The 144,179-nt window shown below is 42.6% G+C and overlaps 1 protein-coding gene and 1 long non-coding RNA gene across 3 annotated transcripts; one reads left to right on the forward strand and one right to left on the reverse strand.

Annotated features, from left to right (window-relative positions):
- Window positions 1-703: 703 nt before the first annotated feature.
- LOC110341184 lies at window positions 704-2,976 on the reverse strand. The gene is made up of 3 exons (XR_002383046.2): window positions 2,877-2,976; window positions 2,149-2,265; window positions 704-976 (listed from the first exon to the last, which is right to left on the reverse strand). It is a non-coding gene; the product is annotated as an uncharacterized LOC110341184 (long non-coding RNA).
- A 52-nt stretch (window positions 2,977-3,028) lies between these two features.
- Itih5 (inter-alpha-trypsin inhibitor heavy chain 5) lies at window positions 3,029-101,156 on the forward strand. 2 transcript variants are annotated; one of them, XM_005071719.4, is made up of 14 exons: window positions 3,029-3,224; window positions 13,776-13,820; window positions 31,110-31,273; window positions 32,376-32,477; window positions 37,359-37,609; window positions 55,478-55,647; window positions 56,507-56,623; window positions 84,760-84,928; window positions 88,454-88,763; window positions 90,464-91,023; window positions 92,060-92,113; window positions 95,090-95,206; window positions 98,044-98,421; window positions 100,062-101,156. In XM_005071719.4, exons 1-14 carry the CDS (start codon window positions 3,135-3,137, stop codon window positions 100,391-100,393), a joined length of 2,859 nt encoding a protein of 952 aa, XP_005071776.1. In that variant the 5' UTR covers window positions 3,029-3,134; the 3' UTR covers window positions 100,394-101,156. The 2 variants fall into 2 exon arrangements, with proteins under 2 accessions (XP_005071776.1, XP_040611468.1); XM_040755534.1 differs by lacking the exon at window positions 3,029-3,224 and adding an exon at window positions 4,217-4,261.
- Window positions 101,157-144,179: the final 43,023 nt, after the last annotated feature.

Consider the following 144,179-nt stretch of genomic DNA (forward strand, 5'->3'; position numbering starts at 1 on the left):
CTGTTATTCACTGAGGCATCTCTATAACTCCTACTTTAGATTTTTATTGGTGTATATTTATTGTGCATGGTGATGGGTTTGAAAAAGACAGTTTATTTCAAGTATATCATATAGTTTCACCATTTACCCTCTCATACCTTCATCTCCTTTGCCTTTTCCCCTTCTGTTGGCCTCTTTCCTTTCCCTTGTCTCCTTTTTTTATTTCACAGTTTTAGAGATCATATACCTGTGGGGACACCTTAGCCCTCATTATGTCGCATTTGAGGGTCAGTTCAACCCCCCATTCTTATGCATGGAGCCAATATCTGTCAACTGTCTTGGAAAATTTCACTGAGTCTTATTTCTATTATACCTGAAAGCCTTCCACAGAGGCTCAGGTGACATAGAGCAAGTGAATTACAAACATGGCTGATTCTTTTTAAATGAGGTTATGCCAGATACACCTATTGTAAGTTGAAAACATTGTTCACAGGAAAGTGCATTTAATATGTCTAATATTGACCTTCATGGCCTACTCTATCACAAACATGCTTAGAACACTTCTATTAGCTTATAGTCTGCAAAATCATCTAAACCAGCACCTATTTTTATAATTATGCATAGAGTATCTCTGTCATATATATAGATAAGTATTTTGTTGACACAATGCTAAACACAAAATATAATATCCCCAAATATTTCCAATATACCATACTGAGGCAGGTGTGTCTAGTCCTTTTTATTGCAACACAGTCATTTTCAAAATTTATGCTCATAAGCCATTCAATTGGGTTTTTAAAATCACAATGATAGTTCATAATGTTTTAACTAAGCTTGCACTTTTATGTTGTGCTGCATTCATAGCCATTCTCAGTACAGGTTAGATATACCTGCTATCATGTTGGTTGTATATGCTCTTGGTTGAATGGTTGGTCTTAAGCTGCAGATGGATATGGCTGTCCTACATCATGGAATATCAGCATAGCAACTAATATTGCTGGGGGAAAAATAAAACAAATCCTTAAACTCAAAGCATGATCTCTCGCAAATGTATGTTGCATTGGTCCACTATAAAGTCAATGGTTTATAAATGAACCCTTATGAGCTGAGGCCCTGCAACAGACAGTTCAGAACTTCTACCAAGGCATGTAGCTAGCGGTAGGCAAATAAGGATTGCAGCCCAGCCCTCTCCTTCCTTAGCATCCTGCCCCACCCATCTATCCCATGTGTCTCATGCTTCCTTCCACTCATAAACAGATTCTTTCAGTGCTAACAATGCTAGAAGTTGTAAAAACATGCTTTTATCCAAAGAACTTCAGATCACATTGAGAAACTGGCTAAAAAGGAAACCATGTCCGGTAACCTGGCTCAGGGTAGAGGAAGGAACCTCAATCTAAAGAAAGCAAACTATATTTCTTGGTGTTGCTGTTGTGAAACTCAGCTAGTGAACACTTGATAGAAAGTAAGATGTAAAGGTGTGTGTGAGTGAATATGAAATATGATCATGCCTTGTATGGCAGGGTAAAAGGAGTGTGAGAGAGGAAGAAGATGGAGGGTTGTTCAAGCCCTCAAATAACAGTAACCAATACCCGCTCCTTTCCAATAACCTGATGTCATCCACTGCAATGTGAGCTGTCCATTCACAGCCATTCCTCCCTTGGGGGAATGGTACAGAGGATCTGGTCTTTTCCTTAGTGAGAACTGTGGTGGCATATACAACTTGCTTGTTGCCAGGTTTCTATGCAGTTTCTGTGTAGAAACCTTGCTGGAGCAGCTGCTTTCTTCCGGCTGGTTTCGTGTTTTTTAGATGCTGGGTGATTAGGCTAATTAAATGATTAATGCTAACGACAAGGATCTTCCTTTCATTTATTTCACAGTAGCAGCAAGTTTGCTTGTTTGAACTTCTCTTAATTTCTCTGCTGAACAAGCAACATTGCTCTAAGAGTAAGTGGGGTGTTTTAAGAAGGAGTAGCAGCTTAAACCAGATTATCCACTGGTTGTTGTTTTTTTTTTTTTTGTAGTCAAGTGTATTCCTGTGTGCTCTCACCTAGCTACAATCTGTTGTGGGGGCAGGCATGTTCCGGTTCTGGGCCACAGAAGCCCATTTCACACCGTATGTATTTAGATGGAGTTTGCCAGAGACACAGAATAAGTCTTTGGAGAAATTACCTTTTGCAAGATGGCCTAAGCACATTAGCTCATCTGCATTAGACATGTACAGGGAGAAAAGACTTCTGCCAGGTTCTAAAAGGTCAAGCATGGGAGGTCCATAGGCAATGATCCTTCCTGTGGCAAGACAAGAACAGAAGCAACAATTTATAATAAAGATACGTAACATTCATTTCCGGCCTAACATCCACACAGGTCTAATTCTGCCTCTCTTTTCTTGTCCCCCAATACTAGAATGGCATTAAAAGGGACAATGTGACTTGTGTGCCTTAGACCACCAGTCATCCCTTTCTTGTGACTCTAAATGGGGACAAGTCCTAAGAGTAAGGGAGGGGACCTGTCAAATTTAGGCCTCAGGTGAGCCTGGTGTGCTGACTCCCCATCTCTTGGCAACAAGAAGTAAGCAAGTCCGAAGGAAATCAGGGAAGGAAGAGTTGGGGGTGATGGTGCTGGCAGCTGCAGGAAAAGGCTTGGCCTAAGAGGAGTAGTAGTCTATTCACTGCAGGCAGGATGGAAGGGCACGATGGTGTTCAAGCGGGGCAAAGCAGAGTCTGCCTTGGTTGTGCACACAGCTGGGGCAGATCTGCAGACCGTTCCTCCAGAGATCATGGAGACCCATTAGCTACTCAAGAGCTGGAGGTGGGACCTGGAGGTGGTGCCTGCTGGAAGCTGTCTGGCGGACAATTGTAGAGGCTAGGGAAGGCAAAACTAGGAGGCAGGGAACTCACGGTGAGTAGTGGGCGGAACCAGGTTTGCGGGAGCCTCCAAAGGGACAAGGAGGAGTGACCTAGGCTAGCGGTGCTGCAGGAGACTGGACATAGGCGGGCCCGGAGGGTATAAAGGGGGCGGGGACCTTGATGGGCGGGGCTCTGGTGGAGGCGGGGCTGGATGGAACGTGTGTGTCTTTCTGCAGCTGTGGGCTCAGTTCCTTCAGCACCCTGAAAATTCCTCCCTGTCCCAGAGCTGTCGCGCGCTACAACTTCACCATGCTCCTGCTGCTGGGGCTGTGCCTGGGGTTGCCTCTCTTTTCGGAGTCCCAGGAAGAGGCACGGAGCTGGGATGACGCCTCCGAGCAAGTAAGTAGGAGAGCTGTGGGAGCCCGCGGCTCTATCCCTCTCCTCCACTTCCCTGAGCCGTGTGGCTTCTGGACAGGCTGCAATTGATCGGTGGGATGCTAGGGCGGGAGGCGTCGGCTCCTTTTCGGACTGCACCAACCCTTTCCCCATGGGAACTTTCCTATCAGTTGGTCACCCGTGCCTCTTCTAACTGGTTCTTCGCTCCTGCCTCATACTAGTTGCTGCATAGTTGTGAATAGAACTTCAAAGTCCTGGAGAATCAAATGTTCTTGTTGGCCCTTGCTGTCTACCAGATTCCTATGCGTCCTTGCAAATTTCTGAGACGGACTCCCGCCTGGCAGTTCATTGCAAGTTTCTGTCTTAAGCATTAAGTTAGCTGTTAATGCTTATCCTGGGAGAAAAGAATTTATTAAAAGTCACAAACTCCTGGAAACCTCAACTCTCTCCACCTTTTAAACATAGGAGAACTCAATTCCCTTCAGTTCTTATCAATTGTGAGTAGTTTACAGGAGGTCCTATGATTAAACCACTTACAGCTGTGTGACCAGGGCAAACTCTAGTTTTGAATACAAAAGTTTTTCTCTCCAAGGCATGCTGTTCTATGAAGCTAGGGCTGGCTAGGTGCTTGCTATTAGCCCAGGCTGACCTTGAACTCACAGTCTTCCAGCCCGAATCTTCCAAATGCCAGAATTACAGATGTGCACCATGTCTGGTGTGCAATTTTATTTGTGCATTCTAGCAAGGGTTTAACTAGCTGTGTTAAGGACCTGGTATCCAATAGGTACTCCATAAATAGGAGATATTTTATTGGTTGATATTTGGCTGTCTAGGTTTGAATCCTAAGGTTGCCAACAGTGTTGCCGCTTGACACAGTTTCTGCTGGAAGGCTTGCACAGCCAAATTGCTAAGGGAAGGAATTCAGGGTAAAGATCTTGAAACTTTGAGAGGGTGTAAGGAGAAAGGAGTGTGGGAAGAACTGGAACAAAGAATCTTTCTGAGGACTAGCAATGGATTCAAGCCATGCTGTCTCCACGACTGTAAGTGAGCTTAACACCTCTCAAAGTTTCCTTCCTAGAAAAACATGGATTTGGCTAATTTAGGAGATTTCCTGTTGTCTTCAGTCCATGGCAACATTTTTCTTGAAAATGACTTAATCAGACACAAGTAAAATAAAAAGCTGCTATGGAAATTTGGATTTCTACATTCTATTCATACTGTATTTTGAGTTTAGTGTGTGTGTGTGTGTGTTTCTTAGTGTCTGAGCCTGGCATTGACTAAGGATGTGGTAGAATACTTGACTGGGATAAATGAGGCTTCTGGGTTCCATCCCAAGACCTGAAAGATTCTGAAGAATTGATATAGTACAATCTTAGAATAGAATCTCAGAATGTAGTCATTGTTCCACTCTTAATAATTATAACCTTTGAAGTTATGTGTAAACTTAGTTTGTAGAATGTAATGGGGGATCTGGGGAGACAACTGGGTCAGAAAAATGCTTACTTACAAGCAAGAGGACCTGAGTTCAATTTCCCAAACCGAACATAACAAACAAACAACAGACAAACAACAAAAGGAGACAGGCACTGATGGCCAACTTATAATCCTAGTGACAGGGAGGTAGAGACAGGCAGATCACTGGGATTTGTGGCCAGACAACCTAACTTGCTCAACACATTCCAGGCCGGTGACCCTATCTCAAAAATTGATGGGCAGTGCCTGGGGAATGACACCATTTCACACACATATGATGAATTACGTGTGAGCGCACGCACGTGCACACTCACTCACACACACACACATACACACACGAGTTCGAGAATGAGTATACAAATTTGATGGAGTTGTAATGCAATCGAACATGCTTATGAACTTTCATAGAGTTCTGATCTTTTACCTGAAATTAGAAAAAATACTGTTTGTACCTTAGATTCAGTTTCCTTCCTCTGTCCCCACCTTCCCCTGTATCTGTAAATTATATGACTCTTAGTCGAGTGGCCAATAAAATCAGTGGTTTTTCAGTGTTCTGTGTTCTTGGGAAGTTGAATATCAGATGTGTTTCTCCCCTCCCACCGATATTGCTTAATGGAAAGGGATGGGGCAGGTGACAGGAGGACCACAGTTTGAATAATGCTGCCTTAAAAGATGCTGGCAGGGGCCAGGGAGATGGCTGAGTGGGTACAAGTGTGTGTCACCAAGCTTGATGACCTGAGTTCCATCTCCAGGGTCCACATAGTAGAAAGAGAGAGCTAACTCTCACAATTTGTCCTCTGACCTCTACAAGTTTGGCATGTCCCCACACAGAGTAAATAAAAACAATAAAATATTAAGAGAGGAATATGCCAGGGAATCAGCATTGGAACTGAAGTGACATGAAATAAATTTGCTTCTATCTGCTGATTTATCTACTTTTTGTCTTCAATTTATATTGGTTTTGAAAACAAGGATAAAGTTATTACCAAGACAGCCATCCAGGAGTGGCTATCTGGGAAAAGCTGGGCCCTTAGGCTTATACACATGCAGATCACAGAGCTCACCAGTGCTGAGTCCCAAAGCTAGGGCTCCCAATGAAACGTCCAGACTGTTAATTTTGTCTAATGCTCCTGACACAGATTCTGCTCAGCACATACTGGTCCTAAGTGTCCATTCTGGTGATCCATTTCCAAACTTCCTAAACAGTAAACTCCTCATAAATTTGCACCCGTTGCCATGTCTTCTCATTTGAATACAAATAGCTATTTCTTTTAACTTTCTACTAAGAGAAGCCAGTACTTTCTCTACTAAATCCACAGTACAGCTGCAGGCTATGGGTCTCTCCATAATGCCTCCCTTATGTATGGGGTGTGGTTTCTGAGATGGAACTGTAAGACTGAATGGGGAAAGAGTTGTGAGAGACATTCCAGAGATGTGCTCACTCCCAAATTGGCCATATCTCATGTTTTGAGGGTGGAAAGGAAGGGTGGGGGCTGCCTGGGATTGGGTGATGAGTTTGTACTAACTAGTATTTTCTCAAGATTGTGGGTGCTCAGATGTAAAGAATGTTTGTTCATTTTGGCCAGCAATGCCAGCAAAGCTGCTGAGTCCAAGGCTGGTTTAGAAGAAAGAGGCACAGGGTGCCCTGACAGTCTAGAGAGCTGGGGAGTAAAGGTGGGCATGTCCTAAACTACTCATTCTTCTCTTCTTTTCTCTGTCTCTTTAATCTCTCCTGTGTATGCATATGTATATATGGGTGTATGTAGGTGCATATGCCTCTGTATGCACCTGTGTATGGGGGCCAAAGGACAACTTTGGGTATTGTTCCTCAGGGGCAATGTATAACTTTTTTATTTTTTAAGATTTGATCAGTTTTACTTTGTGTGTGTGTGTGTGTGTGTGTGTGTGTTTGAGTGTATAGATGTATACCTGGTACCCTTGAAAACCAGAAGAGTAAATCTGATGCCCTGGAACTGGAGTTACAGATGTTTCTTTTTCTCTCCCTGCCCCCCTCCCCGCCAACCTTTCTAAACTAAGACTCAGACTCAGACTCAGACTCACTACACTCAGGGATAAATGCATCCTCAAGCTATTTTCCAATACCCAGCTTCAATTTTGCTTCAGATTCTATGGCAGATCTCTAAGGCAGTGTTTGCTCCATTGTAGGTCTCCCTTACAGTTTTCTGAAGGCACTCAGAAGAATGGGGTTTCTTGTTCTTGCCCCACTGGGAAGGGTGACTTCAGTGTGCTCAGGATGCTTGCTGAGGTTAGCCTTAATGAAGCATCTATCACATGGGTTGTGGAGCCTAGATTCAGGGAACTTGGGGTAGATCTCAAAAGGGAGAGTAGAGGATATGAACTCACCCTTATGATCTGTACCAGCCACTCTAGGTCACTCAAACATCCAGAGCAGGAGACAGCGGAGATGGTCCAGGCATCTCCTCTCATGTCTCACGTATTTTCCTACTGATGGACTGTACTAGTCAGTTCTGCGGTGCTTTAACAGATACCAACTAATCCACTTGTGACAACAAGGGGCTTATCTTGGTTCATGGTTTTCCAGGGTTTCTGAGTCATTGATGAATGGTCCTATTGCACTGAAACATGTGTGAGACAATACAATACAGAGACACATGGTACAGCAAATCCACTAACATTGTGGTTGAAAAGTAAAAGGGAAAGAATGGGAATCCAGTTTTCAACACCCTCTTTCCAGTCTCTCCCATGTCCCAAAGGCTTCTCACTGGGCTCCACCTGATAAAGTGCCATTTCATTCCATTAGTGACAAGCTAGAGACGACCATGTCCATAACACTTAGGTCTGTGAAGGACACCAAAAATCCAAGTCAGGGCAGGGACTCATGGAGGAATATCTCAACCTCATTTCTCTAGTCCTTCCTGAAGTACAATTAAACACTGAGATAGATCCTAGGAGAAACAGAGATCAGCACCTGTGATGTTAAAGGATTTTCTTTCTAACATTTATTTTCACTAAGATCTGAAGGAGTAGAGGTAATGATTCTCTAGTCTTGGTGTGTTTTACTGTGAGCACATATGAAGGAAAGCTTTGCCTGCTTTTCTAGTTCCAGGTGGTGACTATTGCCAGGTCCACAGGAGTCAAAGGGTCGGGGACACCATGCAACCAAGGGTTTCTGAGCATTCTTCCTCTGGGGAACCCAATTCTCTTTAAAATTCTTCTTCCTTTCCATCCCACGCTATACAGCTAGTTCTAGCCATACTGTGATACCCCAAAGTCTTCCACTACTCAACAATGTGGTGAACTTGAAGTTTTGTTTTTGCTACTTATACCATGTACCTGTACTGTGATTGCTATTACATGTTCATGGATTTCTTCCTTGCTTCTTACTTTCCTCCCTTCCTTTGTTTTCTTTCATCCCTTTCTTTTTTCCTTCCCTGTCCATTCACTTGTTCACTATATAATATGGTCCTTGATGGCAGATTTGAAGACTTTTAAAAAATTATTTTGTTTGTTCATCTATCTATCTATCTATCTATCATCTATCTATCTATCTATCTATCTATCTATCTATCTATCTAGTATGAGTGTTTGGTTGTACCTGTGTCACAGCATATGTGTGGAGGTCAGAGGACAACATATGGGAAGAGTCTACCTCCCTTTTCTCTGTGTCAGTACCAGGGATAGAACTCAGGTTTTCAGACTTGCCAGCAAGTGACTACTCAATGATCTATGTCATTGACCCATGACTTACACTTCTTAATAAATATTGTAGCGTGGACATTTTGTGTTCTGATGATGAATTGAAATGCTCTCCTTACTAGAAGTGACTAATTCCACTTGAGCCATCCCTTAAGTCTCTGGTTTGGAGTTACAAAGAAGTTCGTGGGAGCCCCTAGGCTACTGGTTATGGTCATCGCCTTAGCTCTGGAAGCCCCTTATGTTTTTGTTTACAGTTCCTACCCCAAGGTTCTTTGAAGATAATGGAGTAAAAAACAAAAATCCTTAAACAACAAAAAGAATCAAAATCCCTAACTGCAAACAATGATGGTGACATCAATGTCATTTCCACTTCCTGTTCTGGCTGGCACCAGTAATAAGTCTGTACCAGTAAGATTCAGTTTGAGTTCAAACTTGGACTGAAGTATAGCCATGGCGATCCCCTGAGATGCTAGATAGTCATCTCAAAAATGGAAAAGCAGCTTTTTTGCTTCAAGTTTGCTTGTTTTGTTAGGAAAGCCTATTTTGCAAAGGAAACTTCAAAGAACATATTTTAGGTCAGGCAGGGAACTTAATACCTGAGAGAGGCTGGGCTGCCTTCTGGCTGCACTTGTCTTAAGTGCTCCCCAGCCTATTCTACCGCTCTAGGGAGGGAAAGGCCCATGGTGAACTGAGAACTGGTGCAGCCCTTACCCTGGGTCCTTACTCTGACAGTGCTTTGGTCCCTTGTGCATCTCCCTTCTCTTTAGAAAGCAGATTTCTCCTGAAGGAGACCTTGTTCCCACATGGATTGGCTGGTACTATGCCAAGTCCTAGTTTCTCTCATGTTCAGGAGGTTTGTGCAGTGGTTGCATAATTAGGGATAAAAGAGAGGATGGGAATGAAACAATTTCCATTATACTTTTGATTTAAAAATTTAAATGTTTATTTGTGTGCATATGTGTCTCTGTGTGTGTACACACGTGTGTGTTCGGGCATGCATGATGCACGCATGTAGAAGACAGTATGTGGGAGTTGGTTCTCTGTAACTATCATGTGAGTCCTAGAGAACAAACTCAGGTCATCAAACTCAACAGCAAGTGCCTTTACCCTGCTAAGCAATCTTGACACACCTACTTTTAGTTTTTAAAATGGAAATATATTTATTATTTTTCTAATATGGAAATAGTATTTGTTAATTTGTCAAAAACCAAAGAAGCAAAGAAAAATGTAAATAGAGTTCAACCATCCCAAAGAAATATTCAATCGCACCTCAGTGTATATTTTACACATTAAACCATTTAATGTAATCACATTAAATATAGTTTTGTTCCCTGAATTAGTACTTTAAAATGTTTGACAAAGCTGGGCAGTGTTGGCACATGCCTTTAATCCCATCACTTGAGGTAGGAAGAGGCAGGTGGATCTCTGAGTTTGAGGCCAGTCTGATCTATAGAGTGAGTTCCAGAACAGCCAGTGCTACAAAGAGAAACCCTGCCTCAAAAAACAAACCAAAATAAAACAAAGCAATTCCTCCAAACCCCTAAAACTGTGATGAGTGTGACAGTCAGAATATAATGGGTTATGATTGATAACAAATAATCCCATATATGAATGTCTTAAGTAACACTTATTTCATTCTTGCTTATACATTCTTATGGGCTGGCAGTAGAACAAGTATGCACATGTGGTCATTTGTGAACTTGGGAGAACTGCATCCACCTGGAACATGACTAATTACTGTACCAGAGGGAGCAGGCAGCTCTGAAAGATTAGATATCTGTAATTAATACTTGGCTCAGAAGTGGTAAATGTTGCTTACACCCATAACATATTGTCCAGAGCTTGTCCTAAGGCCCCATCTGTCCACAACAGGTGATCTTTCTGGCAGAGAGCAGCTAGAAACATAAATAATGAGCAATGTTGAAGTCCAGCAATATATTTGGGAGTCAATATTTATTTATCATCATGTGTGGGGATGCATGTGTGCATGTTTGTGTGTGTGTATGGGGGCATATGTGCATGTTTATGGAAAGGTCTGTGTGTAAGTTTGTGTGTGTGTGCAGTATGTGTGCATGTTTATTTGTGAGTGTGTGTGTTCTTGTGTGTATGTGGAAGTCAGAGGTCAACCAAGGGTAGCTTTTTTTTCAGAAGATGTCCATCTGTCTTGGAGTTTTGGACAGGGTCTCTCACTGGGACCTGGAATTCTTAAGGCTATGCTGGCTATCCAATGAGCCCTGGGATCCTCCCAAGTACCAAGATCACAAGGAAGCCACCGCATCTGGATTCTTATGTAGGTTCTGGGGTCAAGCTCAGGTCTTTGGGTTTGTGTGGCAAACAGTTTCCCAGCAGTCATCTCTCTGGTCCCCAGGTTATCATGGTGTATTCAACTGAACTACTTTTAGTGAAACCTTATGTCAGTGTTTCTCAACTTTCCTAACCTGTGATCCTTTAATACATACTGTATATTAAACACCTCGTGTTGTGGTGACCAACCACAAAATTATTTTCATTGCCACTTCATAATTTTAATTTTGCTACTGCTATGAACTGTAATATAAATATCTAATATTTCTGATGGTCTGAGGTGACCCCCATGAAAAGGTTATTCGAACTCCCAAAGGATCGTGACCCACAGGTTGGGAACCAGTGCTTTAGGGTCTCTCCAACTTTGAACAACTGTTTTCAAAGTTATACTTTCTGTTTTTCTAATTATTCCACTCTTTTTTACTTCTCTGTAGTAGAGTTTTAACTGAAGGACATACATACAGGTTAGAATATAAAAGTATATTCACTTTAGAAAAATTTTACGGTTTCTTAAAAGTAAAATTTACTGAAGGAGATATGAATTCCACTCATAGGAAAATAAAAGTGTATCTCTATATACTCAGGAAAAATTGTCTGTGTGTGAAAATTACATTTTAATTCAAGCTATAAATCACTCATACCAGGCAAAGGTAAACAATAACTGGAATGTCTGTCAGGTGATGAACAAAATGTAGTACGTTTACACAGTAGAATTACTCAGTGATAAAGAGGAATAAAGTAGTGTTTGCTATAGTGTAGATGAGCCTTGAGACCATTATTCAAAATAAAAAATACAGAAATATACATGGTGTATAATTCCACTTATATTAACTGATCAGAACGGGAAAAACCATGTAAAATAGTTTAGTGGTTGCCAAGGACTGAGAATGAGCACTCGTGAGGTGATGACCAGAGTGGGCACAGTGTGTGTCTGTGAGTATGTGTGAGTATGTGTGTGTGTGTGTGTGTGTGTGTGTGTATTTGTCTGTGTGTGTATGTGTCTCTGTGTGTGTATGTCTGTATGTCTGTGTGTGTGTCTGTGTGTATCTCTGTGTATGTGTCTCTGTGTTTATGTATATCTCTGCGTGTGTATATCTGTGTCTCTGTGTATATGTGTCTGTGAGTATGTGTGAGTATGTGTGTGTGTGTGTGTGTATATTTGTCTGTGTGTGTATGTGTCTCTGTGTGTGTATGTCTGTATGTCTGTGTGTGTGTCTGTGTGTATCTCTGTGTATGTGTCTCTGTGTTTATGTATATCTCTGCGTGTGTATATCTGTGTCTCTGTGTATATGTGTCTGTGTGTATGTGTCTCTCTCTGTGTATATGTGTGTCTGTGTCTCTCTCTGTGTGCATGTTTGTCTCTATGTTTATGTGTCTTTGTGTGTGTATGTGTGTATGTGTGTGAGTGTCTGCGTGCATGTCTGTGTATCTCTCCGTGTGTCTGTGTGTAGGTGTTTGTGTGTGAATGTGTATCTGTATGTGTGTAGGTGTCTCTGTGTGTATGTATATCTCTGTGTATATGTCTGTGTCGGTGTATTTGAGTGTGTGATGTGTCTGTGTGCATACTTACACATGTGTGTGGGCATTGTCCCCATCACTCTTTCCCTTATTTCCTGAGACAGAGTCTCTCACTGAATCCGGGACTTGCTGTTTCTTCTGACTGGCTGGCCAACAAGCTCCAGGAATCCTCTTGTGACCTCCACTTCCTGGCAGTCCTGGGGCTCTTTGTGTGTGCTGCTGCACCTGGATTTCTATGTGGGTCCTTGGGATTGAACTCAAGGTCTCATGTTTGCACACAATCACTTTGCACACCAAGTCATGTCCACAGGCTCCAGAGTTTCTTCTTAGAAAGTTAATAAAAACTTCTCTGGTTGTGGTGATGGCTCTCCACTCCTTACAGAGAAAGATACTCATGCACAAAATGAATGAATTTCGTGGTATAAAAATTACACCTCAAAAAGCTATTTAAGCATTGTAAAGTAGGGCTGGAGAGATGGCTCAGAGGTTAAGCATGCTTCCTGCTCTCACAGAGGGGTCAGAGCTCTGCTCTCCAGCTCTAGGGGAACCTAAAGCCTCTGGCCGTGTACAGCACCATATACAGAAATACAGGCACACAATTAAAGACAAAATAGATTTTAAATGTGTAAATCCTGGGCATAATTTTCAATTATCTGTTCTATATTTCTGAAAGGACATGCTACTCCTAGCAATAACCATCATGATTCTATTATTTAAATGGGTTTGCTGTGTGTGTGTGATACTCAAAGAGAAGCTAGCATCATTAAGGGACTGGCTTATTGTCACCATGATTTTAATCTTTTTTATTTGAGATTTATTTATGTTTATATTTATGGGTGTTTTGCCTCTCTGTAAGTGTATAACATTTGCATTCCTGGTGCTCATGGAGGTCAGAGAGGATTATGGGCCTCCTAGAACTGTAGTGATAGACTGTTGTGAGCCACCATGTGAGTGCTGGGAATTGAACTTGGGTCTTTTGAAGAATGTTGAGACATCTCTTCAGTTCACGTGATTTTTTATGGGAAAAAATTTATTATTTTTTTCCATACCTGTCTCTTACCTATGAGAAAAATAGAAGAAATCTTATAGAAAAGAAATCTTTAAAGCAATCGAGGGTAACTTCAGCATTGCATGTGGATTTCCTAGAGTCTTGCAGTGAATAGGAATGTACCAGAAGAAGGCCAAATGCCTGTATTACAATGATGTAATTGATGCAATAGCAAGGAATTTAATGTCAAGCCAAAGACTGAGTGAAGCAGAATGCAAGCATTTCATGAGTATCGCTGTTCTTGTCACTGTTGCAGATGTAGGCACACCCAGATGATGAGGAAGTTTGGCCTCATGGATTCTGAGTCAAGCAGAGCTAAGAATAATGGATTCTATTTCCAGCCTACAAAAACACTCTCTGAATAATAATAATAATAATAATAATAATAATAATAATAATAATAATAATAAAAGCCAGAACTACGTTTCAAGCTAGATATCCTTAGTGATGAATTTGAATGGGTTTTAACAACTGCACATGACTCATTCATGAATACCTCCCAGTCCTATTTTATATTTCTTCTCTCTTTCCAGGTCGCACTCAGGGTGCCCAGACAACTCAGGCTCTTGCAAAGGCTGGTACGTATACCCACAGATACCACATTCAATTTCTTCATCCTTCTGCTTCCTTTGAACCAGGATCTAGATGCTGGTTCCCCAAAGCTCCTGGTCCTCCATAGAGAAGAAGTCTAGCATGAAACAGTGTAGCTGATTCCTTTAGAAGTTTTCTCAAAGGGGATATTTCTTTCTTGAGGAACTAGAGAGATGACTCAATGGGTAAAGTGCTTGTTGCACAAGCATGGGGACCAGAGTTCAAATCCCCAGCACCTATGTAAACAGCCTAATGTGACTGCATGCAGGCCTGTTACACTGTTGCTATATGAAGTGGACACAGGAGGACCACTAGAGCTTGGGGGCTGTCAGTCTAGCTCCAGTTCAGTGAGAGACACTGCTTCAATGGAATGAGAGGGAATGATAGAGTGGAATTCCTGAGGGCTTCCTCCGGCTTTTGCCTGTGTGCTCATGAGTGTATAGTACTCCCTCCCACCCCAACACACACAAAGACAAGTATCTGTATTAAGAACAAAAAATCTAAATATAGTATTTAAGTATTTGTTTATTTTTATAATATCTTTATTCAGGAAATAAGGCCTTTGGAAGTGAACAGCATTTGTAGATTGAAGTATTGTGTGGTGAGGGTCGGATGGGCTCTCCATACATGACAGAGCCTGTGAACACATTCCCTGACTATGAACAAATTTTGACATCTGAAAATATTGTTGGTCATCTGGAATAGCTAATCTCTGAAATGCCTTTATTTTGACTCTGCTCTTATTCCTTCTATTAGTTTTAATCTCCCTAATTGTGAACTCATCAGGGATCCTTATGCTACTGGAGACATCTGTTTTTAGAATTGGAAGATTCCCTCAGAAACACACTATCGGTTTGCTGATTTTTGTTTGTTTCTTTTTGGTATAGTTGCTGTGTAAACATTTTGGGTTCCTATGTTTGTCCTTTCTTTTATAGCCTCTAAATTTTGTTATTGATTAAAAAGACTTTTTTTTTGGAGACAGGGTTTCTCTGTGTTGCTTTGTAGGCTGTCCTGGAACTCACTTTGTAGACCAGGCTGGCCTCGAACTCACAGAGATCTGCCTGCCTCTGCCTCCTGAGTGCTGGGATTAAAGGCATGTGCCACCAAAGACTTTTTATTTTGAGAAGGGGTCTTATGTATCCCCACCTGGCCTCAAACTCTCTCTGCAGCCCAGCTTGTCCTTTGAATCCTGATCCTCCAGCATCTACTTCCCAAATTCATGGAGGATTGCTGGCGTGTGCTACCATGTCCGGCAGTTACAAAGATTTTCAGATCCTGTCATCTTCACAGTTCATATGATCTCTTCCATTTTCTTTGAAACCTCTTAAAATTTCCAAGTCTTATTTTCTCATGCATTACACATTTTGAGCATGAGCTCTATCCATGAAGGGTCTTTCCAGGAGCAATGCATATGCCACGTCTTTAACCTCTTATCACCAAGAGAGCAAAACTCTGAATGTAGCTTCTATAGTTAGTTACATGAGATTGTATGATCTGGCTTCTGCCTGTGCCTGGAGTCTCTAGCTACCTCTCACCAACTGTGGTTCTCAGTATGTTCCAAATCATAATTAACAAATAGAAAGTAGACAGCTCAGAATGGTCCAGGTTTTAACTAATGAACAGAAACTGGCAGCCACAACTAGGATTCTCCCACCATTGTCAAGACCACAGAGATATGTCTGGTTATGTTAAAAACTAATTAGATTTCTCTTTTTATAGAAGTCCTTGGATGTACACCACACACACACACACACACACACACACACACACACACACACACAAACTCACTGTGTTTTAAACATCAGGGGATTTTTAGATCTGAGCTTCCATCATACTTAAAAGACTGACTAGTTTTCTTAAAACAATTTACTGCTGTCATTTATCCTCTGACATTAGGGGTCCTTCTTGGTAGCCCTTTGGTAGGAGGTATTCTCAAATTTGTGCCAGGAATTATTTTATTTCAGTGTGGTATGATACACAAACACTGAAATGATTGACGTGATGGAAGAACTTTACACTCCCATGTCCCTGGTAACAGGAACTGTGATCTGCATACAAAACCACACACAGAAGCACCAGGGCCGGTCAGGAAGTAGTGGGTTGGGTGGTTGGTGGAGCACAGCCCAGAGCATCTATTAAGATTTTCATGGGAAGGAATGAGTGAGAGCATGGATGTGCCCAGTAAGCGTAGGATCGGATACTTGGAGTCACTTTGGCAGGCTTTGGGCTGTAACAGCTGTCCCTCATTGCTCAGTACCTGGTTGTTGGGTGATTTGGGGCGAAGAGAGAATTAGTTTACTATGTGAGTGTTTGATAGAGGAAGTGGTCAGGGGTGTGGATAATAAAAACCCAGGAAATGTGATTTTTGTATTAAAGATGTACTAGCAGGGTGGTCACTGGTGTCTCTAGAAGGAGGGAAGGAATCTCTCCAGGAACACAGCCAGGAATGCTGGAACACCAGGTTATGTCATCTGCAGGAAAATGGATACAAGTGGAGAGAATCATACTAAGTGAGCTAAGTCTCAGAAAGACAGAGATCGCATGTTCTCTCTTGCTTGTGGGTTCTAGAGCTTATAGATACATAAAATTATTTACGTATAGTGACATAAGTAGAAGTGAAACTTGTCAGAGGAATGAAGGGGACTGATGGGAGTTGGGTAAAGAGGAGGGTCGTGGGGAATATGCCCAAAGTGCATTTTACTTGCATGAAAATGGCCTCATGTAACCCTGTATAAATTATAGTCAGGACAGCCGGTGGCTTGGTGCTGACCATCAGTCTCTCATGGATGCTGTGTACGCCTGTGTCTATCTCCCCATCCCCAACTCTAATCATCAGAGAGTCGTTTTCGGAAGATCACAGAATGGATGTTTCCCTATGGATAGGAATAATTACACTTAATGTTCCTATCTCTAAATGTCAGGAGGCATTGGCTGTGGATATTGGACGAATGTGAGTGGGTGAATCGGGGCTGGTGTCATGTTCTGTCTGCAAATGGAGGAGGGAGTGACTCCCCCCATGTGATGAATACAGCACCCGAGGAAACTTCAGCAGTGACTACTACACACTTTCTTAAAAGAGAAGAGGTCTGAAGGTTGAGTGAAGGGACCTAGCATGCAGTCACCTGCTCCATTCCAACCTTCTCTCCCATACAACAAGGGAGCATGAAGTTAGCCACGTTCTGTACCTGCTCTCAGTGTGTCTCTCCTAGTGACTGTAAATAGTGTAATGTTAGGCCAGGGAGCTGCAGAGATAGCACAGTGCTTTCCCCAGAGAACCTGGGTTCAGCTCCCAGCACACACATGGCCACTCACAACGCTCTGTAATTCCAGTTCCAGAGGATCCAAATTTGTTTCTGGCCTCTGTGGGCACTAGACATGCAAATGGCTCACATATGTACATGTAGGCAAATATACAAAATAAGAATAACGAAACCAATCTTTTTAAAAAAAGAAAAGAATGATTAGTCGGGGATCAAGCACCAAAGGGTTAATAATCTTCTAGGAAGAGGGGACTGAACTGGGCTCTGGCAACTGGGCAGTGTCCCAAACATTCCACAGTGACATTTCCAGATGGTGACTTGGGTAATTCATGACATCCTCTGGGTGGCTTGATGTTAAATGACTCCCGTGAGTCATACCCAAACCTCTGGTCCCTCTGGCAGCTAATTAAGACACACCCTGCCTCAAACTACTTTTCCATCTGGGTTGGTTTTGGAGGAAAAAAATAATGAAGAAATTACATTATGTCACAGGAAGTTGTTTTTTTCTGCTTTGTATTTTCCAGTTGACATCTCCCAAGAAAATAATTATTTATATACAAATACGGTGACCATGTTGAATTTTTAAGAAGTATATTGGGAAAATGTGAGACAACTCTTTTATAGTCTCCCATTTATGGCACATTTTCATAGACTTCTGCATGCAAAGCTCTGTGTTTGCTTTCCGCTGGCAGGGCCTGACTGATTCGCCCACTTGTCACCTACTTTCCCCACATGCTTCTCACTGTGCCCCTTTCCTAATTAATCTGGTGTAGTCACCACTCTTGGAACAGACATGGTTTATTTCATGCCTTTTGTGCCCATTTTCTGTTCTTTTCTTTTCTTTTTTCCCACCCATTGTTGGTTGAACCCAGAGCTTCATACATGCTAGGGAAACACTCTCATCACTGCACTACATTCTCAGTCTAGAACATCCTTTTCATTCTCTTTCACCATCTAAATTTTGGAATCTATTTTTTAAAACCTTTTTTCACACTTTGAAGACATCACTGAATTATCTTTCTCTTATAGTTTTATTCCTTTTTCTGTTTGTTTGTGGGGCCTGAGTACTGAACCCAGGACCCCATGCATGCATGCATGTAAGCAGCTCTACTATTAAGCTGAACCCACAGCCTTGTAGGTGGAATTTTCCTGTCTCACAACCAATATCAAATAACCACAGGAGAGTCTTATTATTAATTATAAATGCTTGGTCAGTAGTTCAGGCTTATTCCTAACTAGCGCTTACATTTTAAGCTAACCCAGCTTCCTCATTTATGCTCTGCTCCATGGTGATACATTTATTAACATGGCATGGTCATCTCCTGCTCCCTCTGCATCTGGCTTGTAAGTCTTCCTCCCAGCATTCTCCTAGTCTAGCTCCCCTGCCTAACCTTATTCTGTTCAGCTATTGGCCAGTCAGCTTTTTTTATTAAACCAATCACAACTACGCAATGTAAAGGGATATTCTACAGCACTGCCATTTATCTTTCTTCTGAGCTCTGGAAAGTCTGGCAGTCACAGTCCCTATGACGTCTTCTCATTTCTGTCAGTATGTATCTCTCTATCTGCCCTTCTCAAATTACATGTACATCTCACTCCTATATCTTTGTACATTGTTTTGTATTTCTCCCCCTTTCTTCAAATATACTTTTCAAGTGCCTTGAGATAAGTAGCCAGCTGGAATAGTTCTTCTCAAACCTTCATGAAATACAGTCTTAAACACTGTAGGAGTGCTTAAGAAACACTAGCTTATTACATTTCTGATGGATATACACTTCTTTTTAGTCAGAAAATTCTCCAGGCAGCGGTGGTGCACACCTTTAATCCCAGCACTCAGGAGACAGTGGCAGGGGCATCTCTGTGAGTTTGAGGCCAGCCTGGTCTACAGAGAGAGTTCCAAGATAGACTCCAAAGCTACACAAAGAAACCTGTCTCAAAACACCAAAAAAAAACACCCAAAACAAACAAAAAACCAAACTCAAACCAAAAACTTCAAAAGAAATCCCCAAATAAAAACCTCAACCAACCAACCAACCAAGCAACCAATCAACCAACCAACCAACCAACCAACCAACCAACCAACCAACCAACCAAGCAACCAACCAACCAAGCAACCAAGCAACCAACCAAGCAACCAACCAAGCAACCAACCAACCAACCAACCAACCAACCAACCAACCAAATAAAACCCACCTCCCAAAACCAAAAAAACAAGAGTCAGAAAATTCATTTCACTTTCACAAATACTTTTAAAGTTGTTTTCATTTTAGTATGTAAACATGTATATGTGTTTGTGGGTGCATGCGTATGTTGGGGGCAGGGTGCACATGCAAAATTGTGCTTATATCTGTGGAGGCCAGAGGTCAGTCTCAGGTGTTGCTCCTCAGGAGCTGCCCATCTTGTGTTTTGAGATAGTCTCTCACTGGCCTGGAGCTCACTGGCTTAGCAGGGTGGGCTTCCAGGCAGCCTGGGGACCCTTCTGTGTCTCCCTCCTCAACACTGAGATTGCCAGCACTCTCCACCATGTCAGATTTTCTTTACATGTGTCTGGGGATGGGAGTCACAGTCTCATGCTGACATGGCAAACACGTCAATGACTGAGCCATTTTTCCAGTCCCAAGTCGCTTCTGTGCTGAGATCCGGGGAATGGAAAGGAGAAGAAAGGAAGATATGGAGGGAAGAGGGAGAGAGGAAAGTAAGAAGAGAGAGAGGGATGGAGAAGTCACCACTGTTATGATTCCCATTCACCGTATATTTACCATACAGTAGGGGCAGGGGTAAGACATGGTTGCTAACAGTTGCACACACACATACTTGGTTCTGAGAGGTTCTAGACCAGAGCTGCTGTAGTAAGAGACAAAGATGTGGGGTAACTGCAGGGACTCCTGAGACAACATAATCAGGCAGAACTGTAAACTAACTGATTTGCCACTCTTCTAATCACCTCCCTGGGCTCAGAAGCCATGGCTCGTGTTCTTGAGGTAATGTTGTGGGAACTGAGGCATAAACTACTGAAATAACAGTTTATTGGGCATCTTCTGATTTTTCACTTTCATTACATGTCACTTATGTATTTGGTATATGAGGGGGCACACATGTGCCAAGGCACACATATGGAAGTCAGGGGACAACTTGGAGGAGTCATTTCTCTTTTTCCAACATTTGAGTTCCAGGGATTGAACTTGGGCCATCAGGCTTGGTGGCTAGCTCCTTTACTCTCTATTCCTGATTTTCAAGTTTCATTTATTTACTTTTAAAGATGTACTTGTGTGTGTGTGTGTGTGTGTGTGTGTGTGTGAAGCACATGTGTGTGGGTGCTTTTGGTGCCAGAAGAGGGTGTGTCAGATTCCTTGGAGCTGGAGTTACAGGTGATTGTTGGTTGCTCTGCCGTGGGTTCTGGGAACTAAACTTGGGTTGTTGGAAGAACTTTGACTGCTATGCCATCTCTCTAACCCCAATTTTGTTTTATTGCACTTTTTAGTAATTTAAATTTTTTTCTTTGAGAATTTCATATAATTTATTTGGGGTTACATTCATCCTTCCTCTCCGAACTCCTCCCATATCCATCCCAACTCCTCCCAGATCCACCATGACTTCCCTACCCACCCAAGCAAGTTTGTGGCATCTTCTTCCTCATCTTCCTTTTCCACCCTCCTCTTTCTCCTACTCCTTCCTCTAAACCCATTAAGTCAAATTTGTGCTGCCCATATACTGCTGCACATGTGGCCTTCCACCATGGTGGACCCAGTGGTCACACCCTTAAAGAAGACCTACTTTTCCTCTCCCAGCAGCCATTAAGTCAAATTTGTGCTGCCCATATACTGCTGCACATGTGGCCTTCCACCATGGTGGACCCAGTGGTCACGCCCTTAAAGAAGACCTACTTTTCCTCTCCCAGCAACCATTGGTTGTCAACAGCTTCTGAACATTTAAAACTCAGCAAAATTATTTTTTCAAAAGCAAGAATCAATCAACACGATATTACAATACTAAAGGAATAAACTTTTAATTATTTAAAAATAGTACTGGACCAGAACTCTGCACCAAAAGGAGATAAATTTTATTTGGAGAGCGATAAAACTGTTTAACTAAGTTGTAAACTTAATAAACCCTTGTCCAAGGGCAAATACCATACTCTCAAGCAAAAGAGTTATATGAAAAGTTGCTAAGAATTTTTGGATAATGTACAACTGCAACACTAGTAAGGGACAGATTCAGTTCAATATCCTGTCTTTAGAGTTCTCAGTTTACTGAAGAACCAGAGACTCTCACAGGTAACCTCTGAGTCAGCGGCAAAGACCAGGCTATGGTTATTATATTTTGGGTGTTCTCTGTTTCCTTGGTTATCTAACAAATGTCACATGAAGGCTGTGTCCAGGAGGGATGTCTCTGGAATCCTTTAAGGAGAGGACCAGGATTGGCAACCTGGGCTTCCGAAGGTCACGTTGGGTTAATCACCTGGTGAAGTCATAGAGTAAATGACTTTAGCCTGCAAAGGCAAAGAAAAAAAAAGACCCAACTTGAGAGCATCTTTCCCTTTATAGCTTGTCTTTATAATTTATACTTTGACCTTTTCTAAAAAAAGTTTCAAGGGGATTTAGTGTGTGGAGGAGACTATGCAGTCGAGTATGTGTGTGTGTACATGTAGTTGTGTACAAGTGTGCATGTGGAGGACAGAGGTCAATGTTGGGTGTCTTCTATGTTTCCCAATTGCTCTCTACCCTATTTTTGAGGCAGTATCTCTCGGTGAACATGGATCTCATCAATTTGGCTAGACTGGCTGGCCAGTGAGTGCCAGGGATCCTACTACATTCACTTCCACAGAGCTGGAGTTATAAACGTGTGCCATCATGTCTGACATTTTAAGTGGGTGTTAGGGACTCTGAACTTGGTCTTCAGACTTGTGTGGCCAACATTTTACTGACTGAGCCATCTATCCAGTCCCCCAAGGACAGTTTTGATTTGTAGAAGTCTAGTTTACAGAAAAAGCCCCCCAAGCCCCTCTAGATTGTGTTTCTCAACCTTCCTAATGCTATGCCCCTTTAATTCAGTTCCTCATGTTGTAGTGACCCACAACCATAAAATCATTTTCATTGCTACTTCATAACTGTAATTATGCTACTGTAATATAAATATCCATGTTTTCTTGTGGTCTCAGGCAACCCTTGTGAAAGGGCCACTTGGCCCTCAAATGGGTTATAACCAATGGGTTGAGAACTACTGCTCTAGATGTAGACTAGCACAGAGTTTGAAATAACCAAGAAAATGTGACTGTATTCCACTCCAGGTCAAGTTACACTGAACAACAAACTCACATACTATACATGTTGCATAGGTACTCCTGTCTTCCACTGTTGTGGAAAAACCTTCATGCAAAACTCAGTGGCTTAAAGCAGCAGCCATCTTGCATGATGCTGGAGGCAACAATTTAGGCAGAAGTAAGTAATCTTATGATTTAGACAGAAGTCACTTAGAAGTATTTGTCTAGCAGCTGAGCTGATGTGGAGGATTCAAAACAGTTTCTCTCCATGTTGAGCTTGACAAGGATGTTTGCAATTAGGAGAACTCTGATGTCTGTGTGTGGTCTCTGTAGCAGTACAATACCTGGTAATTTCAGACCTCAGAAAAGGAATGTTCTAGGACACTTGGACAAAAGCTTCAGACTTTGCTATGGTAGTTCCCAAATATAGCTTCCAGTGTGTTCTGTAGATGATGCAAAGCACTGAGGTCCAGACTCAATGGGGAGGTAACTTCACCGTGCAATGGGAGGAGAAACAAGGACATCCACGGTCAGCAGCAAAAGTGTGATTCCATACAACACTGTGTATTGTGTGTGCTGAGCATGTCTTCATTGTCTTTACTGATAAAGTGTTGATGGTGGGACCCCTGGGTGACTTTCCTTTCTACTGGTAGAATATGGCATGTACTGTTTTGGAGTGCTAATCACGTTGAATCTACTATTTCCTCCAGTGAATTTACCAGCAAGTAGTTTTGTCAGCAGTGGATCACCAGTTATGCAGTGAAGCCAGCAATGCCATTTAGAAGGCACCATGCTTCCATCCACATCCCAGGATGTTTCTTTGCCAATTATTTCAGTGGTCTATATACCCAGGCAGTGGAAGATAAACTAACTGCTCATTGTCCCCATAACATTTATTATCACATATATCTTCCCCATGATTGTACCAACATTTATATCATTTGCCCTGAAGAAAATCCATAAGCAGCCGAGAGGCCACCATGGCTATTGGACTGCTCTAGCCTGATTTTTAGGACCTGTATACAGCAACTCCATTTCCCCCTTTTTTTGTGTGTGTAGCAATACAAGTATAACGATGCCATCTTAGCCCCCTTTCAAACTGTAGTTCAGTGTCATTAGGTATATCAACTAGTATCTCCAGAACTATTTGCTAAATTGAAACTCTGTACCATAAATGAATCCCAGTTCCTTTCTCCAACCACATTAGGTGCCTTAGCTTCATATAGTACCTGTCTTTATGTGTCTAGTATTTTCAATTAGCCTACTGGCTTCAAGCATTACTATTATTGAAGGGTGTGACAGGATGGTCTTTCATTTTTAGGGTACATAGATTACATTGTATCATATACCCCATTTTCTTTATCAATTCATCTGTTGATGGATGCTTGCCCTGTTACACTTCGTTGGATAATGTTTCTACATTGTTAGGACAGTGCTCCTCTAAATAAGGGAGAAACTGATGGCAGCCATTCTTAATCTAGAGCTATATAGAATGTACAGGAGTGAAATACAATCGGTATAAGAAAAAACGTGCTAAAAATACAGGGAAACTTGGCTACTGGCAGCCTCAGAGTCACTGAGATATCTGAGAGTTGGTAAGGCCGCCAGTGAACCAGAGTATGGATGTGGACTGGAAACTGGATTGGAAGAGACAGCCTGTACATGACTGCTAGTAGACTACAGTGCTGCATACAAATGCCAGACAAAGATGCCCCATGTTTTGTTAGTTGTGGATTTTTGTGTGAAAATTTCTCAATTATTCTGAACTTGACCATTTAAAACTATTATTAGCCAAATAATTGGAGATCTCCTTGTAAAACACATCATTAATCAGTTAAGGTGTTTGACTAACTGATACCAGATTAAACTGTTTTAATGGTGGACACCAGAATAGCAAACCATATGAGAACAGTTTATTTAAATTCTCCATTACAACAATGGAAGTCCTCTCTACTCTGCTGTACCAGCACCTAAGCATCTCTAGATCCTATGTAAACAATTTGTGGCTGTATTCCAACAAGCACTCCTTTACAGGAATGGGTGGTCTACCTACCACAGATTGTCCATCCCTGTAAATGAATCACAGGGCAGAGATTTGAAGGGAGTTTGAAACACAATGAAATTAAACACAAGGGCTTGATGGATGGTATTGAGCTGGCTAGTTAAAATGCATTGCACTTATACAATGGAATTCTATGCAACTATCAAAAACAGGTAGATAGTTTTATTCAGTAGCATTTTCCAAAGATGGTGGCACTTTGATAACCCATTTCTCCCACTGAGGTGGTACATATATATGCTCTTTACCATGGAAACAGGATTCTTTTGTGATTGTTTTTGTCAACAGAGTAAGACTATGTTGTTTTTTTGTTTCGTTTTGTTTTCAGTATTGGCACTTAAACCTGTAGCCTCCCATGTACTAGGCAAGTGTTTTACCATTGAGCCATATCATATTCTTTATACTCTTTAATTTTAAGATAGGATTTCAGTTAGTTGTCCCAGATGGCCTTGAGCTCACTGAAGCCTGGGTAGGACTTGAAATTGCCACTCCCTTGCCTCAGCATTGCAAATAACTGGACCAGGCCCAGCTAGCTAATAGATTTTGGACGCTAGAGCACATAGTGTAACTTCCACCTCACTGCTGGGAAAACTATCACATGGTTAGCGAAGTCTCCAGCCACCACAGGCTCTGAGGAGGCTGCGAATTAACCGAGCTTTGCTCATGTGAAAGGACTGACCACCTTGGGTTGCTGTTGGGTCAACATAGAACAGGAAGACAGCAGCCAGCTCTGAATTAGTTCTTAGCTCCATTCTCCAGTTGGCTGTGAAGGAGGCCAAGGTTTTCTGAGCTCGGTATACAGAAAGTATGTGAAGAAGAACAATTGTTAAGCTACCAAGTTTTAGACTGGTTTGTTCTGTTGCACAATATAATTGGAATTGATAAATAAAGATGAGCAAATTAGTACATCACACACACACACACACACACACACTCACCAGAAACCCAAGTAAGTACATGAATACTGAACCCAGTTGTAGAAGGGTATACCTCAAACCATTAAATACCACATCTGTGGAATGGAGCTGTGAGTTCAGGGTGGGAGGGAGAGCCTTACTTGTTATTACATTTGGTGTAATCTGAAATTTTAACCATATACACCAGACTTTATACAAATTGATACTTGATACATTTTTTTTGTATTTACATACATGGATGCTTTACCTACATGCATGTCTGTGTACCATGCACATGCCTGGTGCTTGAGGTAGACAGAAGAAGGTGTTAGATCCCCTAGTACTAAAGTTACATATGGTTGTGAGGTGCCATGTGGGTGCTACGAATCAAACCTAGGGGTCCCCTGGAAGAGCAGGGCATGTTCTTAACCACTGAGCTGTTTCTCCAGCCCCAAGGCGTCATCATTTTCTTTTTAAAAACTATATGTTTTAAAATTATGTGTATAGTATATACAGTATATACAGATGACTTCTCATGGAAGCCAGAGGTGTCAGAGTCCCCTGGAGTTTGCATTACAGGTGACTAATGCTTGATATGGGTGCTGAGAACTGAAAATGAGTCCTCTGACATGTGCTATGCACTCTTGATGAATGAATCCCCTTCTTGAAATTTTTTTTGAGAAAGTTTAAATTTTAAGTAAAGCTATGTAGAAAAAGTTATCTCACAGTACTTGGTATTTTGTTTTCACAGATTTCTTTTTTCTTTCTAGTGCATTTTTAGAAATCAGAGCAGAATTGTGTGCAATAGTATCTTTTAGGCTTTTTGAAAATTCTCAAGAGCACAGCTGTGAACAGTTTTTGTGTGTGCCTTCAGATTTGGAGAGAAAAGAATATATTTAATCATGTTTAATTTAGTAAGAAAACCTGTTCCCGAGATCAAAGTCAATGTTTCATCTCAATTCATGATTCACTTTAGGATTTTTGCCCTGAAAGATGATGAGATACAGATTTAAACTTTCATAAACGTGGCAGGCTGTCATGCTGTTGAGACCACCATCCTCGCCGTCTCTCTTTGACCTAATTCTCGTTTTTCTAAAATGTAATAAAGATTTTTAATAGTATCATTTCACAGAAGCAGTTTGTTAAAGTACATCTGGAATTTCCCTTGGATAAAATCACATCTAGGGAGAGAGACCAGATTGTCATAAAACAGTGTTGGGCAATGCAATTGTTCCTGAATTGGGGTATGAGTTCTTGAACCCCAAGGCTGCATCCCTTACTTTTAGCTTACTGTTGGGCTTCATGGTTCTCAGAATGTGATGTGATCCTAGTGGCGTATTTGATCCATCTCAAATCACAGATAAAGAAAGTCACTATGGCAGGTGGTAGTGGTGCACACCTTTAGTCACAACACTCAAGAGGCAGAGGCAGGTGAATCTCTGTGAGTTCAGTGCCAGCCTGGTCTACAAAGTGAGTTCCAGGACAGGCTCCAAAGATGCAGAGAAAGCCTGTCTCGAAAAACTAAACAAAGCAAAACAAAAGACACTGTAAGTTACCAAAAAAATTCTCGAATGTGAGCATTCTTTCCTTGAACAGCTTGTTCAGACAGACTGTTCCAAGCTCCTGGGTCTGTGTGGTAGAGTGAGGTAGCAGACTGCCTCTCTGATAAGTTTTCAGTGACACCGATAGTGAGAGGACCCTACTTTGACAACCATTTTTCTCCTGCCCCCTCACTTTTTTTGAGACAGGGTTTCTCTGACTGTACTGGAACGCACTCTGTAGACCAGAGATTAATGGTGTGGACCATTTTATCCCTCCTAGTATGGGGAACATTCTAACTTTTTGTTGGCAAAGTCAACTTTGAACAAATTGAAGTGCATATCATATAAATATTAATTTCCCTAAAACAATAAATATAATGAAATTCTGATAGGATTCTGCAAAAGTCTTACTGAATTTGATGAACTGTTTTGTGCTGTAATTACAAAATTCAAATTTTGTTTTCAAGTAAGTATAATCGCATTGTTCACTTAACAAAGAGCACAGAGTAGCCAAGCCCTTGTTTGATCTCTCTAGCCACTCAGTCATCTTCCACACAGGTCATCAGTGTTTTCTCCACACTCTCAGGGGCATCAAGATCATATTTTTCATACAAGCGATAATTGAATACGCACATGCTACTGTGTACTGCTTTGTCTTAACTATGTAATGTGTTGTCATGTACAAACAAACCCCTCTGTCTCTCTGTCCCTGATCCTTCCCCCTCCCCATCCTTGCTGACTTCAGCTTTAACACGTGGTCCTCCTAACTCCATCTCCCAGAAGCTTAGGCTGTAAGAAGGCACTCACAGAACCACTATTTAAAAATAACTCTTCCTTAGACCAAACCTCAGAATTTCATTTCGTTCATAAGTAAAACTTATCTCTTTTATTCCCTTTTTAAATTTAAGTTAGAAACAAGCTTGTTTCACATGTCAATCCCAGCTCCCTCTCCCTCCCTCTTTTCCCCACCTTCCCCACCAGGTCCTTCAGTCCCCAACCCAATCTCCACTCTGATCCCCAGGTAGAGTGAGGCCCTCCATGGTGGATCTCCAGAGTCTGTCATTTCATCCAGGGCAGGGCCTAGGCCCTTCCCCATGAGTCCCGGCTGAGAGAGCCTCCCATATTGTGGCATGGGTACTCAAAGTCTATTTGTACGCCAGGGACAAATACTACTCAAGGCCCCATAGATTACCTAGGCCTTCTCACTGACACCCACATTCAGGGGGTCTGGGTCAGTCCTATGCTTTTCACAAAACCATCAATCTGGGGTCCAAGAGCTCCCCCTTGTTCAGGTCAACTGTTTCTGTGTGTTAAACCAGCCCAGTGCTAACTCCTTTGCTCATCAGTTCTCCCTTTATGTCACTGGATTCCAGGAGTTCAGCTCAGTGTTTAGCTGTGCGTGTCTGCCTCTGCTTCCATCAGTCGCTGGATGAAGGTTCTGTTTCTCAAACTGTCTGGCAGTGGTATTGTGTGCTGGCACTCCCCTGATTCATGTCTAAAATCCATATATGAATGAATACATACCATGTTTCTCTTTTTGTGACTGGGTTAACTCACTCAGGATGGTTTCTTTTAGTGCCATCCATTTGCCTGCAAATTTCAAGATTCCATTGGTTTTTTCATCTGAATAGTACTCCATTGTGTAAATGTACCATATTTTCTCTATCCACTCTTCAGTTGAGGGGCATCTAGGTTGCTTCCAGGTTCTGGCTATTACAAATAATGCTGCTATGAACATAGTGGAACAGGTGTCCTTATTGTATGAATGTGCATCTTTTGGATATATGCCTAAGAGTGGAATAGCTGGGTCTTGTGGTAGACTGATTCCCATTTTCCTGGGGAACCTGTATACTGATTTCCTAAGTGGTTGTAGGAGTTGGCACTCCCACCAGAAATGAAAGAGTATTCCCCTTTCTCCACAGCCTCTCCAGCATAAACTGTCATTGGAGTTTTGATTTTAGCCATTCTGACAGGAGTAAGATGGTATCTCAGAGTTGTAAAACTTATTTCAAATATGCCCCATTCTCCCACCCTTATGCACTTGATAATTACTTAATGGAACTTCATGCCAAACGTATGTCTTCCACCTGTCTCAGAGAGACACACAGTAGTCCTTCTATCTCCTCATTTAGTTCTCAACTTTTTCTCCCAAGAGCTAAAATCTAGAAGTCTTTTTTTCTGTCATAAACACACCAAGTTTTCTGTTTCTGCTCATATATTTGGCTCAGATTCTTGTTTGTGCCTTCATATGGATATTTTAGCATATTCCCTTTGCACTCACTATGCATAATGTATGTCCACTCCTCAAATACATTTTTTGCTTATTCTGATAGTTTTGAGTATAGCTCCTTAGAAACAAGTTCATATTCACATTCTCTATCACAGGACTAATCTGCTTGACATTAGCATGTCACAACTTTATGTGTATTTGGGAAATGACTGTAGGTTTGAAAAGAAACCAAGCAGATGAGGATTGAATGTTCAGGTAATGGTTAACAGAAGAAAGTTCCATCTCTGTGCCTGGAAGTTGATCACCAATGTGTATCATCACTGAGTGTAATTTGCTGCCTCATTCTGGCATGAGAATTAGACGCCTCCTACATCTGTTTCAAGACCAAGTGGGGTGACTGTCTTGTCTGTCTGCTTGAATATTCATAATAAAATACTACAATTTGGGTGGCCTTGACAGATAAGAACGATGAGACAAGATGGTGAAGATGGAGGATTTATGTCCCTGTAAGAAGAGGTATTGAAGAGGTCTCTTTCCTTCTTTCCTTCCTTCCTTCCTTCCTTCCTTCCTTCCTTCCTTCCTTCCTTCCTTCCTTCCTTCCTTCCTTCCTCTCTCTGCTCTCTCTCTTTCTCATTGCTCTCTTTCTCTACACACACACACACACACACACACACACACACAGACACTGAAAATGCTGTACATACATACATACGTACATCATGAACTTGGCTATTTGCAAGCTCATGAACAAAAACTGAGCCCAGACAGACCTTGGTCTTGGACTTTTTGTTGTCAAGGCCACTCAAATCCAGCTGAATACCATCACACTGGGGGTTCAGACATCAACAGCTGCATTGGAGTAGGAGGGACATGCAATCAACCCAGGATCCTGTCAGTTGCTCAGCCAGTTCCTGGAGTGAGGGAATCAAGGTTAGTAGTGCATTTCCTCATAAAGATTTCCTTCTTTGGGAGCTTATACTGTGAGCTGCCACCAGATATAGCTAGAAAAGCCAAAACCAAAACAAGGAACAGTCTTCAATTTTCACACCAGTTACTGCCCTTACAAAGAATATGGCTTAGCCAATGACAGAGCTTGCCTCCAAGCTGCTGACATGAGTTCAAGCCCAGGGGTCCTCATGGTGAAAGGAGAGAACCAACTTTTATAAAAAGCTGTCCTCTGACCTCCACTAGTGTGATAGCATGCTTGCCAACACATATATAGACATGAAATAAATAAATATACTTATTGAAAGACCCTTTTATGGTAAATGTAATTATCACAAACTTATGTTTTCTTTTTTTCTAGGTTCTAAATAACTAGTCTCTCGAGTTGGGTACTAATTTATATAATGACTAATTTATAATCATGGAGCTGTGATCCAGGTGGGGAAGGCCCTGACTACAGTTTTCTTTGAGTGAATATGGAAATAAACTTGAAAATCTGGGCATTCTAGTGGACACATTCTGAAGCTGTGATAAACTAAGTGGCCCTGTATTATGATCTAAAAGTTTATAGCAGAAATTATGGATTTCGCTTACTTCTAAAATTTCAACAATTTACTATTTAAGCAATATGACTTTTTTTGTTAAACTGGAAATTATTGTGCTCTCTTATTTAAAAATTGGTTGGTCGTTTTTTTATTTTTGTTTTTAGAGATAGGGTTTCTCTGTGTAGTCCTGAATATCCTGGAACTCACTGTAGGCTGGGCTGGCCTAGATCTCAGAGATTCATCTACCTCTGCCTCCTGAGTGCTGGGATTAAAGGTTTATGCCACCACCACATGTCTAAAAATAGTTTTGAAAAGTTTCTTCTACATCATGAATTGATTATCCAGTAAAAGTTGGTTTTACAAGTGAAGCAAATTAAAATAGAGAATTAAGGACAAGATATAGAAAGGACAGAGGACTCTTATCCAAAAGACTCTCAAGTTGGAGATTATTTATCATGCGGGAAGAGACTCACACTTATCATCAAGTGTTTGAATCATTTCCATGCATCACTGAGAAGAGTGTGCATTTTGACTTCACAGAAAGCCAAGCCCTTGATGACAGAGTTCTCGGTGAAGTCTACCATCATTTCTCGCTATGCCTTCACCACAGTTTCCTGCAGAGTGCTCAACAGAGCTTCTGAGGACCAGGATGTTGAGTTCCAGATGCAGATTCCAGCAGCAGCTTTCATCACCAACTTCACTATGTAAGCGATGTGATGGTCAGAGACAGACAGTTGTCCGTGGGTGTTCAAGGTGAACCTGAGAGAGTATGGGGTCCATAGTCCATCAAACTGGGAGAATTCATATCCTGTAGATAGTCTAAGAACCAGAGGGTTGCTGCCTGCTTTCCTTCCATTCTCTGTCTCCTCCTTCCTTCTCTCCCTTCCTCTCCCTCTCTAATTTCCTAATGTTTCCCTTCCTTCCCTAACTTCTTTTCTAACATCCTCAACTTCCTTCCTTTCCCCCTTCCCTCTCCCTTCTCCCTATTCTTCTCTTTTCATTCCATTCTTTTCTTCCTCATTTTTTATTTTTCTCCTTCCCCTCTTTCTTTCCTCCTCTCCATCCATCATGCCATCATGTCCACTCTAGGACAGGCACTCTTTGAGGGTATTGGTATAAGGAAGGAGAATATTGTTCTGCTCTAGAAATTTCAATCAAGGAGAAATAGTAACTACATACATGAATTAGTAAATGAGATCATTTTAGACAGAGGTAAACTCTATGGCATAAAGATTGAGAGGGGCTTTTGTTTGTGTTTTCTGAGACAAAGTCTTACTGTGTAGCCCAGACTAGCTTTGAACTCCTGAGGGCTGGTATTATAATTATCACCATCATTCTTGTCAAGAATGGCTCCCTTGGGAAGTGAGTTCAGGGAAGTGGCTTAGAGGGAGCTATGATTAAATTGAGACCTAAACAGTGAGGTAGTACCAAACCTTTGAGATATTAGATCAAATATATTTCCTCTTAATTGGACCCTAGAGACAGAGTTATTACTGTGATAGATATTTTGTGTTTAGCTTTTATCTGTGAAAGGTGTGAGCTGCTGGGTTCCTATGGGAGTTTGAGATGTTGGGGTTTTCTCCTATAGAATCATGGAGGTACCCTGGGTCGGGGTGCTGCCCTTTGGTCTTGATGGAAATTGCTCTTGAGCAGAATGCATGATGCAAGACTGTTGCTGAGCCTGGAATGCATTCTATCTGCATACCCATGAGGCACATACAAATATTTTCTGGGGTTGTCATGACTCTGAGAACCATGTTGGAGTTTGTCTTGGAGCTGGTAACACATCTTTGCCTTGTGTTTTAGGCTCATCGGAGACAAAGTATATCAGAGTGAAATTACAGAGAAAGAAAAGAAAAGCCATGACAGAATAAAAGAAAAAAGAAACAAAACCACAGACAATAATGAGTAAGTGCCAGTTAATTAAGCAACTAGAATCCAATTTTAAAAAGAATTCCATCCTTTACCTTCTTGTCTATCTGTTATCTTCCTTCGAATGTTTTTAATTTTAATCAAAATAATTAATATATGTGATTATAAATATAGCAGCAAATAGTTATAATAATAAGGAAGGTTTATTGTGCCTATGCCTCACTCTTGCTTTCTAGAATATATATTTCTAAAAATTGTGTACATTTGTCTTTATAGTTGCCTCTTTTACTCCATGGTTTTATTGATTTCTTGATAAAAACAAAACATTATCTACAGACTCTGCTATGAAGGGAGTTTATAATGCCATTTTTTAATTTTTTTGTGTATTTAATTAAACATAATTTCTTCTAAATAAATTGATAATATGGTTTCCTGTTAATGGATTCTATGTTGCATACTTAATCTGCAGTCTCATTAATAATGTCGTGCTTTTTAAAATTAATTAATTTTTCACATTCCAACCCCAGTTCCCCCTCCCTCCTCTCCTCCCACTTCCTCACTCCCCCCTCCCTTCTGCTCCATGGAGAGGGTAAGGCCTCCCATAGGAAGTCTACTAAGTCTGTCCCATCATCTAGTTGAGGCAGGACCAAGGCACCTCTCCACCCCAACATCCCTGTGTCTAGGCTGGGCATGGTATCTCTCCATACAGAATGGGCTCCACTATATCATTAGTGTTAGGTCTTAGACCCACTGCCAGTAGCCTCATATATTGTTCCAGTCACACCATTGTCACCTATATTAAGAGAGTCTAGTTTGGTCTTATGCAGGTTCCCCATTTGTCAGACCTGAGTCAGTGATTACTCACTAGCTTGGGTCAGCTGATTCTGTAGGTTTACTCATCATGGTCTTGACTCCTTTGTTCATATTTTTGCTCCTCTCTCACTTCAATTGTACTCTAGGAGCTTGGCCCATTGGCTAGTTGAGGATTTCTGCATTTTTCCATCTGTTTCTGTAAGAGGGTTCAAGCTTCTCTGGTGTTATGGATTGTGTTTTGGGTATTTTTTGCTTTATGTCTGACATCCACTTATGAGTGAGTACATAATATGTTTGTTTTTCTGGTTGTGGGTTACCTCACTTAGAATTTTTTTTCTAGTTCTGCCCATTTGCCTGCAAATTTTAGAAAGTCATTATTTCTTACCTCTGAGTAGTACTCCATTGTGTAAATATACCACATTTTACTTATCCATTCTTCATTTGAGGGGAATCTAGGTTGTTTCCAAGATCTGGCTATTACAAATAATGTTGCTATGAACATAGTTGAGCAAATGTCCTTGTGGTGTAAATGTGCCTCCTTCAGGTACATGCCCAACAGTGATATTGCAGGGTCTTGAGGTAGGTTAATCCCTAATTTTCTAAGAAATTGCCATACTGATTTCCACAGCAGCTGTATAAGTTTGTACTCCCACCAGCAATGGAGGAGTGTTCCCATTTCTCCACATCTCTGGTGTAAGCTGTCATTAGTGTTTTTGGTTTTAGCCATTCTGATCAATGTAAGATGGAATCTTGAGTGGTTTTGATCCGCATTTCCCTGATGACTAAGGATGCTGAGCATTTCCTTAAGTATCTTTCTGCTTAAGTGTACTGTTGAGAATTCTCTATTTAGATCTGTACCCCATTTTTATTGGATTATTTGGTAGTTTGATTTCTAGTTTCTTGAGTTCTTTGTATATTTTGGAGATCAGCCCTCTTATAATACCATTTTTAAAGCCAAAATTTTATAATGTCATTTTCTTTCTCCATCAGTAGACTATGCTAGGCTATCTCCATTAATATTCTTTTTCATCCTTCACTCTATCTCTTCTCAACTGTTGTACCCACTGTTTGTTATATAATATATATTTTATTTTTACTTTGTCAGAATTATTAGCATATACATTCTGACCTAAGATGATAATTGCATTCTTTTAAACCAATGCATTCCCAATGCTCTTAAATGTGTGCATGCATACATTTATGGGTAACTTGTGTATGCATGTGTGTGTATGCACTCACTTGTAAGTGAGTGTGTGAAGGCCAGAGAATGACTTTAGATATTGTTCTCTTGGTTTTTGAGAATGAATTTCTCAATGAAGCTTGCTGTTTTGGCTAGACCAGCTGGCAAGTGATCCCTTGCTAGGATTACAGGTGAACATGGCCTTAGCCAGCTTTTTCTGTCCATGGTAGGGATCAGAATTCAGGTCCTTGTGTTTATTCATCAAGTACTTTTACCCACTGAGCCATCTTTCCAGTCCCAGCATTTCCTTTGCAATGATGACTGATATTGACAGGTGCTGTCTAGTACACAAAGATTTTATTTCCCCCTCTATTAGACCAATTGGAAAGCTTTGTTTCCCTTTACAAAAAAGTCATTTTAGTATCTAGGCAAAAGGTTGTCCATTTTGTTCATTGATAAAGGGACATTGTTTGGGGAAAACCAGTTTTCAAAAGGCACAGGACTTGCTAGTCAGAAATGCCATCAGTGAGAATGGAAGAGCTCATTCTGCATGGAAGGCCTGAGTCTTAGGTTCACTCTTATATTGAAAAGCAAACCAAGCCCAGAGTGCCAGATAAAGGATATTCAGATATGGATAGACTGCTCCATGTTTATCCTAACATTACAGTTCCCAAGTACACAGGACAGTGAGGCATTCCAGTCAAGGTGACATTGATGGCTTTGCTTGTTTTGAGCCTGTTCAAATAATTCCTCATTGAGCCTTTACCTACACGTTTCCCTTCTCCTTCCCACAATCCTGTGTTCCATCTCTTTGTTTGATGAGATGCTGCACTGTGCCTCTGGATGCCCTCTCCCTTGGTGCAGCAAGTCATCAAAAGCTCACTTTGCTGAGCTACAGCTGTGTTCCGGGTTGTCTTTATCATAATTGTTCAGGATGATGCCAAGGTTTAATTTAGTTAGACCATAATTCCTGGAGTTTCTAATTGCTTTTCTTTTTTCTTAGGAGATAGAATTTAATTTTGTCACTGTTAACATCTATGAAGACACATAGTTTGTTTGAAATGATAACAAAATGAATGGCTGTAACTGGGTTTCTGGATGCAATGACAGCCAGTCACCCCACATCTTGGATGCCTGGCCGACATCAATTAGAAGACACATGAAAGATGAGGGCAAATCCTGGTTTCCGAAGCTGTGAAAACATGGCTACTCCCTGTCCACGCAATATACTGCTTTTGCTTTGTAGATCTGCTGTAAAACATCTATTCTGGAATCTCCCTTTGTTTTGAGATGGTTTTGTTATTTCTTTGATTCCATATCCTCCCCTCTTTTATGGTTTTCACCTTTGTTAAAAGCATATTCTGAAGTAATTTTCTCAGCACGTGTGCATGACAGACAAACCTTCTGAGGTCTGGCTCAATACTTTGGCTGTGAATGGAATAAAGATGAAAATAACTTTGTTTCTGAACTTTGAGTTATTCTTCCAGTGTCTTGTGTAATCAAATCTGGTTTTACTAGTGATGGATTGAATGTGAGCTAATAGCATTCCTTCCCCATGTTTCCTCCATCACATATTCTAAAGTTTTACTTTAATAGGTTTTGCTGTTATTCTTTTCCATTCGATCTTCCTAGTATGGGGGGAAACTTTTCTGTCTCTTATTTGTGTCTCTTACCATTTCTGGGAGGGAGTACAGTGAGCCACTCATATGTGGACTGGAATGGTCTTCTCTATCTGGTGTCTTCTCTCATTCCTTTTCTGATTTATCTTCCCAGATTCAGAGCTTGTAGTTTTGCTGAGATTTCTCCTGACAGTTTGAGACTCTTCCTTCCTGAAGCTTCTTCCAGAATGTTCTGAGCTATAGGATTCTTGTTTAAATAGATTCTTCCCCCAACACACAATTTTCTTGGAATGTTCTTGAGTGTCTTAACCACTGTTGGTGTCCTGTCACCTTAAAGCAGACAACCCTAACCCCAAGTCCTGAAAGTATTTGCAGTGGTTAGTAGTTTTATAACTTTCCCAGACATTTCTTTTATTTACTGATAAAAACAATCACCAAGGTGCAAAAATTTGATGTATTATCAGTTTTAAAGTTCTGTAAGGTGTCCACATTCTCTTGGCCACACCTGTAGTGGGGAGAACACTATTCTCATCTTGACCAAGCTCACTCATTTGGTAGCTCATCTGTGAACTGTACTCTTTATATCACCTATCTCCTTGGGTCTGTTTCAGGGAAAGTTAGGGGAGGTAGCCAGGTATTTAATTCTCTCCTATTCAGTATTCTTTGGCTGTGGATAGGAGGCAAACAAACAAATCTGACAGAATCAACTGAGGAGAGGAAGGATTTATTTTGCTCATGATTTCCAGCAGTCTTATCCATCATGGAGGGGAAGACACATGGTGGGAGTTTCTGTCTATGGAGTTAGAGTTTGTGGTGGGGCTCCCCATATGGCAACATCAGGAGCAGAGAAAGCTAACCAGGAACTGGGTTGGGCTATTATCCTTCAGGTACCTTTCATTGATGACCTGCTTCCTCTAGCTAAGCTCAAAGGTACCACAACTCCCCAAATCAGTGTCATTGATTGGTGAACAAATACCCAACACAGGAGCCTATGGGGGATAGGCATTTCAGATCGAACAATGAAAGTGGCCCTCCTCTATCTAGTATAGGTCTATACTTCTTCCAAAATTAAAATTGATTTTCATCTTTTTCTTTTTTTTGATACTTGGATTAAATTTAGGGCTTCCTGCTCACTGGGCCAGTACTCTACCCCTGAAGAACACTCGTAGCTCTCATTTCTCTTTTCTTAGAGCTGTCATCTGGCTCAACCCAAAGTCTCTTTGACAAGTACGGCAGCATCCTGAGGAAGGAACCAGGTTTTCTCTCTCCCGAGCTTATTCGTGGTCCATTTTTCCTTTCTAACAGGGAGACGGAGACTGACACGTTCAAAGCTTCTTTAGTGATTCCCAGCAAGGACAAGGCCGCATTCCTCCTCAGTTACGAAGAGCTTCTGCAGAGGAGGCTGGGGAAATACGAGCACTCCATCAGCGTGCGCCCCCAGCAGCTGGTGGGCCGACTGACTGTGGAGGTGAATGTTCTGGAGAGGTCAGGCATCTCAGCCTTGGAGGTGCTCCCTCTTCACAACAGCAGGAAGAAGGGCAGTGGGATTGCAGAAGGTGAGTCATGCCTGACAGTGCTCAGGTATTATGAGATGCTCAAAGCTGAGTCTGGGATTTCACCAACTCTGTAAAAAAAAGTCACCTCTTCCAAAAAGGCTTCACATTGGAAGAAAGTCACAAAACAAAGACAAGGCTTTGAGTAATTTTTCTTAAAGGCCCAGCTTCCATCAAGAGATGAATAAACATTTAAGTTTGTTTTGACATTGTTACCCCACTCTGAGGAACTGATTGTAGGTAAAATTTCTAAACTATTGAGAATATTGTATCCAGGAAGCTGATAGTTGATGGGGGGAAGTTCTTCTGTGTATATGTTACCCTGCTGGTAGATTAAATAAAGCACTGTTGGCCAATAGGGAAGCATGATAGGTGGGACTAGGAGTCGAGGAGGATACGGGGAAACAGAGGCACAGTCAGTCATGATGGGAGAAGAGGTCTAGAACCTTTTCTCAAGTAAGAGAAAACCACATGGAAATACTCAGATTAGCAGTTATAGGTTAATAATTAAGTCAGAGCTAGTCAATAAGAAACCAAGCAAACGGACAACAGCTTCATAATTAATATAGCCTCCTGTGTGTTCATTTGGGACTGATGTGGCTCTGGGACAAGGTTGGAGGGAAGAATGTACATTACAGATAATACTTCTCAGACAAAACATCCTGTCAGTGTACATATGATATAGGAACAATTAGTAATGAGCAATGATCAAAAGTAATTCAGTATGTGATGGGACAAAACACAAAACACATCAGCACCAGTATGCATGATAATGCTAAATACGTGAACCACAGCAGAAGACTTAAAGTTGTATAAAACAATGATTTCATATTCAGAGTGTAAGGTTATGGGTACGTGTTTATAAAAGGCCATCTTTTTTATGGTGAGTGGGCTGGAAGCTAAGGCTTTGAAATGTTAGTCAAGAGGTCTGCCATCGACCTATTCTTGTAGCCCCACTAATCTCCTTTTCAGTATTCAGCAATGCCATATTCTTTCCAAGATTACATAAAGAAAATGTGTTTGCAGATAGCCTGGTGGCACCTACCTGTAATCCCAGCTGCTTGGGAGGCGGAGGGGGAGATCTGAAAGTGTAGCCTGAATTATGGAGTAAGACCAAGGCTAGAAGGCTGGAAAGATGGCTCAGCCATTAACGACTGGGCTCACAACTAAAAAATGTAAGACCAAGGTTAGACTGGACCACACAGTAATACTTCCAAGGTGAAAAGTCAGAGGGCACCTGGGATATAACTCAGAGAAAGATTTTCCTAGTGCAAGCAAGGTCCAAGGCTCAATGCTCAGTACTGAAAAAAATGTGTTCTGATGTATAGACAGTATTAAACAGTCATTTTTAACTCAGTAGCAGCTCTAGATTCAGACTTTTCTCAAATTCAGATTTTTTAAAACAGCATTTAACTTACTGAAGTAATTATGAAAGATTTAAGGTGGTATAGATACATACTTTAAAAACTGAAACCTATTACTGTAGAAACTTCCAAATACATTGCATATTTTTACATATTATATATTTTTCTTTTATTGAAAATAGATTTTCCCCCAGGATTTTCCTTTCCTCTTCTCCTCTCAGCTCCTCCCCAACTTTCTTACCATCCAGATCCACTCCCTTTCTGTTTCTCATTAGAAAAACAAACAGGATTCTAGGGAATAATAATAAAATATAAAACAAAAACTAACACATTAGAATTGGATGAAACAAACAAGCAGAAAGAAAAGAGCTCACGAAAAGGCATAAGAAACAGAGACCCATTCATTCTTACTTTCAGGAACCAAAGTGGTCTATTTTTAATCATCATTAATTCCAAATAGTTTGTGACTATCATTTACTTGTGTCTGTCTCAATGCTTGATACTCAACTACATCTGAATGTCACATCCAATCAAATAATAAGATTACTATATTCAAACATCACACCAGGGTTGCAGTGACAAAATCTCAGGTATCTGTGACCTTGAGAACAGGGTAATAGTAAATGAGACCTGAACAGATAAAAGTTCAGACTCAGAATTAAGAGTTCGTGGATGCTAAGAGAGTCCAGAGCAGGCACATTTTTTTCATTTATAAATATTTTATTAATTTTTGATAAATTGATACAATATATTTCTTTTTTAAATTAGAAACAAGCTTGCTTCACATGTCAAGCCCAGCTCAGCTCCCTCTCCCTCCCCTCCTCCCCTGCCCCCACCAACCCTCCCAAACCCCCCACCTAATCCCCATTCCTCTCCCCAGGGAGGGTGAGGACCTTCATGGGGGATCTCCAGAGTCTGTCATATCATCTTGGGCAGGGCCTAGGCCCTCCTCCATGTGTCTAGGCTGAGAGAGCAACCCTCGATGTGGGATGTGCTCCCAAAGTCCATTTGTGTGCCAGAGATAAATACTGATCTACTACCCAAGGCCCCATATATTGCTGAGGCCTCCTCACTGACACCCACATTCAGGGGGTCTGGATAATTCCCATGCTGGCCTCTCAGCCATCAGTCTGGGGTCCAAGAGCTCCCTCTTGTTCAGGTCAGCTGTCTCTGTGGGTTTCACTAATCTGGTCTTGACCCCTTTGCTCATCATTCCTCCCTCTCTGTCACTGTGTTCCAGGAGTTGAGTTCAGTGTTTAGCTGTGGGTGTCTGCTTCTGCTTCCATCAACCACTGGAAAAAGGCTCTAGGATGGCACATAAGGTAGTTGTCAAACTCTCTATCAGGGAGGGGCATTTAAGGTAGCCTCTCCACTACTGTTTAGTTTGCCAGCTGGTGTCATCCTTGTAGATCTATGGAAATCTCACTAGTAGTGTCAGATCTCTCACCAAACCTATAATGAGTCCCTCTATTACGATATCTCTCATCCTGCTCTCCTCTATTCTTCCCCTGACTCAACCTTCCTGCTCCCCCAGGTCCTCCTCTCCCTGCCTCTTCACCCCCTCTCTTTTCCCCAGCGCCCTGTCCTCTCCCTCCATTCTCCCAATTGTCTCAGGATATCCATCCCATTCCCCTTCTCTGGAGTACCATGCATATCTCTCTAAGGGTCCTCCCTGTTTCTCAGACTCTCTGGCAGTGGGATTGTAGGCTGGCACTCCCCTGATCCATGTCTAAAATCCATATATGAGTAAGTACATACCATGTTTGTCTTTTTGTGACGGGGTCACCTCACTCAGGATGGCTTCTTCTAGTGCCATCCATTTGCCAAGCAGGCACATCTTAACAGCAAAACTGAACTTGGCCCTTGGAAGCCACATCTGACTATGGAAGCTAAACTGTTGTCAAGGTGTCTGACATTCAGAAATGGCAGGAAATTGATCCTTCATCCTCATGCCATGTGGTGGGTAGTTATGTGGCTCGTAGGGCTTTGTGCAGCTATTGGTGTAAGTGGAAGGAAATCATTGCAATGGTGTTGAACAGAGCTCCCACTTGTGTGCAGCAGGGGCAGAGCCTGTCTCTGGGGGACTTTGAAACACTGCCGTACAGAAGCCTCTTGATCCAGAGTGAGAGTTAGTGGTTATTGTTTTATTATTATCATTATTATATTCCTTATATTTACTCTTTATCTTTAGACATCTTAAATGTATTAAGTGCCTTCAGAGGTATATCTGTTTCCAATCAACCTTTGCCTCTTTGCAGGATCTAATATAATGTCTTTTACATAGTACATGCCATTAATACAGCATCTTCAGAAGCAAATACACACAAAGAATGGATAATGTTTTCGAATTTAATATTTCGGTAATAGTAACTTTAGAGGGAACTTTTCTAGCTTTAACTGTTTACAGAAGTATTATTCAGTGGAAAAGGTTCCCAGAGGTGGCGGAGTACTGTAGCAGTAAAGTGTCTGTAAAGTGTTCCTTCCATGAATACACAGAGTCAGTAAATGTATCCTTAGGATGAGCTGAAAGCAACAGAAATGCAAGCTTGCCTAATTTCCAGGAGCTCCATAGCCCTTCAGAGCCGGATACGTGTTACGTGCCTCTGCTTATGTATATGTTTGGGCAGGTATGAGTTATGACTGTCAGTTAAACAGTTTCTTATTGTTTATAGATGGAGCTTATTAATATTTTCAAGGAATGTTTCCAGGCCATTGATCTCATCTGTTTATTATTAAGAAGATTGATTTCCCAGGTTTTTGTGGGAAAACAGATCCTCTGTCTTCCAGAACATGGGGATTTCACTGGAGTGTCCTCTAGCCCCATGCAGGGGCCCGACTTGCTCCCGGATGTTCCCCGTTGGCCTTTCCAGCTCTGTTTTTGTTCTTCCTGAGAATGGTGACCCCAGCAGCAAGGAGCACAGGATGTTGTGGTTTTGTCTGGACACCCTTGAGTGTTTCCAAAATAAATCGAGGGCAGAGATCACACTAGAGTCAGGCTTGTACCAGAACATGAGCTGGAACTGAGAGACTGTGACCCAAGGCTGGGCGTTCATTTCTCAGATAGATCCATCTGTGACTAAGAAATCAGATGTGTGCAATTTGTGTAGATGAGTCTCTGACCCATGGCTCCATTTCATCTTTTTAAAAAGTGATTTATTTATTTTTAGATTATAACACAAAGCCATGTGTTTCATCATGGCATCTTCATACACATGTGTCATTAGACTTCATTCTCGTTTGTTCCTTTCTCCCCTCCCCTCACTCACACCCCTCCTTCCTTCTTGCTGGCTCCATTCCATCTGTCAAGCTAGTCTTCCTTTTTCCCCACAAATATTCCATTACTCTCCGTATTTTCTGGCTCTGTTAGGATCTCATTCCTCCTTCTCATGATTCCCTTTCCAGTTTCATGTCTTATACAAATATACATACAAACATATATAGATACATATATGATTTTAAATCTAGATTTTGCATGTACAAAGTGACATGTAGATTGATCTTGCTGATTCGGCTTATTTCATTTAATAGTATGATTTCTACTTTTGTTGTCTTGAAGGATGCATCTTACCTAAGTGTCATTTGGTTAGGTACTAGGCAGAATATGTTGCCTATAGCATTTTCTCATTCAGTTTTGTTTTGTTTTGTTTTTCGAGACAGGGTTTCTCTGTATTTCTTTGGAGGCTGTCCTGGAACTTGCTCTATAGACCAAGTTGGCCTAGAACTCAGAGATACTCCTACCTCTGCCCCCTGCATGATGGGATTAAAGGTGTGAGCCACCAACGCCCAGTTCCTCATTCAGTTTTTTGTAGCAACTATATTAGTCCATATCTTTTCATGCTTGTTTTCTTTATGAAGAAGCAAACCTTACAGTTGTTGTCTGACAAACATTTCCTGGGGTGTTGCAACACACACATCTACTCATACTAGATAAGGAACCCATGAAAGACCAAAGTATGGATACCACCAAGGACCAACTTGGTGAACCAATGAGTTTTTATTGGGGTTACTGTCTTAGTTAGGGCTTCTATTGCAGTGAATAGACACTTTGATCACAGCAACTCCTATAAAGGGAAACATATAATTGAGGTGGCAGCTTATAGTTTCAGAGGTTTAGTTCATTATCATCATTGCAGGGAGCATGACAGCATGCAGGCAGATATGGTGCTGGAGAAGGAGATGCTACATGTTGATATGGATGCAAGGGGAAGTAGACTGTCTCATTGGGCATGACTTGAGCATATATGAGACCTCAAAGCCTTCTCCACAGTGACACACTTCCTCCACAAGACCACACCTATTCCAGTAAGGCCACTCCTAAAAGTGTCATTCTCTTTGGGGGCCATTTTCTTTCAAACCACCACAGTTATCTATAGGAATATGGTTGAGGGATTACTTGCAGGAACAGAAATGACTCAAAGACAAATGCATCACTGAAGTCTGGTACTTGTACTTTCTTTGGACTGCTAGTTCCCAAATAATGACATGGAGACTTTTTATTAATTATGAAAGCTTGGCCTTAGCTTAAGCTTGTTCCTAACTATCCCTTATAACTTAATTTAATTGTTTATTTTAATTTATATTCTGTCATGTGGCTTGTTACCTCTCCTTCATACTGTATGTCTGATTTGCTCCACATCTTGCTGGTGAATTCTCTGCCTCTCAGATTCTTCCCAGAGTTCCTATCTCTTCCCAGAACTCCTGCTTATCCTCTCCTGCCCATCTACTGGTCATTTATCTCTTTATTAAGCCAATAAGAAGGTGCCTTGGCAGAGACACATCTTCACAATGTACTAAAAGATTATCCCATAACAGAAGCCCACCCCAGCATAGCTGACAGCTCACAAAAGCTGGGAAACCTGCATCACACTGCACAGCCTGCAGGCAGTTTAACAGGTTGGAGAGCATCCTTTCCAGATGCCTCTGTTGGTCTAAACCTCTTCTAGGCAGCTGGATTGTTCCTGATTCTTCCAGGCTTCTCGTTTAATGAGGGAGTCTTCTTTTGCAACTTGGCCTGTCTGAGTCCTCTTTGCAGCTTACTACGTACTCTTGTAGGAAGGGGCCTAATGAATCTGGTCAGTTTCAGGGACTTCCTGAAGCTATTTGGAGTTGTTTATCTTCTTGCTTAAGGACCTTCTTGCAGGATGGAATGTTTTAATCTTGGGGGAAACTTTTACACAATACAAAAATGTAGAAATATATACAAGGTTGCATATTTGTTTTTTTTTTTTTTTGGTTTTTTTACGAGACAGGGTTTCTCTGTATTGTTTCGGAGTCTATCGGTCCAGCCCGGCCTCGAACTCACAGAGATCCGCCTGCCTCTGCCTCCCGAGTGCTGGGATTAAAGGCGTGCGCCACCACTGCCCGGCGCATATTTGATTATTAATGGAAACAAACTCTAAGTACAGATCTGATCCTAAGTTCATGCCCTTAATCATTGAATACACCACTTTTTCTTTAAATAGAAGATTATATGCTTCGGGGATTAGGGATTCAAATTTAAAGTGTCTTTCTAGTTAACTATATAAATAAAAGGAAGAGGTTCCAGAGAGATGGTTCAACAGTTAAGTGCATTCACTGGCTGCTCTTACAAAGGATCTGGGTTCAGTTCCCAACACCCAAACTAGTTGGCACCTAAGTACCTGAAACTCCAGTTCTGGAGATCCAATGTTCTCTTGCTGAAGAAAACATAAAGCATTATCTTTACCCTTGCCTCAGTTAATATGCCTGATGGACCAGAACTGAATCAACATCTATTGACCAGTTTGATTCTGTCTCATTACAGTGTTTTACAATGAACATTTTCTTTTGCAGCTAGGAGTACAGAATTTATAAAAAGAATAATGTAGTAAGTGAACCAGTAACAGTTGTCTGTTGTGTATCATATATAATTGTGTGTGCTCTACTTTTGCGTACCTGGCAGTGGTGTGTGTGTGTGTGTGTGTGTGTGTGTGTGCATCAGCATAAGTCACAGACTACTCTACTACTATTAGAATGATCACAGACCACAACATCTTTAAGTGATAGGATTTGTTCAGCGTTGTCATAATATTTACAGAACCACTGCCACATATGTACATGATCTGCCACATGTCTTGTGATTATTATGCAGCACATGTCAGTGTTTGAAACTTTCTCTGGGACATAGCTAGCTGGAAAGAATGCTCTTCCAGATGTGCACTGAGGCACATGTTTCAAATGTGTATTGTTTCAGGGGTTTCTATTTAATTCTGTCTGTGTGATGACTAATCATTGTTCTCAAATTGACTGGATTTAGAATCCCTTTGGAAATAACCTCTGTGTTTATCTATAAGGATGTTTTCAGAAAAAGTTGAACTGAGCAGAGAAGATCCACTCTGGATGTGGGTAGTGCTACCCCATAGCCTGGTGTCCTAGACTGAATGAAAAAGAGAAAGGCGGAGCACTAGCATTCAACTCCCTCTGCTTCCTGAATCTGGACATTACTTTTCTATTGCTGTGAAGAGACTTCATGACCAAGGCATCGTATAAAAGAAAATATTTATTGGGGGCTCCCAGTTCCAGAGAGCTAGAGTCCATGATCAGCGTTTCAGGAACATGGTGGCAGACAGGCTGGTGTAATGCTGGAGCAATAGTTTAGAGCTTGCATACCAAACCACAAATTAGAGGCAGGCAAGAGAAACTGCTTGGGAATGGCTTCTGAAACCTCAAAGATACCTCTAATGACACCCTTCTTCCAACAAAGCTAACCTCCTAATCCTTTCCAAATAGTCCACGCATCCAAACATAATTCTGTGTTCGTCACGGTGACCAACCAGTTGATTCTCCTGATTCCCTGGCTCTCCCGTTGTGATGAAGTGTGCTCTCAAACTGTGAGATAAAATAAAAGCTTACTCTCCTGAGTGGGCTTTCATGAGTATTTTGTTATAGAAATGAGAGAAGTAACTAACACAGCATGCTTATACTTTTATCTCATAAACAGCCTCTCTTCATCTTGTAGAGAGCTGAACTTAACACACTGCCTTTAGCAGGATTCCTCCCAGAACAGCTTTCTTTTTTCTGTTTTGTTTGTTTGTTGCCTTGAGATAGATCTCACTGACAGCCAAGGTTGACCTCAAACTCATGATCCTCCTTCACCAACCTCTATAATGTTGGTTTTATAGGTATGCATCACCATGTCCAGTTTATTTTTTTAGTTGACGTTTAATTTCATACTATAAAAATTACTCACCTTAAGGATACAATTAATTGCATTTTAGTGTTTGCAGATTTGTACAACCACCAGCACAATCTAATTTTAGAGTACTTGTATCACTCCCCAAATATCTATGCCTATATGCAGTCATGCTGTTACCACCCCAGCCCCAGGCACCCACTACTCTGTCCTTTAGATATCAGGAAGATATTTTAAAACTATACTGTGATTCTCATGCTTAGTAAAGGCTGGGAGTCACTACTTTGGGCTTCCCAGCAGAATTTAGGGGCACCAACTATGTCAGGATTTTGACTGATAGAAGCAGCTTTTAGCTCCTGGATTTCATAGGACCCTCACAATACTCTTGACTTTAGATCTTAAAAAACAAACAAAAAAAGAAACAAAATAAAATGATGTGTTCATAATTTCACGAATGTATGCTGCTCTACTTTCATAATATCCTCTCCTTCTCTCTGTCTCCCATCCTGCTGAGTCTCTTTTTCTTCCCCACCTGACCGTGAGTCTTTACTAAAATGTATGTTGTTCATCTTCTCACCAATAAGCTTTTTACTGTTGAATTTAGGTGAACTCAAAATTGGTTACCTGCCCTGTGGAAATTGCCTCTTGCCACCCCAGCTTTGACTCAGCATCACAGGCAATAGACATGGAGAAACAAAAGATCTGAACTGTTAGGATTTGATATGAGACTGTGTTTAGCTGTCTCAACCCCTCCACCCCAAAGCTTCCTGTAGTATTTTGACATTCAGTAATACCCCAAACTGAGTAGCTTAATTAGAAAGAAGAGAACCACTGAATACAGCTTATTCCACATTGCATTAGAAGTAGACGCTATTGACACATGTATTTGAGAGGCAGGTAGTGACCAGAGACTCATTGTGGTGCAAGCTCTAAGTTCTCTGACTTGAGACCAGAACAGTGTCATATGTTCAGGAGGGATGAATCAAACCTATCCCTAAGCTTTTATGTGTATTTTCCTTTACTGCTTTAACAACTGACTACCAAAGGTAGCTCTTGAGGTTATATTTTCAGTCCCCTGTGGTAGTGCCTATCATGGAATGGATGCTCATGAACTTTTGTTCAATGAATGAAGGAAAAATAGCTTTGTAATAAAGAGCTGTTATGTTTTCAACAGGTGCTACTCTAGTTTTGTCTGGTCTTGGGTCTATCTCTCTTATTGTTATGATGGAGGGATTAGAGGGCAGACATAATAATTACCTATTCTAGTTTTAGAAGATATTGATTTTAAAAAATTCTATGTTAAATCTCACTTTGCTAGAGCTGCTGGGTGAAATTTTGATGCCCAGTTACATTTTCTTTGTGGGTAAACCACAGATGTTGCCATGCCACATTCTGGATGTACTAACAGCTACTGGTGATTTGCCTAAAATTCAAGTGGAAGTGAACATCCTGTATTTTGATTTTCTAAATCCGGCAAGTGTCCATTACTAAAGTGCTATGTTGTGACTCACTACCAAGCCCCTGGTTCTACATTTTTCCCTGGATCCGGCTGCCTTTTGGCAGCTGGAAGGGCATAGCCCTGTTTGGCCTTGAGAAAAATCTCTGAACTTTTGCCAGGAAAACAAGCAATTGTTATGTGAAGTTTTTCAGTGTTATTTAGCTCAGAAGTGACTCAGGTGTGAATCATTTGGCTCCTGAGTTGGTTTTGTTTTCCTTCTTCATCCTGGCATGGAAGTCCATGTCACCTTCCTTGTTCTGATCGTAGTTTAGTTGAGGCCATCTGTGGACAGCATACTTAGATGTGAGTGTGTCACCTATGTCTGGCCCTCAGTGTTTAGTTCAATAGTGGGAGCAGCCCATTCTTTCTGTAGAACTTTGCTCATTGTTTCTTTGATTCTCCTAGTGTGTGAGGTAGATGTTACTATGTGAATGAAAACACCCATCACAGCTGTGACTAAAATCAGAGAGTCACCTGCTATGTCTGGTGACATACTTCCGTGATCAGTATCTTCAGTTCTCATGGAAGGCTGCTTTGTCTACCTGCCCAGGCACCTATGCATATGACAATCACTTTCACATTAAGTGTTCAGTATGTGTGAGCTTTCTTCACATTCAAAGATGGAAAGTAATATGTAACTTGAGGGAGGAAGAAGCTTAAAGAAGTAGTGAAGAAAGCAAACTTGTTAAGAAATTCTAGCAAAACCCCATAGATATAAAAAGAAAAGACCTCCTGAGTTCTAAAATATAAATTTTCCTTGCTTTTCTGTGCTGTGCAATGTTATCATGCTCATATGATGCTTTCTCCAAAAACAAAAAAAAAACCCCACACCAACTGTGCAGTTACTTTTTACTAATTGCTGAGACCAGTCAAGAAGCAGCATAGAATGAAGGGCTTGTTCTGGCTTCCCCTTCAAGGGACTCCTGTTCATTGTGCATTAAGTCATGGAGACGGGAGGATGAAGTAGCTGATCACATTGTGTCTGCCGTCAGAAGCAGAGAGCAGCAGATCATGGCTCACTTCATCCTTTGTATTCAGTCTGAGACTCCAGCTCGTTGAATGGTACTTTCCACATTCAGGATGGACCTTCTCACATCACTGTAGATGAGTCCCCGCAGACACACCCACAAGTGTGTCTCCTAGGTGACTCGAGATCCAGTGAGGTTGATAATCAATAGTAACCGTCACCATCAATAAGAAAACTGTTTAATAAGAGATTTGTAAAAAATAGCGATTTCTTCTCATTGCCTCTGATTTATTTTTATTTCAGTACTCAGCTGATTTGCATGACCTTTGTCTTTATTGGACCATTACATTGCAGCTGCCCAATAAGTCACTGTATTTTTGGCTGTCCGGGATTTAACTCAGTATTCAGGTGATGAGCTTTTATAAACAAACCCAGACTATCTAGCTTCTTTTCAGGGGAAATGAGCAGGCTGTGTTTGTTTGGGAAACCTTTTGTAAAAACCCCAGGTATTGGCAGCTTCGGGGTTGACAGTGGCCAGATACAAAGCCCGCAGGAAATAGAATCCAGGAAATCCCTCTGCTCATCGGCTTTTGGGGTTGTAGCTTCCAGCCCGTGTCCTTGAACACGGTTCTTTGGCTCCTACAATATGTGTAGTAATGGGCATCCTTCCTACAGCATTTGAGATTGTCTAAAGGAATATCTATTTGTGACTAGCATCCATGGGTGTCAACAAAACATGGCATATCAAGTTGAGGTAGGACTAACCTCCTTTCTTTATACTAAGGCAGAGTGAGACCACCCAGTATGGAGAATAGGTTCCAAAAGCCAACTCAACTTTTATTTTTTATTTTTATTTTTTTATAAATTTTATTTAGATTAGAAACAATTTTATTTTGCATATCAATCCAAGTTCCGCCTCCCTCCCATCTTTCCAAGGCCCCCACCCACACCCCATCCCATCCTCCATCAACTCCCTAGGGAGGGTGAGGCCTTCCAAGAGGGACCATCAAAATCTGCCAAGTCATTTGGGGCAGGGCCTAGGACCTTCCCTGTGTATCTAGGCTAAGAGGGTATCCCTACATAGGAAATGGGCTCCGGAAGTCCATTCATGTACTAGGGATAAATACTGGTTCCACTGTCAGAGGCCCTATAGACTGTTAAGTGTTCCTAGCTGACACATTCAGGGGGCCTGGTTTGGTCCTATGTTGGTTCCCCAGCTTTCAGACTGGGGTCTATGATCTCCCACTTGCTCAGGTCACCTGTTTCTGTGGGTTTTCCCAGCTTGGTCTTGACCCCTTTGTTTGTCACTCCTCCCTGCTGAAACTGGATTCCAGGAGTTTGGCTCAGTGTTTAGCTATGGATCTCTACTTTTGCTTCCAACAGCTACTGGATGAAGGCTCTAGGATGGCATATAAGGTAGTCATCATTCTCATTATAGGGGAAGGGCATTTAAGGTAGCCTCTCTACTATTGCTTAGATTCCTAGTTGGGGTCATCCTTGTGACTCTCTGTACAATTTCCCAGTAACAGATTTCTATTTAAACTTACAATGGCTCCCTCTATTAATGTGTTTCTTGTCTTGCTCTTCTCTATTCCTCTCCCCACTCAATCTGCCTGATCCCTCATGTTCTCCTCCCTCCTCTTTCTTCTACCTCCTCCCCCTACCCCCATGATCCCAATTTGTTTAGGGGCTCTTGTCCCTTTCTGCTTAACTGGGGGACCATATATGTCATTCTTAGGATCCTTCTTGTTTCCTAGCTTCTCTGGAGGTATGGATTGTAAGCTGGTAATCCTTTTCTCTATGTCTACTATCCATATATGAGTGAGTACATAACATAATTGTCTTTATGTGACTATGTTACCTCACTTAGGATGGTTTCTTCTAGTTCCATCTATTTGCCTGAAATTTTCAAGATTCCATTTTTTCTGCTGATTGTGTAAGTGTACCACATTTTCTGTACTTATTCTTCGGTTGAGAGACATCTATGTTGCTTCCAAGTTCTGGCTCTGTTTAGTTCTGTACCCTATATTTTAATTGGATTATTTGGTGTTTTGGTGACTAGCTTCTTGAGTTCTTTGTATATTTTGGAAATCAGCCCTCTGTCAGATGTGAGGTTGTTGGTTATCTTTTCCCATTCTGTGGGCTGCCTTTTTGTCTTGTTGACTGTGTCTTTTGCTTTACAGAAGCTTCTCAGTTTCAGGAGGTCCCACTTATTAATTGTTAATTTCAGTGTCTGTGCTACTGCTGTTATGTTCAGGAAGTAATTTATTGTACCAATTTGTTCAAGGGTACCTCCCACTTTCTCTTCTAAGAGGTTCAGTGTGAGGTCTTTGATCCATTTGGACTTAAGTTTTGTGCATGGTGATATATATGCATCTATCTGCAATCTTCTACACGTCCACATCCAGTTATGCCAGCACCATTTGTTGAAGATTCTTTCTTTTTTCCATTGTATAGTTTTATCTTTGTCAAAGATCATGTGTTCATAGGTGTGTGGGCTAATATCAGGGTCTTCAGTTCAATTTCATTGGTCTGTCTGTCTGTTTTGTGCCAATACCAAGATGTTTTCATTACTATGGCTCTATAGTAGAGCTTGAAATCAAGAATGGTGATGCCTTCTGAAGTTCCTTTATTGTACAGAGTCTATTTGGTATTCGGTAAGCTTCTTTTACTTTCATAGGCATGCCCTTCTTCAAGTTGGGAAAGTTTTCTTCTGTGATTTTGTTGAATTTATTTTCTGCACCTTTGAGCTGGATATGTTTGCCTTCTGTACTTATTATTCTTGGGTTTTTTCTTCCATTTCTTTAAGGGATTTTCTCATATCCTCTTTGAGGGCTTCTATCATTTTCATGAAGTTGTTTTTAAGGTCATTCTCTTCTGCTTCTTCTGCATTGGGATGTTCAGGTCTTGCTGGTGTAGAATTCCTAGACTCTGTGAGTGCCATATAAGTCTTTCTGTTGTTGGATGTGTTCTTTTACTCTCCTCTTTCCATCTCTTCTTCCAGTGGGTACAGGTGGTGTCTCTTCCTCTCTTGGTGGGTATAGGTTCAAGGCTCTACCCTCTCCTCTGTCCTGGAGGGTGCAGGGGCAAGATAGGAATGATGGCTGATGCTGGATGTTTTGTTCTGCCTCCAGGTCCATCTGGGAGATTTGGTGGTGGTGGGGGGTCTGGCGGTAGGAGGGGTCTGGCAGCAGCAGGTCAGGGGACTCCAAGAGGGAAAGGTGGGCTAGAAGACCCCTTGGCACTCACCTCTCTACCAGTGGGTAGAGGGGCAAGACAGCAATACAGCTCAAGTTTTTTGTTGTTGTTGTTTTGTTTTGTTTTGATTTTTGTTTTTTTTTTGTAGTTGTTTTGAGACAGGGTTTCTCTTCATTGGTTTGGAGATTGTCCTGGAACTCGCTCTTTAGACCAGACTGGCCTTGAACTCACAGAGATCCACCTGTCTCTGTCTCCCGAGTGCTGGGATTAAAGGCATGAACCACCAACACCCGGCCCCAGCTAAAATTTTAAAGACAGAATTTCTCAGTGAACCTGGAACTCACTGACTGACTTTCAGGTCAGAGAATCCCAGGAATCCCATCTCTATCTCTCAGCACTACCATGCCCATATTTCTGTATGGGTGCCAAATGAAACACTCGCCTTCACGCTATATCATCTTCTTAGCCCATAATATCTTCATTTTCTATAGATATGGGCAGGTCCCTCAAGTCAGAGTGAGAAAGAGCCTGTCATGGAAGGCTGACAGCCTGAGTTTGATCCCTGGGACCCAAGAGAAAAGGACAGAACTGACTCCTGAAAGCTGTTTTGTGACCAACACATGCATGCCCTGGTACACTTGTGCATCCTTACTCAATAATAATTTTTAAAAGATACTGCTCTTGAATTGTTCCCCGTAGTGGTAGAAACCCTGCTGGATCTCTTTTACTGTGTAGCACTTAGTGAGTGGGAGCATCAGGAATTTGGCTTCTTCCTGAATAACCAGAGAATCTACCCACTCAGTGTGTGTGTGAAATAAGTGCATTTATATGAAACTCATGAATTTTCATCATGAATGAACAAACATCAGCGGTCAACAGGCAAAAAAAAATGCACATCCTTTCTCGTGATCTGTATCAAAAAGCCTACTTAAATAAATCAGAAGAAAGAAGTTATAGGCTTTAAATTCCCAGGGCTTTCATTTTGTTATGAATGGATTAAGTTGGGGAACTTATAAAAAAGCAATTTTATGAGAGAGATTTGGAGCAAGATAAAGTGGGTGTATGCTGTTAGTTTAAAGACAAAGTGTTAGATTATTGTGGAATGTTGGGATAAGTGTACTTACATGTAACAAATGCTGTGACTATATTCTGCATGTAAAGTATGAGGTCTGGGTGAAAGGAATCTCCCTTAGTTTCCATATTCAGAAACCAGAGTCACCTACAGGACTTGTTGAAGTTCACTCCAGAGTTTTTGGTTGAGAGTTTCTTGGAAGGACCTGAGCACTGACATTTCTAGAACGTTCCATGGTGTTGCTGACCTCTTCTAAGACTGAGGCCTGCTTTAATGCTGCAGGTGACTCTCCCAGGGTTTGCTTGGACACTTGAAGTGAGGGATGACAACTGCAGGTGCCACTAGGATAACTTTCTTCGATTTAACTGATATGGCATGGCAATTGTTTCCCAGGAACTCTACCCCTGGCCTTAATTCTGCCAGCTGGAATGTCTCTGGATACCCTTAATCCCTTATAAGTGACTCAGCAAACACATTTACTCCAAGGAAAAGAACAGAGAAGTGTTCACTTGGCACACTATGCTTGTTATGTTCCATGCCACAGACTGTTCAATTTATTCTACTTTCTAACACCCATGTTTAAAATTTAAAAACAGTAAAATGCATAAAAGTTATGTATAAGTATTGATGAGTTGTACACACACATACACATTCATACATTTACATTTGGGACACCCATATTGCTATACTGTACATCAAACATAGGATACTTCCCATCAAAGGTTCTTTTATATTCTTTCTAACTTAGTGCCAAAGGAGCACTCACCCTACTTCAATTGCCTCTGGAAAGGTTGAACTTGACTTTGAACTCTATGTAAATGAAGAATAGAGAATACATTCTTCACTCTCTGATGCTTTCCCTCAACATGACTATTAGCATCACCTGTAGGTTCTTTCATTGTGATAGTTATATATCATCCTGAGTGTGACATTGAATTCCCCCTTCTACTTTGCAAATACAGAAGTTTGGTAATAACCTTCCTAGTGTAGTGCTTAGCATGAACCAGGATGGTGATAAATACACCATGTCACTGACCTTTTCAAGAACATAACATTAGTACTGCTATTAAGGTATTTTACAGATGGCTTGGTAACCTATGCAAGAACTCACACATAGTACGAAGTGGATCAGTATCTTTTTATTAATTATTTATTTTGCATACAAACTGCATTTCCCCTCCTTTCCCTCCTCCTGATCTCTCCCTCCACCTCTTCTCTACCTCCCAATCCAATTCTCAGAAAGGGTAAGGCCTCCCATAGGAGTCAACAAAGCATGGCATATCAAGTTCAGGCAGAACCATGCGCTTCCCCCTGCATCACGGTTGAGTGAGGCATCCCACTACAGGGAATAGGTTCCAAAAAGCCAACTCATGTACCACTGCTAGGGGTCCCACAAGCAGACCAAGGTACTTAACTGTCACCCACATACAGAGGGCCTAGGTCAGTCCCATGCATGCTCCATAGCTGTTGGTCTAGAGTCCGTGAGCTCCCAAGAGCTCAGGTCAACTGTCTCTGTGGATTTCTCCATCATGATCATGATTCTGCTTACTCCCTCCCTCCCTCCCTCCCTCCCTCCCTCCCTCCCTCCCTCCCTCCCTCCCTCTCTCTCTTTTGGTTTTTTGAGACAGGGTTTCTCTGTATTGTTTTGGAGGCTGTCATGGAACTCGCTCTGTAGACCAGGCTGGCCTCAGACTCACAGAGATCCACCTGCCTCTGCCACCTGAATGCTGGGATTAAAGGCGTGTGCCACCAACACCCAGCTTCCTCCTCCCTCTCTTCAAATGACTCTTGGAGCTTGGCCCAGTGCCTGGCTGTAGATCTCTGCATCTGCTTCCATCAGTTACTGGGTAAAGGTTCTATGATGACAATTAGGGTAATTCAGGCACCCTCTCCACTATTTCTAGGAGTCTTAGCTAGGGTCATCCTTGTGGAATCCTGGGAGTTTTCCTGGCACCAGCTTTCTTCCTAACCCCATAATTGTCTTCTCTATCAAGATATGCCTTTCATTGCTCTCCCTCTCTCTCCCTCCCCCAACTCGGATATTCTGATACCTCATGTTTCCATCCTCCATCCCCTCCCCTATATCCACCCCTTCACCAGTTTACCCAGGAGATCTCACTGTTTTCCCTTCCTAGAGCAAGTAGATCAGTATTTTAACACAAGTTCTTCTGACTCACTGGGATGGTTAATATTGCCAATCTGACAAGACCCAGAATCACCCAAGAGATAATCTGACATGTTTGTGAAGGATCATGTAGATTAGGTTTATTGCAATGGAAAAGATGAGTCTCACAATGGGTGAGACTGTTCCATGGGATGGGGTCCTGGACTGGATGAAAAGGAGAAATTGGGTTGAATAGGGCATTCATTTCTCTGCCTTCTGACGTTGGTTTCAGTATGAACAACTTCCACTCTGTTATAGTTTGTATCCTCTCAAACAATGAGCTCAAATAAACCATTTCTTTCTTGAGAAATTAACAAGCCTCCTTAGAAGAGGCCAGAAGAACTTCAAACATCCAACGGATGGAAGTCTAACATCCTGTGTCTATGCAAGAAGGTAATTCTTTCCAGGAAAAGTCTTTATGATCTCAGATATTTATTGTGTTTATATCTTACTTGCAGGTGATGTGGGTCCTCCCCCTTCTACTGTCATCAACCAAAATGAAACTTTTGCCAAAGTTATTTTTAAGCCTACTGTGGTCCAACAAGCTAAGATTGCCCAGAATGGAATTTTGGGAGATTTCATCATTCGATATGATGTCAAGAGAGAGCAGACCATTGGTGACATTCAGGTAATGACTTCGATGATACCACTATATGCTAAGCATGATCCTTTCTGTTCAATTCAGAACTATGGATTTCAATACTTACCTAAAGGTGAAAGATATGTCTGGTTCTCAGTAAAACTCTTTAAACCCAAAAATATGTCTTCAAAGAAACTAGTGATGCTCCCTTGCTGGCTGCCAAGGGTACCTATTTCGTGCTTCAGTAACCTAGACAGCAAATGAAATCTATAATATAATTTTCCCTGTGGTGTTTTAGATGAGGTTAGAATTTTAGCACTTCTTCAACTTTAATTAAAAGAGACTGTTCCGTAGCTTATTTCCCTTTAGGTTGTATTGCTGCAGAGACAAGGTGAGAATATTAAAATATGTGGAGGTGCACATTGAATGTAGACAACATTGATACCTCTCTGTGTAAGATGTTTAGTAAAAATAGATAATGAAAGAAGCAGGATTCTCAAGAACCAAGGTCAGAATAAGATGCATAATTTATGGTCTATGCATCTATACCTATGCTTACATTTATATTATTTTCAAGGTGATGGAGATTGAACCCTGGGATAAACACATCCTCAGCAAGCACTTTATCATTGAGATTTACCCCCAGCCCATGATGAATACTTTTAAAAGAGATGGTTATTATATTAATTTTAAAAGAGATGGTTATTATATTAATTAACAACTAACTCTCTTGGAGGGACCAAGACTGTAAATAATTTTGTTCTTGGTGTGGAATGTAGCTCTAGACTGTCTAATATCATCTTTATGTTTCATGCCATCTTTGTGTTTTGGAAGTTCCAAAGACTGTTCTAATAATGTCCTTCCTTTTACTTAATGCTACTTTGGTTACTTTATTTTCTTCTACCAGGTTCTGAATGGCTACTTTGTGCACTACTTTGCCCCTAAAGACCTCCCTCCTTTACCCAAGAATGTGGTTTTCGTGCTTGACATCAGTGCATCCATGGTGGGAACGAAACTCCAGCAGGTAAGTGAGTGCCACCTGCCCTTTATTGGATCATGCTTTGATTGGGACAATGATCTACCTTGTGAATTAAATTATATTCAGTTGGTGCCAAATGTCTGCTTTACTACCCAGCTATTCCTACTTACAGACATCATTATGCTGACTCATGTAAGCCATTGATAGATACTATGAATTGAAGAAAGCAGAAGGAAGGCTAGAGAAAACATATTGGCAGAGAGGACAATGTGTGTGAAATAGGAACATTGAGAGGGCCACTCAACAGTACAGTTAGCTGACCATGGTGATGTACATTGAAACACAAATACTTAGGAAACTAAGGCAGAAGGAACACAAGTTCAGGGCTAGCCTGAGATACATAGCAAGTTTCAGGACAGTCTGGGATACATAGTGACACCTAGTTCAAACAAGGCAAAATGAAACAAAACAAAATGAAACAAAAACATGCCATAGTAACAAAACTTGTGTTCAGTGAGGATTCCTTTATGAACAATGGAACAGAACCCTTACAAGTCCCTTTGGCATATCCACAGAACGAAGAATTCAGGTCTCAATGATTCAGGAGTAATTCTCACAAAATCAAAGCCCGTCTCCACAGCTCCAAGTTCAGAAGGGTCATTAGAGGGCATTTACATTGTTGGGTGACTTATATTGTTGTTTTTGAAAGTAAACAAAATTAACTTTTTTTCCCTTCTGGGAGATTTTTTTTTATTGGTATCTGATTTTGTGGTTTTCCTCATTTATATTAGTTTTCTGTAGTTTTAGAATAATGGCTTCTTATTTATTCTTCCTGAAAGCTTTTCTTTTCATAATTTATGAATTTGTGAATTCATAGGAGTGATATTAACTTTCATTGACAACTGGTCACAATCTAGATTCACTCAGGAAGGAAGCCACAGTCAGGGTTCATCTGAATAAGGTTGCCCAGGAGGCAAATCTAGGGAGATCTTTATTATGTTAACTGAGATGAGAAGAATCCCCACCATGAACAGCATCATTACCTAGGGGATTCTGAACCATCTAAGAGTGAAGAAAAGTAGCTGAGCACATAGGTGCATTAATCTCTAGAAAGACTATATTGATTTATAATAATAATCATCATCATAATAATAATCATAATCATAATAAACCTGTCCCAGATACATTAAATGGCTAAGTAAAGATAATCAGTGAGCTACACTCAAAGCTATGAAAAAATAGGTTCATTATTAACTAGTTTTATAGCAAAGAGCAAGTTTTTAAGGATAAAAATAAAAGATGAAAGTGATTACACAGGAAAAAAAACAATTATTTCAGGTAAAAGAAAAATGTAAATGTCCACTATAAATTAAAAAAAGCAATAAATGATTGGAAAGCTATATGCAGGAAAAAAGATAACTGTTTATCATCCATAAACAGTGAGCTATTCCAGATCACTAAGAAATAAACCTTCACAAGAAAGTGAAAAAAGTGTGCTTAATGATTATGAGGGTCCCGAGTACTCTCTCAACCATTAACACACACTTTAAAACATCATGAGGCTTCTACCCAAATGCTGGTGTTGATTTTCATTTTTAACAGTAGTTATGTATAAAAGATATTCTATTCAAGAGAAAACAGTTACACTAAGTAAAACACGCATGTAGATTCCCATAGGGCAAACTTATTATTATTGTAAGAATCAGCACTGAAGTGTTACTGGCTGCTGTGGCAAGGCTCATGGCAGGCTGATGGCCACTGGAAGGGGGAGATGGAGATTAAGGAAATCAGATTTATTCAGAGGCCAGCACCGTGGAAAATGGAGCTGGGACAGAGAGCAAGCCCACTCTCAAGAAAAATCAATCCATTTCAGGAAACTCAAAAGTTAAAAATCTCAAGCATTTTATAGGGAAGGAAACTAGGGTCTGTGAGCATTGGGCCACAAGGCTATGTGTTGGACTGGCGTTTGCCATCTAAGATGCATGTCTCTGGCCAGAACAAGGAATCAGTATCGACGCTACGAAAATGCCTAGTTGTGGTTAAAATATGTTTGTTAATTGAACATTACATCATTATATTTATGATGTAAACTTGTGGAAGACAAGGTTAATGAAATACTGTTGGCAGGTAAGACTGGTTTCTGTAACAATTTAGGCAAAAATGTATTCTTTCTTCAAATCCAACCCCTTAGTGCATGCTGTGTCTGTTTTATATAAAAGTGAAGGATGAGGTAGATCATTACACATTCGGATGTGATCTCGATATCACAAGACATCCTGGACTTTGTAAATAAAAGAAAGATCATTTCTTTAAAAAAAGAAAGCGAACAAAGGATGTAAGACAATCCATGAGAAAAACAATCATTAAGAATATGAAAAAGGGAGGCAAATACATTAACAAAGAAAAGCAACTGACAGGGATCACAGAGTGCTTGAAGCCTAGCATTCGTTAAGTCCTGGTACAACTCCCAGGTTGTGGTGATGCCCTCCTGTGATCCCAGCACTCTGGAGGTGGAGGCAGGAGGATCAGGAAGTTCAAGGTCACCCTTGACAACATAGCAGTCCCATGCCAGTCAGCGATAAATGGGAGCTTATTTAAAGCAAAAACAAACACACACAGCAAAAACAGCATAAAAATAAACACATTTTTATCTCCATAGATTAAAACTATACATATTATTAATTATTCATAAGGACACCTTGAATAATATGCATTTCCATATATTACAGAGTATTATTTCTCAATAAAGTTTTAAGAAGTACAGGAGTGGGAAAATGCTCAGCCAGTCTACAGTCGCCACCCCACTCACTGTGAGATCATTTGTTCCCAAAGGCTGAATCCCCTCCAGGGCCTGTCTTCGAGTGCCCAAGTTACTTCACAGCTTGAGTCCAAGACCAGCTTTAGCACACGTGGTCTTCTGAGCAGGTGGTGGTCAAGGATATCCTTATCTATAAGCTTGACTGTTGTCCACATTTGATCTCAGCACTTTAGGCTGAATGAGGCTGGAGGATTGTGAATTCAAGACCAGCCAGGGCTAATAATAACACAACCCTTTCAAAATAAATTAATAAATAAAAAGGGTGAAAAGAAAGAAAGAAATCTTGCCAAGTAAGTTTCAGAAAAGTAGAGGTAAATCACATCCAAACCATTTAGAGAAATCAACTAACCAAACAAACAAAGGAATGAATCAAGGCTCCTCTGAATTCACCTTTAACCATAAAATAAGCATGGGCCTCTCATATGGCTCATATACACACCTATGTACATATACACTGTGGTGGAGGGTGTCCTTAATGCAGGGTCTCTCATTGAACATGGAGTTCCCTGATTGCCTAGACTGGCTGTCCAGGATCCTCCTGTTTCTCCCTCTCCAGTGGTGGGATTACACACACATGCTGCCTTGTGCAGATTTTACCTTGGTGCTGGGTATGAAATTTAAGTTCTTATGCTTGCATGGTAAGCACTTTACAGAGACTGTACCATCTCTCCAGACACTTGAAGACCTCTTACAAATAGATTAGGGCAATATTCAACATGGTATTTATTATCCTCAGTATATTACATGAATTATGTCATATGGATATGTTCAATCTTTATAACCATTTCACTACCATTCCATTTTATCGATGAAGAACTGAGGGTTTGCACAGGTGCATAACCTGACCAATAAGTGGTAGGTTCAGGCCTTGGTTCCAGGTCTCCTCTGAAGCCCAGGAAAGAAACCATGAGAGCACCACACCATTGTGTGAGCTACATCATGCAGCCAAGAGAGGTGTAGGTGGATGCAAGATCAATGCTGTTTCTTAGTTTACGACGTAATTGAGAAGGCTGCGTACTAGAAGGCATGAGTTTCCTCCTTTGTGCAAGAACAATCCAATGACTGATGTGAGACCATCGCTATTCTTTCTTCTGTCATTTCTGGACATTAAAATCCTATTCCTTGCTAGTCACTGTCAGTTTGGCATGCTTCTTTCTACTGGCTTCTAAGCAACAGCATGGCCCCTTTCCAGGAGAATCACCCTGGGACAGCCAAACACATGTATGAGCAATTTGCAAAGCCCCTTGCTGCCTTGAGTGGTTTTGCAAACTCCTATTTTAGCAATCCATAATTTCTCAAAAGCCACAGCACTGGGTGAAAAGCTCGGCTGGCTTGTGGTAGTCTCATAGACGATGGTGTGTAACTGGTGAAAGAGACAGCTGTCCCAAGCACAAGGCTTCTGCATTGTGTCAACAGACTGGCAATATGAGACATTTGTCACAGGTCCGCTTGGATCCTGTTATGAATCATACTCCATGTTTTTGGCTTCTCATAACTTTGACAGGCTTGTACAATTTTGCTCTTCTTATCATTAGGTTAGGTGTATAGCTGGTATTTAATAATTAATCAAGGGCTTCGGAGATGGTTCAATGGGTGAGGGCAGTAGCCTTGCAAACCTGATGACGTGAGTTTGTCCCCCAAGGGTTGTCCTCTGACTTCTACACATGTGTAATGACACACAAGAGTGCATATGCCCCCCCAAAATTAATTTAGCAATAACTAACAGTTGGTTTATAAAGAACTGTAAACATTGAGCTGGGGTGATGGCTTTGTCAGCAAAGTGCCTGCCATGCAAGAATAAGGACTTGTTTTGGATACCCAGCATCCATGTGAAAGAAACTGGGTGTGATGACTCGGGCCTGTACTGTCAGAACTAGGGAGGCAGAGACAGGAATATCTCTACGGGTTTTTGACAAGACAGTTTAGCAGGATTGGTGAGCTCCAGGCTCAGTTAAAGGCTATCTCAAACCAACAAGCAAGTAAGTAAGTAAAGGACTGAAGAAGACATGTGATGCTGACACCTGCCTTCACACCTGTGAGCGTACACATGAATACATACATACATACATACATACACATACCCTCCCCACACAAACAATAAAGTTCATTTGACCTGGAAAAAATACATGCACAGTAGGGGGCATGCCTGTACCTGGGAGCTCCTAAATCTGTATGCATGCAGAATTTTCTGATTCTTTTTTAGTGTGCAGGGAATGTGCATCTGGGTGCTAAGTGTTCCCAGTTTGAGGGTGGAGATAGGGGCCTCCTGCTGGCCACTGGCACATACTTGGCTTTTTGTCTTCCAGTTGGTTTGCAGTGGATGTGTTGAGAGGTGACTCTGACACTGGGTCAGAAAGGCCTCTGCTACTTAGTCCAAAAACTCGATAAAGTGGGAGCTGAGAGGGGTAACAGGAAGAGAGGTAATGTGGCCTAGGTGCTTATCTTTGTTTTGTTAGTTGGCTTACACAACGAAGGCACGAGTATCTGCAAACATATCTGTCCTAGAAAACATTGGTAACGACACATTTTTCTGGGGTGGCAAGATGGCTCAGTGGGTGGAGAAATTTGCTGTTATGCCCGATGAACTGAGTTCAGTCCCTGAGACCTACATGGAGGAAGAAAATTGACTCCTGAGAACTGTCTTCTGACTCCTATAACCCCACTTACACAAATAAATGTAAACATTTCTCGAAAAAGTCACTTTTTTCCTTGACCAAAGCCCACACTTTTCCCTCTAATTTGTACAATTATTATTATGACTATTGTTGCTGTTGTTAATTAACTTTTTATCTTAGTGCACGTGTGTTTGCATGTGTGCATGTATGTGTGTGTGTGTGTGTGTGAGAGAGAGGGGGAGAGGGAGGGACGGAGGGACGGAGGGTGGGAGAGAGAAAGAGAGAGGAAATGAGAGAGGGAGGGAGGGAGGGAGGGAGCACAAGCACAGGTGCCAGGGGCTTGAGTGGAAATCAGAGCACAACCTTGAATGTTCGTCCTTGCCTTCTGCTTTGTTTGAGAAACGGTCTCTCTTTGTTTGCCTACTGCATGTGCCAGGCAGGCTGGCCCTTGAACTTCTGGGGATTCCCTTTTCTACACCACAGGAATGCTGGTGTTACACTTGCTCACTACTTCATCTGGGCATTTGAACTCAGGTCCCCACACTCCTGACACAAGCACCTTACCCACTAAGCCATCTCTCTGGCCCTCCAAGCTGTATGAGCAGATCGGTTGCTTTCACCTTCGTAGAGAGGCCTGGCTCTGGGATGTCTTTAACAAATACAGTGTGAATGGATTATTTCACAGGTGTTTCCATGTTGGGTTTTTTTTTCTCTCTCTGTGTCAGTCCTGGGTTCCGAGGTAGCTTGGATAGTTGTCTTCCATTCACTCATAATTTCAGAGGATAGAGACAATATCAGAGGATAGAGAACAAGGTATGTCATTCATACCTTGAAATTAGTGAATATGTGAATTAGCAGGTGGGAGGACTTGCTCAGTGTCCTGTGTAACAGCTTATGCTTCATTCATTCATTCATTCATGGGCATGGTTTATGCTTTTAGGATATCAGTTTCTTCCATAGTGTTCTTTTTTAAAGTTTAAATTTAAATTAGAAACAAGTTTGCTTCACAGGTCAATCCCAGGTCTCTCTCCCTTTTCCTCCCCTCCTACCACACCCTCCCACCAACCTCCCCAATACCCCCTCATTTCCGCAGGGAGGGTGTCCATAGTCTGTCATTTCATCCAGGGCAGGGCCTAGAACCTCCCCCAAGAGTCCAGGCTGAGAATGCATCTCTCATTGTTGGATTGGCAGCCAAAGTCCATTTGTATGCCAGGGATAAATACTGATCAAATATCCAAGGCCCAATAGATTGCCTAGGCCTCCTCACTGACACCCACATTTAGGGGGTCTTGATCAGTCCCATGCTGGATTCCAAGCCATTGGATGAAGGTTCTGTTCCCCAGACTCTCTGGCTGTGGGATTGTAGGCTGGCACTCCCCAGATAGATCTATGTCTAAAACCCATATATGAGAAAGTGCATACAATGTTTGTCTTTTTGTGACTGCATTACCTCACTCAGGATGGTTTCTTCTAGTACCATCTATTTGCTTGCAAATTTCAGGATTCCATTGTTTTTTTCCGCTGAATAGTACTCCATTGTGTAAATGTACCACATTTTCTCTATCCACTCTTCAGTTGAGGGGCATCTAGGTTGCGTCCAAGTTCTGGCTATTACAAATAATGCTGCTATGAACATAGTGGAACAGATGTCCTTGTTGTATGAATGTGCATCTTTTGGATATATGCCTAAGAGTGGAATTGCTGGGTCTTGTGGTAGGCTTATTCCCATTTTTCTGAGGAATCTCCATACTGATTTGCAAAGTGGCTGCACACGTTGGCAGTCCCACCAGCAGTGCCCCTTTCTTTACAACCTCTCCAGCATAAACTATCATTGGTGTTTTTTATTTTAGCCATTCTTACAGGAGTGAGATGGTATCTCAGAGTTGTTTTGACTTGCAATTCCTGGATGGCTAAGGATGTTGAGCACTTTCTCAAGTGCCTCTCAGCCATTTTAGACTCTTCTATTCAGAATTCTCTATTTAGTTCTGTAGCCCACTTTTTAATCGGATCCTTTGGTGTTTTGGAGACTTGCTTCTTGAGTTCTTTGTAAATTTTGGAGATCAGCCCCCTGTCAGAAGTGGGGTTAGTGAGTATCTTTTCCCATTCTGTGGGCTGACTTTTTGTCTTGTTGACTGTGTCCTTTGCCTTACAGAAGCTTCTCAGTTTCAGGAGGTCCAATGTATTAATTGTGGATCTCACTATCTGTGCTACTGGTGTTATGTTCAGGAAGCTGTCTCCTGTACCAATTCGTTCAAGGGTACCTCCCACTTTCTCTTCTAAGTGTTTCAATGTGGCTGGATTTATCTTCAGGTCTTTGATCCATTTGGACTTAAGTTTTGTACATGGTGATAGACATGGATCTATCTGCATTCTTCTACATGCAGCATCCACTTATGCCAGCACCATTTGTTGAAAATAGTATCTTTTTTCCATTATATATTTTTAGCTTCTTTGTTGAATATCAGATGTTCATAAATGTATGGGTTAATATCAGGGTGTTCAATTCAATTCCATTGGTCTACCTGTCTATTTTTGTGCCAATACCAAGCTGTTTTCAGGACTACAGCTCTATAATAGAGCTTGAAGTCAGGGATGGTGCTGCCTCCAGATGTTGCTTTGTTGAATAAGGTTGTTTTGGCTATCCTGGGTCTTTAGTTTTTCCATACAAAATTGATTATTGTTCTTTCAAGGTCTGTGAAGAATTGTGCTGGGATTTTAATGGGGATTGCATTGAATCTGTAGATTGCTTTTGGCAGGATTGTCATTTTTACTACATTGATCCTACCTATCCAAGAGCATGGGAGATCTTTCCATTTTCTGATGTCTTCTTTAATTTCTTTCTTTAAAGACTCAACAGTTCTTGTGATACAGGTCTTTCACTTGTTTGGTTAGCGTTACCCCAAGGTATTTTATGTTGTTTGTGGCAATTGTAAAGGGTGATGTTTCTCTGATTTCTTCCTCAGCCCTTTTATCGTCTGTATGTAGTAGGGCTACTGATTTTCTTGAGTTGATCTTGTATCCTGCCACTTTGCTGAAAGTGTTTATCAGTTGTAGGAGTTCCCTGGTAGAGTTTTTTGGATCACTTATGTAAACTATCATATCATCTTCAAATAGTGAAAGTTTGACCTCTTCGTTTCCATTTTGTATCCCCTTCATCTCCTTTTGTTGTCATATTGCTCTAGCTAGAACTTCAAGTACAATATTGAAGAGATATGGAGAGAGTAGACAGCCTTGTCTTGTTCCTGATTTTAGCAGAATCGCGTTGAGTTTCTGTCCATTTAGTTTGATGTTGACTGTTGGTTTGCTGTATATAGCTTTTATTATGTTTAGGTATGTTCCTGTTATCCCAGATCTCTCCAAGACCTTTATCATAAAGGGGTATTGGATTTTGTCAAAGGCTTTTTCAGCATCAGATGATCATGTGATTTTTGTTTCTCAGCTTGTTTACATGGTGGATTACATTGATGGATTTTCGTATGTTGAACCATCCCTGCATTCCTGGGATGAAGCCTACTTGATCGTGGTGAATGATTTTTTTGATGTGCTCTTGGATATGATTTGCCATTATTTTATTGAGTATTTTTGCATCAATGTTCATGAGAGATATTGGTCTGAAGTTCTCTTTCTTAGTTGTGTCTTTGTGTGGCTTGGGTATCAAGGTTATTGAAGTCTTGTAGAAAGAGTTTGGCAAAGGCCCTTCTGCTTCTATTGCGTGGAATACTTTGAGAAGAATTGGTATAAGCTTTCCTTTGAATTTCTGGTAGAATTCTGCACTGAGGCCATCTGGTCCTGGGTTTTTTTTTTTTTTTTTGGTTGGGAGACTTTTGATGACTGCTTCTATTTCCATAGGGGCTATAGGTCTATTTAAATTCCTTATCTGTTCCTGATTTAATTTTGGCAAGTGATAGCTATCCAGAAAATTTTCCATTTCCTTTAAATTTTTGAGTTTTGTGGAGTACAGGTTTTCAAAGTATGACCTGATGATTCTCTGAATTTCCTCAGAGTCAGTTGTTATGTCCCCCTTTTTGTTTCTGATTTTTTTAATCTGCCGTTTGGTAAGTTTGGACAAAGGTTTGTCTATCTTGTTGATTTTCTCAAAGCACCAACACTTTGTTGCATTGATTCTTTGTATTATTTTCCTAGTTTTTACTATATTGATTTCAGCCCTCAGTTTGATTATTTCCTGGTGTCTACTCCTCCTGGGTGAGTTTGCTTCTTTGTGTTCTAGAGCCTTCAGCTGTGCAGGCCCAGATCCATAGTGTTCTAAATTTAGCTGGTTGTTTTATTTGATGTTGCCTTCCAGGTGAACAGTCGGTGAACTCCATGGACTTGGGGGCATCTTAGTTTTAACCATTATAGAATGTGTTTCCAGCACTTATCACATGAGCATTCAATTTACTTTGTATTTTTAAAGGTACAACACACGATTGAGTGATTGGTGCTTTCTAACCAAGTACACTTTTTAAAATTACACTCTTTATATGCTTATGTATGTGCATGTGTTAATATGTGTGCATATATGTATTTGGGTGCTCATGTATATGTGTACCTTTGCTAATGGAGGCCAGAGGCTGATGCTGGGTGTCTTTCTCAACAATTCTCTATCATACCTTTGTTTGTTTTTCAAGACAGGGTTTCTCTGTGTAGCTTTGGAGACTATCCTGGCACTGGCTTTGTAGACCAGGCTAGCCTTGAACTCACAGAGATCCACCTGTCTCTGCCTCTCCAGTGCTGGGATTAAAGGCGTTCACCACCAACGCCCAGTTCTCTATCATACTTTTTGAGACAGGATTTCTTACTGAGTCTTGCACTTGCTATTAGACTGGACTGGCTGGACAGTAAGGTCTGGTGGTCCTTCCTCTTGGTTCTGTCTCTCCAGCCTGGATTGCAGGCATGTGTATCAGTGCCAAACTTTTAATGTGACTGTTAGGGGTCTGAACACAGGTTCTCATGCTTATAAACCAAGCACATACTGACTGAGCTATCTCACCAGCATCACGTTTTATAGATCTCATATCGGTGGCATTTTTCTTCTGGTCAATTCTGTCTCACCGGTCACTCCCAAATAACCACACAGAAATTGAATATTAATTATAAACGCTAAGCTGATGGCTTAGGGTTGTTTTTTTAACTAGCTCTTATACCTTAAATTAACCCATTTCTATTAGTCTGTATGCTGCCCTGAGGCTTGTTTACCTCATCTATATACTTTCCACACTGCTTCCTCTACATCTGACTGGTGACTTGTGAGACTCCACCCTTCGTCTTCCCAGAATCCTCCTGGCTCTACTGCCCCCAATCTTTTCCTGCCCAGCTATAGGCCAGTGAGCTCTTTATTAACCAATGAAAGTAATACATATCTACAGTTTACAAAGATCGTCCCACAGCAACCTCACCATCCAGTCTTTTAGCAAACCAATGACAAAATCGATATTGTCACCTTTTTTTATACCTATGGTATGGTGATGGGCAGGAACATAATGTCACTAGGCTGGAACACACAAAGTTAAAAAAAGAAAGTTAGGATTCAAATTTGCCCCAAGCCCACTCTTAAGCCCCCAGCAAAGTAGCATTAGTTATGGACCACTCTCAAATTTTTAGCTTCTGGTTGGCATAGAATGTGATGGAGAATGCTGCACAACACAGATGAATGCCCACAGCAATCACCTTCCAGGGGTTCCAGCCAGCAGCTGGTTTGCTATGAAAAACTAATGATGTAATTCTGCTTTGCTGCGCATAGTGAATGAGTAACTTATTCCCATTTCACGTGAAGCCCACCTTGGGTACAAACAGGGTTGCATATTTCTTTCACTTTGGTGATTTGGTTGGGCAGATTGACCATGAAAATGAAACCTTGGAGTTGCTAAGTGAGGACATGACTTTGAGGTCCTGTAATGTCCAAAAGTCTAGCACAGGGATCTTCATGAACCTGTGAGCCTGCAAAATTTTGAAAGGGAGGATTCTGGAAGATTCCAGGGTATAAATGAAGTAGCTTTTAGGTGACTGGGATCAAGGGAGGTATTATGCAATAACCTAACATCTGGGAGCTGCACATGAGTAGTGGAGTTCATAGGACCTCCTTAGACTTGTGGCCCGGTCAGGAGGATGAAGCTTCCAGAATGAATGAAGACTCTCAGAGGGAAGGTGTGTTGCAAGCATGTCAAATGAGAGTGTGTCTAAAAACCCTAGAGGGATTAGAAGACAAAGACTGTGTGTCATGACACGAGAGAAAATTAGTATGAAGTACCAGGTATCCTGAGTGCCTGTTTAGATCTTAGACGTCATTGGAAGCAACCATACTGGAAGCAGTCCTATGGCCCTAAGAAACAACACAAGAACCTGGCCTCCTTTGTCTGGTTTCTGGGGATTTAAAAACTTCTTAGACAGGAGTAATACCTTCAGGCAGGTTGTTACCACTGTAACTACCTTAAAAAGAGATTGATTTTTATTTTCTGTGTATGAGTGTCTGCCTCATATATGTGTGTATGCAGGACAAGCATGTCAGGTGCCTGAGGAAACCAGAAAAGGAAGTGGAGTCCTCTGGGACTGAGTTACACATGGTGTGAGCTGATGTGAGTGCTGGGAACAAAACTTAGATTTTCTGCAAGAGCAGCCAGAACTCTGAATAGAGCCATGTCTGTGATGCCAGAAGTCACTGTGACCACTGATCACCACTGTTTTGGACTGCTTGTTTGTTTTTTGTGGTACTGGGGATTGAACCCAAGACTTTACACATGCTAGGCAAGCACTGTACCACTGAGATACACCTCCAGCCCAGCATCTTTACGATTGTCCTGCAACCTTAAGTAACACACTGGGAAATAGTAGTGTCATATTCTGATGATAAAATTTTATTTCCCGGCACAAACTGAGATCTGCCTTCTGCTGTGGGCCATAGTTTGCTGACCTCCCACCTATCACATGACTAACCATATGTGACTAGAGTCATTTCAGTTTGATGCTCCTATTTAGTTGCCCTTGCCACCAGAGGATTGACATCTCAGGAATATATTTCAAAATAGGGATCTAGAACATGCGACAGGACAGTGAAGAAAGTGTGTGTGTGTGTGTGTGTTTCTGTCTGTCTGTCTGAGCAAAGATATGAAGTAATTAATACATGAACTGAAGGAAAAATAATTTCCTTGGGCCATTTGTAAGGCCTGAGGTCTATAGGTTTAAGAAAAGCTTGTTCTTCCACATTGATAACGCAGACACTTATTTTGTTAGTGTAATTATTCAGTGGGTGTGTGTTTGTCTGCAAGTGTGCACATTGAAGGGTATGCCGGTTCTCGCCCTCTCCTACTGTATGGGTCCTTGAATTAGAACTTAAGCCACCCAGCTCGGCTGCAAGCACATTTACCTACCAACCCATCTTGCAATAACACAGTTAACTTTACATAACATGGAGCTCCCCATTTAAAAATTTGTGTTTGAGGCCATTGAAGATTTCCCTAAGTGAGGTCATGCTCAGAAATGCAGAGTGTCTCTGAGCACAGGCACTCTGACTAGCACACAAAGAAAGCTTGTGGAGAAGAGCATGCCCCTCAGGCTGCAGCTTGTCAGCGTCTGAAATCATGGCACCAGCTGGTAACTGAAAAGCCTGGTCTCTCTCTCTTACTGGAAAAATCTGCTCTCTACTCTCCAGCTGGGATCAGTGAGGGTTTTATACAAAAGGGCTATAGTGAGGCTGAAAGGAAACCACTTCAGGTAACAGAGAGATAAACACTGTGAGTCAGAGAGAATTAAATGAGATAACCAGCCTGGAAGTGTTTATCTGGGTGTCAGAAATTTGTCAACCCCAGGGACTTCACAGCCTTGGCTGGGAGATTAAAACTGCAATTGGGTAAATTCCTCATAGCTGCCAGAGTGCAGCTACCCCCTTCAGGACATCTGATGCTCCCCCAAACTTCATCTTGGCTTTGAGTCCAGACTCAGCTTCTCCAAGAATGAAACAAACATGTGATTGTGTCCTGTGAGGCATCAGGGATACATAACTAAGTAGGAGCTTCTCACAAGAAGCCAAAAGAAACAGAAGTAGACAAAACCGACTTGCCAAGTCCTCAACAGGATAGAGATGGAAGCTTTGGTCATTGTACCGTAGGGTGGGGACCAGTTCTTAGGGATAAAGAGGTGTGTATGTGGAGAGGAATGCTTAGGGGATGGCATAAGTGAGTCTAAAAGTCTCTTGGGAGTTAGTTGAGTGAATGAGACAAGAATGAGGGAGAAGACAGACAGGTGGCGTGCACAAGAATATGGGAGAGAGATGTTTAGTGTTAAGCATGATGGAATCTAGACTTATCTGAGAGCTGGGCCTCTGGACATGCCTGCAGGAGATTTTCTTGATTACATGTTAATTGATGTGGGAAGACCCATCTTGATTGTGGGTGGGGTTGTTCCTTACACATGGGATCCAGCATAAAACAGAGAAAGTAAGCCATGTACTACACTGTAGGCATTACTCTCTGTTGTCTGATTATGGCTGAGTGAGCCGCGTACTACGAATGGATGCATTACTCTCTGTTGTCCGATTTTGGTTGAGTGAGCCGCGTACTACGCATGGATGCATTGCTCTCTGTTGTGTAATTGTGGCTGCTTTGTGAACTGTGAGACAGAATACACTTTTTCTACTAAAGCTGCTTTTGCCAGTGTGTTTTATCATAGCAGCAGGGAAAGTAACTGCTCCACAGAGATTCAAGAAAGCATATCCAACTGTAAGCCATTGTAATGGAGGACATTAGCATTTTGCTGGGGAAGAGAAATGCGGATATTTGCACATTATTCAAATCTGTTCTGTCATGTAGATAGTGAAAGAATTCTAGGAATAAGAAAGAGCTGAGTAGCAAAAAATTAATGATGGGAGAGTAAGAAGGGGCTGCCATTGAATGCAGTTTTCTTGGCAGAACAGGGGTGACTTTGAAGAAAGGCTGGAAACAAGAACGAACATGCTACAGTCAGAAGGGTTGGATGATAGTTCTGGAGTAGGTAATACAAACGTTTTCTTGACATGAACATTTGTAAAGAAAATAAAATCAGAACAAGTCCTCAAGTGTATAGCTGGACTGCTGAACAAGCAAACGACACCATAGAGTCTAACACAGAAGAGGCAGGCATGGCGGCTCACACCTCTAATCCTAGCACTTTGGAGGCTAGGCAGGAGGATTGCCATGAGTTAGAGGAAAGCCTGAGCATGTAAGTCATAGGCCAGTTTCATAGTGAGATCTTGTTTCAAAATGAGAGAGAGGGAGGGGGAGGGAGGAAGACAGAAAGGAAGGATTGTTGAAAAGCAAGTGGTGAGTGTCTAAGTGGTGTTCCTCTAGAGGGTATTAGTTTCCATAGTTCAAACTATAAGCACCCCCATGGGAACAGCAGATGGGACCTTGAACCCTCTGAGATGGAGAGTTGAGCTTGCAACCTGGCACAGAGCTAATTCCTTGGAAGGACCATACCTCTCCTTATAACATGAAAAACTTCTACCCACTAACATGATACCACAAATGACACCTTGCCTTTCTAGTCTGTAGGCCTGCTTGGGATGGGAGAAGGAGACTTTATTCATAAACATAAGTTTCAAGTAAATTATAGACCTGAAGATATTTGGGTTGGTCATCTAACTATACAGTCATATTATCAAGGAATTCTCTGATAAAATGTATAAAGGGCTCCTAAGCCAAGATAACCCAGAAGTTCTTAGTAGAAGCTTATGGGGAATGTACGTCCCTGCTGCAGTTTCCTCTCTAGTAAAACCCCCTGGGAAGTCATTAACACCCCAGGTGTCCCTTCTCATTCTCCTCAAACTGGCGGGAAAAGAGAGCTGCCATAGACTTTGGAGTCATGTTTAAAGTATGGAATCCTGAAGTTGGGAAGTGCTTTGTGTTTAAGAATATCATGGATTATATCTCCAGCAGACTAAGAGAAAAGTGCTATAACTGTCCTGAAAAGAAATCAAACCTGGAGTGTAGACTTGGGAAATCTACAAACAGAAATAGTAGATGAAGAATGAATGATATTCCTTTAGGGAGGAAGAGAGTCTAGGCCTTATGGAGAAGGAATAGAGAGGGGAGAAAAGGTAGGGGGAGGAAAAGGATGTTGTCCATATAATGAGTAATTCTAGAATGGATGAAGAGATACTTTGGAGATGGAATTTAGTATAACAATGAAAGCCCCTTCTACTCATTGACTCTACTGTTCAGTGGTGGTGATCAAGTTGTGGACTTGCTCATGTACATTCATGTGACCACCCCCATGCCCCCACTCCCACCCCAGTAGTTACAGAGCCGCCTTCTGTATCTCTCAATTTGTAGCATGCAACCTGGTTAGTGTTGTCTGATGCATACAGTGTTGTGAAGATATACTAGAGGGAAGTTTGGGGCTTCTGTAGAATAGTCATGTGTCTTGAGGCTAAAGAACCAGGAATGGGTCTGGAGAGGAATGGCTTAGCTGGGAAAGTGCTTATCATATGACCATGAGGACTTGGCTCCCCAGCACCCATGTAAGAAGCTGGGTGTGACTATGTATGTCTGTAATTCAGTTCTGAGGAGGTAGAGATAGGTAGGTCACTGAAGCTCACTGGCCAGCCAGCCTAGATGAATCAGGTTCAGTGTGTGACCCTGTCTCAAAAAAACAAGGCCTCCACATGCATGGACATGCACACACTTGTATGCGTGGTTGCACAAACAGGTGCACACACTCACATAGGCACATGTATGTAACATCTGTACACACAGAGATCCAGGGATGGCAAAATCATGGATCTAGAGCAGCCATTGAAGGACTTCACAATTTTGGGCAAAATATTCTTGAGTCTGGCTCAGGTAGATCTGCTTCTGTGAGGGCCAAACTATGCCTCTCCTGGACGAACATTTGGCATTTGGCATTCTTGACATTCGACACCCAGCTTGAACTGGCCCTTAGTCTGAATTGGGATGAGAGGAGAGACAAGTCATATAATCCCCAAGCCAGAGATTCTTTGAATCTCTGAAATCTCATTCTTTCTTGGGTGTGGTTATAATGTTAAGTAAGATGGGAAGACATGCAAAAATTTAGTTCATTGCACACTCCCCCAGGCTATATCAAATGCTTAACCACCAAATAGAAGCCAGCTGATCACCAGGCATCTCTCCTGGTCTGAAAAACCATGAGAACAGGCGGGGGGGCGTTAGCTTCCTTTGCATCACAGTGACAGAGTCCCTGGCTGAGCAAGGTGAAGGAAGAAAGGTTGATTTGGGCTCATTGTTTCATAGCAGGGAAGACGTGGTGGAGGTATGGTGTGGGGAGTTTGTAACCAAAGGATGTTCACATAGCAGCAGATCAGGAAGCCAAAAGCCAGGCCAGGTGAGGCTGTAACCTTCAGGGGTCTGCCCCACCTATGCTCACCTTCCAGACCTTAGCTCTTAATGTCTCCATGGCATTAGATAATACTGAAAAGGGGGAACAAAGCTATGATGCTGAGCGTGATGCTGTTGTGTTCTGCCTATGGTGGAGGCAGCAGGGAGCTATAGAGACTAAGGAGTCTGGTGTGTTCATTAGAGCACTAGGGTAGCATAGAGAAGTTGTTAGACGAAGGAAGACACCCAGAGGGGAACAGAAGGAGCTTCAGTAGGCCATGTGGAAAGTAAAGTTTTTGAGTCCAGATTAAGTCAGAGACTACGACTTATTCAATCATTTTCATATTGTCCACCACACAAATTTCTGTGTGTGGTACATTTTGGTGTGCTATCTGAAACTCATACCAATGGGTAGTCTGCACTGTTGATTTCTATTTTGTGACACTGTTGATTTCTATTTTGTAACTGGGCTCAGAGTTACCTAGGAAACACACCTCTGAGCTTGTCTGTGAGAATATTTCCAGAGAAGCTTATCTGTAACAAAAGACCCATTCTGAATGTGAAATATTTATTCTTTTTTTGTAAGTATGAATGGGTTGCCTGCATGTATAAATGCATACCTTGCTCATGCCTCATGTCCAAGGAGACCATTCTGAGTGTGGGTTCATCTCAGAATAAAAAAGAAAAGGCAGCTGAGCATCAGCGTCCATCTTTCTGTTTCCTGACTGCGGCCACTATGTGACCAGCCACCTCCTGCTCGTGTTGCCACAGCTGCTTTCTCTGCCACCTCTTTCCTGCCACTGTGAATGATACCCTCAAACTATGAGCTGAAAGAACTCTTTAGTTTCCTTCCATCAGGTATGTTGATGCAGCAATGAGAAAAGAACTAATACCCTTCCCCCTGGGCAGCTGAGCAAGAGGATCACATCAGTAAGGATTCAGTTTTGTTCCCACCCCCTCCATACATCTGAGAAAACCCTTGCCTTTTCTATTCTGAATTCAATCTCCTAGAACAAATAAGGAAGATGAAAAACAATTCAACATAGCAATTAACCCAATTAATAATTAGGCTGACTTTGTGATCTCTTCCCTTCCATAACGAAAGTCTTGCTTGTCCAACTTTGTGGTGACCTTAAGAGCATGGGGAGATAGATGGAGACAAGGATTGCATCACTCTCCCTGCCTGGCAGATGAGGGCTCCACTTCTTCTAAACATTTCTTGAATATACAATCTAATTATTTGGTAAACTGTGTTTATTTCTTGCATAATAGTCCAACAATTTTACATTGAGTATGGCTTTTTCTCAGCCTCTGTGTTCCTCTCTTTTATGGTTCCAACATTCCATGTCCTGGGAATTTAGAGTGAGATTCCAAGCATGGACACAAGCCATAGAAATATGAATCATGAGAACTCAAGACCTAAGAGAAAGTTGAATGGGACAAAGGCCAGTTGAATGGCTCAAAGGCAGTTGAAGAGTTAGACATCACAAATCTGCAGAATGAATGAGGCAGGGTTCTACAGCTCAAGCATGAAGCTAGACAATAGAAACTTCAGGATTTAGAGCAGACACTGGGGACCTGGTGTTCCATAAATTTAGTTAGTAAGCTTATAAGATCAATGGGTGAAGGATAGCACTTACCAGGAAGGTTTGTACGGCAAGTGTGTGTGTATGTGTGTGTGTGTGTGTGTGTGTGTGTGTGTGTGTGTGTGTGTAGGTGTATGTAGATAACATCAGGTGTCTTTCTCAGTCACTATCCACCTTATACTTTGGAGACAGGATTTCTCACTAAACATTGAGCTCACCAATTTGTCTAGGCCGGCTTGGTCAGTGAGCCTCACAGATCCTCTTTTCTCTACCTCCCCTTCAGTGAGGATACAGGAACATGATGCCTCTCCCATTTTTTTTGAAACACAGATATTGTGGAATCTAAACTCATGCACCCAGGCCATCTTCTCAGGCCTATCTTGATAGCACTCTGTTGAAGAAAGAAGCCATTCCCAGGGATGACCGTTGTAGCTTGAGTGAGTCACTTCTGCATGCTTGAGAGAACACTTGGAGGGGTAAATCTTTGTATGTTTCAGCTCTAGTGGCTACACTGATCCTAAGCCTCTGGTGACGTAGGGTCAAAGCATTCAGGAGCATTTGGAGGAGGAGAAGGTCCATCACTGGTGGACAGGGGTCAGAAAGTGAAAGAGACCTGGGAATAAGACTGACCTTCAATGTATGCCCACCTTCATCTGAGGTCTGTTTCTCCAACTAGGGCCCACCTCATAAAGTTCCCATAATCTACCAAAATAGTGCCGCCAGTTGGGGATCAATCATCTGATACATAAACCTGTGGAGGTTATCTTATATTCAAACTATCAAGTCTATAGATAGAGATGGGCTGTATTTTAGATAGGGCAACCAAGAAATGTGGTCAGGTTGGAATTTGTCAATGGTGAGAGCTGTAAAATTGACCATGAGAATAAATTGTCATAAGCACTAACTTTCCACAAAGCGGGAACCAGAGAAAGAAACCTGTTTTGAGTGCTAGGGATATAACTCAGTTGGCAGCATGCTTATCACCATGACAAAGCCCTGGCTTTGATACCTAGCACTGCACAAAACACCACACCCATCCCAGCACTTTGGAGGTAGAAGCAAGAAAATCAAGAGTTCAAGGTCATCCTCCTCAGCTACATGAGTTTGAGGACAGCCTGGGATACATGAGACCCTGTCCCCCAAAACAGAACTGTTTGGGTGTTTGAATATTTTGCACATCCAACATGAAAACCATGAATGTTCCCAGCATGTCACAAAGATGTAAAGAAATATTACTGGCAAAGAGCTTTATAGAAAAATGCACCATGACATCATTAGGTTAATGTTTGACACATTTGTTAAAGCAAAGTCAAAGCACTAGAAAGTCATCTTAATGGGATCCAGAAGGGTGAGATGAGGCAATTTGTCCCTCATGTTAGGATGATGTCACTCAAACACAAAGACTAAAGAGATTAAGTTATGCTTATTTTACAGAAATTATTCTAGGATATAAACATTTTCAGTCTTTAGCAAATGTTAAGGCTGAATTTAGGTAGACTTTTGTTTCGTTTTTCATTTTTTTATTTCATTTTACATTCCAACCACAGTTCTCCCTCCTATCCCTCCTCCTACCCCCTCACCTCCTCTCACCTCCCTTACCTCCCCGCCAGCCTACAGTCAGTTCACTCCTCTTCACGGGCAAGGGTTCCCAGGAGGTGTCAACAAAGTTTGGCACAATAGGTTGGGGCAGGCATAGACCCTATTTCTGACTGCCATTCTGAGATTCAGTCCTGCAGCGATATTGACGTTTAGACCTGGGGCAGAGAAGGCTCAGTGCTTAAGAGAGAGTATCTGATTGCTTTCTAAGTCTTACATCAAATGTACTCCATGCCAGGAGATGCTTACAGGGGAGTGAGAGTAAAATGGAACTCAACACATGGCAGTGCATGCCTGTAGTCCCAGCAGTCAGTGCGCAGAGGCAGAAGAGTCACACCGTTCTCAAGCACTGGAAGACCTGCTACATTTAGTCTAAACTATCCATTAAAATTTATTTTCACACTGCTATGGAAAGACAGTCCTCTTGCAACTCTGTTACTTTCACTGTATGTGCCTGAATAACAGTGCTTTCCATTGGATTGGTTCTTGGAAATCCCCTTTCCCAAGGAAGGGGGCATGATTGATGGGCCCGGAGGCAACGCAGACATACTTTCCTTTCCACTCTGGCGTCCAGCGTGTCTTGGGCATACTCCATTTCTGGCATTGCTTCTCAGAAATGGAGTACTATTCCCTTGGTGTATGTTTTCTGATTACTTCCATGGTTCTCATCAGACTTACAGAAAGGCTTTGAGCTCTGTGTCGGGCTACTTTAAACCATGTGCTTTAAGAATTTTTTCTCTTGGGTTGGTTCAAAGGGGCCATGGAGACCAATGAAAGAAAGCGTCAGCTCCTTGGTAAACATTTTAGAATGAGGTGTGTATGGGGGACTAAGTGGAGGGGACAACACTGTCATTGTATTGAAAACACAGTGTGGCTAATAACTTGTTCCTTTGAACTTGGATTCATCTATGACGTCACCGGCTCCCCTTTGTCTTATGCCCAGCAACCTAGGACTTGTGGTACAAAAGCCTTCTGTGTCAGTTCCTGTGTGGTTTGACACAGATGTGGAGCTATTTAAGAAGACCTGTGTCAATGGGTACCCTGATGGAAGTACTGGGGAGGAGTGAGCAGCAGCTGGGCTTGGCATGGGCTCCACTGACCTCTCTTTGAAGGTCTTATTGGACACTAATGTCATTCACTGCACAATAGCTGCCATAGGGGAATGCTTATGCCATTGGGCACTGTGCCAAGAGCCTGCAGCTGCGTGGTTGCAGTTTTGTTGGAAAGATGGAGAGGAATAGAAATCCAAGTTCCATCTCTTGTCTCTAAGTGTAGCTTAATGCAGGACCCAGAGTGTTCAAGACAGAGGTGCCTCTAAATGCTGCCTTCTCTGGGGGTGAAGAATGAACAGGGGACTGTATGTCTAGGATCCCAGCTCTATCTTCTATAGGCACCATTAAGAAGACTAAGGAATGTAAGGAATGTTCCTCATCTACATCCATTGGAACAAGAAGGATCACTTCCATCATAGGAATGGAGGGAAGATCTGAAGTCAAGAGGTGCTTTGGTTTATTTAGATCCTGACAAGTGCCTGGATGAGTTTCATGGAGAGTAAAGACTTACATCATAGTCAACCTAAGGCAGAGCTGGAATGAATGTCTAGGGCATTATGTTAAAGGAAAGTACTTCAGTCTTCTTTTAACCCAAGGAAAGTGCACCCAGGATGAGGAGTTTGTCACAATAAAATAGTGTTAAGCAAAGAATAATCTGCACCCAGACCTAGCTTTACTAGGCAAATAAATATATTTGTACCCATTTATCTACATAATAGACATTATATTTATTTTTGCATATCTTTCAATATTTTTAAATATCTTTCTATACCTTTATGTACAAATATAACTTGGAAGTTTCAAGGTCTTTCCTGATGACATGTCTGGATGACATTTGCAGCTGGTCCTTGTGTGTCAACAGGAGTACGGGGGCGGGGGGGGGGTGGATGTTGACTGTGGGTTGGCACTATTGGGAACTAGCATATGCCTTTCAGGGGCCTCTTGCTATATGATCTCTTTAGGAGTTTTCTTTCCTCTTCAGCAAGCTTTCCATAAATTCCTTGTTTTTCTCTCCGAAGACACATCCATTTGGTTTTCTTGTCTCTGCACATTTGCCTGTTCTCAAGTATTCCCAGCTCCCCCTGCAGAGTCGCCATTCTGCCGATGCTATGCATGATCTGAATCTCCCTCTCTTCTGTGTCTTTTCATGGAATTTTACACTGAATAGGGACAGTGACTTGTTGGGAACATAAGTAACATTCTGGCATCAGACAATTTAGCCCCTCCCCCAAATCAGACCCCCCCCACTAATTGAATTCTCTTCCACTGAAACTACACAATGCATCAAAATTAGGGAGACAAGATATAACTGTGTAGCCCAAACTGGACTCAAACTTGTAATCTCCTTTCTTTGCCTCCACCTTGTCTCCTAAGCAGTGGAATTACATATTTACACCACCATGCCTGATTTTAATTAACTTTTTATATCTATTTGTGTGTATGTGTATGTGTGTGTGCAGTATATGTGTATATGTGCATGCCTGTTATGTGTGTGCACTATGTTCATGAAGGGGGCAGAGGAGGGTATGTGTTCATATAGAATCATTGCTTGTTTTCCTGTATGGGGGTCAGTAGTCAACCCCAAGTATCTTTCCTCAGGAACTAGCCACCTTATTTTGTAGAAGGTCTTTTTTGTTTGTTTTGTTTTGTTTTTGAGACAAGGTCTCTTATTGATATCTAACTAGTCTAGGTTGTTTGACTAGTAAGCTCCAGGTACCATCTGTCTCCATCTTCCTAGCACAGGAATAACTATGTGTCATCACACTTGGCTTTTTGTTTGTGGGTTCTAAGGTTCATGTTCAACTCTTCATGTTTGAACAGTAAGCACTTTATTGACTTTGGTCACCTATTCATAAATGAATTTAGGGGCACCACTGCACTATGTAGTACATTTGGGGGTTCCTTGGCTTTTCTCAAGTGCACAAGGCCCAGAGAGAGCTTTGAGAATAGAAGAAGAAATCTAAGCAATGTGGTTTCCTGAGGTTTCCATGGTTTTGTTAAGGCCTTAGAAGTGCGCTGACTGGTGATAGCCTACCTTGTCCATCACCTGTACTAAAACATATACACCGTAGTTACAATGAACCTTATCTGCTTTGGCAGGAACCCCCCAAAAGAATCCAGTTCAGCCCCTCATGCTTTACTACTTCACCTCTAGGACAGTTCCAAGGCTCAGAGAAGCTTAGATTACATAGTTCTGCCTCTCTGGGCTTCCTCTGATCTTTCTGGAATGTGCTAAGCCTGTTTCTGGACTATATTCTTGGTCAGAGGTTGACATGGCTCCTGTTAATCGTCAACATTTGAGTGTGATGCAGAGAAAGATCAGAGCAAGCTCACTACTGCTGACAGTTGTGTGGCCCTTACTCACCACTTCCCTCCAGACCCTGGTAGGAAGGCAGAGCTCTGAAGCTGATCAGCTGATCAAGGTGGATTAAAGAGTCAGCCTGGGGTTAAGGTACGGTCAAGAGGATGTATGCCTCTAATGTCCCGTTGAGATGGGTTGCAAGATCCCCCAGGTAGCTCTAATGGAACTGGAAATGAAACAACTGTGGGCTGCTGGCCCTCCTTCCCTTGGTGCACATGAGGGGAAGCCATAGCCGAGGCCTTACAAGGTCATGAGGAATGAGTAGCAACTGAGCCAAGAGGAAGGAAGGGAGACTGAATGATTACAGAGAATATTCAACACGATGGGGAAAATACCCACAAAGGAGACAGGCTGGTTGCTCCCAAGGTTTTTAGGATACTGTTTAAGAGTCCCTAGAGATACTAGCAGCTAAACAAACAACTATTTTTGACAAGGGCCTTTGAACCACAGCCTAGCCAGCTCCAGGTCCCTCAGAGCTGTGGATTTGAGCTCCCAGAAACACAGCCTAAAGGGAATACTTGTTTATTGACATTCTCAGCCATGGTGTTTCAGACCTTGCAGGAATCTAGATGCTTTGATGGGGAATGATACCTGTCTGAAGTTCATGCTATGTGAGCTAGCTGTCAATGAAAACAAAAGCAAGAAGCCCAGGATGACCAGTTTCCTGCATGAGGTCACCATGCGTATTCTGGAGTGCAGACATTTAACTACATATTCTCACTGTAGTTGGTGTCTTGGCCACTGTGAGGCTGCTGCTCACAGCTCTCAGTGACTTGTGACATCTCTCAGTATTTTCTTCTCTAGGTCCCTGAATTTGTTTCTTTTCCTGTTGCTGGGATAAAGCTCCTGACAAAAGCAACTTGAGAGAGAAGGGTTTCTTTGGACTCGTAGTTCAAGGGTGCAGCCACCCTGGCAGCTGGTCAGGTGGCAGGAAGGTGTAGCTGCTAGTCACATCACATCCATTGTCAAGAAGCAGAGCGATGGAGGCCTGCTATGCTCAGTTCTCTTTTTCCATTTGTGCAGCCCTGGCTCCCACCAGGCAATAGTGTCTCCACAGGGCATGGGTCTTCCCACCTCAATATGTAATCAGGACAGTTATCCATGGGCATGCCCAGTGGCCCACCTCCCAGGCAATGATAGATTCTGTCATGTTGACAATGGCCACTAGCCATCACAGTTTCCACAGTCCAGTCTGGTTTTCTTCCTTGCATCCATCACAAACTTAACAAAACTGGGACTGTCCATCTGTCTTTTTCTTGTCTTTTCCTAAGTTCGTTTATTTTTCTCTTCTTTTTCTTTTTGTTTTTATCTGTCTCCTTCCTTCACACACAGGGAGACAGGAAAGTTTCTGAAAGACCATGTAGCACACCAGCGTTTTACCAGTGGTTACTCCTAGCTGAACGGGATTATGTGAGCTTTATTTATTTACTTACTTACTTACTATTCTTTTAAAAATAAGGTACAAGATTTAATGAAATCAGAAATCAGAAGGAGGGCAGGGCAGGGGCCGGAAAGTCTCTGCAATTCTGAGTTAGATAGGGGATAAACAGTGAGACTCAAGAAGAAAAGGAGGAGGAAGGGGATGAGGTGGATTTGGAAGAGGAGCTACCACCACTGTTACAACTACTAGACACATGCCTGGAACCTCAACCCTGGGGAGGTTGAAGCAGAAGAATCTATGAGTTGGAGGCCAGTGTGAGCTACATATCAGATCTCAGGCCGTCTTGGGCTACACAGTGAGATACTGTCTCAGATACGGTATGCAAACAGGTATGTAAGTTAAATAACATGACAACAGCAAAGAAAGAACACTCTGATTACAGTCCTTGGGATATTTAGAAAGAAGAGCTTCCATCCCAGGATTGGGTGCTGAAGAACTTGGGACTTGCAGGTGGGGCAGGAAGAAAATTGGACACGATATCCACCTTTGTTAGCTGGACTTCGGGGCTTCTAAAGGTTCCTTTACCTGGAAGCGAGAGCAGAGCAAAGAGTGGCAGATTTGAGGAAGATGATAGTTTCCAGTTTTCAACAAATTGAGTCTGAGCTGCCCAAGGGTCCTGCCTGGAGAGCCAATTGGCAGGTCGTTCTGAATTTAGAGAGAAGCACATTCCAAAGGGGAATCTGGAAATCTGGGAGGTGAGGATTGGTGGTTATACCCTGGATATAACTAATTTGCTGGGGTGGAGGAAAGAGTGAGGTATGAGAGCTGAGTTGGAAATTTCACTTTAAAAAGTCATTCTATGACTCTTTTATCGACTGGAATAAGAAGGAGGCACTGGGGGAGATTGTGGGAACCCCAGATAGACAGGGGACCTCTGGAAGCCAGAGCAAACCATTCATAGGATGAAGGCTCCCTCATGGCAAAGTATCTCACGATGTCCCGGAGGAAGTGCTGGCCTTTTGGAGTGTAGATTCTGTGTATTGACTCAGGACACCCAGACATATTTCCTGCGGATCAGAGTCAGGAGTCAGGGCTGAGAAGGGAACCCTCTGCATCAAGATTCAGTTTCTGAGAAAAGGCCTTAAGCTAGGAGGATCAGAGCAGAGGAGAGGAAAAATGGGACAAGGGATGTCTTAACTTCATGAGGTACAATTAGTGTTTCCTGCCTTCTCTTTTCCTGGAAGAACTGGGAGTGGGAGGCAGCCCCGGGAAGGATGAGGAGATGGACCATGGGAGGTAGCCCCGGGAAGGATGAGGAGATGGACCATGGGAGGCAGCCCCGGGAAGGACGAGGAGATGGACCTAATGAACTGTGCCCATTGTTCTCATTTCTGGGTGGATGTGGAACTCCTGCAGTGCTTTCTTCAGGGATGTTATAGAGGATGAATTCATTAGCTGCTGCCAAAAAATGAACTGAAAGAAACAGCCTAGTTGGCCAGCTGGAAGCGCTCCCGAAACAAGCTGCAAACTAGAAAGGCTCTGACTGGGGAGACTTGGCTTCCCGTGACTTTGGAGCTGCAGATCCCACTGTATTGGATGGCAGTGTGGGCCCCAGCATGAGACTCCCTCCCTTTCCTTCCCCTTCCCTCCCCTCCCTTCCCCTCACTTCCTCTCTTTTGTTTACTCCTAGTCCTCTCATGCTTTCTCCCTTTCCCACTACCCCTCTCTCAATTCTTAAGACAAAATCTCCCCCCATGTAGCTCAAACTGGCCTTAGCCTCAGCTCAGACACCAGCCCTGAATGCTGGGATTGCAAGTGCACTACTATGTCCATCTTCAAACTCTTTTCTTTATAGAATATCTGCATGTTACTCTGTTTCAGAGATTCTATAATATTTTAAAATTCTATGACAGTGGCCCAAGAAATGACTCAGTGAATAAAAACTCTTGCCACCAAATCCAATGACCTTACTTCAATCCCTGGGACCTACATAGTAGAAAGAGAGACTCTTGAAAATTGTCCTTTGATCTCTACACAATATTGCACAAGTACACACACCTTACCCACCCACACAAATAAATAAATAATGTAATAAAATCTTTGAAAAGGACTACTGTCTTAGTCAAAGTTCTATGACTGTGAAGAGACACCATGACCACGGCATCATACAAAAGAAAACATTTAATTGGGGCTGGCTTAAAGTTCAGAGGTTTAGACCATTATCGTCATGGAAGTGAGCATGATGGCATTCAGGTAGACATGGTGCTTAAGAGTAGTTGAGAGTTCTATAGCCTGATACATTGATACATAGGCAGCAGGACAAAAGAAGGAAAGACAGGGGGAGGGAGATAGAGACAGAGACAGAGAGAGAGAGAGAGAGAGAGAGAGAGAGAGAGAGAGAGAGAGAGAGAGAGAGAGAGAGCCAGCCAGCCACTGGACCTGGTTTGAGCTTCTGAAACCTCAAACTCCACCCCCAGTGACACACTTCCTCCAGTAAGGACACACCTACTCCAACAAGACCACATTCCCTAATATTTTCAAATATTGCAATGCACTCCCTATGAGCCTATGGGGACCATTTTCATTCAAACTGTCACAAATATATTTATTATTAGCTTTAATTTTATAATTTGTTACACGATAAATCATTCATTCAGCACTACACCTGTGCAAGCCACTTCCTAAATGTTACTGGGTGATAGGATGATGAGTGAAACCCACCTGCAGAAACCTTAGCATCTGTTATGGAAAAAAGATATAAAACAAGCCATCATTACTCTGAAATGTACTTTATGACAGGAGTGTGTTAAAATTGAGGACCAGATTAGAGGAAGGAATGGCAGGTCTCTTTGGAACACTGAGGACAACTTTCATAGTGAGAATTTAGCCCATCTTTCTAGGTACTGGACAATGATGAGTGGTTTCTTAGGACAAAGCAATGTGGAAGAACACTCTAGCTCAGGAGAATGATGGCTGTGATCTGTAAGTTGGCTCAGAAGATAAAGATGTTTGTTATTAAATCTAATAACTTGAGTTCAGCCCACAGGACTCATATGGTGGAAAGAAATAACTTCTACAAAATGTCCTCTGACACACTCACTCATGTGACATGCCAAGTGTGCATTCACATACATACCCATACACACATATACAAACATACAAAATGAAGCCTTAATTTAAAAGTTTGGGAAGAGAATGTGAAGATGCATTGATCTGACATACCACGGCTGGTAGCAGCATGTGACCTAGGATTGAGTAAAACACTCATTTAAGTCTTCTATTCAGCTGTCATGTATTTCTACCATGTTCCAAATGGTGACAAGTGCCCTTTACATAGCAGACATTGAATACAAATCCTGACACTGGCCCTGGTAGTCGGTTTCTTAGTCAGGGAACAAGCGGACTAATGGGCTCAGGTGTGACCAAGTTGGGTTTTTCTTTGTCTAGACCAGGGAAGCCCTCGTCACGATTCTCAACGATCTCCGACCCCAGGATCATTTCAATATCATTGGGTTTTCCAACCGGATCAAAGTGTGGAAGGACCGCTTGTTACCAGTGACTCCTGATAGCATCAGGAATGGCAAGCTCTACATTTACCACCTGTCACCCACTGGAGGTAAGAGGGATTTCTTCCGGCCTTTCTACCCAGTGTTGACATGATCATAGGTCCATTTTCTGTAAAGAAACATGGCTTGGAAAGTTGAAGCTGATACTAACCAGGAAAGCAATAATAACAATATTCCCAGGTGCCTATATTTCTTCAAGTTTACAAATTCTCAGCTCCTAGACCTTAAGTTATCATTGGAAAATCCATCCATAATTTGGATCCTGAACAAGGAAGCTGGTTTTGGGAAATAGTCTTAGTTGGAGAATAATTTTAGGTTTATCTTTATCTACTTGTATGTGTGTGTTTCTATAAATCGATGACACCTAAGTAGGAGTGCCAGTGGAAACTAAAAGAGGGCATCAGATCTCCTGGTGCTGGCATTACAGGTAGTTGTGAGTTCTGGGAACTTGCCTCTTCTGGAAGAACAGGAAGTAGTCTTAACCGCTGAGCTATCTCTCCCTAGGATGGAGATTTGAAGCCCAAGCGCACGATCCAGTGTTTTGTATTCTAACAGTTGCAGCTGGAACTGCCCTGTAAAACAAGCTATGGTCTTGTTTGAGCTAAAGCATGGTGAGAAGGCATGAATCTCAGATGCTCTGGGCTGGGCTGTGGATGTGAAGTGGAAGGAGGAGAGTGCTGGTCTCCAAGTTCCCATATGCAAACCTTGAGCATGTGTGCTGAAGGGTAGGACAGGGGCGTGAAGACAGGGAAGCTTTCTAAGACTGCAGAACCAGGCGCTCCGCTGCCCACTGTGCTGTGACTCCTTTCTTTAAAAGAAAAATGCCTTCCGTTTATTATTATTGGGGGGAGGCAGCATGCACGTCGCCTGGTGGTCCCACAGCAGTCAGAGAATGTCTTTGCAGAGTTGATTCTCTCCTTCAGCCTTATGTGGGTTCCAGGAACTGAACTCAGATTGTCAGGCTTGCATAGCAAATGCCTTTACTTGATGGGTCTTCTCACCAGCTCCCACCTGGCCCTTTCTCAAAGGCAGATACGCTATCTTGTGGACTTCTCACATTTGTTAATTCTACTTTCAGTAACTGGAAACACTATGTAAACACCCAAGTGAGCCTTCCCCCATCTAAAGATGTTTATTTCCTTGTAGTCATCATCTTCCATCCAGTTACTGGAACTGTTTTATCATTGGGCAGGGGAAATAAAATATTAGATTTGATATCATAGTTATTATCTATGGCAGGAAATTGACAAGACTGTGAAGTCCTTCCTCTTTGTAGCCCCTAAGTCCTAGTATGCCTGTTAACACATGATGTACATTCAGTGATTATCTGATAATTTATGCTAGTGGCATTCTCACTATTGGAATGGTGTGCATAATGGAGAGATAATAGACATCTTTAGAAAATAGTTATTATTAGGTATTATGTTCATTTGAAACCCAAACTATTTGTTCTCTCTCTCTCTCCCTCACTCCCCCCCCCACCATATAATATATATGTGTAGATGCCCATGTAGGCCAGAGGAGGGCAGTGTTTCCTAGAACACTTGTGAGTTGTTTAAAAGTGTACTGAGAACTGATCTGGGTCCTCTGCAGGAGCAGTAGGAGGTCTTAGCCACGAAGCTTTCTCTCATTTATTTTTTTGACACTTCATTGCCGAGCCCTTTGCTGGAGAGCATTGGAGGACTCTGCATTTTCTATGAAATGCACTTTCCAGGTTGGGACTTAGCTTCTGAAGCTTGATTTCCTGCATTTGAATCCAGCTCCACTATCTATTAGTCGTTTGCCTCTTTCCTCATCCACGAAATAAGAGGATGGCAATAACCTGGCTATCCGAGTGAAATAGTTAAAATATTCCAAGTGTGTTGAAGGGCCATAGCAGGTAAGAGGTTTGTTCTCCTTAAGTGTCAGATGTGATCTCTGTTTTTATCCAACTGAGTAGTCCCTTTTCTGTCCCCTGGGCATCCACTGAGCTCTCAGAAGAATGGTTGGACAGCTGTGTAGGACACTGCTTGTGGAGAGGACCCAATGATGGTGAGCAGACAGGAAATGTCTTGCCTCAGGACAGCTGTGTTTCTGAGCCCTGATGTACCATGCATGCGACCTTAAAAACTAAAGCTACATTTTTACCCTGCTCTCCTTGGCTTTAGAGTGGAGGGAGCGATTTGGTATTGTTAGTGCAGATTAAAGACAGTACAGACACTTGTTACTTATTCATGCCCACATATATGGAGATGAAATGAAACTGGACGTGATGAATAAGGCAAATTAATGACTCAAATGCTAGATTCTGTTTCAGCTGCACTTCTCTCATCTATCTGGTCTCTGTGTACTTTAGCAGGATTTACTGATGTATTTGTCCAGAGCATGGACTATCCACTTTTCTTTTTTTCATTTATTTTCTGCTTTGAGACAATGTCACTCTATAGCCCAGGATGGCCTCAAACTCTCAGAAATCCTCCTGCTTCAACTTCCTGAATGCCGAAAATACACATATGCATCACTATGTCCAGCTTCATGTGTGTGTGTGTGTGTGTGTGTGTGTGTGTGTGTGTGTGTGTATGTATGCTCGCACAAGCGTGCACGTGTGTTGAGGACAGAAATCAGTTCTTTTTTATTATTATTATGAAGCTGTTGGTATTTTGCTTGGTTTTTCTACTGGCTAGCTCTGACTTAACTGACTTAAGTATTTAACCCATAATTGCTAATCTAAGTATTTCTCTTACCGGAGAAAAGGGTCCAGACCTCTTACTCCTCTGGCGGCCTACATCGTATCTCCATAATTTGGTTCTTTTTAACATGGTACATTTTTTCCCATTCCAGACAGGGCTCTGGAGAGTGGTTGGGGCAGCACAGCTCTACATTTTACTAAAAACACTGTTTAGCATGTGAAAACATTTTGACATACACATTTTATCTCTAGCCAAGTTAAAAAAGCCAATGAGTTAAAATGAGGGTGTTTGGTGTATAAGTTTTATCTCAGTGATTAGAAAGAATCATTAAAAGGAACAGATGTTCAATGCTACAGTAAGAACAGAGTTCCCTCCTGGTCGTAATGATGCGGCTGATAAGTTGAATGGAATTTTTAGGTAATCCAGAAACACTACTCTTGCAGTCGCTTTCCATGTCACCCAATCAACTGACAATTTCTCCAAGAAAACAGTAGTTTAGCATCTGTTCAAGGCACTATCTGACTGCTTTAATCAGAGATACGATTAAACATATACTTTTAGATGCTCCAGACTTGGGATGGCAAGGTCAGGGAGGTGTGTGTGTGTGTGTGTGTGTGTGTGTGTGTGTGTGTGCGTGCGTGCATGCGCGCTCATGCACATGCATGTGTGTACCTTCTCAGTTCTGAGAGGTTTTTTACATTGGGATCATTTCAAGTCACTTGCATTTACTTAGCAAACACTTGTCAGATTTCTAGCTAGGCCATAGAGTCACCCTGGAAGTGCAGCTGCCTGCATCCAAGTGCTGCCCAGACCCTCAATGGTGAAGGCTGCTGCAGCTGTTACTGTGCATTCAGAGGTAGAAGGTGAGTGCAAAGTCATGAGCTGTCCTGTGTTGATGTTCTACAGGCACCGACATCAATGGGGCCCTCCAGATGGCCATCAAATTGCTTAACAATTATGTGGCCCAGAATGATATTGAAGATCGGAGTGTGTCCCTCATCGTCTTCCTCACTGATGGGAAACCCACCTTTGGGGAGACCAATACCCTCAAGATTATCAGCAATACCAAAGAAGCCACTGGAGGTCAGATCTGCATCTTTACCATTGGCATCGGCAATGACGTGGACGTCAAGCTGTTAGAGAAACTTTCGCTGGAGAACTGTGGTCTTTCACGGCATGTTCATGAAGAGGAGAAGGCAGGAGAACAGCTCATCGGGTCTGTTGTCTGTCTTCTCATAACCAGAGGCTGGGGCAGGGGCTGAGGGTGGATACAGTAAGAACCTGGAGCTGAGGATAACTTTGCATGGGCCTTATCCTCACATCTGTTGGAAACAAAGACAGCTCATTGCATTGAGGAATATTGTAGTGTGTTTTATTCTTATTTTTAAAAATTATTATTCTGTAGCACTGGTCTTGAGGATGCTAAGTAAATGATTCACCCACCACTGTGCTAGCCCTTCTGATATTCCAGTTTGAGATGTGAGTCTTGCTAAATTCCTCAGATGGCCTTGAACTTGTGATTCTCCTGTCTCAGTCCGTACAGTAGCTGGAGATTACATGGATATACCACCGTGCCTGACTAATAATGTGCTTTGAATCCAGGCAGATTCAAGTTTAATATGTGGCTTTATGCAGGTTTTTAGGACTGTCCTTGTCTCAGTTTCCTCTTCTGCAAAATGAAGGTTACAGCTGATGGTAGTTTAATGAGGAAAATTAAGTAAAGCTTTGGCACAATTGGTATTACCCATTAGCAATCAATGTAGGATTAAATTGATATTTTGAATAACTGGTGAAATGATATTATAATGTGAAGCAAAATGATCAATTAAGACTGATGAAAACTCAAAATGTTTTTTGTGGGAAAAAAAGTGGTAGAAAAAAAATCTAGACCTTAGGTCTTCTAAGACAGAATTACCTTTTCTGAGAGACCATGTTGCTGGTTATGTTGCATGATTTTGTTATTGGCTGATTAAGTACTGTCTCCAGGTTCAGCACAGTGGAACTCAGTCAACATTGTGCAAATATGGGATCTATTGCAAAGGAAAAGTCTGCTTTATCTAGAGTTTTTTCGTAGCCACAATCAAAGAAATTTATGAATCATAAGCTGACTGAAAGTCTTTAAGACATGCAATTAAAAACAGGTGATTGCTAAGGGAATGACTGGCTACCATTTTTCTCCTGGGATTTTAATGCAAGAGTTAAGTGAGCACACAGATCTGCTTCCTACACCATAAAAATTATTCAAAACCAAATTCAAAGAGAGAAAAACTTACTGTACTATATCATAGAACTGGGATTTAGTCAGGAGGTCACAAAGAAAAGCAATTACATTGAAGCCAATTAGTTACACTGCCATTCTACTGGGAATGCTGTCCCTACCTTGCATTTCCCAAGAACTTAAAAGAACCATGCATTTTTTGTATATTCATCATGTCCTATGACCCTATGTGGTTGGGGTCCTCCCCCCATCACGGGCAGGTAGATAAGTCTAGAAGTTACAATGCTATACCGACGCCTCTGGCTATAAAGGCTTACTAAGTGATTTATTTAAGGCTCCTCTGATAGTTGATACAGGTTAGCCCCTGCTCCATATAGTCATTCAGTGGCCCAGGTTGATTCCACTTCATTGCTCTGTGTCCCACTTAGGAGTTATCCTTATCTGCAATGTTGAAAGTAGGTCAGTGTCATTTCTGATCTCTCGTCCCAACAAGAGTAAAGAAACTATCGTGAGCACAAGCTGTTTTAGTGCAAGCAAGTGTCTTGGAAGATGTTTCATCGGCTATCAAAATGCTGCGCTAAGAGAAGTGCAGGAGGCCATCACGCGTAGTCAGACCTAGACCCTAGAGAGTCTGAGTTCTCCGGATTGACTACCTATAGCCCAGCCAGGCCCTGATTCTGTCTGTCCTTCCTCTGCAGGTTCTATGATGAAATCCGAACCCCGCTTCTTTCTGACATCCGCGTAGATTATCCTCCTGACGTAGTAGAGCATGCCACCAAAACCCTATTCCCCAACTACTTCAATGGTTCTGAGATCGTCATTGCCGGGAAGATGGTAGACAGGAAGTTTGATCAGTTCCATGTGGAGGTCACTGCCAGCAACAGTAAGAAATTTGTCATCCTGAAGAAAGACATCCCCGTGGAGTCCCAGAAGCTGGGGAATGACGTCACAGCCACCCCCGGGCCTGCCCGTGATGGTCGGGAGGACCCCAATCACGTTGAGCGTCTTTGGAGCTACCTCACTGTGAAGGAACTGCTGAGCTCCTGGCGGCAGAGCAGCAGTGAACAAGAGAAGGAGCAGCTGAGGCAGAAGGTGCAGGCTTTAGCCTTGAACTATCACTTCCTCACCCCCTTCACCGCCATGAAGCTGAAGAAGCCAGGGCCTCGCACAGACGGGCTGGAGGACACCCGCGGCATGTCTGCAGCCACAGGACCTGAGACAGTGGTACAGAGCCTGCCAGGAGCTGACACACAGCCAGGTAGCACAGGCTCAGGGGTGGCCTGTGTGTGAGTGCCAATTCCTTATAAGGCCAAGGGAACCTCAGCAGAAGTCTGTTTTGTTTTCTCATATTGCACTTATTATAAGCAATGGCCTTACATGAAGTGCACGGTCACCAGATGCCCTCTCGAATAGGTATACTCCTTATAAACTGTAGCTCACAAGAGTCATGAAAAAGAATGGCAGGCAGCTGAAAAATGTTGCCCGCTGAAATCAGCACATCAGGCTCAGACAGAAGGACAGTGAGTTTGAGCTCAGCCTGGGTTATGTAGTAAGAACCTGTCTCAACAAAACAGAAACATATACGTTAAAAAAAAAAAACAATGTGTGGACTCTTGAAAATTCCTGATCTACACACTGGCCATTTTGATGCCAGTTGACAGAGTCCTCAGTAACAGGAGAGAAGTCCAAACCAAAGCAAAGGCTGCATCATTTCTACCACCAACAAGTGGAAAGTGGCCTGCTTTTTAATGTGTAACATTTTTATAGTTCTTGTCAAATTTCCATCTCCTAGAGAGGAGACTGAAGTTAACCAGACCCTCTCAGAATCCCACAAATGCTGGTTAATTTATTTCTCAAGTTAAACTCTGACAAGCACGTGCAGTGGCAGAGAGAACATGAGGTTTGGATCCGGGGACCCTCCCAGGCAGCTGTGAAGTTCAGGACACACTTAACAGGCCTCCCCGAGAGTACAGTTGCTTGCCTATAAGTGGGGATAATAATACGTTCCATGAAGTCCATTGCCAGGACTAACTGTTCAGCCGGTATCCTTTGGCACAGAAAGAAGTGTTCTATTACTATTGGCTGTCTTTCTTTCCCATGGGATGTGTAGTCCCGTAAATGTCTTGAAGATTTCAGGCCCTCGCGTGCAAGCCTCTCCCAGTCTCAGATGGAGCTTGTGCTGGCAAAGTTTGTGACACTTCACTGTGATGTTTCTCATCTCCACCTGCTGCTCTCTGTGCCTCTCCATACATCTTTAACCACATAACAGCTATTCTTTTCCGTGTCCTTTTTAGGACCTGCTCTCAAGAAACCATATAGCCCAAGAATTAAAATCTCTAAAACATCAGGTAAGTGGATAATGGAGAGTAAGGGATTTTTTCAATTCTCTGAAGCCAGTAAAAGCAGGAGCACAGAAGGTGTCCCCATGACCTGCTTTATTCAGCAGCATGAGGCACATGAACCAGAACCAGCAGGAGTCACTTTAGAAACAGCAGAGATGACCCAGCCTGGCAGCAGTGCCAATAGAGGGGATGAAGAGTGGTAGCTCATTTTCCCATTGCTGTGTTTAGAGGACACTGGGTTTTGGAGAGTGAAGTGTGCGTCCAGCCTTTGCGATCCCAAAGATAAAAATGGTGTAACAAAAATAAAGATGTCTGGCTGTATAGGCAGAATTTTTCTTTTCTGAATTTTTGCTGTTTTTGAGTCCTTGGCTCGGAAGGGAACCACAGACTGAAGATGTAGTAAAATTTTCCTTTTGGCAGCATCTTCTAAGAATAGAATATAGTAAGAATCAGGATGGAAGAACGTCTGGGTTTTATTCTCCCAGTGTCCACGTTTTCCCTTGTAAGTTCTGATTCTTGCCTTTCTGCGAATGAGCCAGACGTGCCAGTTCACAAAGCCTGGGACATCCCGTGATTAGCTGTGGGGATACAAGCACATAGTGTCCCGTGGAGAGAATGCGTTTTCTAATGTGCATCTGTGCTGTGGAACGCAAGGAAACCTTTCTCCTGGAAGCTGCCTGTGGGGGTGATTGCTGGACCCCTCCACACACTTTTGGAACAAACAACAGCTTCTCTTGTACAAAAATAGGGTGGAAATTATGTTTTCAGTGCAGTAGAAACTTCCAGACAAAGGTCAGGCAAGCTATGTCCATACACACCTGTGCCAAAGATGGAAAGAAACTTTGTCTCCTCTAGGCATTTTGTTTCTATCATCAAAACAGATGCCTTGTATTCCTCCCCTCGGTGGTACCATTGTATGTGGGAGGATGCCCATGTGTGTGTCTGTCGGAGGATACTCTCCAGCCTCATTTCTCAGGTACCTTCCACCTTTTGTATGAGACAGGATCTCCCCTTGGCTCAGAACTTCAAGTAGGTGACATCAAGCTTACAGGGATCCGCCTGTCTCACCACCACTGAGATTAAAAAGCATGGCTACCACACCTGCTGTTTATATGCTTCCTAGGAATTGAAGGCAGGCCCCTAGACTTGGGAGGCCACTGTCTTTACCAATTGAGCCATCACCCCCCTTATCTTGTATTTCTTTCTGTTGTCATTCACATGGGGCTTGAGGCACTTCACTGTGAGAGCTGCCGGGTGTTTCAAAGTCTTCTGAGAAATAGTACTGGAGGGAAGGGGGTTCAGCAGTCACAGGGAAGACATGAATGTCCTTGCAACTTGAAAAGACTGAACTCCTCCAGGCCCACAGTTCCAACACACACACACACACACACACACACACACACACACACACACACACACACACACACACACTGCATGTCCACAAAACAGAGAGGTATTCCCAGTTGCATTGTTTTATATATAAGTCAGGGAGAAACTGAATGTCCTACATAATTAGAGAAGACTATGGGTGCTAACTCTTGGGAGAGTCTGCTGCTTATTTTTTTTAGCAGAGACAGAGACTGCTTATATTTAGCAGACACAGAAACTGGAAGAAACAAAGAATAGGGCTGAGGCTTATAGTTCCATCTGTGTGATCCAAAAGGGAGACTTCTACCACCATCACTATTGTGCTACTAGGCTTTCTAGTGACTTTTATGCTTTACCTGCCACTGTGTGGACTTCGGTTCCACCGTGAGTGCCAAGTATTACAAGTAGCTCACACTGTATGCTTATAAGATTGTGTAGCAGAAGTGTCCAGCCTGTTGACATTGTGGCATGAAGTTGTAATCTACAAAATTTACATTCTAGAACCTACAAGTAGGCTACAAAAAGGTAGATGAAATCCATAATGAGGTTGGGGAGATGGCTTAGTAGGTAAGAGCACTTGTTGCACACGTGTGAGTTTGAATCCCAGCAGCTGTGTCAAAACTCAGACGTGACCACTTTCATATCTGTAGTCCAGTGCCACAGGGACAGAAACAGAAGAACTTAGGGGTATTGCTAGCTGTCAGCCTAGCTCTAGATTTAGTGAATAAGTCAGAATAATAGAGAGATACCCCATACCTTCCTTTGGTCTCTGCATGTATGCACAGACACAAACACTTGTGCCACAAGTGAGAATACATACTCCCACACATACACATCTGTATACTCACTGAAAAAAATCCTCAATGATTTAAGCAAGTTTAAACTGTGTTGGACTGATTCATACTTATCCTCAGGATGAGGGTTGGGCGCACCAGACTTCCTTGGCAAAGGATTATTTTCCATGGAACTATTGGCATAGTCAAGAAAGGATCATCATTCTTTTAGGATTTATTTACTCTTGTTTTATGAGTTTGAGCATTTTGCCTTCATGTATGTCTGTGTACCACTTGCATGCTGTGCCCACAGAGACCAGGAGAGGGTGTCTAGTTCCCTGGAATAGGAGTTGTGGCGGTTGTAGGCCTCCATGTGGGTGCTGGGAGCCGAACCTGGAACCTCTGCAAAAACATCCAGTGCCCTTAGCCACTGAGCCATCTCTCCAGCTCTGGGGCTTCATTCCGTGTTGTGGCAGTTAAGGGACAAAGAAAATGATATGTTTATTCACATGGGAAGTTGAACTCTGTCGTAGTTGAAAATGTGCAGACCATCCCCCTTCTCTTTTCATATCATCTTAGCTCTCAATGCTTAGTTGTCTGAAATGTGATAGAAACACCATGACATCTGAATTCAGGAGACTAGAAGTCAGTGCACCCTCACTATGTGCAAACTGGGTGACTTTGGGGGATCATTACACTTCTGTATATTTTCCTCATTTAGAATTGAGAACACCCTTCTTTCAGCATTCTGATTATGATTAAAGAAGTGATCCATTTGATAACATAAAGTAGCATTTAATCAATAAACATTTTAATTTTCTTTTTCTATTGTTTTTGGCAGTGGATGGTGATCCCCATTTTGTTGTGGATTTCCCCTTAAGCAAACTCACTGTCTGCTTTAACATTGATGGAGAACCTGGGGACATCCTACGGTTGGTCTCTGATCACCTGGACTCTGGTAAGTTCTGTCTTCTTCTGAGGTACTTAGTCACAGCCCAGGGATGGGGCATTTCATTCTCTGTGCCAAAGGTGAATGGCCAGTTATAGAAGAGAAACATCCTGGATGCTCAGTAGGCACCAATGATGATTGGTAAAGAAACTATACAGTTTCTGTACACACAATCAGACGCTTACTTTATACCCCCAGTGTGGCTCTGGGCATGCATCATAGCAACTGAAGAGTCTGTGAAATGGAGGTTGAAATACTCTGCTTGTCTCCAGGCCATTACATAGTAGATTCAACTGAATCACGAATAGGAACACTAAAGTGCTGTAGAAATTTATCACATCGTATTGTCATTATTTCCATTTAGAAGCTGTGGTGGTAGGGAGGTCATAGTCCCTGGAGACTCATGTGGAAATCCCAAACATTAAACACACAGCTCATGAATAGATATGAAAGGAGCTTTAGCCACCTTAGGTCTATAGAGAGATGAAGTAAAAGAAATTAGCACCAAAAATGCTTTATGAGTATAATGCAGGCAGAATTGCTTGGGGACAGCCATGTGGACAGTCACACAGTCCAGCAGAGTGAGGATTGGCTTTGGCATGCACCTTCTAGTATTGCTAGGTACTGAGCAGGAAGTGTCTTGGTAAGTCAGGTTGTAAACAGCCTCCTCGGGTGGCATTTGTGATGTAGCTACATGAAGTTTGAGCCCTGATCTCCATTATCAGATTGTATTCTTGCAGGCTGTCCTCACTTCATTTCAGTTGCTGACCTAAAACACCCTGAACAGAGTAACTTGGAGAGAAAGAGCTTATTTTATCTCATAATTCCAGGTTATTGTTCATCACTGAGAGGAAGTAAAAGAGGCAGGGACTTGAAGAAGCTAGTCATATCACCTCCACAGTCGAGGACAGAAAGAAATTTCTCCACTCTTATACAGTTCAGGAACCCTTGCCTAGGGAATGCGCTGCCCACAGTAGGCTGGGCCTTCCTACATCAATCAGTTTAAGACAACATCCTGCAGACATGTCCCCAGGCTTACCCACTACAGACAATCTGTCCTTGAGAGTCTCTTCCTAGGTGATCCCAGGTTGTGTCAAGTAGACAAGGCTCTCATCTTTCTAGCCTCAGAGTTAAATCTGTAATATTTTTCATTTAAAAGGCAGCTGGTATTGAGTCAGTGACCTAACTGTATCCCTCCCTGAACATGCTTGCTCTTAAAAGCTTTAGAAGGTTTGGATGTATAACATCCTTCATGTTTTGAATGCTTTGTCTTCAGATGATGACACTGATTATGGGAAGCTATAGAACTCTTAGGAGATAGGGCTTACTTAGAGGATGTGGGTCACTATGATTGAGTCCCTGGAGAAGAACTGATTTCTTGCTGTTATGCTACCTGCTTCCTGGTCCCTACCCGCATTAAGACTTTCTGCCACATAGTCCCATTACCGTGAAGAATGCTGCCTCGCCATGTTTCTGTACCAAATGAACTGAAATCCTTCTGAAGCCCTGAACCAAAATAAACCATTCCATTTTTATTTCAGTCAGACATTCTGTTATACCAACAAAAAAAGATCTTCCATGGTTTCTGTATTCACAATGGTGCCTAAGACATGAAATCAGTTTGTAGGTATTAAAGAAGGGTGTCTGTTCAGGCTGGGATTTCTCCTACCTTTTCGCCTTGGATATCTAAGGAGTTTCCAAGATATATTGAAGATAATCTCAAAGAAAATGAAAATTAATTATATACCAGTATTTTGTTGGTGAAAACTACCTCTTTTTGTGAAATCAAAGCATACAGCATACATCAAACTCATTCCCAAATATCCCACATACAACTGCATCTGTTTATTGTTCAGTAACACAGCACTGAACTCTGGGATGGAACTCCCAGGTCTTCTAGAGGTCGGAAAGTTGCAGTTGTGCTTATGATGTAGCAAACAGAGAAGGAGTTGTATCCAATGGCAGTTGATGGCTTTCATGTAAGCCTCTTTCTATAATACACCTCCCAGTTCTCTTAGGTTTTATATTTCCCCCATATTTTATAAGACAAGGAACTTCATATTAATGTTTTAACCAACTTTTCCAGGGATAAGCATGTATAAGGTAGAAGAAACTGGCCTACTGAATAAAAAAGGCATTTGAACTTTGAATCCTGCTCAGCAACATCAAAGGATCTAAGTTAGCATTATTGATAGCTTGTAGACATGGTGCCTATCAGAACCACACCAGCGGATACCAGAATGTCACAAAAATGAAAGTACACGAAGATATTAGTCATTTTCTATGACAGTTTGACCAAAACCTATGTCTTCCTTCCTATATTCATGCATTCACTCACTCAGTCAGCAGCCACTAAGTGGCCCATAGCTGTAGTTCAGACAGCAGTCTTAGTGATAGATACAGAGACAAGAAAGGTGGAAGGACATTCATTAGATACGATCAATGGCTTTCTGTATCAATGACAAAATGTGTGACATCTTGGGTCCTTATTTTGGGTCCTGATGTCAGAGTTCATAACTTGACTTCATCAGTTCTCAGCTCATAGAGAGGCAAAGAATCATGGTAGTGGAAGTATGGGACAGAGGGAGCTTATATCATGGCTGACAGGAAGTAGAGAGTCACAGAAGCAGTAGGGTGGCACAAGATACTCCCAAGTGACCTGTTCCCTCCAGCTGGCCCCTACCTCCCAAATTCTAATATCTATTAAAATATAACTACCATTTGAGAGATCAGTCCTCTTTCCATGTGCTCTGGGAGAGGCAGCTTGAACCCAAACTGTAACAGATGCTTTTAGTTGGAGAATGGACTTGACTTTTCTAACCTCTGTTTTTTTCTTGGCCTTTGAGGTGTAACTGTGAATGGAGAGCTTATTGGATCCCCAGCACCTCCAAATGGTCATAAGAAACAGCGCACATACTTCCGGACCATCACCATTCTCATCAACCGGCCAGAGAGATCTTACCTTGAGATCACACCAAACAGGGTCATCCTGGATGGTGGAGATAGACTGGTCCTCCCTTGCAATCAGAGTGTGGTGGTAGGGAGTCGGGGACTTGAGGTGTCAGTGTCTGCCAATGCCAATGTCACTGTCACCATCCAGGGAACCATTGCCTTTGTCATCCTCATTCACCTCTACAAAAAGCCAGCACCCTTCCAGCGAAACCACCTTGGATTCTATATTGCCAACAGCAAAGGCCTTTCTGACAATTGCCATGGCTTGTTAGGTAGGTGACTTCCCATGCTCAGTCTGTGATCCAAGGATAGAATTGGGTTTTCTAAAAGGAAGTTCATGTGGCCAATATCATGAGCTTGACAGAAAATTACAGTGGGAGTATGGCCCTTCTGTGCTCACCATCTTCTGAGGCTGTAGCTCCAGGATCTCTCAAGAGCACTAAAATCTAAGGATGCTTGAAGTCCCTTGTCTAAAACATGCAGCATTTTCATAAAACCTATTCACATGCTTCCCTCTGTTTTAAATAACCTCTGAGCTACTTACATACCAAAGTACTGTTAATGCTATGCAAGTAGTTGTTGTACTGCATTGTTTATGGAATAATGACAAGAAGGCAGTCCGTATGTTCAGTGTCAGTGTCAGTGTATGTTCTCCCATGAATTATCAGTTTACAGTTGACAAAGAAGTCAGAATGTCACCTGCAGAAAGCCCAACTTCATATATCATGTGAAAATTACATTAGTGTGTGTGTGTGTGTGTGTGTGTGTGTGTGTGTGTGTGTTCATGTATGTGTGGGGTACATGGAAATGTGAGGGTCAGAGGACCAGTTTGGGTATTGTTCCTCAGATGCCTTCCACTTTTTTTTTTAGGCAGGCCTCTCGTCAGCCTAGAACTGTGCAGCTATAGACTAGCTGGCCCATTATATTCCAGGGATTATTCCATCCCACACCTAGCTATCTCTGGAATTACAAACCTATGCCACCATGACCAACTTTATAATGAGTTCCAGAGACCAAACTAATGTTCTCACTCATTTGAAGCCAGAACTTTGCTCACTGAGTCATCTCCCCAGCCCTGAAAATTGTACTTGTTTCATGAGTGGGACTTATATACCAGTTCTCATTAGACTTCTGAGAACTCAAAGAGGTAAGAAGCAGTCATCCAAAGAGCTGGTTTCTTGCCATTCTGTGAGAAGAAGGAGATCCAGGGCTGACAGGAGAGGCGGATGCCTTTCCTAGCAGTCATCTGTATTGCTATGAGCAGCAGGCCGGCCACGCTGGCTGGCTAGCCTTCTTCAACGTGCAATCTCACGTGGGCCCTTTGCCCCAAAATGAAGAGTGAGTCACTTTCAGAGCTCGGTTTAGAAGGCAGGATTTCCTGGCACTTGAGCTTGCTATGTTTCATTGTGTTTGGCTGCCGAGCATAACTTCTGTCTCCATGTTCCCTTGGCCTGAGCAATGCCCTCGCTTGACCTGGAAAATTCTGAGACTGAGTGACAGGAGTGAACTGAGCTGACTGTTTCCACTACTCTACCCCCAGTACATAACAACAAGTGGATGGTATGAAGGGAATCTATTGCCGAGGAGAGGAGAGGAAGGGCATGGCTCTATGTCCTACTTATCTGCTACCATGCTGTCCTACCAATTTAGCCAAGATTGCCCTAACTCCATTTGTTGTCTCAGCATTTGCTCAGCAAATGGACAGTTCCCAGAAGGGGCAGACCATAATGAGGAGAACCCACATAGTCTCATGCACAGGTTTCATCTCAACCTGGACAATAAATGAATGCCTCCAGGGAGGGCCTAGCCTAGGACAATGGTCCATGAAAAACCCTCCTGCCCCTGACACCACCAACATTAGGTACCAGCTCTTGTCTGCATTCAACTTATATCAGTTTTTCCCCTCTTTCAGGTCAGTTCCTGAACCAGGATGCCAAACTCATAGAAACTCCTGCAGTGCACAGCAAGAATCTTAGTAATCAGTCATTTCCTCAGACAGAAGAGATTCCTGAGGCTATCCTAAAGGTGAAAGGACGCCAAGTTCCAGTGGTCTGGAAGCAAAGGAAGATTTATAATGGGCAAGAGCAGATAGACTGCTGGTTTGACAGAAACAATGCCGCTAAGCTGATTGACGGGGTGTATAAGAACTACCTAGCATCTCATCCATTTGACACGGAGAGCATACTGGGCCTGAGGAGGTCCAGGAGAGCTGAGACTGGCAGTCTTCATGAGGAGAGTGTCTAACAGGGAATCGACTTTGGATCTACTCTGGATGCAGCTCTTCTTGTTACCTGTGCCTGTCTTGCCTCTTGCTATGAGCTGCACTGTGTAGCCTGCCTCCTGGTGGAGTGGAGGTCCAATGTATGCTAGAGCAATGAGTCAGGGCAGGAAGCTGGAGTGGAAATACTATATTCTACTTCCTCTTCCTACCTTCCTCATCCCATCTGTACTAGACAAAAATGGTAGCACCAAGAGGAGAGGAGATCTAATTAAGTAAAATTGTGTAGCACCTGGCATGGCCACCTCTTAGTCTACTGTAAAGTCACCCTTCCCGAGGAAGTAAGGTTGCCATGGGATTTGTTTTCTCTGTAGCATTGTCTGAGTTGGGGCAGTCTGCTTTTGCCCTATATTCATGCTTAGAAATCACTCTTTTCAGTTGCCTTCCTCAGATGGTGCTCTCAACTTCTTCTCTCAAGGTCATCTACATTGAGGCCAGGCCACCAATGACGCAAATAAGTAGTCCTCACTTGAATCGCTCTAAATGACCAAGGCTTTTCTTAGCAGAAGATTGGTATTTTTATTTTTTGTGGGTTTTTTCTCTGTTGTGGAATCTTGCCTTTAAAAATTAGTTTTCATTGTAAAAATTTAACTAAAAATAGAAAACTCAATCTTCCAGATACTGATCTCTTCTTAATTGACTTATGAGGTAACTTGACCTTGCTGGTGGGTGCTTTCCAATTTGTTCTAATAAGCTAAGTGCTTATAATAAACAGGACAATTCCCTGTGGATGGTCTTTACTGGCCTGTCTTGGTGCTGGATAGCAAGATAGTTGAATGATAAATCTTCTACTCAGAGCACTTTAGCTCATGCTGTAAGTCCAATACCTTTTGGTTTTGCCTTTGGATGTCCAGGAAATGTAAATTACATGAAACTAGCACTGTCATAACAGAGAACCCTAGCCTAGAGTAGCTGTTTAGCCTACCTGTGGGAAGAATCAACTTTTACCTTCTCAGAAGGAAGTGATTGTGTGCCTGGAAACATGGCTGTTTCACTATGAACTAGTAGCAGTATTGGTTGCCTGTAGAAGACAGGGTCCATCAATATTCCATCCGTGATGGGGGAGGGGTCATAAGGCCCCACTCCTGCCTGAAGAGCTATGGGCAGTTAATTGCTTGACAAAGGGGTGTCATAATCCTCAGCTGGAATATCTGCTGGTAAATTGTCCTTGCTCAAGAAAATAATGCCCAATTCACAGTAAGCAACTCTAATTGAATACAATGAGCCACACACACACATATATATATGAGACAAGAAAATAAGAGGGGACAAGGAAGTTGTAAGAGAAGATCATGGGAGGAAGTGAAGTGGATCAATGTACATTAGGGAGATGCCTGAAATTGTGAATGAATACACTAAAAAAAATCTAAGAAGACATTCCCGCATCTCAGATGGGCACAAGCTAGGAAATCAGTGTGAGTTTTAGTTGTAGCACTTAGATGACGCTAAGCCCCTAAGGAAAGCCTGCAATCAGAGGAGACTTTAAAATATTAACATGTGTGATTTTATTGGGACTGTCCTCCATCGAGTCTGTCCATCTCATCCAAGAGCAAAGAAGATGCCGGAGAGCCTGGGCCTCCATTCTTATACTCCTTGCCATCCTTGGCTGTGCTTGGGGCTGGTGTGTGAGGAGCCTGCCTGGAAACAGGTGAGCAGGAAGTGATGGGAACGAACAACAGAGAAAGGAAAGGAACACACTTGGGGGAAGCAGTGTTTTGATGGGGACCTGAGTGAAAGGTTCTATGCTGTCCCCACATAATATTTCTTCCATTGAGCACCGTGCCGAGGCAACCTCTGCAGTGAGACAGGAAGGCTGCTTGGCACTTGGAGAGAAACTGGCATCTAGAAAATTGCTTTGCTTCCTGTGGGAAGCACTTGAGCAGCACAATGACATCCACATGTTCTTCCTGTCTGACCCCCAAGCAGCCTCAAGAGCTAGCTAGGGTTGCGTGAGTCTCTTTCTCTCTTTTCCACGAACCCACCAGGCCACAGTCGGTCAGCTGTGCTATTTATCTGACTCCCCGTGTTCCCAGACTCATCTGTCCATTCTCAGGCCAGGAGTGCAAAGATGAGGAACCGTATGGCTGCCAGATGTTTCCATCTTTTCAGGCGTAGAGAAAGAGAGGATCTCAGCCAGGCATAACCCATGCTGGCCCCAATGGCGTATTCCAGGGACCTTCCTATTACATAAATTCCAGCTGGAGAGACAACTCCGGAGCTAAGGGTGGGGAGTATGGGTGGGGGGGTTGGGGTGGGAGGGGCAGCCCAGGGGTGGGAGGAGCAGCCCACCAGGCCCCTGGGTTGCACTCAGAGTGATGATATGGGTGTGTTGTTCTCGATGTTGGCTTCACCCCCAACAGAAGAATATCATTAGGCAAGAGCAGTTTCTACTGCTATTGTCTAAGAGCAGAAGCCCATGGGAGATACCAATGAAATGTCCATCATGTCCATCACTTGCTCTTCTTTCTAGAAAAGAAGTCAATCTAAAAGGTGACAGATTTTACTCAGAAGTTGCTTTTTAACTTTAGATAGATATTCTACAGTAGCTTTCTCTCTCTCTCTCTCTCTCTCTTTCTTTCTTTCTTTCTCTCTCTCTGTCTCTGTCTCTCTCTCTGCAAAAAGCATTTACTATTCGATGATCTAAAATACCTTATATCTATCTGCGCACCCCAAACCACACACCAATAGGTAAGTTTTCATTTTACTGGATATGTGTGTGTGGTAGACAGAAAACTCAAGAAACTTCATGGAGAAGACTGTGTTTTCAAAAGGGGAAATAGAGGTAGCTGAACCACTTTCTCAAGTTATACATGTAAGATATAAAGTAGGGGTAGAGTTGAACTGCAGAATTCACATGTTAGATTTGATGTTTTTCATCACCTGGTCAATCATTTATTTTCCTTGTGTGCTCTGTAAAAGATAAAGTAAGAGTGACTGGGCTGGAGGAAAATGTTGACAATAAATGAGATAAATCAAGTTGTTATAGCAGTAGTTAGTGTTAATGAGTCAGTGATCTGAAGAGTTGAGTAAGTCATGCTCTGGCTTCTAGCGCCTCCGCCCCACTAATGAAAAAGGCATAGAAATGGGTCATTTAAAAGAGTCTTCTCATTACCATTTCATATAAAATGATCTGACTATACCCCCATCTGCCCATCCCATGGATACTGAGAATGTTTGTCAGGATGAAGTATTGTGTCAACCCTTGTGGGCTCAGAAGCCACCCTGAAATTGTAGGAAGCTAGGAACTGGGGACAACAGTTTGTGGTTCTTATCAGGAGTCCCAGTCAATGTTTACCTGCACTCAAGAGGCAGAGGCAGGCAGATCTATGAGTTTGAGGCCAGCTTGGGCTATATAGTGAGTTCTAGGACAGCTGGGTCTATGTAGGGAGGGCTATGTGAAACCCTGTATAAAAAAAATCAGTGTGTGTGTGTGTGTGTGTGTGTGTGTGTGTGTGTGTGTAACACCCTGAACCGTGTGTCCTCACAGAGGGATAAGAGCAGAGTTCTTTGGATAAATGAATGTTGTAGACTGAAAGAATCTTTCCAAAATCCTCACGCTTAAGCATACCTCCCTACTGCGATGATCTGTGCAGGTGGACTATTTCAGAAAGGATGGAAATGATGTAAATTCAGTCCTCACGCATGACATTCTCAAAAAATGTTTGCTAAAAATAAGCATGAGACTCCGTTGGTGAAGTGTTCACTTTGCAAGGACAAGAAACTAAGTTCAATCCCCAGAACTCAAAAGTGTCAGGCATGGGGATGCACACACTCAATCCAGGGAGGCAGAGGCAGGTAGATCTCTCAGCTTGCTGGCCAGTCAGTCTAGTGGACTTGGGGAATTCCAAGCTAGTGAGAGAATTTGTTCTGAAAGACTAAGAAGAAGGCATCTATGGAATAAAAACCAAAGTTATCTTCTGCCCTGCACATGTGCATGCACAACTAGGACACATATGTGCACCTACACTTATGAACACACACGCAAAAGGCATGAAGTTGCTCTCTTTGTTATGTAAAAATATAACACAAAGGTGGCCATGCAGAAGCCAGGAACCACACCAGACACCAGATCTGTGCCTTGATCTAGATCTTCTCAGTCTCCAAACCTCCAAGCAATACATTCTTTCTGCTTAAAACATCCACATTATAGTATTCTTCGTATAACAGCCCAGACTCACTAAGACAATAAAGTACTGAAAATATAGTTTTCACCTTTATTCAGGCTACCCAGAATTTACAAAAGTAATGCTGTTGTTAAAATCTGAAAGACTCCTGGAAGCATAAGGACATGATCCAGCTAAAATAAACAGCAACTACAATAACACAGCTAACCAAATACTTAGAGATGCAATGTTAAATATTTATTTTAGCCTGTTTTAAATAAGTAGAGTACAGATTGTTCGCATCTCAAGAGGCTTTATTTCTTAAAAGCTTGTAAGAAAATGATGTCTAAAAACAAACAGAATAGTATGTTTATTTTCTAAGGGAAAATGGAATCAGGGCTACTGAGAATAAAACTTGATAATTCTAACCACACTGCTTGTTTGTAGAAATTTCTGCACTACAGTCCTGAGCATAAGTATTCTTGTGTCAATGATGGACCATATATATGACAGTGGTCCTGTAAAATTATAATAGAGTTGAAAATTCTATTGCCTGATATTGTTACTGTATTTTAATGTCTAGATGTGTTCATATGCACAAATATTTACCATTGTGTTATAGTTGCTTAAAGGATTCATAGTGACAGCTATACATGTTTGTATTCCAGAAGCAATAAGATATGAGAGGCAGCATTGGTAAATAATAAACATTGCCATCTAGGTTTGGGTGTGTATATTATATGATGTTAACACAAGAGGGGTCACCTTCCAACACATTTCTCAGAATGCATTTCATCATTAAGTGGCATGCAATTATATATACAATCCATCAGTAGAGTGCAGACATTGGGAGAATGACATAGAGAGCAGAAAATTTACAGATGCTATCCCTGTGATCTTTTATTTTATTTTTATTCCTGTGCACATGTATCTCTGTATGCACAAGTGTGTATTTGCAGATGCCAGCAGAGACCAGGAGAGAGTATTGGATCCTGTGTAGCTGGGGTTCAGAAAGTTGTAAGAAGACCAATGTGGGTGTTGGGAACTGAACTTGTGTCCTCTGGAAGAGCAGCAAGTTTCCTTAACTGCGGAGTCACTTCTCCAATCCTCCCCGTGTTTTATAAATCGATCAAATACACAAGAAGGACGGGCTCTTCGGACATACTGAATTTTCAGCACCTTCTTGTTGGGTTAATCAATTGCATACACTTTATCACATCATCTTGCTTGGTGCTTCTTCCAAGCAAGGAATTTCTTTCCACTGTTGTGGTTTGAATAGGAAAGTGGCCGTTGTGGAGGCACAAATAATGATTTACGGGACCAGGCTCAAATACAGGTTAAATCTAATTTATTTCGGGGAGAAGTCACTTACATAAGAAGCAGATGGGCACCGCAGGTTCCCACTCTAAAGATTCACACCTTGAGAGCCACCTGCCGGGACCCCAGACCTAAACTCACTTCCAGTCACGTCCTCACCTGTGACCACGCCCTTTTGGGGATATCTCACTACACCCCATCCGTCCTGCAGGGACTCATATGCTTGAACACTTGGTCTCCAGATGGTGTCGCTGTTTGAGATGGTTATAGATTCTTTTTTTTTATCATTTTTATTTTAATTTTAAATAGCTTGTTTTACATGTCAATCCCAGTTCCCTCTCCCTCCCCTCCTCCCACACTCCCCATCCCCCCCAGCCTCCCACCCTATTGCCAATTTCTTCCACATAGGGGATATCTAGAGTCTGTCATTTCACTCCGGGTAGGGTCCAGGCACTCTCCTAAGAATCCAGGCTGAGGGAGCATCCCTCTTTGTGCTATGGGCACAAGATGACTGTTTGTATTCCAGGGATAGACACTGATCCACTGCTCAAGGCCCCATAGGTTGCCCAGGCCTTCTCACTGACACTCACATTTGGGGGGTCCAGGGATATGGAGGCTGCTGGAGTAAGCATGTCCTGGAGGCAGGCTTGGAGTTTTAGAGCTCAGCCCCTCTTGCCGTTTCTGCCTCCTGAGTTAGACTGGGTGTGGTCAGCCAGCTTCTCTTCCTGCCGCCATACTTTCTTTGCCTGCTATCGTGTCCTATCCAGCAGCATATTCTATCCCTGGGGAACTGCAAGCCAAAACACCACCCCCCAATTTGTTTCACTCAGGTACTTCTAGCTTCTGACTCCGGCGCCTTTGCCTCCAGTCCTGAGTGCTCCAGCCCAACCTGGTTTAGATCTCATTGAACTATGTTAAATTCTAAATAAAGTCAACACAGAACACAAGAGTGACATCACCCACTGGCTGTGTCAAGGAGAACACAACTGACTGATAGCAAGTTGACTTCTCTGGGCTTTGACTTCAACAGCTGTAAAATGAAGGAACTGGGTTAGATAAACTCAGAGATGCTTTACCTTTATCTTAAAAATAAAAAAGACTGTGTGTGTGTGTGTGTGTGTGTGTGTGTGTGTGTGTGTGTATGCACAGTGTGGTGCATGTGTACCATGGTGTCTTAGTTTGTCTCTTTCTACTATTGTGATAAACAGCATGACCTAAAACCACTTGAGGAAGGAAAGTTTCTTAAGGCCGACAGTAAATCATGAAAGGAAGACAGGGCAGAAACTCAAGCAGGAACCAAGAGGCGGGAATGAAGTTGAGGCCACAGACAAAGCTTGCCATAGCTAATTGCTCACCTTGATTTTTATTCAACCCTGGACCACCTGCCCATTGGTGGTTCCACCGACAGTGGGCTGGGCCCTCCCGCCTCATGACTCAAGAAAATCCCTCCCCCAACTTACTTACAGGCCAATCTGATGGGGGCAATTTTTAAATTGAGGTCCCCTCTTCCCGAGTGACTCTATTTTGTGTCAAGCTACCAAACAAACAAACAAACAAAGAAAAACCTACCCCAAACTCAGGTGTGTTCAGGCAGGTCAGAGGGATGCTTTCTGGAGCTGATTCTTTCCTTCTACTTTTTTTCCAACACAGGGTCTCTGCACATTTCTGGCTTCATACTCCAGGCTGGCCAGCTGCAGAGCTTCAGGCATATTATCCTGTTTCCACTTTCTATCTCACAGTCAGAGTGCTGGGATTACAGATGCGGGACACTGCGTCTTACCTGTGCTCTGGGAATCAAACCCTCTTCCTAGTTGTCTCCCTGGCCTTACTCTTTGTCTTTTGCTTTCGGTTTCCTTCCCCTAACGCTTTCTCCTCTCAGTGCTGAAGGTTAAACTCAGGGTGATGTATGTGCTAGGCAAGTCCTCTAAGCTGACGCCATCGTCTGCCTTCAGATGAGTCTTCCTGAGCTGCTCAGTGGTTAGTAGTAGAGTCTCAGTCGGTGGCCCTGATACATTAGAGTTCCGTTATGCCAGGCCTGGGAACCACTAGAGAACCACACCCCCACTCACCATGGCTTCCAGTTTAGAGAACAGGACATACAAACAGTGTGCAAAGGCTGAAGGACATGATAGATGACAACTTTGCTGAAGGCTGTGGTTTGAGCACAGAGGAGGGACAACTAGGATAGGACCAGGGGCCTGTCAGGAAACTAGCCCAAGGAATGGAGAATTAAGTCGCAAGAAGAGTGTCATATACTGACACGCTAGGTTAACATAGGCTTTCTAGGACATTAGACAACGGACAGCATCGCCCACATGAAGCAATCTGCTTCCTCCATTCGGTTTAAAGTGTAACTGTTTGGTGGTTTCTGTGAACACTTAATGGAATCAGAGCTTGGTTCCTGGACCCTGTGTCTCATGCATCACCATCCATGTCCACATCACGCCTCTCCTGGTCCTGGGATTCGGAGAACACCAAGCAGTCACAGAACTTCATGATAGGTTTATTCTGACAACATGGCTCCTGCTAACGCCAGGGAAACCTGCAACTATCCAATTCCTTGTAGCGCATCAGTTTGAACTGCTCCTGTCCATTGTTTATACCTCAGATTCAAGCTTCAGTCTTCTTTATGTTCGTGGAACCAAATTTCTGATGTCACAGCTGGTTCCTTCCCCGTGTCCAACTCTGGCTATGGGTGTCACTAGCCCCGTTAGCAGTATTTGGGATTCCTTCTTTCCCATGGTTCTGGGTCTCTCACTTTATACTGGCATTTCTTATATTTTCCCCAGTCTCCTTTGATGAAATTCTCTCCTCTTACTGACTGCTTTTGCCCTGGGGCTGCTCCTTGGTTCCTTACCCTCTCCCCTTAGAGCTCTGATCTAGTGTCTCTGCATAGCCGGCTCCTGAATTTACCCTGTGGTGTGGTCTTCAGACATCACTTCCCAGTAGGTACTCTGTCCTTATCTCAAACTCAGGAACTGAAGGAAACTTTCCTTCTTCAAAGTGTCTGTAATTTCATGCGGCCTTGCATCTGGGAACCCGAGCCAAAAGGAAGGAAAAATCCCAGCGTTATCCTTTGTTATTTTTGATGTTGTAATAAAGGCAGATATGCATATTTATGATCTGGCTGCATTTCACAGGGAGCTGGATTCTCTGTTAATTATATTATCTTATTTTTAAATTTTTAACATTTTTATCTTTTAATTAGTTTACCAGGTATCAGATTTCCTTAAAGCTTTTTTTTTTGTACGGCATTAGTTTTGGCCGACTCTCCCTCCTCTTGTTCCTCTTCCTAATCATTTTATTTTCTCCAAACAACAGCTGTGTTTGTGTGAGAAAAGACCCAGTGTTCCAACAGCTTACTGGGAATTTTTGGTTATATAAGTTGAAAATCACACTTACTAAATTTATTGGCATAGTCACAAAATAATTTCATTGAACTATGAGTGTAAACTTCATTTTGAAAACATTTTAATATTATTTCAAAAATATGGTTTTACAAACTTACAAGAGTGATGCAGAAAATACAATATTCAAAATAGCTTTGTGTAAATCAGTGGTTCCCAACCTTCCTAATGCTGTGACCCCTTTATACCCTCCCTCATGTTGTGGTGACCGCCAACCTTAAAATTCTTTCATTGCTTCTTAATAACTGTAATTTTGCTGTTATGAATTATAATGAAACTTTATGCTATATAAGATAACTGATATGATTTACCCAAGGGAGTTTGAGCCCACAGGTTAAGAATCACTGGTGCAAGCCGGGCGTTGGTGGCACACGCCTTTAATCCCAGCACTCGGGAGGCAGAGGCAGGTGGATCTCTGTGAGTTCGAGACCAGCCTGGACTACCAAGCGAGTTCCAGGACAGCCTCCAAAGCCACAGAGAAACCCTGTCTCGAAAAACCAAAAAAACAAAACAAAACAAAAAAAGAATCACTGGTGCAAAATGAAGGCCCGAATGGTAGACATCTACTTGTTCATCCTGTTAAACTTTCAACTGGAAATCTGCCCTCATTTCTGTGATCTTTAGGGCATGATGCTGAGATGAGCTCTAAAAATGTGAAAAATAAATTAGAAGCTCAAGCAATGAAGTCTAGCTTCTGTGCTGTAGATCATATAGAAAGCTACAAGAGAAACAAACCTCTTCACAGGAAGGTAAAAACAGCTCAAGACTCAATTTGAAAGTGAAGTACTAAGCTAGGGAGGTGGCTTACTTGGTAAGCGTTCAGCAAACAAGTGTGAGGACCTGAGTTCGATTCCCCAAATAGACTTCTAGAAGAGCATAGTGAACAATCACTAAGTGAGACTCTGTCTCCAAAATCAAGGTGGAGAGTGATGAGAAAGACACCTAAGGCTGACCTCTGACCTCTGTATATACATGTACACACATAATCAACATGCAGGTGCACATATACACACTTATGAAGTGAAATGTATTATTTAAAATAAATACTTGAAACCCAGGAACATTCTAGAAGCTGAATTTTCTAGCATTTGTAAGCAATTACTTATCTTTTTAACTCTTCATCAGCCTGATTGGGACACTGTGTGTGTATCTCCATGAGAACCTGTGGTGTTGAAGGAAACGCAGAACAAAAACTTGAACACTGTTCAATGACACTAGCATTCTGTGCTGTCTGAGCAATTTTTCCAACACAGGAAGTGCCTCGAGACAGACATGCGTCCTCACCATTCACTCAAGAGGAAGGTTGGCAGCATTGAGGGAGTGGAAGATGTAAGCTGATCTTCCTGTGTGGCCCAGGGGTAAACTTAATTAGGGTAATGGCAGCAGTCCCATCTACAGAGCCTCAAAGAAATAGGGGGTTAAGTAAGACTCTTTATACCCTCAGGCAAAGAAGAACTTCCATTTCATCGTCATAGTGGGTCTCAACCTTCCTAGTGCTGTAACCTTTTAATACAGTTCTTCTTGTTGTGGTGACCCCAACCATAAAGTTATTTTGTTGCTACTGTAATTGTGCTACTGTTATGAATCACAATGTAAATATTTTTGGAGGCAGAAGTTTGTCAAAGGGGTTGAGACCCCTGAGAACAGCTGATCTCGATCTTACTGAACAGGTCTAGAAGGAGCAATGCCCGGGGATGTTACAGATTCTTCATGAAACAATATTAAGAAAAAGGGAAATAAATTGCTTAAAAGGAGCAAAATTGCAGAGCGAGTGAAGAACTGCCCTCATCTCAGACCCAGTTCCTGGGCTGTGGCTGCCTCAGCTGCTGTGAGCATCCTCTATTCAGGGTCAACCAAGACAGATCAAGAGCTTCTCTGTGGCTCCATGGGTTGCTGGAGCCTGAGACCAAGCTGCCATGGTGCTTTTCACACGCATCACAGGGCAGGGAGAAGAGGGAGCTGGTGGGAGGGGTGTGTGTGTGTGTGTGTGTGTGTGTGTGTTTGGTACTTTTCACACTCATCGTAGGGCTAGGAGAACGAGGAAGGTGGTGGCAGCTGTGTGTGTTCTTGGGTTCAGAAGTAGTGACTGAACGCTCTGTTGCTTTTGGGTTTGCCATGAGTTCTGATGGGTAAACATCAGGAAGAATCATTAGGAAGGATGGCCACTGTTTTCCAGGTGTTGGCCACTGGATAAAAAAGAAAGCGGGGCTGGGCAGTGGTGGCGCATGCTTTTAATCTAAGCCCTTGGGAGGCAGATGGATTTCTGTGATTTTGAGGCCAGCCTGGTGTACAAAGTGAGTTCCAGGACAGCCAAGGGTACACAGAGAAACCCTGTCTTGGAAACCAGAAAAAAGAAAAAAGAAAAAGGAAGTGGCCCGAAAGGGGGGGCAATGTAGAGCCTGGATAGAGAACCCAAACGTGGCAGTTAGGCCCTTTTGCTTGACCCATGGGTGAGTGACACTTTTTCAACTTAATTCCATAGATCCCAGGAGACCTGGACACTGCAAGCCTGTTGGAAGTCCCTCATTCCCACTTTTCCACAAACACACTGTCCCAAGACACATCTTTCACTCTGAGGATTTGGGAGGAAAGCATTGTGAGATGGAAGGACACGGAAACACACTGAGGAGCTGGGAAGGAGGCCATGGATCACAAGCCAAGAGCTAGCTAGCTATGCAGGAATAGCGAGACAGACTCATATGCATATTGAGTGGTTCTGAAATGTCACTTGTCTTCCTGAGAGAAGCTTACACAATGCGGCTATTGACATGATTAATGAGAGCGCTGGGCGGCACCTGGCAGAGGGGGCATCAGGCTGAGAAGCAGAAGCAGGAGGAACTTCCTTTCTTGCTGACACCCACTCTGCAACTGTGCTGTGAGACATGCCGTGCCCTAGTTTTTGCAGAGGAGATAAGCAAGTCTCCAGGAGCTTCGCTGTGCGAAAGGGGAAGGCGCACATATACTTGAGATGGGGTCATGTGCACATGAGTTATGTTCCCAGTGTCCAGAAAGGAATGAGGAAGAGTGGCGCACGGTATAAGAGTGCCATGGGCCAGGCATGGTGGCACACACCTTTAATCCCAGCACTTGGGAGGCAGAGGCAGGAAAACCTTTATGAGTTTGAGGCCAAACTGGTCTGTATGACAAGTTTCAGGATAGCCAGGAATACATAGAGAGACGCCCGTCTTAAAAAAAAAAATACATCATGGCCCAGGCATGGAGAGGTTGCTCGGTGGATTGAGCCCTTGCCCCACAAAAACTAGGACCAGCATTTGGATGGCAGAACCAATGTAAATGCCAGGCAGATATGGCTGTGATTCCAGCACTGAGAAGCAGTACTGGGCAAGCTGGCCAGCTAGACTAGCTGAATTAGTGAGCTTTATGTTTAAGTGTGAGACCCTGACTCAATACATACATTGAGGGAGACACCCAACATCAATTTCTGGCCCCTACATGCAGGCATACACACATAAACCCCGTATACATCATGCACATCACACAAAAAATAAAAAAAAAAACTAGAAAGAATACAATGATCCTAAGGTAAAATTGTTAAGGAAAAAGGTTTCTTATGTCAATACCCACTCTCCCGTTGATCATCAAATCTCACTCAGATAAATGTTGCAAAATGAAATTGGGAAGGACTGTATTTGAAAAATGTAACCAGTCTCTGGAGATCTGTAAGATGTCTTTGCCTCTGGCTTCTGGTACAAGGTAGGTGAATTATACTTATTTCCTTCTTTCTTCCCCCACCCTTGTCAGGGAAATCAGTCATGTCCAATGCCTCTGTTTAAGATCTAACGGCAGATGTTTCCTCTCGTAGAAACTTAGTCCTAGAGTTTGAATGAACAAGTCAACAATGAGTAGCTAGTTATTTTTCACTAGGCAACAGGGGCTCAAACGGCTAAAAGCAGCTAAATCATGATGCTATGTTTAACAGCCTTTGTGTACTGGACAGTTTCAGTATCTATGAAATCTGAAATCTATAGGGCATGGACTTCAGTCAGATAAGTACTTGCCTTGTAAGAATGAATGCCTGGCTTTAATCCCCCAGAATATGTTTCAAAAATAATAAAAACTTGTTGTGGTAGCGTGTGTTGGACTATGTGGTCTAGGCATCTGAAATATACACAAAAGCAAGTTGGCCTCCAGGTAAAGGATGTTAGAAGGCACCCTGGTGCAGCTATGTATAGCAGAGGGTTCTTCACTGCCATGTTCTGGGGACAACCAGACTTCCGTCTCAGCCTTGCAACCCTGTCCTGTTTTAAGCATAATCCACCCAGCACAGGCCCTCAAACAGCCTCACTTACTCCCCCTGCCCATCCCTTTCGGTGAATCCCTCATTCTAGCATAAAACTGCTAACTGTTCGGGGCTTTCGTTTCTTTTCCCCTATACCTCTTCAGTTACTTGTCTCCACAACACTTTAACATTTATGCCACCTCAGTTCCAAAGACATCCCTATGAGGTCAGGGGAGGTAAGCCTACTCTTTCTAGGTTCAAGGTTCAAGCCACACCTAGTGACCCACTGATGACCACACAGCCAGTGCAAAGTAGAGCTGAGCTATCAGCGCCTCACCCTGTGGGGTTAATTCTTCCCAGAGGCAATTGCCTTGGTGCCCCTCTTTGGCTGGGGTCTACTAGGATTACAGTGGAATGGGCTGGGGCAGGAAGGGTGGGAAAGGGAATCAAAAACATCACAGCAGGTTAAGTAGAGCCAATTCCTATCCCCACAAGGTAGATCCCAGGCTACTATGGCTCCTAGCTTGTCGGTAAAGAATGGAGTTTATTATGTGGGGGCAGACAGGGAGGTCTGGGAGGTGTTAAACAGAGTAAAAGGGTTGAAATTCAAGTCGAGGAGATGCTGGCAGCCCGGCGCCTGCTGTTCAGCAGTCTGATGAACTCTGATAAACACAGAAGCACTTTAATGTCCCCCCACTATTCAGCCGGAAACTTTAGCACCCCGGAGACAGGAGAGGGCATTTGAGGAGCAGTGAGGGGAGACAAAGTTGTAGGGGGAACATTTGCCAGAAGGCAGCTTCACTCACTCCACCCCATCAGGCTCTAGTGACATAATGAGGTCTGCATGGGAAGCACACAGCCTGGAGTTAAGACCTACATCTAAGATGCTGCAGACCCTGCCGTTTGTGGCTGTGATTAGAGACATCCATAGATGGTTCTGACTGCTGAACTCACCTAGACTAACTAGAGTGAAACCTTCTCTGTGGGAGGCCAGTCAACCCCTGGCCTGGCCTGGCTGTTGTAGCAGCCATCTGTCAGTGGAATTCAGACTTATGTGATTCTTCTCAGTCCTCTGCTTCCATAGCAATAATGCGAATGCACTTAGTGCCACTGAATTGCATGTTTAGTGATGACTACCATGTATCGGTACATACAGGTCCATAGCAGAGCCATTCTAATAACTAAGAGGTGGGAGACAAAGTCCACTGACGATAGATAAGCTGGTGTGACATACATGCAGCCTTAGAGAGGATGGATGCTCTGATGAACTACAACATGGATAAACCCTGAGGACATTGTGCTAAAACTGAAAGGAGCCAGCCAGAGAAAGACAAATCCTGCCTGACTTCAGTTATAGAAAAGGCTCTTTGGGTAGTGACAGAGAGAGAATAAAACTGCCTGTGGGATTGTGGGAGAGGATGGGGAGTTGGTTAATGGATGCAGCTGCAGTTCTGAAAGATGAAGACATTCTAGAAATCCACTTCATGACGCTGCGGATGCATTCACCACCTCTGAAGTGCACTTAAAAATGGCTAAGATAATAAATTTTACATTATGTGGTTTGTAGCTATTCTGGTTATATTTCTATTGGTATGACAAAATATGCAAAAAGCAACTTAGGGAAGAAATGAGTTTCTTCTAGCTCACAATTTTAGATTACAGCCTATCATTGGGGGAAATCAAGGCAGGGATTTTAAACAGCTACTCAGTATGTGCATAGTCAAAGGCAGAAAGAAATTAGTTCATGCATGTTGATTGCCTGCTTGTTTGTGCTAGGCTAAATTTCTTCACTGTTAATCAACACAGGACCCTTGCCTAAGGAATGGTGTTACCCATAGAGGGCTGGGTCTTCCCACACCAATTAACTTAATTAAGACAGTGCCCTATAGACATGTCCACAGACCAACCCAATGTAGACAATCTGTCATTGACACTGTCTTCTAGGTGATTCTATGTTGTACTAAGTTGGCAGTTAGACTAACCATCACAGTACCACAGCTAAAAAAAAGTTTGGGCAGGAAAGAGAGATAAACACAATAGTAAAATAACATGTAATAAAGTGCTCCAGTGAAAGTAAATTATGAACAAAAGTTGCAAACATTAATGCAAAAAATTAAATTTGTTATTAGTTGGTAGAATAGAACTATATGAAAACAATAATTGCATATAAAAAAAGAGATAAAGTGATGAACTTTATGCTGTGTATATTTTACCATGACTTAAAATAAAAGTCCTATGAGTCTTTTACTATCTGTTGAAAATCACCAGTGGCTATGTAGGACCAGGATACAAGGCATGGGCAGCACCTCAACAATAGGCTGCTTCTGTAGCTAGGGAAGTCCTAGTCAGGCATTGCTAGAGCCATCCAGACCCTCCTTTCTCCCACTAGAAGATGGGGTGGGACCAAGAACTTCATCCATTACTGGGATGTTGGTGATGTGGGTTTTGAACATGGTCCAGCAGTGGTGAGCACCTGTCCAGACTGTCTGGGAGAGAAGGTCCTTGGATACTTTAAGTGTTAAAGAGGGGGTTATAAACAAAGTTCCTCGAATGACAGGGGCTAACTGGAACTGCTCAAATGACTTACAGAACCAGAAATGTCTTTGGAGACTAAAGAGAAATATCTGGCTCCTCTGAGGGTAGCTGGTCTCTCCTAATGACATGCTTTTTATGAGATGCCTGCACATTGTCATCTACCCTGTGCTTCTTGACATGTTAAGAATGCTGGCAAAGAAGCCAATCGTATCTCAAACTTCAACTTCTCCAACACAGTCTGAAGGGTACCTCCAGGCTGATACACTTGGTGAAGGTAAAACTTCTTCTAGGTCTGGGTTGTTGATATGAATAAGACACTATGTCTCTGGGACTTTCATTTTACCATCTGAAATCTCAGAACCCATGAATGGTTTCACTCGTAACGATGCCTAACCATGGATGAAACACACCTTTAATGACAGGTCTTTGCTATAATTCAAAATAATCCAAGTGGAGTTGTAGCCATGCGTTTCAATCAATTATATATCTTCCCTTTCCTTCTCCTCCCCTCCCTTTCCCTCCCTTCCCCTTTCCTTTCCCTCTCTTCCTTCTTCCCTGCTCTGAAAACTAGGAAAGTTCCAAGTCCATATGGATAGTCAAATGAGACCCACAGAGATTCCTGCTTTGAAAGCTACTCCTAAGGTTCAATTGCAACTCTCCCCTGCTTTCCATTCTAATATTTCAGTTTCTAACTCAACAGGGCTCTGTTCCCATGTGTAACTGGCAGGCGATAATGAATGTGAGAAAGGGCCTTTGTTCATGTTTGGAAGACGCTGCAGCATGCGGTGACCTCAGAGCACTGGCTGAAACGGGCACCTGAGAAATGGCATAGGAGAACGGGTTCCGAGCTGCTGCTCTGCTTCCATTACAAGTCGGACTGATAGTCTTCTGATTTCAATTACCAACAAAGCAGAGTTTGTATCTGATGGCTAACAATACATACTCATTGTGTATTTTTCAAAATGCCTTGAAAAATACAGATGATTGCAAAGAATTCGTTTCCTTTTGGTTTTATTTTTTATCTCCTTTAGGCACTTTTGTGGGGATGGGGAAGGAAAAGCTTTCAGTAGAGATCTGTTTTCAGATTATCTATGAGGAACAAAATACCTGTCCTGACAGTGAGAATAAGTACACCCAATAAGCTGCTATAAAGTGTCTGGTAGTGAGATTCAGGCCTGGAGATAAAACACAGTGGCTTGCCTAGCAGGTCCCTGGGTCCTGTTCCTAATGTCAAATAAATAAATAAGTAAATAAAAGGAGGTAAGACTCAGACACTTAAACTAAATTGTGTGAGACAAAGATTTGGATCATAATAGACCAATATTTACTGCATTTTCTGCTTATCAAAATGAGCTGGAGCCTATCCTTCTTGACTCACATAAGACAAAGAAATTGTGTTGACAAGGTCATTCAATGAGCAACTTAAGCACCTACTCAAGCAGTATCCAACCCAGGAAAGTCATTTAACAGTTTGAAAGCATCCTCAGGTGTAACATGGTCATGTTGATGACTGTGCCCCAGTTGTAGATAAAACCAAGAAGTCAATGTAAACAAAAAAGCCTAATGCATATCAAGTACTAAAGGAAAAAAAAGATGGTCACCAATCAGAACATGTTCAGCCAGCAGAATTTCCATTCGGGGAAACTGAGTGCAGAGCTCTGTGTCATCCGAGGTGTGTGGGTAATTAGGGCACTAGTCAGTCTATATTGATTAAAGTCTTGGCCATCCCCAAGTAATTATCAACTCATTCCTGGAAGGCCGTCGTTGCTGTTATTGTTGACTTGGCTTCTGTTATGAGTTTGCCTCTTGGGAAATTGATGTAGGGGAGGCACAGGAGTGTGAATTGTGAGTACATGGGGGAAACCTCATTATGCTTTATCTTCCTGCTCTGATGAATGTGAAGTGTGTGACTCCCTGGACCATAAGCCAGAAAGAATTCCCATGAGCTTCTGGGGGAGTGGGATGGGAATGAATATTTCTCAGTCATGCTGAGCTCCGTGGAAGATACTTTATTGTTCCAAGTGGTACTGCTGCCCTCAGGAGACACTCAGACCCAGTGACAGCCTGAGAAGACCCCTTGTCCACTGATGAGCTGAGAAGAAAGCAAGGCATAGGGCACACTCTAACTCAAGAGTGTGGGGGTAGACAGGAGGGAGAACATAGCTGTGCCCCACCTAGTGTGTCCAACCTGGGGGTCCTCCTCACCTCACCACTTTCTGCTGTATAAATGGAGACAATCTGCCTTTGTCTTAGTTTTGTCCTTGCAAATGCAGCATCTAGGAAAGTCCATTTCTCCAGTGTGATGCTGAGAGCCCCCTGATGAACTATTTTTGCATGGTTATGACATGGTCTCTTTTCTGAATCCACAAAATCCATGGAGCAGTTGAGGAAGAGCCTTTTAGGTGACAAATCATACACAAAAAACATTCACATAGGAACTAGGAGATTTGGGATCCTGTTGTGACTACCAAAAGTGAAATTCTTCAGCTTGTCCCATCCCGTAAGGTCCACCAGGTCTCTTCTACTCAAGAAGGGAGCCTAGTATAGGAACAGACACTTTATGAACCAACTGCACATGATTATTGCTGCCAAGCAGGACTCCATCAGTTAAGCATGAGGAAGTACAGTCTTCAGCAACCCAGGAGAATGTGTAAGATCAGGACACTGAGAATGAGTGTTATGTTGCCTTGCCATCTGCCCACAGCTGTGAAGAGGGCGCAGGAGCTCCCAGGCACAGACACTTCCGAGAAGCTGGAAGTTAGACTTCAGGAATTTTGATTGCTTCAGAGAGATCATATCTTTCATCACCTCACTCATCGAAAGAGAAAACTGAAGGGACTGGGGAGATGCTGAGTGGATAAAATAGTTGCTATGCAAGTGTGAGGACTGGAGTTCTGAGCCCAGAACTCCATGGAAAAGCTGGGGGTAGAGGCTAGAGTGATAGCCCAGTGGTTAAGCGCACTGCCTGCACTTGCAGAAGACCTAGGTTTCATTCCAAGAACTCACATGTTGGCTCGTAACCATCTGTAGCTATAGTTCCAGAGGATCTGACATCTTCTGGCCTTCTTGGACAGCAGGAATGCATGTGGTGTATATAAATACATGCAGAAAACATCTCAACACATAAAATTATATATAAAATATATAATAAAATGTAATACTTATAAAATATATTTTATTTTAAATATATTAAAGATGATGGGTGTGGTAGCCTACCTGCTATCTCAGTGCTTGGGAGACTGAGGAGATTCCTAGAGTAAGCTGGATAGCTAGACTAGCCAAATCCATGAGCTCCTGGCTTGGTGAAAGACCCTGTTTCAATAAATAAAAGGTCCTAGCAAGATGGCTCAGTGGACAAAGGCAATTGCCATGCCAGTCTGGCAACATGAACCTAGCAAAGGAGAGAAATGATTCCATTAAGTTATCTTCTGACTCTATGTACATGTTCCTGCACACACACAATAATAATAAATTTAGGACAATGTAAAAGTAGAGAAGATGGTAATTCACAACCATGTATTACACCAATTACAGGGTATCTGATACCCTTTTCTGCCCACTCATGGTGCACATGCATACATGCAGGAAAAACATCCATACACATTAAAAAATCACACACACACACACACATGTGCTTGCACCCACACACATGTACTGACATACCCTACAACACATATACACATATGTGCAATCACCCAACATGCACACTTGGAATAAAAGGACTTGAGACTCCAAAAAATTAAGTTAGCTGGAGCTTATCACACAGCTTGTTAGCAAAGGCCTTGAACTCAGAACTTTCACCTCCTACTCCAGTATTCACATAAGTTTAGAGTCTGCATGTGTTTGTTTGGTCAGCTCTCCCTTCCTCATTACCACCCAGCCTCTGTTTTGAACCCCTCTCTAGCAACCATTAAGTAGAAAATAATACTCAACAGAGTGGATAGTCTGAGATCATAATGATGTGAAGGGAAATTGTTACCATCTGTCCAAAAAGCAGCTTGACAATTGTTGTCATCTCTAATATGTGTCTGTTTCTTCAAGAAAAGTGGTCCATAAATGTCACCAGGATGTGGGCTAGAGTAGGGATAGCAAGAGGACCTCATAAAATCTTATTGAAAGTTGATGAGTAGCATTAACTATTACATATCTACATGACAGGTTTATTATTAGAGAATATTTAAAGGCATAGGAAGAGGTTCATATGTATTGACTGGAAAAGAAAGCAATATACAATCAACCAGTTAATGAGGTTGCTTTTGTTTGTTTGTTTGTTTGTTTATTTGTTTTATGATGGGTAGCTTCTGCCGAATAACACCCAAAGCTGACCTCTGGCTTCCACATTCATCTGCTCACCTGTGTGCTCTGCCTTCACAAACGTGTACACAGACTCACACAGACCCACAAAGAACAATAAACAAAGCAGTGGCGCTCAGAACAGTTCATTGAAACCAAGTAGTTGAATCCTCAGTTATTCATAGCCTTGAGAGTCCAGGGAAGCCTTGAAGTTGACAAGTGTCTTCCAGCCTCAGGGTGACTCTGATTATATCCCCTTTTCTGCCTTAATATGTGAAACTGCTTCATGATGAATAAAATGGAGTATCTTAAATCCATTTTAAGAAGAGAATTGGTCTAAATCTCAGCCTCAAGCTGAAGCCTTCTGACTTGTGACTAAATAGTCAACAGCTGGCCAGATCCAATCCGTTCTTGGTTCCAAAGCACTTTCTGAACATCAACCCACAAAACCAGTTGAAACGCCCCTTCTTGTTCTTCCTGTGGCCTGAGCTGAGCTGAGCTGAGCTGAACAAGCCACAGAGATGAGGGTGGGGGTGGGGGGTTGTTCTCAAAAGCTACTGGAAATACCTGGGAAGTGAGAAATGTTTTTACAGAAACTACCAAGAGTACAGGAGCATTGAGATATCACTCCACCAGGCCTTTGGAACTTTAGTAACTAGACCATCTGTGACAGTGTTTGTTGTCAACTTGACAGAATGGGAGTCGCTCAGGGAACAAGTCTCCAGAGGTCTCCAGAGGGATCTCTGGTCCTGCTTGTGAGGGCTTATCTTGATTAAGTTACTGAAGATGGGAAGACTCACCTTAAGGGATAAAGGCATCTTTCCTGGGCTTGGGTGCTGGATTGCACAAAAGGAGGAAGCTACCTCAACAGGAATAGTCAACCTTCTCAACTTCCTGACTGAGGATGCAATGTAACCAGTTGCCTCAAGTTCTTCCCTCATGACTTCTTCACCATTGTGGACTGTACTTTTGAACTATGAGTAAAAACATACCCTTCCACCCTAAATTGGTTTTGTCAGAGCATTTTGTTCCAGCAGCTTATGAAGGGAGCAATTTACTATCTTAAACTAAATACCCAAGTACCCCTTTAACGGTTCACAAAATACTAATTAAATTAGGGGACATTGATTGTCTATCTAGAAAGTCAGTGGGCAGTGGGCCCATATCGCTATGGCAACATACACTATTTCCCCATATTAAGAACATGTCATCATCATGATACCACTCTTTCCAAGAAGCTTCTCTCCATTCTCAGGAGTGGATTCAACTGGCTTCCCTGCTAGACTCCACATTCTCCATCTAATCTGTTTTTCTGTCTGTAGAACTGCATAAGATCTTTGAGGACAATGTGTCATTATGGCTCCAGTATATAGAACAGTGTCATGTATTAACATGAGTGGCAGTTAACACACACAAAATGCATATAATAACCTGGACAGAATCAGCTGAGGACAACTTTAATTCTGATCCCTTCTCTTCCCCTCCCTCCCTTCCTCCCTCCTTTCCTCCTTCCCTCTCTCCCTCCCTTTCTTCCTTCTTTCCCTCCTTCATTCTTTCCTCCTTCCCTCTTCCCTCCCTTCCTTCCTCTTCCCTCCCTCCTTCTTCCCTTCCTTCCTCTTCCCTCCCTCCTTCTTCCCTTCCTTCCTCCCTTCCTCTTTTCTTCTCTTCACTTTTTGACAAAGTCTCATTGATAGGCCAGTCTAACCTCAAGCCTGTTTTCCCCTTCCCCAGTCTCCTAACTTTTAGGCTTACAAACAGGCACATTTCCTTTTTTAATTTATATTTTATGTACGTTGGTGCTTTGCCTGCATGTGTGTCTGTGTGAGGGTGTCAGATCCCCTGAAACAGAAGTTACAGACAGTTGTGAGTTGCCATGTGGTTGCTGGGAATTGAACCCAAGTCCTCGGGAAGAGCAGCCAGTGCTCTTAACTGCTAGTCTCTATCATTTTCTTTTAAACACAGCATTTCTGGGCTAGGAATTTGACTTTGTCAGTACAGTAGCTGCACAGTCATGAGGACCTAATTTGGGAACCTCAGGACCCACATAAAATGCCAGGCACACTGGTACATGCCTATAATCCCAGTGCTGGTTAGATGGAGACAGGAGTATCTCTGGGGCCTGCTGGCCAGCCTGCATAGTTCAATAGTGTCAGCTCAAGGTTCAGTAAGAGACTTTCAAACAAGGTGGAATGCCATAAGCATGCACACACGTGCACATGCTTATACAAAACAAAGCAGTATTTGTTGTATAATTGAGAGAAACCATGCTTTGATGCATGGGACCTGCCTGCTCTTACTTCTTCATCTGGTCTTTGGCAGTCCATCTTCCCCAGCTTCCATCATAGTTCCCACACATCATTCACAGATTTTATTATTTCCCTTATAGTGATACTTCTGGCACCATTGTTACATTACATGCAGGCATTGATGTCAATATCATGGGATCCCAGGATGAAAAAGTTCTCCTTGGAAATCATCTTCACTGTTTCTAAATCTGATTAGACAAAAAGAGAAATCCTGATTCCCTCTTCTCTTCTATGTCTTAGTGCTGCTCAAATATCCATGACCTTAAGGGATCAATGACCCATATTGCAAAACCCCAAGCACTCAGCATCATCCCTCTGTAACTGAAAGATGCTGTGTCTTGTGTCTTCAGACCTGTAACACAGACTTTTGCTTAAGACCTGCAAAGACCTTTATTATTTTTAAAGCTAGCACACCGATTAATGGATTTTATGGTGACATTTGTATACCTATGAAATATAGACCTTCTTAATGTCACAATTTAAATTGCCTTTGCAAGATAAATTTTAAAAGTTAGCCAAGTCACTCTTGAGTAAAATATTAGCCAAATGATTACTGAAGTAGTGTTACTTTTTTATCAAGGAAAAAAAATGAAAACGGAGCAGAAGTGTCGAATTTGGGACACACTGAAACAGTCAGACATGTGCAATATCTCCTGCACAGCTACCCTTTCGGAATTACCCACCTCTTTAGGAATTACCCACCATTTTAGACGAGTCAAAAAGTGCACACTTGTAATCCTAGCTTCTTGGGGAGCCAAGGCAGGAGGCTGGAAAGTTTAAGGTCAGCTTGAGCAATTTAACATGACGGTAGCACACAATCAAAGAGCTGAGAGCCTGGAGTGCTCAAGGCCCCACGCTTGATCCTCAGCACTGCAAAAGCAAACAAGGACACAAACAAACCCAAAGGTCAGTTCAACAGGGGCTGTTTGAACAGTTCTACTGATACATCGCTTTGGCACTTTGCCCTCCGATTGACAAGAGCAGCCTGTGGACATCTCCACACCTCAGACTTTTCCCTGGGGCTTCCTCACTCTGCAATGAGACTCTTGAGCTGAGCTTGGCTTTATGGACTCTCATTCATTAAAAGCCACTTTCCGGCTGAGGGATGCTTGGCCCAGGTTGCATGTGGGCAGATCAAATGTCTGGTGACTGTTGAGGTGGGGGATCATCATCACAGAGGCATGTCATGACTAAAGGTCTCAGAAAAGACCCAGAACTTTCCATTATCCTTGGCTTCCTGGGTAATACAATCCAAAATCAATTCTCATTAAATATAAGAAATAGGAATACCTCTGACAGGTTACATCTTAAGTGATAATTAAAAGCATATTTCGTGCTGCTTAGCTGCTATGAAATGCATCCCTATTTATACCACAGAGGAGGTCACATGCTAAGTCCCAAAGGGCTGCCTTTAGCTCCCCAGGAGGACTCCTACTTCCTGGATTGTCATTCATTATTCCACTCTGGTTTGCTCTATATTAGTGAAATAGAACTTGGCATTGACACTTTCCCTATTCAACTTCACCTATACTCCTTATAAAGCACATTGTCCTAAGCAAGGGAAAGGAGACTTTTTCCAGCAGCACAGTCTTCAGTTTTGTCTGTGGTTTGAGTCTATAAACTGTTGCCTGCATCTTAGCAGTTTTTCCAAGCTTCCACCAATTGGAGAGAGATATTGCTTCTGGGGGTTGCATGTTCTCCTTGGCTTATAGCAGAATCACTCAATTGCCTGTCTCTGTCTCTACCATAGCTGTCTTTCCTGTATGTCCCTGTCTTTTCCATTCTTATTAAGAGACCAGTCTAATATTGGATGGGAACCAAATTCTATCCCTGTATGGCCTCATTTTAGTGAATCACATCTTCAACAACCCAATTTATAAACAAGGTCATAATTCACAGTACTGGAGTTCAGTACATTGTGATTCGACATAGTCTAGAATCACCTGAGAATGGATTCCCAATAAAGAGTGTCTAGATGAGGTTGGTCTGTGGTCATGTCTGCTGGGGATTGTCTTGATTGCATTAATTGATGTAGGAAGACCTAGCCCACTGTGGGAGGCACCTGGGTTTGGTTTTGAACTGTGTAAGAGTATAGACAGTGAGCTGAGAACTAGCATGCACACATTTATTCTCTGCTCTTGATGGTGGATGCCACGTGACCAGTTGTTTCAAGTGCTTGCTGCCTTGACTTCCCTGCAGTGATGAACTGTAACGTGGAACTGTGAGCCAAAACAAGCTCTTCCTTTCCTAGGTTGATTTTCATCGAGATACGTGTCACAGCAACAGAAATCTCCAGGACAGGAATCAGCATATTTGGGGGGATAACGTAATTCAGTCTATAAGACACATGGAAAGATTAGCCAATAAATGATGCTGGTAGAACTAAGTAATTACTGAACTAAAGGAAGAGTAAATTCTTAACCCCTTACTGCCATTCTTACTTTGAAATACAACATGATTCAAAGTTTTCATTGTGAAAAAAATCATCATTCTGTTGTTAGAATAACAGCCAACCTGTGACCAGAAACATCCCAGCTGTTAACTCTACTGTGCAGTTCAGGGAACTGAGGCACAGGGGAATTGAAAAATCTTGAAATTACACAGCTAGTGTGTACTTGGTTCCATGGTGCACATTGGTTCCAGGGTGCAGCCTGAACTGCTTTTGTGAGATAAGTTCAGTCTTCAAGGAAGTAATTCTTCAGCCCATGCTTCATACTCTGTATGTCCTTAGAGTTTGGAAAATGCACAATGCATATGAATTGCTTTAGAACTAATAAGAGAATAATCACATCCTATCTCTTTTTCTTCCTCAGCCACCCTTCTGCATGTTGTCCTGATTTGGCAGGGCCTAATCTGGCTGTTGACTTGCCCAGCATTTACAAGTGAGGGAGCCAGTAGCTTCTACAATGATGCTTTTTATTGGAACTACATCATTATTGCTAAACCCTTTTGGAATTTTCTGACTTCTGTGGGGCTGTGCTAATTGTCTCCCTCTGATTTGGTCAAGTAGCCACTTCTCATTATTCTGAAGATTGCAGCTTGGGCTTTTCTCTCAGCCAGTCCTCTCAAGCGTTAAGGTACCTATAATCACCTGGAAATTGTGTTAAAGTGCAGATTATGGTTTGGAGTTGGGAAGGTGGTTTAGTTGGTGCTCTATTGCTTTGAAGAGACACCATGAGGATGGCAACACTTAATGACAGAAAACATTTAATTGGGGCTGGGTTATAGCTTCTGATGCTTAGTCCATTGTGATCATGGCAGGGAAGATGGTGGCACAGACAGACATGGTGCTGGAGAAGGAAGTAGCTAAGATAGTTCTTCTTTTATGTTTTCTTTTTTATCATTATTTATTTTTAAATTAAAATTAGAAACAAGGTTGCTTCACAAGTCAGTTCCAGGTCCCTCTCCATTTCCTTCCCCTCCTCCTGTGTCCTCTCCCCAGCCCCCCAATATCCCCTCATTTCCTCAGGGAGGGTGAGGCCCTCCTTGGGTGTGTCCATAGTCTGTCATTTCATCCAGGGCAGAGCCTAGACCCTCCCCCAAGAGTTCACGGTGAGAGTGCATCTCACATTGTTGGATGGGAGTCCAAAGTCCATGTGTATACTCGGGATAAATACTGATCTACTGCCCAAGGCTCAATAGATTACCTAGGCCTCCTCACTGACACCCCCAGTCAGGGGGTCTTGATCAGTTCCATGCTGGATTCCCAGGCTGATGCCTGGGATTCAAGAGTTAACCCTTGTCAGGTCAGCTGTTTCTGGGGGTTAAACCAACCCAGTCTTAATCCCTTTGGTCATCGGTCCTCGCTCTCTGTTACTGGCTTTCTTGAGTTCAGCTCAGTGCTTAGCCATGGGAGTGTGCCTCTTCTTCCATCAGCCACTGAATGAAGGTTCTGTTTCCCAGACTCTCTAGCCATGGGATTGTAGGCTGGCACTCCCCAGATCTATGTCTGAATTCCATATATGAGAGAGTAAGTAGCTAAGAGAGTTCTCGAACTGGTTCCACAGCAGTCAGGAGAGAGAGACAGAGAGACAGAGACAGAGAGACAGAAAGACAGAGAGAGACAGAGACACAGAGACTACTCAAGAAGGTTACATCTCTTTATCCTCTGAAGGAGTTCCCTGATGACTAAGCATTCAAATAAATAAGCCTATGGGTGCCATTCTTATTGAAAGCACCACATTACACTCCCTGGCCCCCAGAGACTTATAGTCATACCATAATGCTACAAATGAATTTAGTCCTACTTCACAAGTCCCCATAGTCTATCACTATCTCAAAAACTGCTTAAAAGTCCAAGTTCAAAGTCTCTTTTGCCATTCAAGGCAATCTCTTAGCTGTAACACCCTGTAAATCAAAATTAAAAACAGATCACATACTTCCAACATCTGTAGCACAGAATATATATTTCAAATACTATCCCCAAATGGAAGAAAGGGAACAAAATGAGGAACTACTGGACCAAAAGCAAGACCAAAAATCACCAGGGAAAATTCTAAATTCTGCATCTCCATTTCTGATGTCTCCAGGTCTCCCTGTCTGATGTCAAAGCACACCTCAGACCTCCAGTTCCTTTCAGCTTTGTTGACAGCAACACACTTCTCTCTTGGGCTGGTTCTACTCCCTTTTCTTAGCTTTCCTTGGCAGGTATTCTATGACTCTGGTATCTCTAACATCTTGAGGTTTCCAAGACAATCCAGGCTTCATTTTCATAGCTTCACACAATGATCTCTCTGGGCCTCTATGCAGGTACGTCCCTGACACATGCTGGCCTCAGTGGCTTTCCTTAGCTGCAGAGAGAGAGAGATTCCACAAACTTTCTCTTGTATCCTTGACTTTAACCAAGTGGCCGGAGCTGCCAAGTTCTGCTGCTTGGTTGACCTGGAACCTGAGCCCCTCTTTTAATTATATCTGTATCAGTTTTCTATTGTCGGTTTCCTTCACCACTTAACCTTTTCTTTAATTCTTTTCCACAAACTGGAAGCTTAGCTTGATGGGATCTTGCCCCAAAGTCACCATTCCCTTTATTACATTTAACATCAAGCTTTTCTTTGAACTTTTTATTTCCTTGAGCACTGGATTTAACTCCATTATACTTTCTGGCGTTCTTTTTCTACTCAAACTGTGTGTTTTGTACTTTTACTTTCTCATCTTGTTCCTTTTCATTATAGGTCTGCATAATACTAATAACCACATGATAGAGTCAATACTAGGCTGTACTGAAATCTCTATCAACAGCATTAAATCAAAACTCTTTTAATTTAGCTTCAAGAAGATTTTTTTGGAGAAGGTCAGAAATTAACCACATTCATTACTAAAATATCATAAGAATTGTCTTTAGGCCACTTACTAATAGTCTTCTCTGAGATCTATTGAGCAAGGATTCCACACTTCACAGAAACCTCTGCACCACTGTCTTCCATGCTACTACTTGGATAGCCCATTAAATCCTATATTTTTGGTTGTGAGCCTAGCCTTTAACGGCTGAGCCATCTCTCCAGCCCAAATCCTGCATAAATTATCCAACCAATTTTCTAGTCCAACATCCCAAAGTCTTCCATATTCCTCCAACAAACAGTTTGCTCAGGTCTGCCAAAGCAATACCCTGTTTCCCAGTACCAACTTCTGTCTTGGTGTTTTATTGCTCTGAAGAGGCACCACGACCATAGCGATGCCTAAGAAAGTATTTCACTGGGGCTTGCTTATAGTGGTAGAGGTTTAGTCCATTATCACAATGGCCAGGAGCTTGGTGGCACACAGGCAGCATGGTTCTGAGAGTTCTACATTCAGATCCATCGGCAGCAGGAAGTAAAAGGGATACTGGGTGTGGCTTAGGCTTTTTGAAACCTCAAAGCCTATACACCAATAATACGTTTGTTTCAACAAGGCCACACTTCCTCCAATAAGGCCACATCTCCTAATACTTCTCGATAGCACCACTCCCTGATGATTAAGTCTTCAAGTATATGAGCCTATGAGGCTCATTCTTGTTTAAACCACCACAGAAAGATAGATAAATTTGAGATCCTCCAATTCCAAAAAGTTGCCATTTCTGCTTCCTGCTAGTGTCTTTGAATCACACTTTGAATAAATATATAAACCTCTTTCCCTTTATCAGTTTTACTTCATACTTTTATGAAGCCTGAAAATCAAGACTGTAGAATTCTAAACACCCTGAGAAGAGTCAAGATTGAATCTTTTCCTAAGATTCTAGGGCTATGGAGATGTCTCAATTGGTAAATGGCTTGCCACGTGAGCAGAAGGTCCTTATTTTGATCCCCATGCCAACAAAAAAATTAGGCATGGTGATACATGTTTATAGTCTCACTGCTTTAAATTCAGGGACAGGATGATTCCTAGAGCTTGCTGGACAAGTTTAGACAAACCCCATGAGTCCAGTTCCAAATGAGAAACTCTAACTCAAAAAACAAAGTAGGTGGCTCCTAAAAAACTAACCACACCTGAGGTTGACCTTTGGACTCTACACGCATGAGCATGCATGTATATATGTACTTATACACTCACACCACATATATTAAATGTGCACACTCTCAGTTAGGAATCTTTCTTTCCTAAAAAGCTTCCTGAGGAGCATGCCAAGTGATACAAATGACAGAGAGAGAGAGAGAGAGAGAGAGAGAGAGAGAGAGAGAGAGAGAGAGAGAGAGAGAGAGAGAGCAAGCAGATCTTTTGGACTCAACTCTCTGAAACTTGAGTCCAAGAAATAAACTCCTCCAACACTTCCACGTGGGAGGCAGGCCTTGCAAAGTGGGGAAGTCTCCCAAAGCTGGGTGTGTGCAGAAGGACCAGATGGCCAAGAGTAAGGACACCCCACTCTTGCTGCTAGTTTGGGATTTTGATTTGTTCATTCTCTCAAGCTCATTGCTGGCCATCTACCAAGCCTAAGAACTTGAACCAGACACTACTGACATTTATTATATTGTTAGGAGAGAAATGGCCTTCTAGAATGCTTTTCTACTGGATTTCCAAAGTCTTTTATAGATTGAATATTAATTACATGATGGTGGGGAGAAGCCAACACTGTCTCCTAATGAATGAGTCTAGCAACTGTTCTTCTAATGACCATATGAGCAACATGGCAGTGTTAGGACCAATAACAAAGGATCCAGGCTCAAATCTCTACCAGCACTTACTGCTAACTGCCTTTATTGTTAAGGTATTTTCCAAGGTCTATGTATAAGAATTGCATCAGAGTAACTAAGTGGTCAGAGTCTAAGTACCAACCCAATCTATGGCCAAATTAAATACTGATGACAGATTCATGAAATTATTTTTCCCAAATAGATGAAAACAAATGTCTTGAGAAGCAAAATACCATCTACATACTCATCAAGATGCTCCTGGTAGGTGGATTAAGATATCCCCCAGTGGCACTGTTGCCTGGTGGGTGATGCTTTACTGTACGTGTGCATTATTCAAACACTGGCTTGTGCTACTAAAATAGATGTTCACCACATGTTTGTTATTTAAACACAAAATCTATTTAGGGAATACAAATAGAGACAAGAACAGCATATGTGCTCAAGAAACTCAGTGTTCAATATAGGGATAGGAAAGACTAATAAACAGTTATGGGATACTCTATTAACTGGGACAGTTTGAGAAAAAAACAGAATCAAGCATGATGGCATGTGTCTGTAATCCCAGACCTCAGGAAGCAGAGACAGAAATGTTGAGAACTCAAGATCAGCACACCTGTCATCCCAACATTCAGGAGGAGGATGCTTGCAGAACAATAGTTCAAACCCAGCCTTAGTATGCAGCAAGGTTGAGGTTATCCTAGTCTAATGAGACCCTATTTCAAACCAACAACAATGAAAAGAAAAAAGTGATCTAGGTATATACCTTAGTCAGTAGAATGCTGACATGGAATGAATGTACAAAGTTCTGAGTTCAATCCCTAGTATCACAGAAACCAGCTATAGTGGCTCCTGCTAAATCCCAACATGCAGGAGGTATTGGCAAGAGGATAGGAAATCCAAAGTCATTTTAGGCCAGCATGAAATGCATAAGACTTTGTCTTACCAGAGGGGGGTGGGGTGTGCTGGTAGGAGGGGGAGATAGAGAAAGAGAGGCAGAGAGAGAGAGAGATCTTTTGGGGCTGCACACTAAATTTTTCTGAGCCAGCTAAATACAGGAACAAAATAAATCATACAAAAAATACCTACCTCAAAAAAAAAAAACAAAAACAGATATCTGCCCCATGTTAGTAACTAGGACAGACTATAGAGTCAATCAAGACTAAATGAGCTTGTGGTGGAAAAGAGGTCATTCTATCACCCTGAGAAGGGATTGTATGACCAAGATAGTAATGGCATGAGCAGCCACAGGGACCCCATAACACCTTGATTCAGTTCCAGGAATGCTTCATCTAGGCTGCAGGTGATTCTTGGTTTCTATGGAATAATCTTTTTGTATGCTCTGAAGATATGTTACTCTCATTGGTTTAATAAAGAGCTAACTGGTCAATAGCTAGGCTGGAAGAGGTTAGGTGGGAGAGCCCAACTGAGAGAACATGGGGAAGAAGAGTGGAGTCGCCTGCCAGACACAGAGGAAGCAAGATGTGTAGAAAATGAGGTAACAAGTCATGAGCCATGTAACAGCACGTAAATTAATAGACATGGGTTAATTTAAGTTGTAAGAGTTAGTTAGTTACAAGTCTAAGCTATCGGCCAAACATCCATAATTAATAAGTCTCTGTGTGGTTATTTGGGAGCTGGCTGGCAGGACAGATGCTTCTGCCAATGCTTGATCAGCAAAGTGTTCCTCCCGCTTTGGCCCAGGCTATTCTCTGAGGGAGGCACAGCAGAATTGTCTGCTCTCTGGGTCTTGATCGCCAATGAGCTGTGGATCAGCATGAGTGCCCATGAGAATGTTAAGCAAAGCTGAGCACTCTGAAAGGGTTGGGCTCTCTTTGCAATAACACAAAGAAACCAGATGGTGGGTGGCTGACTCAGGCCAAGACACAAAAGAGCTCCTTCATCTCAAGTTCACACTGTATTACTGAATGCCTTTGTGACAAGGAAGTTAGGAAAATTTACAAGTCATTTTCTAAAATCTTGGACAATGAAAGTTAGTGCTCGCCTGCCCATAAGTCATAAGTTCACCACCCTCTGTCTTCCAGCCCTCTCCCTACACTACTCTGCTTTCACAAACACATCTTGCAGAGTGTTTGGGACATTCAATAAGTTCAGGGAAGCCTCTAAGAGAGAAAGGAGGTAGAAGGTGCACAGTTCTTCCCATTTTGGATACCAGCCTATGCTGTGTGTATGTCCAGATTTAGCCAGAGTTCAACTTTCACACACACAAACCAGAGTATCATTCCCAAAGGCCCCTGCTCACTTCCCAGCCTCACTAGCATCAGGCAGAGCAAAACATCCACGCTGGCTTGTGAGCATGTGGGAAGGCTGTGTTATGGAAACATAGCTTGTTGCCATGGCAACGCACTGACTGAACCTCTGTCTCTGCAGCTGGCAGAACACATGCTCACAGGACTTGACTGTGACTAGAGAACGAGCTGTATGTGTGCTGGGATTCCCCCATGTTCTCTGGACCTTGAGTGACTCCCAGATCCCAAGTGTCACACCCCAGATATACCTGTGGGAGACAAAAGTAAGCAAGAGCCAGGAACATCTTCAGCTCTGTTCTTATCTATGCAAAATTAGTTTGGTTTCTTGGAAACAGAATGGAATCTGTGTTAAACTTTCTTCTTACTCTTTGAACGTGTCATGAATGAAATGTTGCTGCCTGTGTGCCCGTCATGCTGGTGTCATGTAAATGCCATATGGTTTCTTTCTAGAGAACAACTGCTTCTGCCTTTAAATAACCTATCTCTGAAAGTAAAATCCTGGGCTGGTGAGATTGCTTGACCTGATATCCCAAGCTCCATCCCTGGAGCCAAATGATAGAGGAGAGAACTGACTCCCTTCAATGGTCCTCTGACATTCATATATGTGCTATGACACCCACAGCTGCCTCCAAAAATAATGAATAACTAAATACATGCTTAAAAAAGAATTTAAAGTGCAAAATATTCAATGTCTTCTTAAACTTCAATGTTGTCTTTTTCCCACTTTTTAAAATTTAAGTTAGAAAGAACCTAGGCTCTCCTCCAGAAGTCCAGGCTGAGAGAGCATAACTCCATGTGGAATAGGCTCCCAAAGTCATTCATAGGCCAGGAATAAATACTTATCTACTACCCAAGGCCCCATAGATTGCTGAGTCCTCCTCACTGACACCCACATTCAGGGGGTCTGGATAAGTCCCGTGCTGGCCTCTCAGCCATCAGTCTGGGGTCCATGAGCTCCCCCTTGTTCAGGTCAGCTGTCTCTGTGGGTTTCACTAATCTGGTCTTGACCCCTTTGCTCATCACTCCTCCCTCTCTGCAACTTGGTCCAGGAGTTCAGTTCAGTGTTTAGCTGTGGGTGTCTGCCTCTGCTTCCATCAGCCACTGGATGGAGGCTCTAGGATAGCATACAAGATAGTCAACAGTCACATTTTCGGGAGAAGGGCATTTAAGGTAGTCTCTCCACTATTGGTTAGATTGCCAGTTGGTGTCATCATTGTAGATCTCTGAAAATCTCACTAGTGCCAGATCTCTCCTCAAACCTATAATGGCTCCCTCTCTTACGGTATCTCTCATCCTGCTCTCCTCTATTCTTCCCCTGACTCAACCTTTAAACCATGGAGGTGAGGTGTTGAGATGGCTTAGTAAGTTTGACTATACGATTCTTCCAGAGGATCTGAGTCCATAGGTTCCCTGCCCTGATGTCATGTGTCTCACAAGTGCCTATGGCTCTAGTTTCAGGGGATCAGACACCCTCTTCTGGCTTCCACAGACACCTGCCTTCATGTGAATATACATGCACACACACACACACACACAGAGAGAGACAGAGACAGAGAGACAGAGAGAGAGAGAAATAAAATAAAATAAAATCTTACAAATATGAACAAAGGGATAGCGAGACATTTCAACAGGTAAAAATTTTGCCACCAAGCCTGACATCCCGTGTCCCGTGCCCAGGATGAACATGGTAGAAGGAGAAAAAAAGACTCCCGAGAGTAGTCCTCTGACCTCCACATGTGTCCCATCCCCTAAATACATAAATAAATGAGTGAGTAAACAAATGAACAATTAAATAAGTAGAATATAAAATTTAAAATAGCAAGGGAGTGAAGTGGCATGCTGGGATACGATGTTCCTACCGTTGGATTCACATGGCTGATATTTGCCAACTAAGGATGGGCAAAGAAGGAAGGGAGGGAAGAGGTTATAGTTGGGGGGTTGTCAGGAGGCAGAAAGCTATGGTCTGTGAATGTTCCAACCAGTAGCAAGTCACTGGCGTCAATCACAGGCATCTCTCCTCAGCCCAGCACCCATCTGGGATAGACATATGCTTTAGAAAACCCAAGGAAATTGCAGCATAAAATAAGCACAGTTTGAGCAGGAAAAGTTGACAAGAGAGCAGCAAAAGAACTGAATTCAGATTTTCACTTCTTTCGTAAGTGGCGGGCTTGCTCCACCTCCCTACAATTCAGGATCATTTTGAAGTCATCTTTGGATTCCAGCCAATCTTTCTCTGTTTACCTCCATGGATACTGGACATATTACATGGGCCTTTTCACAGTTCTGACTAGGGCAATGCTATCTCTCCTGCAGAGAGAGTTACTGGAGCCAGCCAGAGCAGGGTCCTAAGACAAGGAAATCAGAGAACAAACACACTCTCTTCATCTTGGGCTGTTCGGATTCAGGAAGACCCACAATGCTCAGTCCATGGAGAAAACACCTTCAGTAAGTTCTTGATGTTTGCTTGTGACAAATTGTTCCTTTAAACAAAGCTGGGGTGTTTGTTGGAAAGACCTTTCCTGAAAAAGCGACTGCCAGGGTTCTTCATTAATGTGGGTAACTTGACCAGCTTTATTCCCATACACTCCCTGATGGTGGAGCAGCCCGAGAAAGCCATTACTCCTCCCACCCACCATCTGCGTGTCTCCCACACAAAGGAAAAATGAGCATCACCCAACCAGATTCCACTCATCATAACCCTTCCCAGATATTTCCCTTCTCACCCAGTGTTTTACACTTAACTCCAAGCAATTATGAAATGATCCAGTTCTTCAGTCCCCAGAGGTATGAAGGCACAGTTGCATGAAGATCAGATAGACAAGCCAAATCTGACATTTATTTTCCTGTCTGAAGGGCAGCTGAGCGCTGGAATGAGATGGGACAAGTTTACAGTGGGTCATAGGGCTGCAGTTTCCCTCCACATTGATGTGACCCAGGGAACCAAACTCTACAGTGATGTCATGAATGCATAATCTAATCAAGAACCGTGTATTGAATGGCCACTCTGTACAAGGCACTGGGAGAGATGCCCGGGGCTTGTTATCTACTTGAAAGGAGAACACACGCAGGAAAATTAGCTTGCATTAGAAGGAATCATCTGTAGGGTTCAGTCAGTGATCTAGAGAGCAAAAGTTCAGAGAAAGGAAAGAGTAATGGCAAGTAGTGCAGCCGGAGAAGGCAGGGGGAGGTGGAGTACGTCCTGAAAGATTACAACGGAAGTGGGCAGGGGAGACTGGACATCTTAGCCTGCACTGAGAAAGGGCAGTTCTTTACAGGAAAGACCCAAGGAAGGCTGCCATTGGGGGTGGAGGGATGGTGTGACAGCCGAGAGTATTTACTGCCTTTGTGGAGGACCCCAGCTCGTTTCCTGGCACCCATGTTTCATGACTCACAACTGCCTGTAGCTCCAGCTCTAAGAGGATCAGGAGCCAGGGTCTCCAGCCTCCAAAGGTACCTGCACTTGTGTGCACATACTCACACATAGACACACATACGTACGTGTAATTAGAAATAATTAAAATAAGTGTTACTTATAAGAGAAGGCTGGCACTGAAGAAGGGTGAGACACTGTTTCATGATGGCAAGGGTTGTCTGTCCTGAGGGTGCCCACTTTACATTAAAGAATACTGTTGCTTCCAGAGGGCAGGCTTCTGTGCAATGGATTCAGAAGAAAGTTATGCTTTCTTTTAAAAAAAACAGATGAAAAGATACTTCTACCACTCAACCCCAATTGCTTTCTAATCTCACTACTATCCCATAAAGATGTAGTCTATTTCCCCTTCCCTGGACTCTGGGTGGACATTTGTGACTGCCCACGTCCCTTTCTCCAGACTTTCTTTCCTTTTCCTGTGGCCCTCAGGCAGAAAGGTGAGATTTCAACTTATTTCATGTTGATGTTGTGGCCAGATTCCAGGTCTTGGACACACTTGGGCTTGGGGGTGGGTCACACCTCTTAAAATCAAATATCCTTTCCCTGTGGATTCTTCCGTGTGTGCTATGCTGATGTTATTGATTACAAATGTGAAAACTCAGCAAAGTCAAAACCGGTGCTTTTGCTATGGTGTCACACACCCTTAATCCTAGCATTTGGAAAGCAGAAACAGGCAGATTTCCATGAGTTCAGGGCCAGCCTGGTCTACAAAACAAGTTTCAGGCCAGCCATGGTTGCATAGTAAGAACATGTCTCAAAATAAAAACAACAAACAAACAAAACTGGGACCTGTTTAACATATATCCAAGAGAACTATCCCTGCTTGTCGGAATTCTACATGGGTAACTAGAAATTAATCCATATTCATCAGCCACCCAGGTTAATGAGCAAAATCCTAGCATGCAGTTCACTGCAAGGCAGGCTGTTTTCAGTCTTATCTCAGAACACCATAATGCTGTTATTTTTATTTTTTTGACCCAGTCTTACTCTTTTTGGGCAGTCTTACTCCTAGCCTTTCAAGTTCTGAATGTCTACCAAAACCCAGCTCAAGTCTACCTGGAATTAGTGACAACAGTTAAGTTTCAGAAAACTTCAAAAACAAAATTAATTGCTCAAAGAAATCCTTTCCAAATAGACTTTTAAATAGAAAGCAGGATTGCACAGTGGTAAAACACTCTGGAGTTAGAACCACAGGGCCAGCCAGGAGCCCTGGTGGCAGAGCTCCAGCCTTAGTGCTGAGCCTGGAGGGCGTGCCTTCCTTCATCTTTCAAGATGAGTAAGAGACCACTTACTCTGCTTGGGTGCTGGGATGCTTAAAGGAGAAAATGTCGAATAGCAAGGGCTTTGTGTAGCATCCAAAAGGTGCTCAGTAGATGTTAGCTGATGATGCGTGGCTCTGGGGAGGAGCCACTGGGGCTTCTTTTCAGGTGACTTTAATACCTAGTAAAACCAGTGTGACAAAGAGTCTGTGGATGTGCATGTATTTCAGGGACTCAGTCACAATTCAGCAAAACCCAGTACGTGACAGAATCAAAAAACTCTCAGGAAGTCCAAGGTAAGTCAGTGGAAAGACTCTCTTGGCAAGAAATCAAACAAATAAACAAACAACGCACAACAACAACAAAAAAGTCTTGTTTTTTATTGGTGCAAAGAAAATAAGCATTGCTTTTATGCCATTAAAAATTGTAATTCTGTGTACTTTCGTCTTTTAAACATAGCTATGGACATGGTTTCCAGGAAATTGGCACTAGACTCAGAAGTCTGCCATTTTCCTCTTCTGTCTTGCCTGTAGAGCTATGGTTAATTCCTTCACTCATTCTTCACATCATTCATCGTTTTGTATCCTACAAGCACTTGAGTAATTACTTGAGGACAACTTTTCCATAACCTAGGTATAACCTAGACATCAAGATGATCCCATGCTACAGTGGTCTTTCCCTTGAAGGAGGGAGCTCCCAACATTAAATTAACACAATTGTGATCTTTGCTGTCAGGGGTTTTTTTGTTTTGTTTTGTTTTGCCCAAGACACATTGGGCCCTACATGTGGGTCATCATGCTGACATTCGGCAAAGAGCCAGAAGTGTTGAATGGACATGATTCCAAGAAAATATCAGACAATGCCAGCAAAAGCTAAGATGGAAGAAACAAAGAAAAGGGGTTTAGTAAATGTGTAAACCTTAATATTTAATATCTACTTCTAATAAGAAAACAGTAAATAAGTGAATTAAAACAGAGTTTTCATGAAGTTACCTGTAGCGAATATACTTGAATTTTCATGGTAAGCCAATTTTCTGGTTTGATTAGAAATAAGGAATGTCAGCCAGGCGGTGGTGGCACAAACCTTTAATCCCAGCATTCGGGAGGCAGAGGCAGGTGGATCTCTGTGAGTTCGAGTCCAGCCTGGTCTACCGAGCGAGTTCCAGGACAGCCTCCAAAACAATACAGAGAAACCCTGTCTCGAAAAACGAAAAAAAAAAAAAAAAAAAAAAGAAATAAGGAATGCCTAACAAAAGACCGCTGCCACGTTTAGCCCTTCTGAGAACTCTTGTTGCCCCCTGGTGGGAGACCTTGAGAAAATGCTAAAGCAGAGAAAAGTCTATATTGAGCATAAACTTCAAATGTATTTTAAAAATGTGATTCAAATTAACTTCTGATAAATTGCACTGCCTGTTGGAACTACATCCTGGGTGGTACTACACACCAAAGCTGAGAAATACCTAAGAGATGCTGTCTTGAGAGTCTTGTATTCTAGAGTTACATGAGTTGTGCTGGGAAATAATCTAGAGATTTTGCACTAAAGGAAGAGGGGAATCAAACTAGAAACCAATTAGTTTAAGTTCTGCCCTCAGTTCGAACACCATACTACAGAGAACATCTCTTAATGTATCTGAGCTTCCATTGTCTTCATCTGCGGAGAAAGCAGGAAGAAAAGATTAATGCAGGAACTGTCTTGCCTGAAAACCAAAGAAGACAACAGACACGAGCAGTTTCCAAACACAAAGCACCACCCAGCTGGGAGTAAGTCCAATGTGTGCATTTCAGTTAGTGCCTATGGTGCCTAGAGCTATGCAGTGATTAAAACAGTAGTTTTGAGGGCTGAGCTGGTCAACTCTCAGAAGGATTCAAGATTCTTACTTAAGGGGAAATTTGGCTGAAATCTTGGGAGGCACTAATGTCTTGGAAATTGGTCACAGATTCAGCTAGAATGTCCAATGATACTAGGAATCCTCCTGTCTCTGCCTCCCCAGCACCAGGATTACCACACCTGGATGACTTTCTCAGGTGGAAGATGGAATTCAAATTTAGGGCCTAATGTTTGCAAGGCAAGCACCTCACCAATATCCCTGCCTCAAAAGATGCAAACGATACTTTGTCATTAATCTACAAGTTTCTATACATAAATTTTTCCAGAAGAATCATTCTAATTTTCTCAGGATTTCTCCACAGATGTCTGGCAGAGCCTGCAGACAACCTAGCAAAGTACCTATTGTAGACTTTCTGGGGTTACTTCCTGTACTGTATGTTTGAGGAAGATAGACACATTTGCCAGTTCCCATTGCAAATAGAAATGTAATGGTCAACTTGACCTGGCTACAACCTACTTAGAGAAAAAGACAGATTCCTCCAGAAGGAAAGGATTCTATCACCGGATTGTCTTTGACCATGAACTACATCATCAATAGTCTGGGTATCCACTCTGCTAAGAAACTGCAGAGGCTTTGGCCATGCAAACCTTCCATCATTGTGTGAACCAGTAACACTCCTATTGGTTCTGTTTCTCTGGAGGACCATGACTACTACCAAATCCTTAATATGACTTAAGTTCCACCAGCCAGAAGCAACTTCTGGACTGACCTAAAAAGGGAGCCACAGTGAACTGCCTTGGCATAGACACTAAAAAAACAGATGTCCAGAGGGCATCTGCAAGGACAAGTCATTTTCTGATGAAGATGAAACTCGTTTCTTGGTGGTCGTTTTTTGTCAATGTAGCTTTAGGTACAGGTAGGTCTGTTAACTTCCTCACCCCACTAGGAATTCTGGGAGCCACTTAATGCCCTGTAATGAATCGTTCTCTGCCCAACGAGCTGAGCATGCTCCACTCTGCAGGTGAACCCTGATCACACAGCCGAGCTCTCACTACAGCTCCTGAAGCTTCTATTGTCAACTGAGCACAAGAGCAGCTTGCTCCCACAATGGTGGCCCACCCTGTGTGACATTCAGCGAAGCCCTGGGCAAACAGAAACAGCACACCCCTTTCTCCTTCTGTGACACAGTGTAAATGTCCTCAAATGCATTTCCTCGGTCTTTACCATGCCTCCATTTTACAACCCTGATGCTAAATTCACTCCAGACAAGATGAGGAGCATTCTCACAGAGACATCCCAGAAAAAAAATGAGTCCAGTAACTGAAGAGCAGAGTAAACAGGAGCCACTACACAAATGCTCACAGGCCTTGGCCACAAAAGATACCTGTAAATGTATTTTCCAAGAAGGATATGTTGTTTCCTATCCATAAAGCCTTTTAAAGCATCCAAGGCTCAATATGCGAAGCTAGCCTGCCAACAGTCACCTCATGTTGTCACTTAAATGAGCTAATCCTTGTCCCTTGTCTTTGGATAAAGAAGAGAGGTGTCCCTGCCTGGGAGGCACATTGGAGCTGACCCTGTTGGCAGGGGTGCTGGGAGGCTAGCCCTGAAGGCATGAGGGTAGGAAGCTGGCCCCACTTCTGTCTGTCAGGAAGTGGTGTGGCTAAGGGAGAGATGCTCCCCTTACCCCTCAACACCTACTGCAGGTGGGAAAGCTAGTTCCAGGGTCACAAGAGTGGGAAGGCTGACCCTGTCCCTCAACGGCTGCAGCAGGGAGAGTGGCCCTGCTCCTCACCTGGGCAGCACAAAGAGTTGACCTTGTTGATGGAGTGCAGGTGAGCTGGCCCTGAGGACATGAGTGTAGGAGAGCTGACCACACCCTCATCGTCTGCCTCTCCATGGCATGGGTGAGGGAAAGATGCTCTCCCGGTCCTCCTCCCGGTCCTCTACCCCTTGCCACCTAAAGCAGGCAGGAGAGTTGGCCTCGGGAACCTGTGAGTAGGAGAGCGGGCCCTGCACCTCACCTGGGCAAAACAGTAGAGCTGGCCCCGGTGGTGTGGGTGCAGGTGAGCTGGCCCAGAGGGCTTGGGAGCTGGAGAATTGGTGCTGCTCCTTGCTGTCTGCAGCAGTGGGTGAGTTAGCCAGGGCAACCCTGGAAAGCTTACGCTGGCGGTGAGGGAAAGCTTACCCTGGCGGTGAGGGAAAGCTAGTAGACTGACCAACTCAGCTCCCATCAGGGTTATGAGTTGGCCCACCCTGACATCCCCTCATCTATGAACTGCTGGAGCATGAGAAGGATCCAGACACATAGATCCAACGCTGCAGGATCTCTGTAACCAAGGAAACACTAGGATATCTAAGAGGAGTCCCAGTGAGGGCTGCGTGTCAATAGTGTAGCAGAAGGCAGAGGCCCCAAGCCAGACGAGTTACAATGAACATTTACAAGTAAGATGTATGGACAAAGGGTGTGCTGTGTGACCCACTGGACCACGCTGCAGCTTCCATGCAGAGACTCTGTGTATGGAGACGGGTGTCCTTGCCTGTGTTGCTGGAGAAGCACTTCCCTGGGTTTTCCAGTGAGTTCCGGCTGGGTTCCTGGGAGACTGGTGTTCCCAAGCTGGCTCCACTGTGTGTCCCCAGGAGAGTCCTCCGTGTGTCAGCAGCATCGCATCCAGAGAGATCATCTGGAACCCCAGTTTGCTGCCGTTTCATGCAGTGCAGGCCTGCCTACACTGTCCCCTGTCCCCTTGTCTTCCCTTACCTAGCCAATGTTCTCCTTGCCTGTCATCTTTCTGCACACGCCTCAACTTCTGACTCTCAGCTGGTGGGGAAGGACCCCTCTCCTTCCTTCTGTGCTCACACAGCTTCTCCATCTTTGGAACTCCAGTTGATTTGTATTGCTCTCTCCAATCCTGGGATCACATTACACACCGTGTCCTTCCCAGCGCACGCACGTGTGCCCGTTTTGCATTTGGTCCTGAGGATTCTTTGGTTAACGTCTTTTCTCCCCTTGGATTCCTAAGTCCAGGAGCATGAAGCAGGTACGTTTTTAGTCTTTGTTTTCCCTCTGAAACCCAGAACGTGTGCCTGACAAACAATAAGCAATAGATACAGATTTGCCGAAGAAGTGAACTGATGAATGGATTTTTTTTAAAGACAGGAGTATTAAAGAATTGATTATCCTTAGGAACAAACAGGAAAAGGCTTAGATCCGATAAGACAGGAGGGGCTTGCACAAAGCCACAAGCAGAGGGCACAGACTAATTTCTGTGCTTCAAACCGAGTATAGACTGGAATGAAATGGTAGGAATTGACCCAGGTTTTCACAATTGAAGGCTATTGTGAAATCCTGTCTTGCTTCTAATATACTACACTACTGCCAAAAGCTTAGAAACACACAAAACCTTGAGACCAATCCTCTCCCTAGAGCAAAGGTAAAACAGCATGGCATTTCCAGTCAGAATTCACTAAGTTGCTTTCTTGAAGACTGTTCACGCAATAAGGGTGAACAAGAAAGAGGAAAGTGTATCATGAGGGCGTAGGAGCAGTCCGGTTAAGAAGCACTGCTGTGTCAAAGAATGGGTGTCAATCATACTGAATACTGCCGATTACTGCTTTAGCCCACTTCCCACTGTAGCAATGAATGAAAAACAAATATGAATATTTATGTGTACAGATAATTCAGCCAATCTCTGTGGAAAGATGTTTGTCTGTCACAGTGATTCCGCTGTAGAAACTAAATTGAAAGGTTTGTATTTTATTTATTTTCACAATATGGTGAGGTGGAATGTAGGGTACATTGTTAATGACGTGGAACAATGTAGCCGTGTGTAATGATGCCCTTTCAGTCTCACAAAAAATAAGGAGACTGAGGTGGAGAAACGTCTTCACAAAGTCACAGAGCTGGTTAGCATTCATCTGTGCAAACCAATGGCATTTCAAAAGCAAGCAGGGGGTTCGGGTGCTGTGGAGCATGGCTGTAATCTCAGTCCTGAGAAGCTAACGTGGGAGGATTTGAGTTCAAAGCAACCTGAGTCACACAGTGAAACTCTCCAAAAAAAAAAAAAAAAAGGAATAAAAATAAGCAGCAGAAGTTGAAGAAAAACATTTTGTGCTTCTGTAAACACTGGCTTGGTCTCATTTGGCTTTCGTGTTTGGCATGTGACAATCAGAAGAACTTATTTAGTGCAAAAGGGTATTTTATACTCTAATAAGAATGAACACCTCCTCCCCCACCAAACTCTTCACTCCAGACTAACAAGCAATTAAACAAAAATGTCACTGAGGAAGGAGCTCTGCAGGCTGGCAGTCTTAGGATCACCATCAGTCCCGAGTATCGAAAGTGATCAATCTGACACTCCAGGGGCACCTTTTGTCCTTTGGTGTCTTTATACATTTTACTTGAAGAGAAAGTTAAAAAAAATCAGAGCCCTGCAATTATGTTCTCAGACTAATTGACACAGGTATAGTCAGCGCAGGGTGTAGACTGAGACCAGAACCTCTATCCTGCTCGCTTGTGAAGGACTTTTCCTTTTTTCCACTTCTTAATCATAACCTTGGGTGGGGGTGGGCGACCCTTTGAAGGAATCTTCCCCCATGCCTGGGGCTTCCCCCAGCCTCCCTAGCTACTAAGGTCCTCTCTCCCTGTGGCCTGATCGATTTCAGTAAAAATATTTAAAACATGTGGCGTTGTAATTAAGCGAGCCCATTGTAGTCACACCAGTCAGTGCACAAAGACAACAAGACAGCTATCTGGGGTCCTTTGCAAGAAGCACAGTGACTGGATGGAGTCAGTCTTAATCAATCATTAATATTTCGAGAGTGGCTTATTTGGGGTAAACATATCGACCATGTGGCTCTGTAAAGAATGGGAGTTACTAAGACCTCCAGGAAAATGTGCCGAGGCGTTTTCCACTATGACCTCTGGGTGGATGTTTTCTGAACAAATAGGTCCAATCTCTATCAGTTAAACACTCAGTCAAAGTCTTCCTTCAGTGGTCAGTTATCCACCAGAGCACTCATCTATCTGTCTGTCTGTCTATCTATGTATATATCAGTCTATTATCTCTTTTTATAGGTATCTATTATCTTCTGCCATCTACCAATCTGTACTATCTATCCACCTATCTCTATCTATCATCTGTCTGTCTATGTATGTATGTATGTATGTATGTATGTATCTATCTATCTATCTATCTATCTATCTATCTATCTATTTATCATCACCTGCCTACCTACTTTTCTACCTGTCATTTGTCTTGATAAAAATGGCAATCTCAACTGTGTCTCTGGTGAGTTGCCTTAGGTTGGGAAGCTGCATTCGGCATTGCAGAGGCTACACACTCTTTCCTATGTCCCCACACCCTTCCCTCTTCTTTATCTTTAGCAATGCTTTGGAGGACCTGAAGCGATGACTCAGCAGTTAAGAGCCCTTGATGCTCTTGTAAAAGACCAGAGTTTGGTTCCCAGCACCCACATCAGCAGTTTACTGCCTGTACTTTCATCTCTAGCGTATCCAATGCGTATGTGTGCATTCCCCCACACTAACACTAATAAAACGAACCTTGTTTTAAGTAAGTGAAATGTAAGGGAACAATTACAAGAGCTGGAGAAAGTGATTTAAATAGCGCTGTTAGCGAACCCGGGCCGCGTAGCCTGGTGAAA

This window comes from Mesocricetus auratus, unplaced genomic scaffold, assembly GCF_017639785.1.
Source record: "Mesocricetus auratus isolate SY011 unplaced genomic scaffold, BCM_Maur_2.0 Super-Scaffold_100013, whole genome shotgun sequence".
In the NCBI taxonomy this organism is placed as follows: domain Eukaryota; kingdom Metazoa; phylum Chordata; class Mammalia; order Rodentia; family Cricetidae; genus Mesocricetus; species Mesocricetus auratus.

Bases quoted from the DNA above. Each gene is read 5' to 3' on its own strand.
- Itih5 (XM_005071719.4), top strand. From the start codon at position 3,135: ATGCTCCTGCTGCTGGGGCTGTGCCTGGGGTTGCCTCTCTTTTCGGAG. The intron at 13,821-31,109 runs GTACGTATACCC...TTGACTTCACAG, and splicing joins TCAGGCTCTTGCAAAGGCTG to AAAGCCAAGCCCTTGATGAC. The intron at 56,624-84,759 runs GTAAGTGAGTGC...TTCTTTGTCTAG, and splicing joins TGGGAACGAAACTCCAGCAG to ACCAGGGAAGCCCTCGTCAC.